Source organism: Coregonus lavaretus (assembly GCF_964263955.1).
Source record: "Coregonus lavaretus genome assembly, chromosome: 3".
NCBI classification, from domain to species: Eukaryota; Metazoa; Chordata; class Actinopteri; order Salmoniformes; family Salmonidae; genus Coregonus; species Coregonus lavaretus.
This window is the reverse complement of record NC_139990.1, coordinates 56081745-56225134: the sequence shown is the minus strand read 5'-3', so window position 1 is coordinate 56225134 and position 143390 is coordinate 56081745. Positions and strand designations below refer to the sequence as shown.

Here is a 143390-nt window from a genome sequence, read left to right as displayed (position 1 = left end):
TTTACAGCCGCACTGAATCAAAACAACACGTTTGCATTTCAGTTGCCGAGCTAATGTATTACAAAGAATAGTTTATATTCCATCTACAATTCTAAGTGGACAATAGGAAGAAGGATGAGAGGAAGTATTGCATCATCGTTATTGTACTAGTGTATGTAGTGACCTGCAGGCGAAGTAGAGTGGTGTGGCCCCAGAGCAGTTAGGTCTGTTGATGTCCGCTCCACTGTCCAGCAGGCACTGCACCGTCTGATGACGTCATCGACCACACACAGGCCAATGAGGAAGAGGAAAGAGAGGAGACGCACTCATCATCCACACTACTGTCTGGTATTCATCATGTTATTCATGATGGAACTTATCATGAAGTTATCATTAATACACTTTGAAACTTGAATATATAACAACACTGGTAAAGGTTCCATATCAACACAATCCATTTACAACCACTGAGATATCAAAAATGACACCTGTTCTGTACACTCACCGTCTTGTGTCTATGATGAACACTGTATACTGAATATTGGACATTTTATGGAAATGTTGGTATTTCCATACAGGTCTTGGTTGATATATGCGTGTTATCTACTCACAGTCTTGTGTCCGTTCTGGCAGGCTACATGGAGGGCGGTCTGTCCCATGGCATCCTCTACATCCACATTAGTCACATGCTGCACCAGGTCATGAAGCAGCTCAGTCCTCCCGTTCACAGCCAACCAGTGGATCTAAAGGAGGAGGAGGAGGAGGAGGAGGAGGAGGAGGAGAGGAAGAGGAGGGGAGGGAAGGAAGGTAAAGAAGGAGGAGAGGAGGAAGAGGATGAGGAAGAGGAGGAATGTAATAAAGCATAAACACAAGTACACCCTGTATACACAACTTTTTATTGTGTGAATGGCATTTACTGTACACAGTCTTGGCCTGCGTTCACCATTTTTATTAGCACTACATCCCTGAGTTATGACAAGAATTTAACAGCAGTACTGGTCTGTCTATACACATGACTTCATAGTGATACTCACAGCTGTCAGTCCCTCATTGTTGCAGATGTTCACGTCTGCATTGTATTCTAGTAGTCTGCCCATACACTTTTTCTGCCTATAGAGAGGAAATATGAGGGGGGGGGGGATTCATTAAGTATCAGATATACAACTCTAAACATCATCCTCACTATCATCAACATCACCAAACCATGTTCACTGGGCTGGCAGGGATCTGTGATCTCCATGTAAAGGTGTATTCTGCCTCCCTACCAAAGGGGGCAGCAGAGTATATAGTGAGTGTGCAGTAATATCTATGTACAGTATGCTACCCGTTTCTGGCAGCCAGATGCAGAGGAGTGCACCCTGAGATGTCCTGGTAGTTAGGGTTCGCTCCTCTCTTTAGCAGTAGGACCAGGCACTCCACTGATCCACAGCTACAACACAATAACCAACACGTTAACAAGCACCACAATACACAAATAGATGTAGAGTACACACCCACACAGACACACACACACACACACACACATCACAGCGGATACAGAGTTTCATCAGACACACCACTGTGATAAAAATAGACGCTGGCGAGGTTGGTTTCCAACAAAACAATGGAACAATTAGAACAATCAGTGATAAAAATGTAAACATTCCTTACTTGGCAGCAATGTGAAGTAGACTTCTCTTGACTCGTCCGAAAGCGTAGTTCACATCAAACTTGGAGTTGAGGAGTAATTCAGAAACCGACCTTCAGGGACAATACAGACATGTCAGATAATTAATATACAAGGAACCAATGTTGACAACTTCCACTGTCTCTCTCTCTATCTCACACACACACACACACACACACACACACACACACACACACATATATATATGGTCATACCTGTGCTGGTCAGCCATAACCATTGGCATGAGTGTGTAGACTGCGGTTTCATTGTCTGTGAGGGGAGCAATAATTGTGTCATAATAGTGTCATTGATAATTGTGAAATTAAAGAACAAAGATCTTCCTCTGCTAAAATCATGTCATTTAGCCACTGAACAATTACATGTTTGTGTAATCAAACAGTGAGTCCAGTATTCTTAGTTCTAACCTCCTAAGGCAGAGCTCTCTGTGTATACTTAGGGCCGTCATAACTACTAATGTACATCCACTATCAGTGACTGTACTTCCTTAAAACCAGACACTATCAGCAGGGCTGTCAAAAAGGATTGTACAATGTAGCGCCTCAGACTCAAGAATGCACTTCCCCTACAAGACAAAACACATTTCTGTTTCCTACTCCATTAGATCTTGAGTTCAACTCAAAGGTAATGTTGTTGCTGTTGTCAGACATGGACACGAGTACAGTGGTAATATAATGGTGTTGTTAGTTAGACAACAGACATTCCCTAACATGCACTTCTGGATCAATAGAAGAAAGGTAACAGAATACAGTAATCAACGATGGAGCAGGGGATCATCTCCCATAACAACTATGCTTCCTACTGAACTCAGACAGTCTGAATAGTCTATTTACTGACAGGTCTGTATGTATCTGCAGCCTATGCAACCCATTCCTTTATGTCACCACTAGGCTTATATGACCATGACATCTTTCAGTCACTCCTTCGTTTTTGTATCATGAAACAAAGTATGTATCAGTTGGTCTCACTAGATTCGTATCATTTTATTACTATTATATGGTTAGAATAATAGCCTATCCAGCATCCAGTCCGTAGACAGGGAAATGTCGAATGCCCTCAAAGGTTGCTGGCTTCTGCCTTGTTATTGACAAACTGTCAGATGATACTGTAATTCAAACATTTAATGACTATATTTATTAGCATGAATATACAGTATGTTATAGATATAGCTAAAGCTTCATACTATGCCCTGTCGATTATTTGTGTCCTTGGGTCGATAGGCTATACCTTCCGGTAGCTCGACGGTCCTGGCGCGACGCAGGGAGCGGGTCAGCCTGTTCAGCTGTACGTTTAATTGCTCCATCGCCCGTTCCATCATAGGTGTACCAACAACCAGGGACAAAATCGAGGATACAAAGCCTCGAGCGCGATTATTTTTCCACTAAAAGGGTACTTCTGGCTTCGATGTCATCCATCGAGCCGCCGAGAAATGAAGTGGTTCAACATTTACATTAGGCTGCCCCTTTTTCACTCTCTACCCTCTGATTCATTCAGCAACATTTCTTGTGTGAAGTCCCATTCTTCCTGTTTTTATTACGTCCAAAGGCAATGCGGTCTGGGTACTGTAGTTTTCAGTGTAAAATATGTGTAGTTCATAGTATTTTATTACGGTTCATTGATTGATTCAGTCATCATCAAATTATAATATCTCTATATTGTTTAGTGAATTATGCGGTTTATATATGTTTTTTTGTCAGAATGTGTATTGTGTTTCAACCATAGACATCTGACTAATGTGCCATAAATCCCATTATATGAAAAAGGCTAATAATTCATGTGTTTAAGATATTATTCTTGTAATGCTTTAAATTGTTCATTTTTTCATTTCATTAATTGGTGCCATCTGTGTAGACTCTATCTGACAACTTATTTGTATTGAATGAATGCATTGACAGACACCCCTGCTTCACAGTGCATATGGTCATGGTCTCTTAAATGGATTGGACTTGCATGAAACTTTCAGGTTTGATATGTCTTCAGAAAAACATCAGTTTGAAACTATAGTTCAAACTTCCAACATGTAGTAAACCTCTCTAGGCTTCACACCTTTCTACCCCATATTATTCTGGTGACTTGTTTAATATGGCTTTTTGGACAAAAAAAAGATTGTGAGACTAGAATTGAAAACATGGAGTTGTATTCCAAGACATGCATAATGTGTGTGGGTAGCTAGAACCAGAACCTAAAGTTGAGGCATGCTTGAACAAAATGGCGACAACGCTTTACCCTCCAGTGACTCTCAATGAAGAGCTTTCAAGCTATGGTGCCAGTCATGTGTAACATCGCTAATAGACCAGACACTAACTAGAGGCAAGAGACAGAACTAGTCTGTTTGGTAACATCGCTAACAGACCAGACACTAACTAGAGGTAAGAGACAGAACTAGTCTGTTTGGTAACATCGCTAACAGACCAGACACTAACTAGAGGTAAGAGACAGAACTAGTCTGTTTGGTAACATCGCTAATAGACCAGACGCTAACTAGAGGTAAGAGACAGAACTAGTCTGTTTGGTAACATCGCTAATAGACCAGACACTAACTAGAGGCATGAGACAGAACTAGTCTGTTTGGTAACATCGGTAACAGACCAGACACTAACTAGAGGTAAGAAACAGAACTAGTCTGTTTGGTAACATCGCTAATAGACCAGACGCTAACTAGAGGTAAGAGACAGAACTAGTCTGTTTGGTAACATCGCTAACAGACCAGATGCTAACTAGAGGTAAGAGACAGAACTAGTCTGTTTGGTAAAATTGCTAACAGACCAGACACTAACTAAAGTATATTAATCTAAAGTGGAAGTTGGGAGAGTTATATTTTAGTGTTTCAGTGAAACGTGAGGGAGGCCCCGCTCTCTCGCTTTCCCAGATGCTTAGTTTATTTCATTCCGATCTCCTTTGCATTATTGTAGCCTTTTCTGTAGCCTGTCAACTATGTGTCTGTCTATCCCTGTTCTCTCCTCTCCGCACAGGTCATACAAACGCTTCACACGGCGTGGCTGCTGCCACTCTAATCTGGTGGTCCCTGCGCGCACGACCCACATGGAGTTCCAGGTCTCCGGTAGCATCTGGAACTGCCGTTCTGCCGCCAACAAGGCAGAGTTAATCTCAGCCTATGCCACCCTCCAGTCCCTCGACTTCTTGCCGATGACGGAAACATGGATTACCACAGAAAACACTGCTACTCCTACTGCTCTTTCCTCGTCTGATCATGTGTTCTCGCATACCCCGAGAGCATCTGATCAGCGCGGCGGTGGCACAGGAATCCTCATCTCTCCCAAGTGGACATTCTCTCTTTTCCCCCTGACCCATCTGTCTCCTCATTTGAATTCCATGCTGTCACAGTCACTAGCCCATTCAAGCTTAACATCCTTGTCATTTATCGCCCTCCAGGTTCCCTTGGAGAGTTCATCAATGAGCTTGCCTTGATAAGTTCCTTTCCTGAGGATGGCTCAATCCTCACAGTTCTGGGTGACTTTAACCTCCCTACGTCTGCCTTTGACTCATTTCTTTCTGCCTCCTTCTTTCCACTCCTTTCCTCTTTTGACCTCACCCTCACACTGTCCCCCCCTACTCACAAGGCAGGCAATACGCTTGACCTCATCTTTACTAGATGCTGTTCTTCTACTAATCTGCAACTCCCCTCCAAGTCTCCGACCACTACTTCATATCCTTTTCTCTCTCGCTCTCCTCCAACACTACTCACTCTGCCCCTACTCAGATGGTAATGTGCCATCGCAATCTTCACTCTCTCTCTCTCCCGCTACTCTCTCCTCTTCCATCCTATCATCTCTTCCCTCTGCTAAATCCTTCTCCCTCCAATCTCCTGATTCTGCCTCCTCAACCCTCCTCTCCTCCCTCTCTGAATCTTTTGACTCTCTATGTCCCCTATCCTCCCGGCCGGCTCGGTCCTCCCCTCCTGCTCCGTGGCTTGACGATTCATTGCGAGCTCAGAGAACAGGGCTCCGGGCAGCCGAGCGGAAATGGAGGAAAACTAGACTCCCTGCGGACCTGTCATCTTTCCACTCCCTCCTCTCTACATTCTCTTCCTCCGTTTCTGCTGCTAAAGCCACTTTCTACCACTCTAAATTTCAAGCCTCTGCCTCTAACCCTAGGAAGCTCTTTGCCACCTTCTCCTCCCTGCTGAATCCTCCTCCTCCTCCCCCTCCGTCCTCCCTCTCTGTGGATGACTTCGTCAACCATTTTGAAAAGAAAGTTGACGACATCCAATCCTCATTTATTAAGTCAAATGACACCGCTGGTCCTGCTCACACTGCCCTACCCTATGCTTTGACTTCTTTCTCCCCTCTCTCTCCAGATGAAATCTTGCGACTTGTAACGGCCGGCCGCCCAACAACCTGCCCGCTTGACCCTATCCCCTCCTCTCTTCTCCAGACCATTTCCGGAGACCTTCTCCCTTACCTCACCTCGCTCATCAACTCATCCTTGTCCACTGGCTATGTCCCTTCCATCTTCAAGAAAGCGAGAGTTGCACCCCTCCTCAAAAAACCTACACTCGATCCCTCCGATGTCAACAACTACAGACCAGTATCCTTTCTTTCTTTTCTCTCCAAAACTCTTGAGCGTGCCGTCTATAGCCAACTCTCCTGCTATCTCTCTCAGAATGACCTTCTTGATCCAAACCAGTCAGGTTTCAAGACTGGTCATTCAACTGAGATTGCTCTTCTCTGTGTCACGGAGGCTCTCCCCACTGCTAAAGCTAACTCTCTCTCTCCTCTGCTCTCATCCTTCTAGACCTATCTGCTGCCTTTGATACTGTAAACCATCAGATCCTCCTCTCCACCCTCTCCAAGTTTGGCACCATCAGTTCTAGGCCCTCTCCTATTCTCTCTATACACCAAGTAACTTAGCTCTGTCATATCCTTACATGGTCTCTCCTATCATTGCTACGCAGACGACACACAATTAATCTTCTCCTTTCTCCCTTCTGATAACCAGATGGCGAATCACATCTCTGCACGTCTGGCAGACATATCAGTGTGGATCTCGGATCACCACCTCAAGCTGAACCTCGGCAAGACGGAGCTGCTCTTCCTCCCGGGGAAGGACTGCCCGCTCCATGATCTCGCCATCACGGTTGACAACTCTGTTGTGTCCTCCTCCCAGAGTGCAAAGAACCTTGGCGTGACCCTGGACAACACCCTGTCGTTCTCCGCTAACATCAAAGCGGTGACCCGATCCTGTAGATTCATGCTCTACAGCATTCGCAGAGTATGATCCTAGCTTACACAGGAAGCGGCACAGGTCCTAATCCAGGCACTTGTCATCTCCCATCTGGATTACTGCAACTCGCTGTTGGCTGGGCTCCCTGCCTGTGCCATTAAACTCCTACAACTCATCCAGAACGCTGCAGCCCGTCTTGTGTTCAACCTTCCCAAGTTCTCTCACGTCACCCCACTCCTCTGCACACTCCACTGGCTTCCAGTTGAAGCTTGCATCTGCTACAAGACCATGGTGCTTGCCTACGGAGCTGTGAGGGGAATGGCACCTCCTTACCTTCAGGCTCTGATCAGTCCCTACACCCAAACGAGGGCATTGCGTTCTTCCACCTCTGGCCTGCTGGTCCCCCTACCCCTGCGGAAGCACAGTTCCCGCTCAGCCCAGTCAAAACTGTTCGCTGCTCTGGCACCCCAATGGTGGAACAAGCTCCCTCACGACGCCAGGACAGCGGAGTCACTGACCACCTTCCGGAGACACTTGAAACCCTACCTCTTTAAGGAATACCTGGGATAGTATAAAAGTAATCCTTCTACCCCCCCCCCCACCCCACCCCCACAAAAAAAATATTTAAAATAATAATAATTATGACAGAAAAAAATTAATAAAAAAGGTACAAGATCAATAATCTATTATTGAAAAAATATATATATATATACAGTGGGGAAAAAAAGTATTTAGTCAGCCACCAATTGTGCAAGTTCTCCCACTTAAAAAGATGAGAGAGGCCTGTAATTTTCATCATAGGTACACGTCAACTATGACAGACAAATTGAGAAAAGAAAATCCAGAAAATCACATTGTAGGAGCTTTAATGAATTTATTTGCAAATTATGGTGGAAAATAAGTATTTGGTCACCTACAAACAAGCAAGATTTCTGGCTCTCACAGACCTGTAACTTCTTCTTTAAGAGGTTCCTCTGTCCTCCACTCGTTACCTGTATTAATGGCACCTGTTTGAACTTGTTATCAGTATAAAAGACACATGTCCACAACCTCAAACAGTCACACTCCAAACTCCACTATGGCCAAGACCAAAGAGCTGTCAAAGGACACCAGAAACAAAATGGTAGACCTGCACCAGGCTGGGAAGACTGAATCTGCAATAGGTAAGCAGCTTGGTTTGAAGAAATCAACTGTGGGAGCAATTATTAGGAAATGGAAGACATACAAGACCACTGATAATCTCCCTCGATCTGGGGCTCCACGCAAGATCTCACCCCGTGGGGTCAAAATGATCACAAGAACGGTGAGCAAAAATCCCAGAACCACACGGGGGGACCTAGTGAATGACCTGCAGAGAGCTGGGACCAAAGTAACAAAGCCTACCATCAGTAACACACTACGCCGCCAGGGACTGAAATCCTGCAGTGCTAGACGTGTCCCCCTGCTTAAGCCAGTACATGTCCAGGCCCGTCTGAAGTTTGCTAGAGTGCATCCAGAAGAGGATTGGGAGAATGTCATATGGTCAGATGAAACCAAAATATAACTTTTTGGTAAAAACTCAACTCGTCGTGTTTGGAGGACAAAGAATGCTGAGTTGCATCCAAAGAACACCATACCTACTGTGAAGCATGGGAGTGAAAACATCAAACTTTGGGGCTGTTTTTCTGCAAAGGGACCAGGACGACTGATCCGTGTAAAGGAAAGAATGAATGGGGCCATGTATCGTGAGATTTTGAGTGAAAACCTCCTTCCATCAGCAAGGGCATTGAAGATGAAACGTGGCTGGGTCTTTCAGCATGACAATGATCCCAAACACACCGCCCGGGCAACGAAGGAGTGGCTTCGTAAGAAGCATTTCAAGATCCTGGAGTCTCCAGATCTCAACCCCATAGAAAATCTTTGGAGGGAGTTGAAAGTCCGTGTTGCCCAGCGACAGCCCCAAAACATCACTGCTCTAGAGGAGATCTGCATGGAGGAATGGGCCAAAATACCAGCAACAGTGTGTGAAAACCTTGTGAAGACTTACAGAAAACGTTTGACCTGTGTCATTGCCAACAAAGGGTATATAACAAAGTATTGAGAAACTTTTGTTATTGACCAAATACTTATTTTCCGCCATAATTTGCAAATAAATTCATTAAAAATCCTACAATGTGATTTTCTGGAATTTTTTTCCTCATTTTGTCTGTCATAGTTGACGTGTACCTATGATGAAAATTACAGGCCTCTCTCATCTTTTTAAGTGGGAGAACTTGCACAATTGGTGGCTGACTAAATACTTTTTTTCCCCACTGTATATACAGTGGGGAGAACAAGTATTTGATACACTGCCGATATTGCAGGTTTTCCTACTTACAAAGCATGTAGAGGTCTGTAATTTTTATCATAGGTACACTTCAACTGTGAGAGACGGAATCTAAAACAAAAATCCAGAAAATCACATTGTATGATTTTTAAGTAATTAATTTGCATTTTATTGCATGACATAAGTATTTGATCACCTACCAACCAGTAAGAATTCCGGCTCTCACAGACCTGTTCGTTTTTCTTTAAGAAGCCCTCCTGTTCTCAACTCATTACCTGTATTAACTGCACCTGTTTGAACTCGTTACCTGTATAAAAGACACCTGTCCACACATTCAATCAAACAGACTCCAACCTCTCCACAATGGCCAAGACCAGAGAGCTGTGTAAGGACATCAGGGATACAATTGTAGACCTGCACAAGGCTGGGATGGGCTACATGACAATAGGCAAGCAGCTTGGTGAGAAAGCAACAACTGTTGGCGCAATTATTAGAAAATGGAAGAAGTTCAAGATGACGGTCAATCACCCTCGGTCTGGGGCTCCATGCAAGATCTCACCTCGTGGGGCATCAATGATCATGAGGAAGGTGAGGGATCAGCCCAGAACTACACGGCAGGACCTGGTCAATGACCTGAAGAGAGCTGGGACCACAGTCTCAAAGAAAACCATTAGTAACCCACCACGCCGTCATGGGTTAAAATCCTGCAGTGCACGCAAGGTCCCTCTGCTCAAGCCAGCGCATGTCCAGACCCGTCTGAAGTTTGCCAATGACCATCTGGATAATCCAGAGGAGGAATGGGAGAAGGTCATGTGGTCTGATGAGACAAAAATAGAGCTTTTTGGTCTAAACTCCACTCGCCGTGTTTGGAGGAAGAAGAAGGATGAGTACAACCCCAAGAACACCATCCCAACCGTGAAGCATGGAGGTGGAAACATCATTCTTTGGGGATGCTTTTCTGCAAAGGGGACAGGACGACTGCGCCGTATTGAGGGGAGGATGGATGGGGCCATGTATCCCGAGATCTTGGCCAACAACCTCCTTCCCTCAGTAAGAGCATTGAAGATGGGTCGTGGCTGGGTCTTCCAGCATGACAATGACCCGAAACACACAGCCAGGGCAACTAAGGAGTGGCTCCGTAAGAAGCATCTCAAGGTCCTGGAGTGGCCTAGCCAGTCTCCAGACCTGAACCCAATAGAAAATCTTTGGAGGGAGCTGAAAGTCCGTATTGCCCAGCGACAGCCCCGAAACCTGAAGGATCTGGAGAAGGTCTGTATGGAGGAGTGGGCCAAAATCCCTGCTGCAGTGTGTGCAAACCTGGTCAAGACCTACAGGAAACGTATGATCTCTGTAATTGCAAACAAAGGTTTCTGTACCAAATATTAAGTTCTGCTTTTCTGATGTATCAAATACTTATGTCATGCAATAAAATGCAAATTAATTACTTAAAATTCATACAATTTGATTTTCTGGATTTTGGTTTTAGATTCCGTCTCTTACAGTTGAAGTGTACCTATGATAAAAATTACAGACCTCTACATGCTTTGTAAGTAGGAAAACCTGCAAAATCGGCAGTGTATCAAATACTTGTTCTCCCCGCTGTATATATATAAAACAAATGAAAATTATAAATATACTCGAAAAATTAGAAATTAAAAAAATAAAAAAATATAAAAAAATAATTTGTAAATTGGTTGTCACACTGGCTATCATAAGGTGAATGCACCAATTTGTAAGTCGCTCTGGATAAGAGCGTCTGCTAAATGTCGTAAATGTAAATGTAATGTGTAGCCCAGTGAAAACATCTAAAAATGTCATGCATCTCATACCATCACACTTGGTTTGCATTAGAAATTCTGATTTGCATGTTCTTTCTATGTGTTAGCATAAGGTCTGAGGCCAGAAATGTCTCAATGTAAACAAACGATATACCATAATAACAAGTAAAATGTGGGAAACAGGATTTAAAAAATTGATGAATTGAAAGATTTATCCATTAAATTGTATATTTACCTTTGTGATAAAAAAAATGCACCAAGAGAAAGACATTATGAGTAGTATAATAAATCCAAAGATTAACCAGGTAGATTATACAAAAAGTTACAATAAATTATGAAAATCAACATTTGGATTAGAACATAAAATTCACTCTGTTAATATTTATTTTAATTAGTGTAATACAATTTGAGCTAAAATGTCAGATATTATCAATTAGTAATAATCAGCCCTGAATTCATTTGTGTATTGATAACAACCTGTTGTTCAATTCCCATCATTAGAAACATTTTATTAGAAGATAAAACAAAATCATAAAAAAGAACAGGACCAAGTAAACAATTAAGGACATAATTAATACAGGAAAGGATAGAAATTGTATATTTAGTTCAGGTTTATCAAAATGAGCACTGTATCTGAAAGAGAGCAAATACGTTGTATTTAGAAAGGCCTACAATGCACACATTTCCATTCCATGTCCAGGAGTTGAATTCAAATCCTTCCAGAAACTCTGAAATAATAATATTTTGTTCATATAATTGTTGATAACCAAAACGGCACCAGAACTTGTTCTTGTTCTTGTACTTTCTCTATTTTACACATTTGGCACTTACAACATTTTTACATAGAAATGTATATTTTTTTCATGCAGAATTTCATGAATTTAGTCTTTTTTTAAATGCAGTTAATTTGTACATTTACTTTTAAAAATGTGTTTTATAAAAATGGCTGTTCAAACATGTGTACGATTCTTAGATGTTACACATCGTTTTTGGGCAAACATTTTAATACATTGTTGCTGTTTTTATTGTCAGATACTGCGATTCAGATTACTGAAATACTTAGACTTTGTCTTAAAACTCTTATTCTGGTAGGCTATCCCTTATTGTGAATTTAAGTTTCATAAACATAACATCCGCGTTTAATTTGTTTTTTAAATCTACTTTTAGATTCTTCTTCATCCATACTTAATGCTTGATAGCTACCCAAACACTGTTGGATAATCAAACAACTTTGATCTTAATCGAATCTTTTCTACAACAGGACTAGCTTTTTGTAAAACATGTAGACTATTCGATTGCGAATTGTATGGTTTACTATTCACACTATATATTTCGCTGCATTGATTAGGGGTGCATCCTAGAGATTCAATCCCAAGCAACCACCAAGAGAGCAACACCTTTCATGTAAATTCCACATTCTTAAATTAAATAGATACCCAGGCCTACCTATTGCTGTCAAGGTCTAAAAAAGAAACTACACATCGAAAGAAACAAACACAGTCAACACACAACTGAACAATATTGAAGTATCTAATAATGACAAAGGCTTTTTTGTGGGGAGAAAAATAATAGAAAATATATTGCTGCCTATTTCCAATCGGCTACACACTACACATGACTGTACTAGGCTGTCTATCAATGTAATTAAATTAACACTAGATGGTACTACGCTGTTACCTATATCAACATGACTGCACTGAGTTCCTAGGGAGCAACACTCACTGTTCCAAGTTGGCGCTATTTGTACAGGCATCCAATCAGCCACGAGAGTAGAAGCAGGTGAGGCTGCGCCAACACCGGGAGAGGCAGAGGCATTATGGCTGGACACAGCACAGCTGGTAGCTGCAAACAGCTTAATACACATTAGACTAGTATCGATACAAACTACCCTCTCCATCTTTCCTCAGGAACTGATAGCCTATCCATCAGTAGCTATATTCTCGGCAATGGTGAACAATAGGTAAGCTAAACCTCTGCATATGTGTTCCCCACTTCTTCCTATGGCATAATGTTCTGCAACAAATTAACCATCAACGTTATGCACGTATGCTTTGGACCAGGCAACGCAGAGACTGGAGAGGGGGTCATATGAGCCAAAGCTAGATTCTGTTACAATAATGAAAAATATTAGATTTATTTCATATTCTTCCGGGTACTTATATGCTTTATAATCCATGCCATTAGCTAGCATCCAAACAGTTTGTTACCATGTGGACATTCTTACCTAAATTATATTTAAATTCATTAGGCTATACTTTCTAAAAGGCTATATCCCGAAGATGGAGATGGAGAGGCAATAGGCAAAACAGCTGCGAAACCAAAGACAGTGCAGGATGAAGATAGGCTAAAATTGCTTCTCCAATAGAAATCCCTGATCACACTTGTAGGCGATGTCATGGCGACCTTAGCTCGCTAAACTCATGCGTAGAAAGACGTTTAACGGTCGTCTCGCGCCGACATGCGCATGTGCAGACCGTCAATCAACGGCACTCCTTCGATATAAGGTTGTTTTTGACGAGAAATGAAAACCTGTCAGTGTGTCACTTCACGAGGTTGGAATAATGACATATTCATTTACTTAAGACATTGGGTCGAATCTAGGTTGTACCTTTAGATTTCGAGAAAATTAACAACTAAGGAATAATTTTGTACATCTTTCATTGACTTCGCAAACCCAGGTCTGTTTCGCAAGCGTTCCCGGGAGTCTTGCGATGTTGTGCCTCTGGGTTTAGAAACTCTATGGCGAAACTCTTCAGTCTCCAGTCGCTGAGCTGAGATATTAACCCTTGCCAGACCGCTACCTCCATTACTTGATTGAGGCCTTCCGACACCAGGAATAAATGGCGTTCATCCTTATTGAATTGTACAATATATTTTTTAAATAATGCATGGTCAATTTCCCTAGGTTACCCTTGGGGGATTAATTTATTATATGCTATAGTTGATATGAATGGGAAACGGTGGAATCTGTATATTTCATACAGTTCATACATTTACTTTCAGTTATCTTGGGCATTCAACAACTGGTTATGAAAGTGCACCCTCTTCAATGACGTCCCAAGTGCAGGAGGCTAATGTGTAGTCTAGATGCAAGACATTCTCGATGCATTCTGGGCCTATTTAATAAACATCCCTGCTCTTCTTCACATATATTCAGGGAGGTGACCTCGCAGGGGACAACCTCTAGTAAGTGCGTCACGGTCACCATGCCTCAGATTATTCTGAAATAAGAAACTGTTAAAATCATTATGAATGCGATACGTTTTTATATGGGGAGTGTAACTCAATCCAGTCCAATCCAATAAAAGCTGCTTTGTGTGAGTGTGTTTGAGAGTAGTGTGTGTGTGTGTGTGTGTGTGTGTGTGTGTGTGTTTCGGTTTCAGCTGTATGACAGGAGTTTTTTTTTTTTCAAGGCCACCATTGTTTTTAGTTCCACTAATGAGAATCCGATAGTATGCTACACTGAACTAAAATATAAATGCAACATGCAACAATTTCAAAGGTTTTACTGAATTACAGTTCATATAAGGAAAACATTTAATTGAAATAAATTCATTAGGCCCTAATCTATGGATTTCACATGACTGGGAATACAGATATGCATCTGTTGGTCACAGATACCTTTAAAAAAAAGGGTAGGGCCGTGGATCAGAAAACCAGTCAGTATCTGGTGTGAGCACCATTTGCCTCATGCAGCGCAACACATCTCCTTCATAGAGTTGATCAGGCTGTTGTTTGTGGCCTGTTGAATGTTGTCCCACTCCTCTTCAATGGCTGTGTGAAGTTGCTGGATATTGGTGGGAACTGGAACACGCTGTCATACACGTCAATCCAGAGCATCCCAAACACCAAACATGCTCAATGGGTGACATGTCTGGTGAGTATGCAGGCCATGGAAGAACTGGGAGATTTCAGTTACGACGCCGAACTGCAGTCAGGTCAAGACCCTGGTGAGGATGACGAGCACGCAGATGAGCTGGTTTCTGACAGTTTGTGCAGAAATTATTTGGTTGTGCAAACCCACAGTTTCATCAGCTGTCCAGGTGGCTGGTCTCAGACGATCCAGCTGATGAAGAAGCCGGATGTGGAGGTCCTGGGCTGGTGGTCTGCACGTGGTCTGCGGTTGTGAGGCCAGTTGGATGTACTGCCAAATTCTAAAAAAATGACATTAGTAGAGAAATGGTAGAGAAATTAACATTAACTTCTCTGGAAACAGCTCTGGTGGACATTCCTCAGTCAGCATGCCAATTGCACACTCCCTCAAAACTTGAGCTATCAGAGGCATTGTGTTGTGTGACAAAACTGCACATTTTAGAGTAGCCTTTTATTGGCCTCAGTACAAGGTGCACCTGTGTAATGATTCTGCTGTTTAATCAGCTTCTTGATATGCCACACCTGTCAGGTGGAGGAATTATCTTGGCAAAAGAGAAATGCTCACTAACAGGGATGTAAAGAAATTTGTGCCAAAAAATGTAGATTAATAATCTTTTTGTGCCTATGGAAAATTTCTGGGATCTTTTATTTCAGCTCATGAAACATGGGACCAACACTTTACACGTTGCGTTTATATTTTTGTTCAGTATGTTTGAGACTTAGTTATTCTACCATATGGTTTAAATAGATCAATTGTCCAATATTTAATTTCCCTTTCATTTGTTTCAACATAACGTTTTTAATATCCATAATCTGATTTATTGGGCACAATTGTGTATTTCAAAACTTGACGGACTAAAGATTTAAAACCTAAGATATAACCTCATTGAGCTCAACAGTTTAGCCAAGCGGTAGCCTCAGAGAACGACCAATAGTTTACACATGCACCAAAATAAAAGGTCCACAATCTTCATTTGATTCCAATTGCGCATTTCTTACCTTTATTTTAAATCGAATCAATCGTTCCCCGTTTCACTATCTCGACCTGCTAATGCATTGGAAGAGATCAACATGAGCCAGAGGAACCCTCGGCGTCCTCTGTTAACCCCCTAACGTTAATCCTTGCCTCCCTTCTATCAATGCCCGGGCCACTCACTTTGAATGGAAAACATTTCCTGATTATCACCATACATTATAAGGACCCCAATATCACTCGGAAAGGATCTCAGATTATCGGAAAGGGTTACAAGATTAGGCAATACAATCGACATTTGCGCAAAGACTATATGGATGTAGAGCCCATTTTACGCATGGTTTTCTCACAAAACTGTTTTAAAAAAAAGAGACATTCGATCTAAATATAATGTGTACAATCTGATTATTATATATTTATACTTTACATTGTAGTTTAAACAGTTAAATTGTAGTTTTCTACATTACTTAGAGTTGTTAATGTTGGTAGCAGCCTAATGATTTTTTGAGCAATGTGAACCTTGTTGGCACTCAAAAGCTAGACTGCAAAAAAGTGCTAAATGGTAGAAAATGGAATGAAACCCAATGAACTCGATAAAATTAAATGAGAGAGAGAGAGAGAGAGAGAGAGAGAGAGAGAGAGGCTCTCCGGTGGCCTCGGCATTTCTGGTTGAAAAGCGTTAAGAACTGAGAAGTACCAAGCACATTACCAATTATCCGTGGCTACTTTCACCTCATAACTGTGACTATACATGGGCTGATTATGTTTTACCCTCTGTCCTCACCTTTTATATCATGCACACAACACATACGGTTATAGCCTGAGTTGTCTGTTTCCAAATCCTCCTCAATCTTCCCAATAGGCGCTGGCTCAGTTGGATGCATTTATCCCCCAAATGATACCTGAGAAAATAACTACTTCGGTAACATCTGATACGGCTGCTGCCTGGTCATTCTGGTCTAATGTTCCACGCTGTGTTTGTGCTGAGCTCCTATTCCTCTCATATTCTGCATCTTCACAAACACAACTTGAAGGCGGGTTGAAGTGTGAGGTGGGGGCTGGGGTCCATCAGGGAATTCCTGCAGCAGTGTGGGCGTGTTTACATGGTATTGGGAGTATTTCTCCCCCAATCCCCTTCATAAAGAATTCCCCTAACCTTCGCCCTGGCCAACCTCTGTGTTTTGAACCCTCTGTCATGTTATTTATGACATAGTCTAATTATCGGGGTAATCGTTTTTATTTCGACAATTCGATTATAATATTTTATTAAACCCAGGTGTTATTACGCACGAATAGTCTTTATGCAGCCTGTTAAATGTGTACCATGCAAGGAACACATACGACTATCTGTGAGTTATTTCTGCTGACTTGATCTGTACATGGGTTTTGCTAAAATAATAACCTACGGTCGAGAACAGCACAGGAATGTCAGGTCATGCCTAAATGATCTATGCGTTCATGTTTTGTAGGTTCCTTTTACGCGTTAAGTATAGGGCCTATATTTAGGTCTATCTGTTGTTGGCTCATACATGTCAACACAGATTAGCTTTTAAGTAATACGGATTTCCATATTTAGTGATAAATAGCCTAAACTCACATTACCTGGTGAGTTTGAAGTTTCAACGTTTATTCGCCGCGCACATGATACAACAGGTGTAAAACAGTACAATGCAATTCTTACCTTGAGAGCTCTTTCCCAACAACGCAGTGATAATAATAATAATATAGATAATAATACAAATTAAAAGTCAGTTGAGAGTACCGTTGGCTTGTCTTTGTGAGACAACTGTGATACCTGTGAAAATAGGTTTCTGTCAAGCATTGTGGCTATGGTGCTCATAAATATATATTTTAGGAGTCTGACAAAGTAGTTAGGCTAATGACTTGTCCATCTCCGGAAAAACTGGACCCAACAGATTGGTTCATGTCAGCCACCATGTTTCAGACCTCGATCTAGATCCCTTATCTTAACTAGTTATTATTCTATCACATAAATCAACCCTGTGTCTAGTCTTCTCGCAGATATGTCACAGTCACAGAGACATTGATTTTGAACGGATAATAACGAAGTAGCCTAATTCAGTGCAATAGTTACCTTGGAGTTAAATGTGACCACAGTTTGTATTGATATATATATCATGACTTAAGGATATGCCTATATATTTAACATAACCACATTTCCACACATAAATTAGGCTACTCATTCAGTTTATTCTTGGCATGAAATGACAGCTCAAGCATTTGCGTGCCAAATACTTATGTTTTGAAACTTTTAATGGATAAATAAATGTGGCATAGGCCTACACAAATACGTTGATGTTTGGTTTGTGGAACGACGATTGGTTATCTCTGTCTCTGTGCTCTGAATGAACTATTCCCACGGGGGGTCAGTATGAAAAAATAAATAAATAATGTATGCACTAACTGTAAGTCGCTCTCGATAAGAGCGTCTGCTAAATGACTAAAATGTAAATGTAAATGTAAACTATTTTGCCTGGATTCGAAGAGGGGGGGAAATGGCATTGCTATACGGTATCCTTGGGACGTCCATACCCTAAACCCTAACCCTAATCTTAACCCCTACCCTTACCCCAACCCTAACCATAACCCTTACTAAACCCTTACCTTAACTCTTACCTTAACCATTTTACATTTCAACTTCAATTGGGTATGGACGTCCTAAGGATCCCGTATTGCACCGCCGAACCTAATAGTAGCCAGAAAGCATGTAAATTGACAGTCACGTGAACAGAGCAAGCGAAAACCATAGAAGAATATGCTGAAAATCTATGGCGGAACGTACGGTGGATCATGCACGCTAAAGTATGGTTGCTCGAATTAGAATATTCGACTGATGCAGAAGAATAAACAATATCAAGACCAGCAGGGCTTAAATCACCGAAGGTTGGAGCAGAAACTTGGCAGGGAAACATGGCCGAAGGTTATTCTATATTCTATGTATCTCTGCTTAGATTGTCTCTCTGCCGTCCCTCTTTCCTGGGAAAGGAGAAGGGACTGACTGTAGCCTCCGAGATGTTGTTGGGTATCTCTGTCCAATATGTTGTGTTATGTAGCATACCGCCCACGGCGTTTGCTATTTCTATATACTTGAGTTTTTTTGTGCGCTTTTTGCAGAGGTTCATGGGTGACAATGGACACCTGTCCTTTGCGTCAAATACAAAGTTATTTTCCACCCTTGTTGTTAGAAAATTAAAAGTGATGCTGGTGCAGGTGAAGGTTCATAGCTGATATATAAACACTTCAATATCGAAGTTGAAGTAGCCTATGATGGCGATTTATCAGATGCCTGCCCGCTTTGGAAAATAAATACTTTGCATATGAACTGTGGACATGACAGAATACATTTTAGAAGTGGAATAATTTGCCCAAATAAGTTTTACTGAAACGAATGGGAAATGATTTCATTGATGTTTTAACATTGTATTTTCAACTTGCTTTCAGGAGGGGTGGGCAAAAGTGGCGATAGAGGAGAGGAGCCCGGATCCTTGCAGCAACAGTCCATGCACGGCGCTGGCCACTGCAAGTGGTTCAATGTGCGGATGGGCTTCGGGTTTATATCCATGACTAGTCGTGGGGGAACTCCCGTAGATCCTGCTATGGATGTATTTGTTCACCAAGTAAGTTATGTTGAACCATCTATGGATACAAATAATCAGCCAATAGATAGTCAAGCTGAAACCTCATGTCTACACGAGCTGGATACAAATTGTCCCACTCCTATACAAGGTGACCACACAGTGCAGGCTATTGGATAGTTTGTATCTCTATCACATATCTCTGAGACACATGCACATTGTTGAGGGGCAGTGGTAACATCAGGAGTATCATAGATTCTGAGTCCTCATGAATGAGCTGTCATTTAGGATGTGTGTAGGCCTACAGGAAATATTTAACATTTGGAAAATTGTTATAGTAATATAGTTTTGCATTGTAAAAATGGTTGATTGATAGATGTTAATTGTCATGTTTTATAGACCCAGAAGACAGGAGGAAGGGCCTCTCTATAAGAGGGGGTTTTCTGAAGCCAAAGAAAAGATAGGTGGTGCATGCATGGTGGTGGTCATGTTCCAACTTCACAACCATGTTTTGGACATTATTTAACTCCTGTGTGGGCTTTAGACTGTGTATGTTATAGCGCTGGCTTCCTTCACCATCCTGTGCCATGTTGCGAGATTCTATTGACACTTTACAGCCCAATCAGAGCCAGAATTCCATCCAATACACAAACAAATTGCCACATTTTAGGTGTGCTTGATTTAGCTTGCCCAATCCCCGTCCCGTGCGGATCAGTTGGATCTTGTAATGCCAGGGTTGTGGGTTAGATTCCCACGGGACCAGTACGAAAATGTATGCACTTACTACTGTAAGTTGCTCTGGATAAGAGTGTCTGCTAAATGACTAAAATGTAAATGTAGTAGGATTTGCTTGGGCAGCATAGGCTTGGGGAGTGGTGTGGTGGGGGACATAGTGTATGATGCGATGAGAGACTGGCTGGAGTGGATCCTTGGTTATGACCGCCCATCAGTCCATCTCATCTCACTGTGTGTTTGGCAGGCTCCTCCTTCATTCCAGGGCTAGGCTAATACCAGTCTTTGTTTCTTCCTCTTCCTGGTTGGTTTTTTTCCCTCAAAAGAAAATAAAAAATTGCTACCTACTTGTGTTCACATGACTTCCTCCTTACAGTGAGTCATCTATTGATAGAGGGACTGAAACTAGAGTAGACTGATTTCTATGGCCAGCTGATGAAATGCATATGACGACAGTGCAGCTAACTGCTAACCGACACTGTTGGAGCAATACAGTTGCAGTATGTTACAGTTGAACCACTGTCTCCATGGGCTTTCGAGACTCTGCAATTACAATTCATTTTAACTGGGTACATGAGACTGATTTCTGGGAATGTTTCACAAATTTACGTGGATTTATATACTGTAGGTTCCCTTGCATAGCTTGAATGTAACTAACAAATGAGTAACAAGATGCCTCTGTAGAGAGGACTGTGGAGAGACCACATATGGATTTGTAGAATGTCCTGAAGTACTGCTTCAAGTGGGGGAATTGCTCTCTTTAAACTGGGAATTTGTTGTAATCTGTTGACAATGAAACATTTGAAGCTCAACAAATGCTTGTGGTATATTCAGGAGTTAAACTAGCTGAGGCCTGACCCAGCCTGAACTCTAGGGTTTTGTCATTTTTTCAACATGTCTGTCCTCTCCAACCTTCTCATTCATATCACGTTTCTCTCAATCAAGCCGTCCAGTGGCAAAAGCTTCCTCCACTATTGGAAGAGCTATTAAATAGACACTGTGCTGTATATACCCCGCACCCCTTCCTCTTTCTCATGTCCCTCCTTTCTCCTTGATCTCTTTTTCTGTCTTTCCCTTCTCTTCTATGCCCTTTTTAATTCCCACATTCTCCAGGCCGACTTACACCCTCCCCCAATCGAAAACAGGCAAAATGGCTGCTCTGCTGGGTTGGTCTGTGGTAGCCCAGAGTTTAGGTGGCTCCAGCAGGGCTAACAGAGAGCTGGGCTGGGCTGAGGGCTGATGGCTCAGATATGTCAGGAGGAGGACGACGTGTCTGGAGCAGAGAATCCCATTCCCTTTGGGAGCATGAACCTACACTGCTCAAAAAAATAAAGGGAACACTAAAATAACACATCCTAGATCTGAATGAATGAAATAATCTTATGAAATACTTTTTTCTTTACATAGTTGAATGTGCTGACAACAAAATCACGCAAAAATTATCAATGGAAATCAAATGTATCAACCCATGGAGGTCTGGATTTGGAGTCACCCTCAAAATTAAAGTGGAAAACCACACTACAGGCTGATTCAACTTTGATGTAATGTCCTTAAAACAAGTCAAAATGAGGCTCAGTAGTGTGTGTGGCCTCCACGTGCCTGTATGACCTCCCTACAACGCCTGGGCATGCTCCTGATGAGGTGGCGGATGGTCTCCTGAGGGATCTCCTCCCAGACCTGGACTAAAGCATCCGCCAACTCCTGGACAGTCTGTGGTGCAACGTGGCGTTGGTGGATGGAGCGAGACATGATGTCCCAGATGTGCTCAATTGGATTCAGGTCTGGGGAACAGGCGGGCCAGTCCATAGCATCAATGCCTTCCTCTTGCAGGAACTGCTGACACACTCCAGCCACATGAGGTCTAGCATTGTCTTGCATTAGGAGGAACGCAGGGCCAACCGCACCAGCATATGGTCTCACAAGGGGTCTGAGGATCTCATCTCGGTACCTAATGGCAGTCAGGCTACCTCTGGCGAGCACATGGAGGGCTGTGCGGCCCCCCAAAGAAATGACACCCCACACCATGACTGACCCACCGTCAAACCGGTCATGCTGGAGGATGTTGCAGGCAGCAGAACATTCTCCACGGCGTCTCCAGACTCTGTCACGTCTGTCACGTGCTCAGTGTGAACCTGCTTTCATCTGTGAAGAGCACAGGGCGCCAGTGGCGAATTTGCCAATCTTGGTGTTCTCTGGCAAATGCCAAACGTCCTGCACGGTGTTGGGCTGTAAGCACAACCCCCACCTGTGGACGTCGGGCCCTCATACCACCCTCATGGAGTCTGTTTCTGACCGTTTGAGCAGACACATGCACATTTGTGGCCTGCTGGAGGTCATTTTGCAGGGCTCTGGCAGTGCTCCTCCTGCTCCTCCTTGCACAAAGGCGGAGGTAGCAGTCCTGCTGCTGGGTTGTTGCCCTCCTACGGCCTCCTCCACGTCTCCTGATGTACTGGCCTGTCTCCTGGTAGCGCCTCCATGCTCTGGACACTACGCTGACAGACACAGCAAACCTTTTTTTTTTTCTTTTTTTTTTGTCATTTAGCAGACGCTCTTATCCAGAGCGACTTACAGTTAGTGAATACTTTTTTATTTAAATTTTTTATTTTATATACTGGCCCCCCATGGGAATCGAACCCACAACCCTGGCGTTGCAAACGCCATGCTCTATCAACTGAGCTACATCCCTGCCGGCCATTACCTCCCCTACCCTGGACAACGCTGGACCAATTGTGCGCCGCCCATGAGTCTCCCGGTCGCAGCCGGCTGCGACAGAGCCTGGATTTGAACCAGGATCTCTAGTGGCACAGTTAGCACTGCGATGCAGTGCCTTAGACCACTGCGCCACTCAGGAGCAAACCTTCTTGCCACAGCTCGCATTGATGTGCCATCCTGGATGAGCTGCACTACCTGAGCCACTTGTGTGGGTTGTAGACTCCGTCTCATGCTACCACTAGAGTGAAAGCACCGCCAGCATTCAAAAGTGACCAAAACATCAGCCAGGAAGCATAGGAACTGAGAAGTGGTCTGTGGTCACCAACTGCAAAACCAGTCCTTTATTGGGGGTGTCTTGCTAATTGCCTATAATTTCCACCTGTTGTCTATTCCATTTGCACAACAGCATGTGCAATGTATTGTCAATCAGTGTTGCTTCCTAAGTGAACAGTTTGATTTCACAGAAGTGTGATTGACTTGGAGTTACATTGTGTTGTTTAAGTGTTCCCTTTATTTTTTTGAGCAGTGTATATGCTTTGACTTCTGTTGAAACTCAAATCAGTGACTGCGAGTGACTAGTAGAAATATGGGCTAGATGAGTTTTGTTGGCCTCTGTAAAGATGAACTAGGGTTAAGTTTAGTTGCATGTTGTTTCATCAGGATTCATGTTATTCCGCAATAATTTACGTTACTGTAAACATAACTTTCACAGAAGTCAAATAATGTTTGTTTTAATCAGTGGTATCCCCTTTGTGTATTAGAAAAAGTTATTATGTATTGTGAACTGGAGATAAATTGGCTTAATTAATGCTGTTGTTGAGGTAACAGTAGCTGTAAATGCATGAATTAATTTTGTAAACATTTATTTTGGGCAAGATCAATGAAAATGTAATTAGATGTAAAAGTTAATAGTAAAAGTTGTTTCAAAAAAGTTGTTTAAGAAAAGGAATACATCTCTAATTGAGAGATTATTAGGATATTATTTGAATATATTCAAAACCTAAATTATCTGTGTAATAGTATTACCATTTATATACTGTTTATATACTATATATGCCTACTATTTACATTTTTATAATAAAATAATTGTGAAATAGTATTTGCTATTTGGAAATTGTGTTTTTCTTTGATGGATGAAATTTATTTTTAAAAACTCATGAACCTCAAACAAGCAATGATTATTATTTGACACATGAATAGATCATACATACAATTATGTTTCTAACAAATAAGGAAAGGGAACCAACTGTTTTAAAGTTTCACAAACAGTAAGATATGATTTAGTTTTTTATACATATTTTATACCTGTAAAAAGTATGATTTTGTATTTTATAATGGGATAAGAGTGATGATAATAGTAGGAATTATAATATATTTGTTATTGCAAGTTTATATTCAACAAATGCATTTTTTACACCAAAATCCTTTGTTTCACTTGCCATTAAATAATTGTAGAAACATTTTGTGATCTATATTAACAACTGAATGCCTAAGATTCCGATGACTGAGTTCACAGATCATCATGTAAGACTAAAACGGACCTTTTCTTACTGGCACTGACTTTGCTGATAGCTGCTTTATTGAGGAAAGTTTTACATTTTAGTCATTTAACAGACGCTCTTATCCAGAGCGACTTACAGTTAGTGAGTGCTTACATTTTTTTTTTTCATACTGGCCCCCCCGTGGGAATCGAACCCACAACCCTGGCGTTGCAAGCGCCATGCTCTACCAACTGAGCTACACGGGGCTACATTTTACTTACTACGAATGTGAGATGTGGTTTTCGTACCTAGCTACGTTAAGATGAATGCATTAAGTGTAAGTTGCTCTGGATAAGAGCGTCTGCTAAAATACTAAAATGTAAATGTTACACCAACATTACCTCGTTTTCTACTTCTTATTAACAATATCCTGCTCAAAGGACAGCTATTCCCTGTCCTGTGGCTCTGTGGGTCTGTGTAAAGATAAAAAATTCCCTCAAAGAAGTGAAGAGATTGTGGGTCTATTCTGGAAAGTGTGGTGTTCTGCTGTAGTGTGCTAAGGTCAATCTGAATCATTTGGTATAGTAAGTGAATCAATGTGCTCAGTCCACAGCGACAGACCCAGGGAATGGCAGGGAGCAAGTGACTGTAGGGATCAGCCATTAGGACGGCTATGTCAGTCTTTACCATACAAGTAATCTTCAAGCACATATTTGGATACATGGTAGCAAGTTATCAAATGTGATGTAGATGGATGAATATGAGATTGATTGAGACCTAGGTGGAGAGGTGGGTTGATTTAGTTTTGCTGCATGTGACTAGACCATGAGATCCCTGTGTAACCTGTGTCCTCTTCTCCCTATCCGGCCCCTGTCCTATCCTCCTTCTATCCCAGAGCAAACTGCACATGGAGGGCTTCCGCAGCCTGCGGGAGGGAGAGCCACTAGAGTTCACCTTCCAGAGGTCCCCCAGGGGCCTGGAGTCTGTACGGGTCACGGGCCCCGAGGGAGGCCCCTGCTCGGGCAGTGAGTGGAGGCAGAAACCCAAGCCCCCGGCCCCACCGCAGAAATGGAAGTCAAAGGGAGGCCGGTGAGTGGACCATAGAAATAGAATTACTAGAACAGACTTTCCTTTCAATTCAATGTTCTGTTATGGGTGAAAATGGAATGATTAAGACCTGCTACAGCAGGAAGGGAATTGAGACTGAGACTGGCAACAGAACAGACATTGATGTTGAAGGGAATGGGGTAGTACTGCGGTGATCATTAGTGGTGTATTTGTGTGTGTCTGTGTGTTTGTGTGTGCATACTTGCATGTGTGTGTGCCTGTGCCTGTATGTGTGCATTGATGTAATCTATTTTGCAGGAGCTGCATGTTTGTATTTACCTGTGTATGATTCAGAGGTTCTGTGTGGATTATACCTGCTGCATTATTTACACTATGTAATAGGTAAACATTTGTAGGGGTTCTGTTGCATGGTGTTCCTCTAGAGGTCAAATGTACTGTATGATGAGTTTAGTATTAGTAATGAATGTGATTGTGCTGGACCTTTCCTGTGTGGGGCTGCATTTCCACCCAAACTGTTATTCTATAGGGCTCCAGTTGCCATGGTTTTACGGCAATATTGTATGACGTCGGTCTAGTCGGTCTAAGTGCTACTATTTCTGTGATGGTTGGTTTTGAGGCTCTACTGCTGGCTGCTATTTGCTTTGAATACAGATTTGTCCTTCACTCCACTGACATGGATTGGTGATAGGAACAGCTGTTTTAACAGCTGTTTCCCAACCAGATGCAATGTTGTAATGTATAGCAAATATCACTTTAGACTGAAGAGGAATTCTCAGAAACAGGCATTCTATTTTATACAGAATTGCTTTTTACTGATCATGTTAGGTGATGTTATATTGCATCATGTTGTGTTATGGTGGATACTAATTGTATGTACTGAGTTAGGCCTATGCTACATCAATTATGAAATTTATATAACAATGTATACTCATAATAAAGAGTATACAACCTCTTTTTTGTGTAGACATTTCATCCTAATTTCCCTCCCCATTGTTATAATGTCAGAGGGATCTTTCTTCAAAGGCAGGAATAGAAATATGTTGAGGTCAGTGTGTGTTGACCTCTAACCCCTGACCTTTCTGGGTCAGTAAAACAGCTGCTGGTTAGATCCAAGTAGGCAGGTTAAAAACATTTATAAACACTACATTCCCTTTAGTAACATCACCACCATTTATATTTTTTATTTAATGGATTGATGTATTACAGTGTTACACAGTTAAACTCTTGGCTCCCTGATCTTATAAACATTGACAATATTTGAACATTTTGGAATGTACAAATAAATTGTGCCAACACGTTTCTCTTCACTTGAGTTATTGGTTGACTTGAAAGTCAAACCTCAGCTGATTTGTTGTTCTGTGCAAGTATTAGAAATTATGCAAACATAAAAGTTGTGGGAACTATGTAACCATGTGTCTAAACAGTGCCTGCCTATGTGATTGATATGTTATAAAAACATAGATTCTGCAACACTTGTGAAACCTTGACTACTAGCATGGCAGTTTGTCTTGTGAAAACTGGTTATTCGCTCTTACCAGCTAGAATGGGAGTCTATGTGGTGGGGGTTGGGGAGTGGAGGAGGGGGTATTGGTAGGTAGCCTCCCAAGTAAGCGAACTAGCGTGGATGAAACCTAAATTCCAATGCCTTTCCCCCTCTCCTTCCCTCCCCTCTCCTCTCCTGTCCCCCCTCGCATGTTCTAATTGAAGATACCACCGAGAGGGACCCCCTGCAAACCTCCAGCTCAGTCATGAGAAACACTTTGTTTCCACCTGAAAGAGTTAAAACTGCAATATGTAACTTTTTGTGTGACCGACCTGAAATGTAGCCTTATAACATCTGACTGCAAGTTAATAATGTCATAATGATCCTATCTAATTATGATGTGATATCTAATGATCAGGTCTATTGCTAATTAATTGGTATGATTTACTCTTATATTAACCAGTTAATTGAATAGCTTCCTTTTTGAGCCAGTAAAACAGACCATGTGACAGGCCTTTGTTCCCTGTGTGGAGTCCTGCTTTGTTTTGCCCTGTCATCAATGTTTCGCATTGTCATTGTTTCCGCCCGTGAGCAGCTTCTTGGTTATTTATTGCAGGTCTTAGGCCTGAGTTGTTGACATACTGCATTTCTATAGACATTTGGCAGTAAGCTATACATATCAGCACGTGGGCAACTTTGTTATTAAAGTGCATTTTATCAGGGAAAATAACAAGCTATTTTTCTATTTGTTTGATTTGTCTTCTCTTGATGAGAACATATATGAGAAGTATTGTATTTGCATTTGTCGCTTTAGCTGTTTTCTGTTAAAGGTTCAGTATTGGTGTATTCTATGGTGTATTTTATGTGTATTCTATGTGAGATGCTGCCATCTAAAGGATACATTTGGACCAACAGATTTTGGGAAAATATCATTCAACCAATCTAGTAAGCATGTTATAACTGGATTTGTACCATAATGCATTACATTCTAGAGAAAATGTAATGATATCCCATATAAGAAGTTCTAGGTATTATTATTTTATTTCAGAATGTGGTCCTCTGTAGCTCAGCTGGTAGAGCACGGCGCTTGTAACGCCAAGGTAGTGGGTTCGATCCCCGGGACCACCCATACACAAAATGTATGCACGCATGACTGTAAGTCGCTTTGGATAAAAGCGTCTGCTAAATGGAATATTATTATTATTATTATTATAGAATAAATATGCACTTTAAGCCCTGAAGTTGAAAGAAACTGCTTGTTTGTGAATTGGAATGTGACAAGAATCTCCTCTCTCTGTGTCTCAGATGCTATAACTGTGGAGGACTAGACCACCATGCCAAAGAGTGTGGCCTGCCGCCCCAGCCAAAGAAGTGCCACTACTGCCAAAGCGCGATGCACATGGTGGCCCACTGTCCTCACCGCCCCCCCGGCCCCTTATCTCCCGGCCAGGCCGCAGCCACTCAGGGAAGGCACACTACTGTGGACCAGTACCCCCCTACCTCCTCCACCACCTCCTACAGCCCCAGTCTCAGGCATGGAAACAGGCACTCCCAGCCCTCTCAGGACAGTTCCTCCCCCCTCAGCAAGTCCTCCAGCAAGTCCTCCAGCTCTCCGGAAGACCTGGCACAGTACCTGGGGAGATCTGGAGGGCACCACAGGTGGAAACAATCCTGATCCACAGCCATCATTGACGGATGCCACCTCTTAGTATTACCTCTGGTCCAATAAAACCACCTTCCTTCAGTCTGATCAGTCTCCTCCTCACACAGACACATCCTTAGCTATCTCCTGAGCAACCTCAAGCAGATCCACATTTCTAACCAAATGGACAGTCAAGTATCTATTTTACTTCCCCAATCCCTCCCCGACTCTCCCTCTACCAAACTGTGTAAATCTTAGCTACCTCCTGGGCCAACTCAATCCATCTCCACATAGATAGACCTATAATCTTAGCTACCTCCTGGGCCAACTCAATCCATCTCCACATAGATAGATCTATAATCTTAGCTACCTCCTGGGCCAACTCAATCCATCTCCCCTACCAAGCTGTACCATGATAGCACCATTGGATCCAAGGGTAAAGCTTCAGCCTCATCTACCTCAGACTGGTAGCACAAGGATGGTCAGTCACTCTTGTGTTTCCATCGCTGAGTCAGATCAAAGTCATGGACATCCGCTCTATTATCTGTTGCAATAAGAAGACAACTGGGAATGAGACTGACACACAAACAACCAAAGCAATCTTTTTCTTTCTTTTTTGATCATTTTCCTCATCTGAACTCTATTGTCCCAAAGCTCAGTCTACTCAAATTCACCATTCACCTGGATTCACCATTCACGTGATCCAACAGGAAGTATTTCTCAGATCTTTCTCTATTTTGGAGAACTACACAGGGCGGTAATGAGCCTTTGTTTTCTCTGTGCATTTTTCATCGGTCGCCAAAGACACCCAAACATACCTATTAGGCTCGGTTTGCCGGACACAGATTAAGTCTAGTCTTAGACTAAAACGCCCTTTCAATGGAGAATCGTGATAAGTCATTGAACGTGCTTTTTAGTCCAGGACTAGACTAGATCTGTGTCTGGGAAACTGTTTCTGACTAAACCAATGCTAATATGATAATTTGTCTGTTCAGGGCAATGAAGAAGTAGCATAAAGTGCCTCCTCATATGGCCTCATTCATCCTCATCAATAAGAATACTGAATGTAAATATTAAGATGTATGTTGAATGCATTTATAAGGACACATGGTTTATGTTTTTTTAACTTTACTCACACAACATCAAGACCATACAGTACTCACTCTCCCACAGGGTACGGCTACACTGACTGACTGTGAAAGGTGTCAGCGGAGCAGTCACTTCTTAATGTGTGTTGACAAATCAAACTTAATCTAATCAAATGACCTTAGTAGGAAGTGTAAGATGACAAATAATCAATGAGGTGAAATGTTTGCCTTCAATCCTTTGATTACTGTGTGACTGAAGGGCATAATACTGCATGAAACAAAGCACTGGGGCCTCCCAAGTGGCGCAGCGGTCTAACTAACGCTTTGAACAAACCGACTGTGTTATTGCGTTTTGGTACACCAGAAGTACATTCATTTCCAATGGAACGCTGCGTTTGCCTTGCAGCATTGCGTTGCAGAGGCAGTTGCAGTGCGTTCTGTGTGGTGCATACGTTGGATTTATCGAACATATGCGTCAAACTGTATGCGTAAACGGGTTGACAGAAATGGTAGCAGAAGGTGAATGTTGAACTTTTGTTGCACACATATCTAGATGATGCTGCATACTATTTTGCACAATGACGCAGTAGGTGTGTTCAAAGCGTAAGGCACTGCATCGCAGGGTTCGATCCCGGGCTGTATCACAACCGGCCTTGATCGGGAGTCCCATAGGGCGGCGCACAATTGGCCCAGTGTCGTCCAGGTTAGGGGAGGGTTTTGGCTGGGGGGGCTTTACTTGGCTCATCGCGCTCTAGTGAATCCTTGTGGCGGGCCGGGTGCCTGCAGGCTGACCTCAGTCGTCAGTTCAGTGGTGTTTCCTCCGACACATTGGTGCGGCTGGCTTCTGGGTTAAGATGGCAGGTGTTAAGAAGCGCGGTTTGGCGGGTCATGTTTCGGAGGACGCATGACTCAACCATCGCCACCCATTGGGGAGTTCAGCGATGAGACAAGATCGAAATTGGGGAGAAAAGGGGGGTAAAATACAAAATATAAACAAAGCACTGATATTTTGTATAATGCAGTTATGAATTGAACATCTAGGCTCTACTATGTTTACTGACAGTTAATACGTGTTATAATCATAGGTTGTATATATAATCAAACATTAGCACAAACCAAACTAGATTCCTGGAGGCCTCGAATTTTATATTTTCTCTCAGGAGAAAGAATGTTCTCAGGGAACTTACCAAAAAGTTTACTTTTCATTTTGAGGGGAATCATCATCATAGAACTCAATTTGTTTTTGTTTTAAGCAAACCATGTGATATCGAGTTAGTGTTCAACTCTATAGACTTATGTACTGATATTAGTAACTACCTCTGAGTTCTAGGTATATATACTGTTATTATTTCCATGTTACATTGTAAAAGCACCTGGCCACACCTGTCTGAACCTGTGCATTATTGTAAGTGCATACCACCATCTAGTGATCAGTTCTGGTTATTTATATTCTGTTTACCTTATGGTTTCTGTTGGTCTTAGCATTCCTTGGTCACATCACTTAGACAAAGGGCAATACTGTGAAGTAATACCTCAAACATTACAATCCTACACACAGGCCTATTACATTGAGTGTACAAAACATTAAGAACACCTTCCTAATATTGAGTTACAATATGGTTTCTGTCAAACTCATCTCACAAACAATTTATGATTTTGTCTTTTTTTGTTTACATGAAAACTTAAACACCTCAGTGATGTGTGTGTTTTATCCTCTCTGTTATGTGCGGTCCTCCGAGATTGATGTAGCTACTGATATTGTTTTAACCTTGTATGGATCATATCATCTAATCGTGTGTATTAATGATCAATTCATAACAGATAAGTAACAGAGAATCCCTATCTCATGGTTATGTAACAGGGTAGGGGTCCATTCCATTTCAGTTCAGTCAATTCAGGTTGGAAACTAAAATTCCAATTCAATTTTTCATCATTGGAAAGCAATGAGGAAAAATGGAATTGAATTTTCAGTTGACATCCTGAATTGACTGAATGGAAATGGAATTGACCCCAACTATTCTGCAACATTTCTGTAATAGTTGAGACAGCCCTGTGGATTCAGACTGAACCAAAGCGCTTATTGTGGAGATAAATACTCCAAAGACAACCCAGAAAGCACTGTTGAGGTGCCCACTATTGTGATGTGAAGGACTTTGTCACGTTTTTTGTTAATAAATAAAAGCTTGTGTATGTATGTATTTTCAGTGCTGTGGTTGTATTGTACAATCAAGTGTTCCTCCAAAGCAGAAGATTGTCTTAACGTCTCAAAAGAGCACTGATATCTGTTGTATTGTTTTCCTGTTGGCCTGTCATTCATTCATTGTATTACATTTTTTGTTACATCAATCATGGTTTGTCTGAGATATTCAAAAGGTTTATTTGACTGAAATAATAAAGCCTGTTGCTAACCTCTACTTTTGGTCTGGTTGATCTTTCAGACATGTGATGGTTTAAACCACGTGTCAAACTCATTCCACGGAGGGACGAGTTTCTGTTTGGCTCCTCGTACTTGATTGATGAATTAAGGTCAATAATTAGTAAACAACTCCCCTCACTTGGTTGTCTAGGTCTTAATTGAAAGGAAAAACCAAAAACACGCAGACACTAGGCCCTCCATGGAATGAGTTTGAACATTGACCTCGTTTAAACAGTGACAGTAGTTCAGACTGAGAAAAGAAACCGGTAGTGCTCATGATTGCTCCTAGAGGGCGCTAGAGGAAGTTTTCCATCAATTCTGTTGATTTCTTTTTCAAGTGTTCCCTCTGAGTAATTAATATAAGCTTACTATCATGGCATAAAAAAAGTGATACCAAGCTTGTGTACTTATAGCCGTGAAAAAAGCAGCACAACAGCCTCAAATGGTTAGCATTGACCAGGAGGTTTAACTTGTTAAATTTCCACATTCATCAAAACAACAGTGCAGAAGCTCAATGCATAAATAAGAGAATTCATCACACAATATGTCACACAATGAGTAAAATGTTTAAAATAAACCTTCCTTAGAGTTTGTGCTTACACTAAAATGTTTTGGTTGTGACACATGGAATACTTTTTGAACACACTGAGTATAAGAGCTAATGAATGAACATCAAAGGCATTGTACAACATCTAATCAAACAGGATTAAAAAAATACAACAGTTACAAACTCACAAACACTACAAGACAAAGTGAGATGCCAAAATGTACAGTTCTGTTTTCCAGATACATGTAGATAGATATTTTGATAATGTAAAAGCCTTTTTCAAGCTATTGTTTAAGTTATTCTACCATAACTAACCAGGTTCTGTATCAGGTTACAGATAGGTGGGTGGTCAGCACTGTTGTTGTAGGTTAATGTCACATCTCGTTACACCTCCTCTATGGCTGTTGAGTGGGTGTGGCGTTTCTTAACAGGAGAGTCTGGCTCAGACTCTATAAAGACGTCGTCTTCCATCGTTTCTTCAATGGGCTTCATCGTTTTGGATGTCTTGGAGGCAGGATATTTTTCTGGAAAGAAGGACACATCGGTTAGCATGGGAATAGAGGTGTGTGTGCGTGTGTTTTCAATGTAACCGTGTGTGTTTCCAAGGTAACCATCTTCATATGGTCACAGACAAACACACTATAAAGGTGACACAAACGAGGTTGTCATAGGTCACAAATTCCACAAGCTTTCATTCTGACTCATATGGCAATCCTTTAAAAACAAAACCGAATCACAACCACACATTTGACAGAATACACACATAGGCTCACACATAGGCCCCAATCTCACATACTGTATGTTTGTGTTGGAGACAGAGGGAAGACAGTGTGAAGTTAAATCAGCATGGTAAGAAAAAAAAAGCATTCTGAATACTTTTCCTGACATATCAGTCAACTTCACAATTGAAGTCCTACATTTGATATGGAAATTGCAACATGATAATGTAAAAGCTATTGGGGTTAAAGAGTATCTTGTATGTCTAAATACATGTTCCAATAGGAGCTGTACAGCAGCACTACTACTATAGGATGGATGATATGAATGAATGCTGTCTTACTCTTAAACACTGAACTTTTAAGATGTTAAAACGACAAACCAGGTTACCGGGGATCACTCGTTTTAGAACAGGCAACATAGTGCAGAGCTGTAGGGTTAAATATTGAGGGTTGGGTTTGAGGGAATTAAATAGCCTGAGCCCCAGATCTGTTTGAACTGTCCAGCACAAACAGATCTTGGACTCAGGCATTAGGAAGGTGAATTTCAGGATGGGGGGGAGAAAAGAGATAGTCTTACACCCCCTTCAGGGCAAGGTGTGATCTGAGAGAGTGGGTTGATTCACAGCTAGAGGTGGAGGTGGAGGAGGAGGGGGGGACAGGAGAAACAATGTCAAAGAACAACACTAACTAGAACACAACCCCTAGAAAACAATGTTGTCAGATAGGCGCTAAACCCCTAATAAACCAGGATTTAGTGTCTGTTAACATCCCACACCAGAGAGGATATGAGGGGTAAATGACGAAGATGGACTCAACTGAAAATACCCAGAATGCCTCATGATTTCAGTAAATTTAGTGACTGTATAACAGCTACTATTGACCTGGCAAAGATCCACTGTGGATCGAAACTTTGTCACTATTAAAAGGTAGCATTAGGAGAATGATTGTGTCAGTCTTTTTCAGACTCAATAGCTAATCAGGTTGTTAAACACTGACAGATGGGCCAATAGTATCACAGCTTGATGGGAGGTGGTGAGACTTACGATGTGAGGAGCCACTGGAGCCTCCACGGTGGATCTGGTTCAGGATGTCGTTGGTGTCACTGGTGCTGCCCATGCTGTTCCTCATCTGCATCATAGAGAGCTGGGAGCAGAGGCTGGGCTGACGCTCCATCTTCTTTGCTGCCTGTTCATGTAAACATCATTATTGTTATTGTCATCATTGTTATCATCGGTGTCACCACCACCATCATCATCGTCATCAACATCATCATCATCATTTCTTACACAATCATCGTTATTTGAATCTAAGGAGACAATTTGTAACTTAGGAAGGATAATGACCAAATCACAATTACACTGAGTGTACAAAACATTAGGAACACCTGTTCTTTCCATGACAGACTGACCAGGTGAATCCAGGTGAAAGCTATGATCGCTTATTGATGTCACCTGTTAAATCCACTTCAATCAGTGTAGATGAAGGAGATACAGGTTAAAGAAGGATGTTTAAGACCTGAGACAGCTGAGACATGGATTGGGTTTGTGTGCCAGTCAGAGGGTGAATGGACAAGCCAAAAGATTGAAGTGCCTTTGCACCGGTTTGAGTGTGTTAAGAACTGCAACGCTGCTGGGTTTTTCACACTCAACAGTTTCCTGTGTGTATCAAGAATGGTCCACCACCCAAAGGACATCCAGCCAACTTGACACAACTGTCTGAAGCATTGGAGTCAACATGGGCCAGCATCCCTGTGGAACGCTTTCGACACGTTGTAGAGTCCATGCCCCAATGAATTGAGGCTGTTCTGAGGGCAAAAGGGGGTGCAACTTAACATTAGGAAGGTGTTTCTAGACAATAGAAACTACAGTGTCTCAGTTTCTGAACAATGACTAAACCCACCTTGTCACTGAGAGTGGGGTCATTGAGCGAGTACAGCTTGTTGGTGATGTCTTTGCCAATGAGGTACCTGAACACCTCGTTAAGGAAGGAGTCAGACTCCAGGAAGTAGGTGAGTCTCTCTCTGGACCAACACAGGAATTTACAGTTCTCCTCCGCCATGATGGTCACCTGTAAATTAATCAACAAGTCACAGGCTGTCATGGTAACAAACCTGCCCTATCATTACCTAATCATGCCAACGCCACTTGTATTGTTTGGTCGACCCAGTATGGATACTACTATGAACTGGAATATGGGTAAGTGGTAAATTGGGTTATATATAAAAAATAAATAAATAAAATGGTACATTCAATAATCTGAGCTGCTTGTTACCTGGAATTTTTCTCCTCTGTTCATCTGGGTTGATCTGAACTCAGGGGAGTCGATGAAGGCGTTCGTGTAGATGTTATGGAGGAAATGACCTCGATATGACACCTTCATTCTGTTGCACACAAACTTATAGTCAACACGGATGACCATGGATGGATCAAATGCACACAGATGCACACAGATACTGCTAAACCTTATTGATCAAACATCATTCAGGGAAAACCAGGGGTAGAATGACATCGTAAATAGGTGACAGGGAGATGTCTCAGAGTGATACCTACTTTCCTTTAAGGAGGATACTGAGGCGCTCATCCACGGAGGTCTTGTCCTCGGCTGCGTACACCTGTCCCTTCTTCAGGCTCTGGATGGTGCAGAATTGACCCGTCAGTCTCTGGAACAGGGCCTCGCGCACGTGGAGGGGTTCAAACATCCGCTTGTACACTGACTTCAGCTCCCTGTCAATCTTAATCTGACAGAAGACATAGTACGGTTACAGCTCATTGTCTATACGCTGATAAAGTGGCATATAAAGTGTTATGATGGATGATTGACGTGACTTGAGCTAGGCTCCTGATTCAGGGTGGATCGCCACAGGGCGTGTTATCAAGAACCAGGCATTAAGTATATTTTAGGGTCTTTAATAAAATATCACCACAGCAGCCAACATAAAGTGAAGGCCACCTAATTCTACTCATCCTTGATATTGAATTGATAGCACACAATTCACTCATGTATGTCATTCCCATGGGAGTGAAGAGGACTGCAGTATACATAACTTCCTTTCTCGTTATGAGGACAGGTGGTCCCATTCTGTCAGTTATGTGAAGGCCCTCTACACACTGAAAGTCCCCTGGTGGCAGCAGTGCATTTGAAAGACCTGCATCTCATTTAGGTAGAGAGAGACAGAGTGGCCCCAACACCAGGGGGATGTGACTGGCTGTCTCCCCACTGAGAGACACAATGGAAAACGAATCTCCAAAAGTCCTCATCAAAATAACTGTTCCAGGTAACTTGTACCTACTCTAAGCTGTATGTGTGTACTGTATATAAATGGACCACAATGAGCATCTAACTGGAATGTGTTGAGTTGGGGCAGAACTCACAGGTCTGCATTTGTAAACCAGGTAGAAGAAGTGCATGAAGTTCACCAGCAGGAAGACCACGTTCCACACCATGACATCCAGGTTACACCGGTACAGCGTAGCCCAGGTGATGAACAGACAGCTTCCTGTCAGGGACAGGAACAGGAAGTAATAAAGCGCACTTGAGTTGTTATTGGTTGAGTTATATCCTCATATTGCCCTATAGCCGTAAATTCTTCAACTAGCTTGAGAAAACTCCAGTAGGCAGCTGTGCTACCACCAACATGGTGGTCATGATATGATATCATTCCACTCTACTCAGGGCCTTTCCCACTGTGCTACCACCAACATAGTGGTCATGATATGGTTGTATTCCATACTTTTCAATTTCATTACCAGCTGTACTACCGCAGCAACTCCCCCTTCTCCACGAAGTGTGCACTCGTTCACTCACTATAGTGCTTCTATCATATTTCTAACAGCAATTCAATGCATATCAATCATTGAGGGGGAGTGAACGAGTGAATACTTTGTAGAGAAGGGAGAAATACTGTGATGGTAGAGCTGGTAATGAAACTGAAAAGTGTGTAATGCAATCGTATCATGACCACGAGTTGGACTGTAATCTGGGCCAGCAGAGGGCAGTATGGACCCACCTGTCATCAGCATGAGGCGCAGCAGGATCATGTGCAGGGTCAGGGTGGTGGGGATGACCAGGCCCAGGAGGAGAGACAGGTTCCCCAGGTGGAAGAGCAGGTGGTGGGCCTCCTCCCACTCCTCACAGGAGGTCACATTGGGCTCCATGGTGGTCATCACCAGACCTCCACCTCCAGCCTCGGGTACAGACCCAGGGACTGCCGACCGCAGGGGGGCCAGGGTGATGTAGAACAGGCTACTGGTCATCTCTGGAGAGGCAGACATCCTGATCCTGCCCAGAGGTCACCTAGAGAGAGGTGGGGAGGGTATTGTGGTTGTTTATGTACTGCTTATGAATGGGGTATGTACCGGTTATGAATGTATTATTATGTTGGTACCTTTCAAGTTAAGTGTTACAGGATTGGTGATAGAAACAGGGGATTTTTGCAGTTTAAAGTTTAATTCACGCTGCTGCTGTTCTCATAGTGTACATCAGTTTGTCACTATCACAATCTCAATATCCTCAGGTTTCAATTGATTTTCATAACAGATTACAGTATTTCCAAATGTTTTATTTTATGTAGTAATGCATTAGAATCACCTTTGAGATGCTTGTAGGCCTACTGACACTGTCAACATAATATTTGATTCAACAAAAAATGTGCAACTGATTTAATACTGTAAGTAGCCTGAGAATTCATCACACCGATCATAGAGCACAGGAGTGACATTGAAGGGTTTCACTTTAATGTTGCAGCCACACAAACAAATGTGTGGGAAAATACCAAACTCCAGTGGGTTTAGAGCAGATCAGCCGACCAGCGCTCAACAATATTTGATTGCCAGTCCCTCAGATACAGATTATGAAATGGAAATGGGAAAAGTGCGAAATGTGTCGGCTACACTACACTGCTTGCAGAAAATTAACGGGACCTACCGGTAGACGTCTTAAGAAATAGCCTAATATGTTTGAGCGTTCAACTTTACTTTCACCACTCAGTCAGAGTAAGATAACAGAGAATGGGAGATATAACTTACCAATCTGACAACAATCGATCAAACGCGTCGCTGGACAGAATAAGGAGAAGAAACAATGGACAAGTATTGAGGAGCTATAAATTTAGGTCCTCGCGAGCTGGGGGGCTGCACAATGTGAGTCGCGCATTCCAGCGAGCTGACAGGCATTGACTAAAATGGGCAAGCGGCGAGGAGACAGCAGTCAACACTACCCCGCCGCTGCGCACCTGCAAAGTCCGGGCACGCCAACAGGAGGTGGTCAAACTTCCCTTTTTGAAAACTGAAAATATAGCCTTGCAGCCAGCAACTCCTCGAAAATAATATTATGAAGCCAGTCGAGTGAATCGTGTTATGTGTTTCGAGATTTTGGTTAACCTAATTGAACAGTGGTCCTTCACCCTCCAGAGGTGACATGAGCTGCGTGATGAGGTTGACAAGAGCGTATATGAATGAGATCAGCACCAAGGTCAGCGCCAGGATCAGAGCGAGAAGTGATTGACACTCACCTGTAGGCTGCTCTATAGAAATGCACGCTCCCCGAATAAAATGTTGTAGGCCTAATGAAAGTTATTCGACATACAAAACGTATATGGCTACATTGCATTGTTAATACTTTTTTATGATTAAACACAAATATTGACAAAAACCTCTGTCAGGCAATTGAATATACAGTCTCAATTTAAGACAGGCAGGTAGTAAAGTGCACTATAAAACATAAACAGGAATCAGGGGTAACATTTCACTGGTATTTTGATGCAGAGAAAATCTCCTCTCTCACTCTCTCTCTCTCACACACATCTCTCTCCTCTCTCACTCTCTCGCTCTCTCTCACACACACACATCTCTCTCCTCTCTCTCTCACACACTCTCTCTCTCTCTCTCTCTCACACATCTCTCTCTCTCACACACACACACACACACACGCACACACACACGCCTATTGCATGATATCTGGCAAACCAAGTGGAGGGTTACTTCATGTGCTACAATGTAGTCTATGTTGATGCGTAAATTACATAGCTTATGCCCTATCCATAGCCTAAGCACTTGAGGATAACAAACAGACAAAAACAACATACATTAATGAAAAACAAACATTCAAAAGTTCCGTTCCAGTCACGAGTCAGTCTCTTCTGGTGCTGTTATAGTTATAGGGACACGGGCACGGTGGCCATGGTCATATTGCGCCGGGACTCGTAGGAACGAGTGGTCTAATTCAGGCAACGGATGCACGTGACAGTAGGTGGGTAACCTGAGATCATATCGGAACCCGCGGCTGTCGAACGCCTTGTCGTTGAGAGAGTACAGCTTGTCGGCGATGTCATTCCGCACCACGAGAGCAAAGACCTTGGCGATGTAGCGGTGCTTGGCGAAGAGTAGGTACAGTTTCTTACGCCTCCAAGAAACGTACCTACAGCCATTATCTGCACGCAGGGTCACCTGGGGAAAGAAAACACTAATGCTTATACACTGAGTATACCAAACATTAAGAACACCTTCTTAATATTGAGTTGCACCCCCACAGGGATGTTGGCCAATGTTGATTCCAATGCTTCCCACAGTTGTGTCAAGTTGGCTGGATGTTCTTTGGGTGGTGGACCATTTTTGATACACATGGGAAACTGTTGCGTGTGAAAAACCCAGCAGCTTGCAGTTCTTGATACAACCCGGTACGCCTGGCACCTACTACCATACCCCAGTTCAAAGGCACTTCAATATTTTGTCTTGCCCATTCACCCTCTGAATGGCACACATACACAATCCATGTCTCAATTGTCTCAAGGCTTAAAAATAACCGGTCTCCTCCCCTTCACATACACTGATTGAAGTGGATTTAACAAGTGACATCAATAAGGGATCATACAGTAGCTTTCACCTGGATTCACCTGGTCAGTCTATGTCATGGAAAGAGCAAATATTTCTTAATGTTTTGTATACTCAGTGTATATGCCAGACACATTAGCCAAAATTAGCTTATTGGATCAGTTTACTATTTACCTGGAAAACTCCCTCCTCTGACGGCCGGAGAGAGTCCCATTCAGGTGAATCGAGAAACTGGAAAGGATAGATGTCATGTAAAAACTCTCCATTTACTGTCACACGAATTCTGTAAGAAAAAGTGGGACATTAGGCTATCTTATATGACATAACATCAAATACAGTTGGATCAAATGTACAAGTGAAGTTGAAATGCACCTGCCGGACAGAAGAACGGACAGCTTATCAATAGCAGTCTTGCCCTCCATGGCATAACAGTGGTCTTTCTCTATGGTGTGGATGTCCCCTTCACAACAGGCGACTATCTTGCCGAAGTGGGTGAGCGACACCCCCAGCTTTTTGAACAGGTAGCTGTACAGATCTTGAAACTCCTTTTCGAAAGTAACGTTCCTCAGCCGGTAGGCGACATGCACAACTTGAACCGCACATACCCCAAAAAGAGCGAAATTCCACAAAAAGGTGTCGGTGGTGCACGCGTCCGACCATGACCAAATGGTTGTGCAGAAGAAACCGAGCGTCAGAAAGGTAAACAAGTAGAGGAGCCCATAGAACCCGCTCCCTCCCATGAACCCCAAAACAAGGAAGATACTGGCGAGGTGGAAGATGGCACCCTCGGATCCCCCCTTCCATTCTTCGCATAACGGGTGCACGACAACCGCCGTCAAGTTTTCAGGAGGTGGGAAAAATTCTGTCGCCTCCATTGTCACGCGTGGGGAGCACGTCACTTTTCCGAAAACTGAGAGGTGGTAAGAGAAAACGAATAAGTGAAACGTCACCGAGACTTCCTCCCTAAAATGTAATCGCCCTAAATTTTGATTATATCACCTCTTAAAATATGACCCGGGTATCCGGACTGGGGTGGCGCAGTAGCCTACTGCTCCCCTTGGTCCTGACGTCCTACTGATTAAAGTTCTATCTGGCTCAACCAAACTATCTCTTATAATTGCACATGACGTCTAGGATATATCCAATAATTGAAAACGGATATTGAGATGTAAGATGGATGGATATCAAATTACCCATTCATCAAATTACATCCTAAGCAAATGACATTACACAACACCCCCAAGTAGGGCTAGCATGTTTACCTTTCAATGCAAATCTCTGATAATTCTCAAACTCACTAAACATATACTGTGACTATGGTGTTATGAATTTGCCTGATCAAGGGAAGATTGTGATGATGAATGATAAGCCTCCAAGGTCTCTGACAGAAGGTGGTCTCCAACAACTCACTAGGGCTGTAACACTTCCACTACTTGTTTCTTGTTTTCCTATAGGTGTCAAGGTGAGTAGGGTGGACCCTGAGGGATGAAACAGCTCAAATCCAATGAGAGGTTGTGTGTGTATGTATGTGTCTGTGTGTGTGTGTGTGTGTGTGTGTGTGTGTGTGTGTGTGTGCATTCATGTGTGTCTTTCCCACTCCTTCATCTCTCTGTTTTCAGACCAGGACATCATAAATCACAGTGGTAGACTAGTAGTAAGGAGGCAGGGAGGGAGGGAGCAGTGATCTATCTAGGCTAAAATAACCCACTGCAGTTTCCCCTGGTGAGCTGCTGCCTACCTGACCAGACAGTCAAGGTGACATTGAGAATCTCAGAGCTGCAGAGGACTGAAAACTCAGTGAAATATTTAGGACATTCTGCAAACACATGCAGAGATCCCCTGGGTCCAAATCATTCAATGTGTCAGACAGACAGACAGAGCTAGATACATCCTCTGTGCTTGTGTGAGTGCTCTCTGTGTTTGTATGAGTGTTTTCTCTCTCTCTCTCTCTCTCTCTCTCTCTCTCTCTCTCTCTCTCTCTCTCTCTCTCTCTCTCTCTCTCTCTCTCTCTCTCTCTCTCTCTCAGCCCTCTGCTCTCTCTCTCTCTCTCTCTCTCTCTCTCTCTCTCTCTCTCTCTCTCTCTCTCTCTCTCTCTCTCTCTCAGCCCTCTGCCTCTCTCTCACTCAGTCCCCCCCCTGTCTCTCAGAGGAATTCTTGCCCTCTTTTCAAACTGAAGGTTACCACAGTGGTTCTATGGGAGATGGGAAACAGTAAGAGAGTCTGAAGGTATGTAGTGGTGGAATCGGACCCTGGCTTCAGCTGTTGTGAGTGACTAACTTGATGCTAGGAGTGGTGATCCCCCTTCCTGCACTCCAGTCTAAGGTTAACATTGTGGTTGTACCATGGGCTGCCCAGAACGCTAAACATACACTCTCACCAACACACTACCCTGGTTATCAAATTCAATCTCAGTATAAAAGAGGTGCAACTCATTTTAGGCTTTGGTACTCAATTACATTTTACAGTACCAGTGTTCATAGTTTAGAGCAAATATTCTAGCAGTGTTTATCCCCCGGGGCACACTCCAGTCTGATAAGAAATATAACCGGTACTTAAGCAGTACAACATTAGAGGTGCTGGTGTGCACCGGACCAATTCAAGCACTGTGTGTACGTGAGTGTGAGACTACATTTAAACACAGGGAGAATGTGATGTAGATTGTGCCAGCTACCAGCAGCCTGCCAGCTATACAATGACAATCAGAAACCCAACCCATCTATAAATAGGACTACACCCTCCACACCCTAGTGTGTGTGTGTGTGTGTGTGTGTGTGTTCAGGTTTGACAAATGGTGGACCTGCTCCCTCATTAATTTAGAGAGGGAGGGTCTTAATTGGGCCATGGCATTAGACAACCTTGGCAGAGAAGTATCTATCCCTTAGGTCTTCATCTGTCCAAGAGAGAGAGAAAGAGAGAAAGAGAGAGAGAGAGAGACAGGCAGTCAGAGACAGATAGAGAGAAAGAGAGAGGGGGAGGGAAGTGAGAGGGAGCAGGTGGGTGGGTATGAAAAATCCCAATTAGCATGAGCATGTAGGGATATCTGGATGTCTGGTACTAGCTTTGGTTAGGAGAAAGTATGTCAGACAAATACACCCACCCCTACACACACTCTACACACACAGACACACGCAGACACAGAGACAAACGCACACACACACACAACACTGGTGAACTAAAACCGAGGCGTAATGAATCTCTTTCAGAGAATTCTCAGCACTGTCATTACTGTTATTTTTAGAGTCTCACAGATAGAGGCCCTGGACCTTGGATTGACTGATGAAACCAAACACTCACACACTGTACACTGACTCTAATGACTCTACTCATGCAAATATACACTGATGTACTTTGTCATACACATATACACACACACACACAATGATAGATAAGATAAGTCCGACAAGGGACAGGCTTGTGATAGTGTCCCATTACTCTCCATTAGATGCAGCGATTAACTACAAGCCCATAACCATTAACCACACACTCTCATACATACCACACATACTCTGCTGTGTCCCTTCCATCATCTGGGAGTCTGGATGATGAACACAATTATTTCCTCATTAACTGACCGGCGAGACGGATATTTGCTTTGATTGACCCCTGCTTCCACGGAAGTGATAATTTCCCATTCCTGCATACAAATGAGTCACACACACACACACACACACACACACACACACACACACACACACACACACACACACACACACACACACACTGTCCCAGGAGGCAGTCCAGCTCTACAAATGCAGTGTGACAAGCCTGCTGCACCTTGTTAGGGGAACACAGAGCTACAGGAAGGGGGCAGAACTGGGGGCATGTAAGGAGGGGTGGGGGACAGGTAGATTTCTGGGGTGAGTAGAGGGGACAGGCAGATACATGGACTGAGCTGGGGTGGGGGGTGTATGGTGAGAGGTGAGGGGTGAGGGGTGGGGGGTGTAAGGTGAGGGGTCGGGGTGGAGTGGGGGTGAGAGGCAGATCAGAGGAAGAAAGTGGTGTGGGTTTGTTTGTCTCTGAAAGCCTTATATTGCAATGAGGCTATAACAGTATTGGTTTACAATTATATCATGGTACATTTTCTATGAAGGAAGAGAATATTGTGTCTAATTTAAATCATGAACACACACAATAGTACACGCACTCTACACACACGTACATTGTAATATTGTTGTATGGTGGTATTATACATTTTGTATTGTAGATATGTAGTGGTGTAATAATGTTATATGATGTACTGTTTCATCTTTTGTTTTATGTGTGATATAAGTGCCTTAATGTGTTTGGACCCCAGGAAGAGTAGCTGCTGCCTTGGCTAATGGAGATCCCTAATAAATACAAATACTAATGAAGTCATATAACTACAGGTACCACCAAAATATTGATAGGCTACCAGAGCCAAAATTTGACAGGAGGACTGAGATTGTCCTAGGAGTGGAACTAGAGACATTTTAATTTGTTATTACCTCAAAAAGAGCCATTTATTAGCCTACTTTGATTTCCTGTTGCAGAGAGAATCTGTTGCATCTCGTAGTGGAGAAGAGAAAACAGGCCATCATCCTCCTTGTCTTCATCCTGTACGTGTCCATCAGAGCAGCAGATCAGCCTCGCCGACGCTCACACACACACGCTCACACACACACACACACACACACACGACAGGGAAAATTAAAAGGGGACAGAAGAAAAGGGGACTGGCCTCTGAAGTGCCTCTTTTCATTCCTCTCGTATAATGAGAGAGACTTAGACGGGGGATTCTTATCTGGCCTTTTCTCTCTCTGTGCTCCAGAGACGTTCATTTTTTCATTCTTTCTGACGAACAAGAGACTCTTCCGTTTTTTTGGACTTGGTTGAAGAAAAGAGAAAAGGTGAGCGGTGTCTTCGAGTATGGCTCCTGTCAAAACTCAGAGTATGGCTCCTACACTCTTAGAAAAAAAGGAGCTACCTAGAATCTAAAAGGGTTCTTCCGCTTTCCCCATAGTAGAACCCTTTGAAGAACCCTTTTTGGTTCCAGGTAGAACCCTTTTGGGTTCCATGTAGGATCCTTTCTACAGAGGGTTCTATAAAAGGGTTCTACATGGAACCAAAAAGGGTTCTCCCTGGAACCTAAAATGGTTCTCCTATGGGGACAGCCGAATAACCCTTTTGTAACCTTTTTTTTTAAGAGTGTATAAACACACACACACACACTTTCCAGAGTTCAAAGGTCCAGTCACACACATCACTCTGAATATGTCCCCAACATAAAGTACTGGCATTAAAAACATCCCAACTAGCTTCACAGAGTAGGTAGCTAGCTAGAGCCATTAGTTCTGCTTTGCTGCAAGTCTCAGTAAACTCTGCATCTCTCCCACACACACACACTCCGTCAGAATATGAACACATGTCCAGGAGCAGAGGAGAAAGTCTTCATTTCCTTGTCTTCTTCATTAGTCAGTGTACCTGAAGGTCCCACTCCAGTAATCAGGAAGCTGCTTACATAGTCACAGCTAGAGGACCAGGAGGTGTGTGTGTCTAATACAAGAGGACTGACTCACTGGCTCTCTCTCCATTGTCTAAAAGTCTGTCCTCTCCTCGCCTCCTCTCCTTCATTGCACTGATTTGAAAGACCTGACCAGGTGAAAGCCAGCCTAATGATGAGCTTCCACCATATTGTTTACACCTAGCAAGTCTTTCCCAATCAGTGTAGATGAAGGGGAGGAGAAGAGGGGAGGGCGGTTTGATAAGCCATTGAGTCATTGTGCCAAAGTGGCCGGTGAAGGAGACAGAGAGTGTGGGAGGAATGACAGATAGATAACCTCTTGGTCATGAGGACCACTCATGGCACCTCAACAGCAACACAGCTATCTCCTCCACTGTCTCCACGTCAACCACTAGCTACCATCTCAACAGTTGTTGTGACTCGTGGGATGGATGTAACCGGGAGGATCTGGCTGTTTTGCTAAAGGGTCGGAAAACAACCACTAGAGCGCGTAGCTGTGCCATGGGGGCCTCAGGTGCCTATACAGCACCAGGGAATGGAGGAGACCTTAGGGAAGAAGGTCCCCCTATGTTGGTAAAGCCTAGGAGTTTGGGCACTCTGAAAACATTCAGGGAGCAGATGGAGGAGAGGAGAAGGGCTATCTGAGGTATGTCGAAAGTTTGACCCAAGACTGGAATCCGAGGTGCTCCCTGATGAACCTGTAATAATTTAACAAGCGCAGTTAGTAAACGGGTTAATAATAGCCATGGCGGAAGGGAACATAGCTGGGAGTGGCTCCCCATCAGGGAATTGAACCCCGGTCTCCTGCGTGTAGGAAGGGGCTCAGTTTTGGGTGGGGGCAAGAATTGCTGACAGAATGGGGTAAAATAGGCCACCCTCCGAGTCAGCATTGAAACGTTATGTAGCAGATTCAATTCCTGTTGAAGGAATGAAATGTGATATAAGCCAAGTGTTGTGGGTGAGGGATGCACTAGAGAGGATAGGAGCCAAGGGGCAAGATGTCGGGTAACCTCACCAACAACAATGAGGGCAATTTCACAGAGAACGAGACAAACCTGAATGAGTCATGGGTGACTGGGGTAGACTATACCTTACTATACCTATTATGGTTGGGATACTGTGTACAGGGCTCATGGAAGGAGGGTTGGGTAATTAGGATCATTATTTTACTAGGAGGAACCATCAAACTAGGAGGGTGGATATGGTTGGGAGCGCCCTGGAGGTACTAATGCAGTTGGTTTATGGTTTACCTATTGGGGAGATGCCCTATGGAACAAGGCAAGGACAAGTACTGCAAATAAGTCTTGTTGGTGTGGCAAGCTGTGGACATAGGATTAGAATGGTATGGTACCCTGAGGCCACTAGAAGCAGAAACAAGGCAGGTTGGGTACAGTACGTAAGAATGGGGTGTGCTGCAAATAGGAGTGTATCTGTGGTGACAGATACTACTGGGCCGCGTGTAAGATCTCAGGGTGGCTGCTGGTGTTGGGATTGTTCACAGCATTAGACTGGATTATATTTTTAAAAAATGGACTGACTATGCTGTGTTTAGTAATGTACGGTATCCACTTTACAGAGCGAGCAAGTCATAGCTCCAACTTTGATCGGGGTGGGGGCCACAAACATTCTGAACTCATCATGAGGGGCCACAGTTGTTTGTGGGTTTATTTGTATGCTAACAATGGCTGTTTGTTTCTGTAGGTCCACTGTGGAACATGCGGGATTGCCCATGTAAGATGCCATTACCTATAGTTGACCCCGGAGGCACCACTATGTACCAACTGTGTGGAGAGGTCTAAAGCGATAGAAGAGGTCAGGGCGGTGGCTATGGATTTTCAGGGACCAGTTACCGGAGGTAGATGTGGAAAGGTACAAAAAGCCTGAGGTACAGAGCACACCTCGCTGGTGGGCTCACAAGGAGTGGGGTGTGCCCGAGAGAGCTCGAGGGAGAATATATCCATGAGGTGATGGTGAAGTCGTGAAGAAAGCCGGGTGGGGGCAGAACCTGAACCATTCACCTGGCCAATGGAAAGGTTATATACCAGGAGCGAGAGTTAATCCATGGAGGGGGTGTTGTGACCAGTGGGATGGATGTAACTCTCACTCCTGCTGAGATACAGTTGATTCTAGGGCGAAGGGAGCATGAGGCCAGAAAAATTGAGATTCGTAGTGGGGGGAGGAAAAATAGTAAGGGGAGAGCTGGGCAGCGTCGCAGTCAGCCGAGGACTGCAGAGTAAGCATGGTCATTGCCAACATCAGCACCTTCGCTGCCGACACCAGCATCCATGGGTGGAACTTGGGGAAGAACCAGAAAGGGAGGTCGAAGAAAGGGCAATGGAACATTAACTTCCTCCAACCCCCTCCTTTGACGTCCTTCTGGAGGTTGACAAGTGCAACGAAAAATGGGGCTTGGGGGTGGGTGAGTCCAATATGGACCAGATGTAACCAGTTTTGAGGTAGGAGTTAAGGAGTATGCCATTATATAAGTCATTGTTTGAGGGATAGAACCCCTTCTCTTTTGGGATATTTTGGTTTTTGTCATGAGCCCTCTCACTCCACCGGGTTACCACCTTAATTTGTTTCCACTATCTTCCACTCTGCTCACCTCTCTCTCTCTCTACTCAGCCTAACTAGCTCCACCTGTCCCTGCTCTGCTCGGCTCTAATTACTCTGCCAGCTGCGCTGCATTACCCACTAACCTCTCCCAGTATTTAAAGTCCTGTCTTTCAGCTCTCCTTTGTCAGATCGTCTGCAAAGCTCACACCCGGAACCTGTTTGCTCGCGCTTCTGGCTCACCCTTGTTTTGTGACCCCGGACCTGCCTGATTCTTGGATACTCTTCTGCCCCAGGAAAACCAGACCTGCTTTCTGCCATTACGACTCCTGACTACTCTTCGACCCCGGACTTCTGGACCACCAACCACCGGCGTCATCGGACGCATCGCTGCCACTGGGGGGGGGCACAGACCCAGCACATTGGACGGAATAACCCCTGGAGCCTTCACTCACTCCCTACTTCCCTTTTCCCTTAAGTTTTAATAAACTTTCTGGTGTGACGCAATTGTGGTCCTCTTGTCGTCTGTCTGAACCGTGACAGTACGATCTGACCATCATGGACTCAGCGCACACTTCCCCCGACATGGAAACCGAAGAACCTGAGCAACCCACCGCCATGCTACGCCTGGAACACACTGAGAGAGAGCTAGGCCGCATGAGCGGCGACATCACCTCTCTGCTTCAGGTCGGCCACCAACAGCATCAGCAGTTCCAGCAGCACCAGCAGCAGTCCCAGCAGCAGCAACAACAACTCGCCATGATCATCCAACTCCTCACCAACCTTACCCCAGCCAGTCTGCCCACCAGCCCTGCCTCCGAGTTACCTGCCCCGGTCATTGCAGCCGCTGCTCCGGAACCCAAGATTGGAAACCCCGAGCGGTTCAACGGCGATTCTACCCAGGTCCGGCCATTCCTGACTAGCTGCCGACTTCAGTTCTCCTTGCAGCCAAGGACCTTCGCCACGGAGGGGGCTAAGGTCGGGTATGCCATCACTCACCTGACGGGCCGAGCTCGACTCTGGGGAACAGCAGAGTTCGAACGTCAAACCCCCGCATGTGCAACCTTCGACCTGTTTGCTGAGGAGATGCTGAAGGTGTTTGACCTGGATTCACCAACCGCAGAGGCGTCTCGTGAACTGTTCAGTATTCGACAAGGCAGACGTACAGTCGCAGACCATTCCATCGACTTCCGAACCCTGGCAAGACGAAGTTCTTGGAACACACCATCGTTGGTGGACGCGTTCTTCCATAGCTTGGCTGACTATATCAAGGACGAGTTGGTCTCCCATGAACTGCCTTCCACTCTTGATGAAGCCATCGCACTGACTGTCCGGATCGACAGAAGGATACAGACCCGTCGTCGTGAGAGGGGGCGCCAAGGTCCACCAACTACCGGCATTCGGAGAGATCCGACTGGGCTCCTGTCATCTACTGCCACTCACCCAAGTCAGCTTGATCAGTCTGAACCTATGGAGATTGGGCGAGCCTCTCTCACTCCTGCAGAGCGCCAGCGCCGCTTCACCTCAAACCTCTGCCTCTATTGTGGAGGTGATGGACATCGTGTGGTAACCTGCCCTTTAAAAGCCGAAGCTCACCGGGCATAGGGGGAGTCCGGTTGAGCTCAATGACCATCCAGTCCTCCGACCGCAAACCCCTGCTGCAAGTTCACCTCCGCCTCTCTGACTCAACTCACACCCTGGCTGCTCTGGTGGATTCTGGCGCCGAAGCCAACATAATGGACATCAAGCTGGCACGCCAACTGGGACTGGAGAACCTCCGTTTGACACCTCCTATTCCTGCCCGGGCACTGGACGGACACTTACTCGGATCGGTCACTCATGTCACGGCCCCGGTCTTGATGGGTCTGTCCGGGAACCATCAAGAAACTATCCAGTTTCACCTGCTCCCCTCTCCAGGCCAACCCCTCATCCTGGGTTACCCATGGCTCCGCCGGCACAACCCTCAGCTCGACTGGGTGACCGGGGTGATCAGGGAGTGGGGGGAGGACTGCCACCGAACCTGCCTGCTTGCTGCCGCACTACCCCCTCGGCCAGTACCTACTAACTCCGCTCCTGACCTCTCCCATGTCCCAGAATGCTACCATGGTCTCAGAGAAGTGTTTAACAAAGCAAGAGCCACATCTCTGCCCCCTCACCGACCGTACGACTGTGCCATCGACCTCCTCCCTGGAACAGCCCCTCCAAGGGGCCGTCTTTATTCGTTGTCTGCTCCTGAAAGAAAGTCCATGGAGGACTACATCAATGACTCTCTGTCCACAGGATTGATCCGTTCATCTTCATCTCCGGCTGGTGCTGGCTTCTTCTTTGTGGGGAAGAGGGACGGATCTCTTCGCCCCTGCATCGACTACAGGGGACTCAACGACATCACAGTGAAAAACCGTTACCCTCTCCCTCTGCTCACCTCTGCTTTTGAGTTGCTCCAGGGAGCCACTGTTTTTACCAAGTTGGATCTCAGAAACGCTTACCACCTAGTGCGGATCCGGGAGGGAGATGAATGGAAGACCGCATTCAATACACCAACAGGCCACTACGAGTATCTGGTTATGCCTTTTGGCCTCACCAATGCTCCTGCTGTGTTCCAGGCTCTAGTGAATGATGTACTGCGGGACATGTTAAACAAGTTTGTCTTCGTTTACCTGGATGACATCTTAATCTACTCCAGAAACCTGTCTGAACACACCCGCCATGTCCAGCAAGTCCTTCATCGTCTTCTGGAGAATTCCCTCTACGCCAAGGCAGAGAAATGTGAGTTTCACGTCAAGACAGTGGCCTTCCTGGGGTACATAGTGGCAGAGGGAAGTATCCAAATGGATCCTGCCAAAGTATCAGCAGTCACTTCATGGCCAGTTCCGGAGAACAGAAAGAAGCTGCAACAGTTTCTGGGGTTTGCTAACTTCTATAGAAAGTTTATCCGGAACTACAGTACCGTTGCTGCCCCTCTCACTGCTCTAACCAGCACCAAGCAACCCTTCACCTGGACCCCAGCAGCCGACAAGGCCTTCAGTACCCTCAAGGTAAGGTTCACCTCCGCTCCCATCCTCCAGATGCCTGATGTGGACCGGCAATTCATTGTGGAGGTGGACGCCTCGGATGTGGGAGTTGGTGCTGTGATTTCTCAGTGGGCTGCGGAGGATAGGAAGCTCCATCCCTGTGCCTTTTTCTCACGTCGGTTGTCCCCCTCTGAGTGCAATTACGACATAGGGAACCGAGAGCTGCTGGCTGTGAAGCTTGCCTTGGAGGAGTGGCGTCACTGGCTGGAGGGGTCCACCATTCCATTTCTCGTTTGGACCGATCATAAGAACTTGGAGTACATCCGCACGGCCAAACGGTTGAACTCCAGGCAGTCCCGCTGGGCCCTGTTCTTCACCAGGTTTAATTTCACTCTGTCATACCGGCCTGGATCACGCAACACCAAGCCAGACGCCCTCTCCCGTCAATTCCAGAAGGATGACAACCCCTCCAAGGATCCTGTGTCGATTCTGCCAAGTCCCTGCATCGTAGCAGCTCTGACCTGGGCTGTTGAGGAACAGGTGCTGGAAGCTCTCCGTAACCTGCCCGGTCCCAGCACTTGCCCAGCTGACCGCCTTTTTGTCCCCGAAAACCTGAGGTCCCAGGTCGTTCAGTGGGGACATGACTCCCGCCTAGCTTGTCACCCTGGCTCCACCCGCACTTACAACCTGCTCGCCCAGAGGTTCTGGTGGCCCTCTCTGAGAAAGGATGTACGGGAATTCGTCCAAGCCTGCCCCATCTGCAACCAACACAAGTCGTCCTGCCAGCCCCCAGCCGGATTGCTGCAGCCCCTGCCTGTGCCCAGACGTCCCTGGTCTCACATCGCCCTTGACTTTGTCACGGGGCTGCCCCCTTCAAGTGGCATGACCGTCATTCTCACCATAGTTGACCGATTCAGCAAGATGGCACACTTCATTCCCCTCCCCAAGCTCCCAACCGCCAAGGAGACCGCCCAGGTGGTCCTGGAACACGTCTTCCGGATCCACGGACTGCCAAAGGATGTAGTTTCTGACCGTGGTCCACAATTCTCCTCCGCTTTTTGGAAGGAGTTCTGTCACCTGCTGGGAGCCACAGTCAGTCTGACTTCCGGATTCCATCCCCAATCCAATGGGCAGTCAGAGCGGGCAAATCAGGAGCTCGAGAAGGCACTGCGATGCATGACTTCACGCAACCCCCACTCCTGGTCGCAGCAATTGACATGGGTGGAGTACGCACACAATTCTCTGACCTGCTCTGCCATCGGTATGTCCCCTTTCCAATGTGTTTATGGATACCAGCCTCCTCTATTTGCCAGCCAGGAAGGGGAGGTTACTTGCCCATCTGCACTTGCTTTTGCCCGTCGATGTCGCCGCACCTGGTCACAAGCCCGAGCCACACTCCTCAGATCCGTTGCCAGCTACACTACCGGGGCCAACCGTCGGAGAATCCCTGCTCCCACCTACCATGTTGGTCAAAGGGTGTGGTTGTCGTCAAGGAACCTGCCACTCAGGGTGGAGTCGCAAAAGCTGGCACCTCGGTTCATTGGCCCATTCCCTATCATAAGAGTGATTAGCCCAACTGCTGTCCGGCTCCAACTGCCTAATTCCATGAGGGTGCACCCCACTTTCCATGTGTCTAAGATTAAGCCCATTCATGAGAGTCCGCTGGTCCCTGCTGCGCCTTGTCCTCCTCCTCCACAGCTCGTCGATGGTGGTCTGGTTTACACCGTCCGCCGCCTGCTTCGGTCCAGACGGAGGGGTAGGGGTCTCCAGTACCTCATTGACTGGGAGGGCTATGGACCTGAGGAAAGGACCTGGGTGCCAGCTAGTCGGATTGTGGATAGGACTCTCATCACCGCCTTCCACCAACGGCATCCTGATCAACCTGCAATCCGTAGGGGCCGCCCCAGAGGGATCCCTAACCGTCCTGCCCGCTCGGCTTCCTGTCCTGTGCCTGATCCTGTCTCGGGACCTGTCCCATCTCCCGACCACGGCCCTCCGGCTTCCTCCGAGGATGAGGACGTTCGCTCGGACCGTTCGGAGGAGTTCTAGCCCTCCTCCGGCTCCCCTCCTCCCGCCCGGCGTGGTGTTGCTCTTGGGACTTCTGGGGCCGTCCCTTGGGGGGGGGGTTCTGTCATGAGCCCTCTCACTCCACCGGGTTACCACCTTAATTTGTTTCCACTATCTTCCACTCTGCTCACCTCTCTCTCTCTCTACTCAGCCTAACTAGCTCCACCTGTCCCTGCTCTGCTCGGCTCTAATTACTCTGCCAGCTGCGCTGCATTACCCACTAACCTCTCCCAGTATTTAAAGTCCTGTCTTTCAGCTCTCCTTTGTCAGATCGTCTGCAAAGCTCACACCCGGAACCTGTTTGCTCGCGCTTCTGGCTCACCCTTGTTTTGTGACCCCGGACCTGCCTGATTCTTGGATACTCTTCTGCCCCAGGAAAACCAGACCTGCTTTCTGCCATTACGACTCCTGACTACTCTTCGACCCCGGACTTCTGGACCACCAACCACCGGCGTCATCGGACGCATCGCTGCCACTGGGGGGGGGCACAGACCCAGCACATTGGACGGAATAACCCCTGGAGCCTTCACTCACTCCCTACTTCCCTTTTCCCTTAAGTTTTAATAAACTTTCTGGTGTGACGCAATTGTGGTCCTCTTGTCGTCTGTCTGAACCGTGACAGTTTTGGAGGAATAGGATTGGGCTCCTCGAGGTTGAGAGTTAGGGCACTTACAGGGTATTAGAATCATTGTAAAGGGCTTGGCTTGAATAATAACAGGCAGTGGATTTCTCTGACTGGGGAGCCACTGACCGAAATAGAACCAGAGGGTTTCTTCTTTTTATTACTCTGTGGGTCCATGCTTGGGGTGTCTAATATGTGTTAGGCGGGAAGGCTAACTCTGACATGGTAACTATACCTCTCGTCTCATGGTGTCACGGTTTCGGCCGAGGCTGCCTCTCTTCCTTGCTCGGGCAGGCTTCGGCGTTCGTCGTCTCCGGAATACTAGCTGCCACCGTTGTATGTTTCTATGTTCGTTTGTTCTGGTCTGGTATTGTACACCTGTTATCGTTTAGTGTCATTAGTGTCCTATAAGTTCTCGTTGTGTTTGTCAGGTGTTGTGTGTGATTGTTTTCCTGTCTGTTGATGTTCGACTGTTTGGGACAGACGCTAGTTTACCGTCGCACTGTTGTTCGTGCGTAGTCGGGTTTTTGTATTTTACGCACTGTTGCGTATTGTGTACCTCCGGGTTAGTTTACCCGTGTATTTTTGTGCTTTGCCAGTAAAGTCAAGTTTGACTGAGCTCCTGTGTCCTGCACTTGATTCCACCACACCGTCACATCAGAACCCTTGACAGAATCACACACCTTTTCGAATGGAATCAGCAGGAGCCGCAGCAGCACAGGAGACGTTGGAAGACAGGGTCCGGGAGCAGAATGACCAGATCCTGCGGATGGGGTCCGCCCTGCAGGAGGTGATCACCACCCTCCAACGCTGGGAGACCCGAGGGACACCCCCAACGCCATCTTCCCTGCCCTCACCATCGGCAAGTCAGCCCATTCCCGCTCCGGAACCCCGAGGAGTTCGACTCTCGCTCCCGAGAGCCTACGATGGGACCGCTGCCGGGTGTCAGGGCTTTACCTGGCCACCGTGCACCCGGCGCCCTCGGGACTCGAGAGCGTGTCCGCCCTGATCTCCTGCCTTTCCGGCAAGGCGTTAGAATGGGCCAACGCCGAGTGGAGGAGAATAGACGCTACCACCATCACATATGCTGAGTTCTCCCGCCGCTTCAGGGCGGTGTTTGACCATCCCCCGGAGGGGAAAGCGGCGGGGGAGCGTCTGTTCTGCCTCCGGCAGGGGAAGAGGAGTGCCCAGGAGTTCGCTTTGGAATTCCGTACTCTAGCGGCGGATGCAGGGTGGAATGAGCGGGCCCTCATCGATCACTACCGCTGTAGTCTACGTGAGGACGTCCGTAGGGAGCTGGCCTGTCGGGACACCAGCCTCTCGTTCGACCAGTTAGTCGACATGTCCATCAGGCTGGATACCCTGCTAGCTACCCGCGGACGTCCCGAGGGGGGTCCGTCCATTTCACCCTCCAGCGCCTCCGAGCCGTGCCCCATGGAGCTCGGGGGCGCTGGCGCTAGAGAGAGGAGGGGTCGGAGTACGAGGGGGTCCATCTCCTGCACCAACTGTGGTCGGGGAGGACACACCGCGGCTAGGTGCTGGGGATGGCCTCCTAGGGGAGAAGACGACAGGCCCCGCACTGGGGAGTCCTTCCAGGTGAGTAGGCGCCCCACTCACCCAGAGCTCTCTGTTGCACACTTCTGTATACCTGTGCGTTTTCCACAGGTAGCACCTCATTCCCAGCATAAGGCGCTGGTAGATTCAGGCGCGGCTGGGAATTTTGTTGATAAGAAGTTTTGTTTAGCCTTAGGGATTCCCCTTCTCCCTGTTGACGTCCCCTTCCCCGTTCATGCCCTAGATAGCCGTCCGTTGGGTGCGGGCTTGATCAGGGAGGTCACGGCGCCACTTAGGATGTGTGCGCAGGGGGGTCATCAGGAGATGATCCAGCTATTTCTGATCGACTCGCCTGCGTATCCGGTGGTGCTGGGCATGCCCTGGTTGAGTACCCATAACCCGTCTATTTCGTGGCAGGAGAGGGCTCTGATGGAGTGGTCTGCCCAGTGTGTGGGTCGATGTTTAGGCGTTTCCGTAGGGGCTACCTCGGTGGAGAGTCCAAACCAGGTGCCCGCATTGCACGTTCCCCCTGAGTATGGGGATTTGGCTATTGTGTTCAGTAAGTCGAGGGCGACGCAGTTGCCTCCCCATAGGCAGGGAGATTGTGCGATAGACCTCCAGGCAGGAGCTGCGCTCCCACGGAGCCATGTGTATCCTCTGTCTCAGGAGGAGAAGAGAGCTATGGAGACTTACATAGACGAATCTCTGAGACAAGGATACATACGGCCCTCCACTTCCCCTGCGTCCTCAAGTTTCTTTTTTGTGAAGAAAAAGGATGGTGGGTTACGCCCGTGCATTGATTACCGTGGTCTCAATCAGATCACGGTGAAGTACAGTTATCCACTCCCGCTGATTGCGACCATGACGGAGTCATTGCACGGGGCCCGTTTCTTCACTAAATTAGATCTCAGGAGCGCGTACAACTTGGTGCGCATTAGGGGGGGCGATGAATGGAAGACAGCCTTTAGTACCACCTCGGGCCATTACGAGTATCTTGTCATGCCATACGGGTTGATGAACGCTCCTTCAGTTTTCCAATCATTCGTGGATGAGATCTTCAGGGACATGCAGGGGCAGGGGGTGGTCGTGTACATAGATGACATTCTCGTGTACTCGTCTACCCGAGTCGAGCATGTGGCCCTGGTGCGCCGAGTGTTGCGGAGGCTGTTGGAGCACGACCTGTATGTCAAGGCAGAGAAGTGTCTGTTTTTCCAGGAGTCGGTCTCCTTTTTGGGTTATCAGTTGTCTGCGTCAGGGGTGAAGATGGAGGTAGACCGGGTGTCAGCCGTGCGTAATTGGCAAACGCCAACCACTGTGAAGGAGGTGCAGCAGTTTTTGGGGTTTGCGAATTACTACCGGAGGTTTATCCGGGGTTTTGGACAGGTGGCAGCTCCCATAACGTCTCTTTTGAAGGGGGGTCCGGTGCGTCTGCAGTGGTCAGCCGAGGCGGACAGGGCGTTTGGGAGGCTGAAGGACCTGTTTACCTCGGCTCCGGTGCTGGCGCATCCGGATCCCTCTTTACCATTTCAGGTAGAGGTGGACGCGTCAGAGGCCGGTATAGGAGCCGTGCTTTCGCAACGGTCCGGCACGCCACCTAAACTCCGCCCCTGTGCTTTTTATTCCAAGAAGCTCAGTCCGGCGGAGCGAAATTATGACGTAGGGGACAGGGAGCTGTTAGCCGTGGTACAGGCCCTAAAGGTGTGGAGGCACTGGCTTGAGGGGGCTCAACACCCTTTCCTCATTTTGACGGACCACCGTAACCTGGAGTACATCCGGGCAGCGAGGAGACTGAACCCTCGCCAGGCGCGGTGGAATATGTTTTTGACCCGGTTCACATTTAAAATCACGTACATCCCTGGGTCACAGAACGGTAAGGCAGACGCACTGTCTCGGCGGTATGACACGGAGGAGAGGTCCGTGGAGCCCACTCCCATACTGCCGGAGTCTTGTCTGGTGGCACCGGTAGTGTGGGAGGTCGATGCTGAACTCGAGCGGGCGTTACGCACCGACCCTAGTCCACCTCAATGCCCGGAGGGTCGGAGGTACGTTCCGCTCGAGGTTCGGGATCGATTGATCTATTGGGCTCACACGTCACCCTCCTCTGGACACCCTGGTATCGCCCGGACAGTGCACTGCCTTAGTACTAAGTACTGGTGGCCCACGTTGGCGAGGGATGTGAGGGTTTATGTTTCCTCCTGCTCGGTGTGCGCCCAGTGTAAGGCGCCTAGACATCTGCCTAGGGGTAAGTTACTACCCCTGCCCGTTCCACAACGACCATGGTCTCACCTCTCGGTGGATTTCATCACGGACCTTCCTCCTTCACAGGGGAATACCACTATACTGGTCGTTGTGGACCGGTTTTCTAAGGCCTGTCGTTTGCTCCCTATGCCGGGCCTTCCTACTGCCCTGCAGACCGCCGAAGCGCTATTCACCCATGTGTTCCGGCACTACGGGGTACCCGAGGATATTGTGTCTGATCGAGGTCCCCAATTTACCTCCAGAGTCTGGAGAGCTTTTATGGAGCGGTTGGGGGTCTCGGTGAGCCTCACCTCGGGTTACCACCCGGAGAGTAATGGGCAGGTGGAACGTGTGAACCAGGATGTGGGTAGGTTTCTTAGAACATCAAGGGGGGGGTACTGTCACGGTTTCGGCCGAGGCTGCCTCTCTTCCTTGCTCGGGCAGGCTTCGGCGTTCGTCGTCTCCGGAATACTAGCTGCCACCGTTGTATGTTTCTATGTTCGTTTGTTCTGGTCTGGTATTGTACACCTGTTATCGTTTAGTGTCATTAGTGTCCTATAAGTTCTCGTTGTGTTTGTCAGGTGTTGTGTGTGATTGTTTTCCTGTCTGTTGATGTTCGACTGTTTGGGACAGACGCTAGTTTACCGTCGCACTGTTGTTCGTGCGTAGTCGGGTTTTTGTATTTTACGCACTGTTGCGTATTGTGTACCTCCGGGTTAATTTACCCGTGTATTTTTGTGCTTTTCCAGTAAAGTCAAGTTTGACTGAGCTCCTGTGTCCTGCACTTGATTCCACCACACCGTCGCATCAGAACCCTTGACACATGGAACAGTAGTTCCATTACAGGGAGTAACTCCAGGATCACAGGTGAAGAGTTTGTGGCGTGCACCTGTAGGTGTAAAAATAATTTAAATAATAAAATAAAATACAATGTAAATAGTCCGGGTAGCCATTTTATTAGGTGTTCAGGAGTCTTATGGCTTGGGGGTAGAAGCTGTTAAGAAGCCTTTTGGACCTAGACTTGGCGCTCCGGTACCGCTTGCCATGCGGTAGCAGAGAGAACAGTCTATGACTAGGGTGGCTGGAGTCTTTGACAATTTTGAGGGCCTTCCTCTGACACCACCTGGTATAGAGGTCCTGGATGGCAGGAAGCTTGGCCCCAGTAATGTACTGGGACGTACGCACTACCCTCTGTAGTGTCTTGCGGTCGGAGGCTGAGCAGTTGCCATACCAGGCAGTGATGCAACCAGTCAGGATGCTCTCGATGGTGCAGCTGTATAACTTTTTGAGGATCTGAGGACCCATGCCAAATCTTTTCAGTCTCCTTAGGGGGAATAGTCTTTGTCGTGCCCTCTTCACGACTGTCTTGGTGTGTTTGGACCATAATAGTTTGTTGGTGATGTGGACACCAAGGAACTTGAAGCGCTCAACCTTCTCCACTACAGCCCCGTCGATGAGAATGGGTGTGTGCTTTGTCATTATTTTCCTGTAGTCCACAATCATCTCCTTTGTCTTGATTACATTGAGGGAGAGGTTGTTATCCTGGCACCTGTTTAAAGGTCTTACTCACATCGGCTACGGAGAGCGTGATCACACAGTCGTCCGAAACAGCTGATGCTCTCATACATGCTTTGTTGTTGCTTGCCTCAAAGCGAGCATAGAAGTAGTTTAGCTCGTCTTATAGGCTTGTGTCACTGGGCAGCTCGCGGCTGTGCTTCCCTTTGTAGTCTGTAATAGTTTGCAAGCCCTGCCACATCTGATGAGTGTCGGAGCCGGTGTAGTACAATTCAATCTTAGTCCTGTATTGACGGTTTGTCTGTTTGATGGTTCGTCGGAGGGCATAGCGGGATTTCTTATAAGCGTCCGGGTTAGAGTCCCGCTCCTTGAAAGCGACAGCTCTACCCTTTAGCTCAGTGCGGATGTTGCCTGTAATCCATGGCTTCTGGTTGGGGTATGTACGTACGGTCACTGTGGAGACGACGTCATCGATGCACTTATTGATGAAGCCAGTGACTGATGTGTTGTACTCCTCAATGCCATCGGAAGAATCCCGGAACATATTCCAGTCTGTGCTAGCAAAACAGTCCTGTAGCTTAGCATCTGCGTCATCATAACAGTTGTCGAGTGGAGAACGTATCTCATAGTTCTTGGAGAGCCTGGTGAACTATTGGTTGCCCTATCCCCTGGGTTAGTTGTCTTGCTGAGTGGTTTTTAATACAGGTTTCCCCCACCCTGGCGGCAGCTGATTGTAAGGCTGGTGCCGCAGCTGGAATCAGCAGGGCACTCGGATCGGGACAAGAGCTGGAAAGGCAACACCTGTAGGTAATAGGCCTGAAGCAGGGGTAAACTAGACTAGCTCACTAATCACAAGGGAGAGGTGTGAGTCGGGCAAGACACAGTCTCCACAATAACTGTCATCACCGCTTCAAATCACCATGACAGTACCATGGAAAATGCTCTTTAACCTTGTGCATATTTAGCAGGACAGTGTCTTATAAACATATAGTAAACATGTTTTATTAAGGTACCAATATGTTAAGCAACCTACCACACATCATCAACACTACTGCAAAATTGCAAGACTACTACACGTATATCTTGACTTGTTTAATAGCTAAATAAAAGCATGGTAGACTACATGGCGCTTGTACACATTATACATTCACCTCATAATACTGGCATAACATCGCCATCTTGTGGAAATACATAGGCCTGCGTGACACTGTCGGGACTCTTATGCACAGTTGATTTTATTAATGAAAGTCAGCATAATAATAATTATAATAATAATAATAATAATATAACAAACATTTTGTGTGCTATCAAAGGAATCCTCCATATTTCAACTACATCATCTCCTTGTGATAATACTATAGACTATAAGACATCTGGAAGAGGATCAGACATTCACAACATGAAGAATAAGGAGGCAGAAAATAAACCATATTAAACCGTACCCATGGAATTTATATACATATAAACTTGTGCAACATTGCATTAGATCAGACATATTCTAACACAGTAATGTATGTAATGATGACAGAGATCATTTGCATTTCTGACATGAAAGTAAGTGCAGGACTGTGTTAGAACAGTTAGTATTTAATATATACAGATGGGGAAGATAATTTATACAATCTATTCCTTACGCCTCTGTCTATATCTTTCTCGAAAGCATGCACGCACACACACCCGCTCCCCCCCACACACACATTCACTCACTCAGACGTTCCATTGGAAGCCATTCTAGGTTGTCAGTTCGATGTGCCATTAAAATCCTTCCCTCGGTGCTCTTCCTGTCCTCTCATTTGATGGCCTGCCAGATGATGATAGCCAGGACGGTGACCACCAGAGATACCACCATGCCCAGGATACACATCCTCTTACGGGACTTCCTCTACAGGTGGAGGGAGCACAAAAAGGCTGTGATTAGTGATTTGAAATACTAATTTGTTTCTCGCCTGGTTAAATGAAGGACCCTGATCATCGACAGAGCATTCGGACTTATCTACAAATCAAACACGGCCCATGTTGTGATGGTGTTGTGTTGATACCTGGTAGTAGGGCTGACACAATAATCATATAATTGTGTAACCGACAATTATGGACAATAACCATGAACAAAAAAAATATATTGTCATAATCGTCTTAATACATTCATTTTAGGAGGGGTGATTCCATTTTATTTTCAAGTAGAAATAGTTTACCCAATAGCGGTTTTTCATTATTAAATGAAGAGGGTAAAGTTATTTTACGAGCATAACGGCACGTTTGGAAGGAAAAGCATAATTTCCAAAAGTTTTAAGCAGTCAAAACCATTCGTTTTTTAGACAGGGGTGTCTCCAAAGCTGTGTTGTATTCATTAGGTATGCCGTAGCTAATTTTCAAAGATGCATTATAAGCTCAAAAAAAAATTCTACAAAAATGACAATTATGACAATAATGGTGGTCATTCCATAATCGTCACAGCGCTACCTGGTAGTAGGCGGCTCTTTGGAGCTGTCCGGTTCCTCTGTCTACATGGACCTCTGCACTCTCCACGTTAGCCTCAATGCTGTCTGTCAAACAGAGAGGAGAGGAGACACACTGAAGGGCAGGGTCACAGGAGCCAGGACTGATACAGTATCAGATGGAATTCTAAACCATCACAGACAGTAACCTTCTGAACCAGCATGTTATCAAACCAGAGAGGGGGAAAATCAATTTCATGTCTACTAACCGATCATCTCTCCCTGGTCGTGGATCATCACTGCCAGGTCCTTAAAGATCTGGTTTACATCCATGATATCAGACTGGAGGGAGAGGAGAAAGGAAGAAAATCACCACAAGGGTAGTTAGGCTGAAGTCCAAATCAAACCCTAGCCCCTAGCCCCTAGCCCCTAGTCCAGTCCTGTCAGATCTACAGGAGTGTGGCTATACTCAGGAATAGGGGCTGTCGGGCTGTACTAGGGACAGTGGAGGCTGGTGGGAGGAGCTCTAGGAGGACGGGCTCTGTGTAATGGCTGGAATGGAATAAATGGAACGGTATCAAACATGTGGTTTTTATATATTTGAAATGTTTGATACCGTTCCATTTTGTCCATTCCTGACATTACACAGAGCCCGTCCTCCTAGAGCTCCTCCCACCAGCATCCACTGACTAGAGGGGAAGGGCTAAGGATTGATTTGGAGTTCAACAGTATGCTAAATGACTCAAATGTAAATGTAATGTGGCTCCGTGATTCCTGTATGGAATGTGAGTGGAGCTGGTAGCTGGTAGCTGGTAGCTGGGTGAATACCTCTAGCTGCCTGATGTTGGTCTCTCTCTCCTTGATGACCTCCAGGTCCTCCTCTGTGACCTCTGGCTCCTCCAGCTGCTGGGTCTGACTCTGACTCCAGTCATCATCATCTCTGCACACACACACCAAACACACACAAGCGCACGGACACACACACACACAAACACACACCTTTGTTACAACTTAATTCATGTGTGGTCCTCTGTAGCTCAGCTGGTAGAGCACGGCGCTTGTAACACCAAGGTAGTGGGTTCGATCCCCGGGACCACCCATACACAAAAAATGTATGCACGCATGACTGTAAGTCGCTTTGGATAAAAGCGTCTGCTAAATGGCATATTATATTATTATTATTATTATTATGTTATTATTATTATTATTATTATATTATTATATTATTATTATTATTATTATTACATATTTTTTTCAATTATTCGAACAGAATATTTGATAGGACTCTACCTCCACTGTGTACCTACTTTTCAAATGTCACAAGTTGTTCATCAACGTTCCCCTCATCTCCCTGCTGAAATAAAAACAAACCCATAATTGAAACGCTCTCATTCACATTGCATTACACTAATCAGTCATCATACTGTAATATGACAATGAAACTGTGTTTTATTTTGGCTATCTAATAATACTATTGGTGAGTGACTATGACAGACGGCTAAATCTAGGCCAATGAGAACGCAGAGTGTTTACTGTGAGGCGGGACCCGGCCCGGGCCCTGGCCACTGATTCCCTCTCCTTCTCGGCCGCCCGTCGCTGGACCGCCTGGAAGTTGTTGAGCGCTGCAGAGAAGTCATTCATCAGTCGGTCCTTCTGGATCTTCTGCTGTCTCTGGAAGGATCAATCACACAATACAGTAAAGTAGATTAGAGTAGAGTAGAGTAGAGTAGAGTAGAGTAGAGTAGAGTAGAGTAGAGTAGAGTAGAGTAGAGTAGAGTAGAGTAAAGTAGAGTAGAGTAGAGTAGAGTAGAGTAGAGTAGAGTAGAGTAGAGTAGAGTAGAGTACAGTAAAGTAGAGTAGAATAGAGCAGAGTAGTGCAGAGCAGAATAGAATAGATTCAGTAGAATATACTGTATGGTGAGATGTCCTCAGCAGAGTTATATATGACTTACACATTTGGTTTGTTAGATAAGATGATATACTGTATCAGGAAACAGAACACGAGATTATCGACATACAGTTCGTTGGTTTGAAAATGTTAGGACATTGATGTAGCCTGGTCCCAGATATGCTTACACAAACAGATCTGGGACCAGTCCATAGATGTGGAACTCTTCCATAGAACTATAGAAATATACAGTATCTATGCATAGAACTCCCACTCACCTGTTCTGAGGGAGGGAGAGGCAGGGAGCCCAGCTCTTTCAGGTGTCTGTTGGTCTCTTTGGCCAGCTGGTTGGTGTAGTGCTGTACCTGTTGGCTGTGAGTAGCAAACACACACACACACATGCAGTACGTATATAGGCCTCCTGTAGCTCAGTTGGTAGAGCATGGCGCTTGCAACGCCAGGGTTGTGGGTTCGATTCCCACAGGGGGCCAGTATGAAAAATGTATGCAACTGTTAGTCGCTCTGGATAAGAGCGTCTGCTAAATGACTAAAATATTTCATTAGTGATGCTCTTGTTGTCCCCATTAGTGGTGGAAAAGGCTAAGTGTTGAAGCAGTCAGTTAGTGTCAGTAGTTACTTAGTTACTGAGCAGTAGTGTCAGTAGTACTCACAGTCTGTCCTGCAGCTCTGGGGTCTCTTGTCTCGTCCCCATCTGGTACAGCATGTTTTTGATCTGCCCAGCTGTATAGCAAAACAAATACTGTGAGGTGAGCTGAACTAAGAGAAGGGGGAACTGAGAAAGCAGGATAGAACAACACTTCTCTCTCTTTATCCCTCTTTCTCTCTCTCTCTCTCTCTAAATAGAGCACTATACATTATACTATAGACCTACTCAGGCTGTTCTTGTCTCAGAAGTTCCTATTTTTGACTTCAGACATCTCTGCCTAATATTAGTTCATTCAAGAGAGGAGATCAGAAATAGATGGAAGACACAAATAGACCCAAAACATCAAGCCTCCAAGACTTATTTGTGATACTCAATTGTCCAAAGTGTGGGAGTATGGTGTTAGGGTAGGTTATAGAATAGAATATGCCTACTTTAATATACCATATAGGGAAATGTGCATTGCAACAAGGTGTCACTCGCAGCAGTAGAACACTGGGTTCTGTCACTGTCTTGTTCTTCACCACTCACTGTTCTGTGTGATTTTCTGGATGTTGACACTGCATGTCTGGGTGAGGTTGCTGAAGTCTCGTGGCTGCGAGTGGTAGCTGTCTGTTCTCCCGTATGACATCCTTGCTCCTGGCGTCTGTCACACTCCGTAGTGGGGACTGAAATGTTGGACACACCTGCCATACAGTCACATATAGCAGCCTTCATATATTCAAACAAGCACCATTATCAGATTGCATATAATATCATCACTTGAAGCTACATAAAACTAAGTAAGGATTGAAAGACATAAATAGTTGTGGTTTATCCTCCATCCGACCACATGGGCGGGCTATAATATATCTACTACTTACAGTGCACATTGACGCATTGGCTAGGCCACATTTCGTCATGAGCGCAGGTTGTTTACAATAGGAGAGCAGGTTCGGCAGGCACCGGAGCCGAATGTAGGCTGGCCATCCATTTGCACAGAAATTATATTTAGCGGGTCAACCATGACCAAGATATGAGGTCACATAGTTTATCATTTTAACTGATTATTAATTAGACAATTCTGTGAGCTGCTTATTTCATGATTGTAGACTATAGTATAGCCCAATTGAACACGAATGACAACTTAAGAATAGCCTCGGTCAAACACTATTATACAACCATAGTATCTGAAATCTCGGCTACAAGCTATAAAGTGACAGCGACAAGCCTGCATAACATGAACCATTTTTTATGTAGCCGAGATTTCAGATACTATGGTTGTATAATAGTGTTTGACCGAGGCTATTCTTAAGTAGTCAGTCTGACATGCTCATATAGGCTATTGGGTTCAATGGGTTGTATAGCCTATAGGCCACTAGGCTAATTAAAATCGAAAGCAATTAAACGTAATTTTAAAAAAACAGCTACACTTTGCATCGGGTTAGAAACAATTGTAACCAATTCCATATTATGTGTTGAACGAGTAGATACAATGTAGCCTATCCAGTTGAATCACTGACAGTTATAGGCACTGGCAGTCGCATCGTAGCCTACTTTCTGGGTGGTTTTACCAGTGTAGACAATCAAGATAAATCCGTTTTCTACTTACATCTGTAAAATGATTGATTAAATATTATGATAAAATCCTTACTTTTCAATGGGATTGCAGTATAATGCGTCGTTTCCAGTTTCTGTCCCGTATCGAAGACCGAGCACATAATGCGACGTCACACGTTTGCGGTTGGTCGCAGTAATTCAGCGTGCGCATGTGATCGTGTCAAACTCGCTACTCTGCTCATATTCTGAGGCAGCAGACAAAAACTCATACGCAGAAACAAAATATTAGATCTACACTACATAAGTAAAATAGCCACTTCGGGTCAAGTGTATCCCTATCTAAAAGTAACCCATTTTATGAATTCTGATTTGTTTATGTTAGGTTATAGGCTACTTTCTCTGTTGATAATGAGAGAATCGTATCTCTGATATGAGGGTTGGATATGATTGGAGTGCAGCTCAGTCTGCAGGTTCATTATTATCAAGCCACTATGAACAACATCCGTCACTCAGTCCTAAAATCTAGGTCAACATAACTAACGATAGAATAACTAAGCCTTTTGGTTTAATAGAGGCCAGCAGTAGTAGGCTGTCCTGTGCCTGTCCCATGACTTTCACACTGCTTCTTATAATGGATCCCAAAGGCTGCTGCACTGAGCTCCACTCACATGACCAGCCGGTGTCAGGCTCATTAGTAGGGCATGAACAGATTGAGTGGGTGGTATGTTGCAACGTGGTCTCAGAGCATTTAGTATTATTCTGTACGTAAATCCGAGACACTCCATTTAGTACAGTAGTCAGCAACCTTTTCTGAGTCAAGATCACTTTCTGAGTCAAAATGCATGCCGAGATCAACCGCAGATTTTTTAAAATCATGAATTAAATAATGTAAGCCTATGTAACATTAACTGTTCTGTAGCAAAGAGGTTTGTGCAGTAGGCTAATACATTTTCACTGTGTATTGGATATGCTCGAATTGCCCTGCCAATGTTGTTCTTCTCAGACCATAAAAAAACAAGTATATGATCACACTGGTAATGGATAATTTGTTGTAATACTTGTGAAGCACCGCTAAGTGAGCATACTATATATTTTTACTGGACTGATGGCCTACATCTGATGGTCAGTCTGAGGGGTGGGAGGGAGCAGCGGTGAGGCCTCTCACCCGACTCACCGTCCCTCCGCCCTCCTTCCCTCTGCTGAGAAAAGGGGACACAGTCTTCCAGCTGATGGCAAAACTCAAGTCGCACTGCATTATTTCTGCCTTATGCACCAATTCATGTTGTTACTCCTACGTCCAGAGAAAGTAAAATATTCCTTGATATTAAAAAAGACACAAGCCGCTAATAATAAGAACGGAAACACTTTGCTATACTCATTAATTGCAGCTGCAGTACTGGTTGTAGTGTGTGGAAGTAGGGAGAACACACATTTAAAGGCTTATAAAGGTTTTGAACAAAGTGCTGACAGTGCTGAATAACAACTTAAACATGAACTCACTCATAAAAACAGCAGCTCTTTGCTGTATTTGTTGAGTCTCTCTCTAGTCATGGTTTTAAATTTGTTTTAATCTGTATTAACTTTGCTGTGTGTTCAACGCTTCTTTTTCTAGTCTATGGCGTGAGGAAACTGTGCAGACACGATAATCTGAGCCATCTGATTGGCCAGCTGTAGACCTATAGATGCACTTGATTTGCTCTCTGGGCCTGCCGGGTAGGCGGAGTTCTACCTTCAGACACATTAAATGGTTAAAAATGGGAACACTTTGCCTTCCCGGCGCTAGGGCTGCTGAATCAAGTTCACCTACCGCCAAAAGCACGAAACGAATACAAAAAATAGGAATGCAAGGCTTTATCGTTGGCTTTTTTACAGAAATGTTTGGTGATCAACTAGGAATGCCTTGGAGATCGACCGGTTGGTGACCACTGATTTAGTATGATGGTATGTATTAATTTGTTGTTGTCCATCATCCATTTCGTATGTTACCAATTGAAATTCAATCAAAATGTTACAAAATTGCTAAATTACAATGTTGCGAATTTGCCAAATGTATGATATGTTACAAATTCCAATTTGTTGTGGCTAACGTTAGTTAGGTGGCTAACGCTGTTAGCTAGCCCTAGGGGTTATGAGTTAAGGTTAGGAGAAGTGTTAGCTAACATGCTAAGTAGTTGCAAAGTTGCTAATTAGCTAAAATGCTAAAGTTGTCCATGATGAGATTTGAACATGCAACCTTCGGGTTGCTAGACATTCACATTATCCACCCACCCACACCGACCAACTACCCTATTTTTGTTTTGCCTTAAGTAACCTTCAATGTAAGCATACCAAACATAACATAAAATACTAATTTGAGTGTCTCGGATTTACATTTACTATGTTACATCTAGTCTATGAGACCAGTCTGCAACAATAGACTCTCTCTCCCTGGGGCTGGGTGTGTGGAATGATTGAGGTAGCCTGGATGCAAGCTGAATGGCTCCATTTTACTATTGTTTCACTTCAGGATTCTGTATGGATTCCAGCCTGTAATTGCGTAGCATTCTAGGAAGGAATTGAAACTAGTAAAAAGCTGGATTTTCATTTGCATGGAGCAAAAACATATATTTGTGCTTCTCTACTCTGTTATTACAGGAGCAGGTTTTTTGTTGTCTTTTCAAATAGAGTAACAGTTTATTTTAGTGCCCTAAAGTGTGTTTCGGAATTAGGTTGTTCGACATTGTCAAGACATAGCTACACTCCTGAAAAATTAAGACACAAAAAGTACAATAAATTCACAACCAAATATATTATACAATTAATTAAATGTATCAAAATTAGCTTTTAATACATGTTGGTCTCTGAGCATCAATGTCACATGAATTTATTTTCAAAAGCAAGACATGAACACTGGTGATGTGAGCTTGTAGATACTGATATTCTTTGCTGCAGTCAGCATGTGGTCTTGGAGCTATTAACACTGAACCAGCTGATCTGATACTGTATTTCTACTACAGTAATATGAGGTGACCTGTAGACTAACCTTAAAGAATACCATCATATCCTGCTAAACAGGACATCCCATTTGACATTGATGAAACAGTTACACTTTATAATAACTCTCATGAATAAGCATTCATAACCTATTTAAGTATTTCATTATATGAAAAAATCATTTATAATTTATGAAGCATTTATAATGTATTATTCATGTAAGTTATTATAAAGTGTTACTGATGAATTGAGAATGAACACACACCTCCACATTTTCTTCTGTTGACGAATATTTACACAAAGCAGAATCAACAATCCTGCCTGTCCCACAGCTTTCAGATTATAACATGGAGGAGAAAGGTTTAAAACACCTACTACACAGTCTTCCACTCCACAATAAGAAGCAAGTGACCCTAGATAGATAATCAATAGGTTGAATAGGGATTATATTTCAATCTTATTCTATTTTCCAGTGTGGACAATAAATATGAAAAAGGAAGCTATGTGAGGGAGGGAAAGACAGAGGCCAATACTAGCAACGCAGTCCTTGAAGATATGATTACAAAGTCATCAAGCACCGAAACAAGCCTGTTCATTGGGCAATTGGAACCAAACCAGTGCCCAATAACCCAAAAGCAATGAGTGGGGGTGAGTGATAAAAATAATAATTCAATTCAAACATGAGGGGGGCATCCTTTCAGTCACTGGAGCTGGGTTCACACGAATCACACGAATCATACACTGTGGTCTGTTCGCTTAGCTTAGCCCATTGCAAGAGTACGAGACACTGAAGACCAGCTACTCTTGGCAGGCAGGACGAGATGCCTTTACCCTTTGAACCTTCACACTGGGCTGTTCCAAACAATCCACATCGAGAGGTTGAGAGTCCGACTGTTGCTGTCTGTCGACCAGGGAGTCTGCTAGCTCTACTGTGCCTTGGATGGTGCAGCGGCAGTAATAGGACCAGGAGGCTCCAGGGCAGGCCAGTGGCAGTCTATGAGGGCATCATACAGCTCCTCACTCTCCTCCATGTACTGCCTGTTGGCTGCCACCACATCCAGTGCCACCATGGGGTCTGCAGGATGCACACACAAGGCACACAGTAAGATCACACAGTCAGGCACACAGACAAAGGGGCACAGCACGAGAGCCATAAAGATCAGACAGACTGGACAGTTTGTAGGCTATACTCCAGGCCTGGGTTCAATACATTATGTCAAATAGTGTCAAATATTTCAGCTGCTTTTTTGTATCATGAAGCTAGAGAAATGAAAGAAAACGGAGCACTCACACTCCAGTCCATCATCTTCAGTCTCCCCATAACCCTAAAACAAAGAGACAGGTCTTTACTCACAACAGCCATACCATAATATGCCATACCTCTAATATCACATATTCAGTGGTCATTAGAATGGGTACAACTGATGTATAATTAAAGAGCAATACAGTGTGTGTGCGGGACACACACACACACCTGGTTGCTATAGTCATAGTGGTTGTAGTTGTAACCTCCGTAGCTGCCTGTGTTCTGGTCATAGCCCCAGTTGGAGTAGTGGTCAGGGTACTGTTGGTAGTACTGGTTGTTGTTGTACGAGTACGCCTGATTGAACCTGTTGTCTGAGTAACCACCCCTGTTTTTGACAGGGAAAGAAAACCTTTATGAATAAACATAATATTTATAAAAAATCTATATGCTATTAATAATGAATAATGAAAAGTGTGGATTATTTGGGATATTTCCTACATCCATGATTGGAGAGAACAACTTGAACATACCAAACGAATGGAGTAAAAGTGTCTTCCTTCATCTACACACAACTACCTTCACTACTGTATGAAGGGAGGCTCTGTTAGTCCCTGGACAGAGTAAGTTCAGTGGCATGCAGTACGTACCTGTTCTCTCCTTGTCTTCCGTATGTGGCACGGTTTAGTTTGAACCTCTTCGGCTGTAGAGAAGAGAGAGTGTTTTGTTCAGAATGGATTATTCCAGACATTATTTATCTCTAATAAAGTTAATGGGTATATCAAGAGTTCACCATATGCCCTATACATATCCAATCCTCTCAGAGTGCCTGAGATAGGGGTAGGGGCTATGGGTCGATTCGAGATTGGAAAAAAATGTGGAATCATTGAGGGATGTGTGTGTGTGGTGGCACTGTACCGGTGTGGCTCCAGGGAGAGGCTTCCCGTTAACTTTCCTGAGACACCGCTCAGCAGTGGCCTCGTCCGCCAGCTCAACAAAGCAATAGCCTGCCGCACCCCTACACAAGGTGGAGAAGGTCCAAAACACATACATGTACGTGTCGTTGTGGTTGTGCAATTTCTTCTGTTGGTGAATAGTGATAGTAATATACAGTAGCTACTAGACATCCCCAAAGACAAAAAACTGTCTGTATCACTCATAACCCTTCTATTGCAGTAGCATAATGTTCTCCTGTCTTACCAGTTCATTTTGTTCCGGATGATTCTCACCCCCACCACAAGCTCTCCCATGGTGGCAAATGCACGAGAGATGAACTTCTCATCCATATAAGGCTCTAACTACAGGGGATGAGAGAAAAACACTAACTTGAACAGAAAACCTCTACTCTAGCTTGCTACTGTAAATTACCTACACTCTGTAACTTAGTGTAGCTACCTAGCTATATTCAACTGGACATATTCTCAAACTTTCAGAGACACTGACTTGGTGTGGTCTTTCAGACAAGGAAATGACAGGCTTCACTAGACTAGAGGCTCTTTGGGGCTTGTCAGTGAGCAAGAACTAGCTAACGTTTGCCAAATAATGAAAATGCCTGAGGGTGCATCTATTAGCTAACGAGCTAGTTGGTAGCACTGAGAGGTGGTAACACTAGCTATCCTAAAGTGGGAGTATCACAAGAGCTAGGATATGCTAATGATAGTTTTGTATGCATGCAAAGTTGTTAAAGTAACATATCAGGACTTACATTACCCATCCATAAGCAACTCATTGTGTTTACAATTTTAGTTCACCGACGTAAACACAGCTTCATAACATACGCTGCGGTTTTTGCAAATCTGTCTCGCAGACTGCCATGGTGGTCGGGGGTGTGCCTTTTACTGTTGCATTGTGGGATAGTAAAGTCCTCCAAATTGCGTCACATTTCCTAAAGTATTGGTGCTTTTGGTGCGTTCAAGACAACTGGGAACTAGGAAAAAACAACATCAAATGATGGAGGCCCGAGTTCCCGAATTGGAAGAAGTTTCAAAAGATTTTTCACAGTCGGTGCTCGTTTTTTTCCGAGTTCCCAGTTGTCTTGAACGCATTGAAGTCGGAAGTCTGCGATTTCCGAGTTCCGAGATCCAGTTGTTTTGAACTCGGCATATCAGCTTCGATCGAGTCATTGGAAAGGTCGTGCCGGATAGAGATGTAGCTTGTACCGCATGACAAAAACGTGGGTCACTAAAACGTCTTAAAATATGATGTGGTTACTTCAAGTATGTGCCTTTTGGATTCTGGGATTATATTTTAACAGGAGCACGATACCGTGCGCGTTCTGTTGAATAAGATCTGAATAATCAAGTAGCTGACGTTAACTTAATTCTAGCTAAATTCACAGAATAGCTAGGTAAACATGAGTCCTGCTACTTCAAATCAAGAGACAGCTGCAACAGGACCTGGAAGTGGCACACCTTTCTCCATAACTGGACGTATCCAGCAAGTCTACAGCCATGTGAAAATAGAGAATTTGGTTGCAGGACTCGGTGGAGGAGTCGTGTCAACACTGGTGCTGCACCCTCTTGACCTAGTCAAAATCAGGTTTGCAGGTAAAGTTATGTATGTCAATGTGTGGCTCTAAAACTCTTACAGTAGCTACAAGGTGTTTATTTGTCCAGCCTAAAAGGGACTGGCAGCAGCTAGCTAATTTCTGCCTTTGACAGGTGTAAGATTGGGAACCTGCAAATTATGCAATCGGCACATGGTAATAACATAGGAGTAGCTAGCTACCTGGCTGGAACTTGAATGGACAGTTGATGTTCTGTTGACTCTGACAGTGTATGTTTTCCCCTGCCTTGTTATTTTCCTGCAGTGAGCGATGGACTGGACCTGAGACCTAAATATAATGGCGTTATCCATTGTTTGAGAAATGTGTGGCAGCAGGAGGGGGTCCGAGGACTCTACCAAGGAGTCACCCCAAACATCTGGGGTGCTGGGGCATCATGGGGCCTCTACTTCTTCTTGTAAGTATAACCAGAAGAAGTAAAACCGTTCTACTTTCTCTGGGATAATATCTTTACAATATGACGCTGGATGACATGACAGCATGCATGCATTGCCAGACATTTATTGGAATTTCAATAGTATATCCCAGGGGTTAAAGAAAGTATTGTCTTATCATCAGGTGAATGGTAAAGGCAAGTAGGAGTAATCGACATTTGAAAATGAATAGATTTGGTAGACGGTTTCATTATTTTTACCTACCCACAGTTCATTGGAAGAGGGAGTGTAAACTCTTAACATTATTAGCTAGAAAGGTACAGTATCTCGGCTGCGTAGAGAGAATTTTGCTGTTGTAAAGCACATTTTCTGCAACTCTACAGATTTATCTATTGAGCTGACAGAAAATGTTACTGTTTTGAAGCTAATTTCCAGCAATTCTATACAGTTTGGCATGGAGCTGAGAGACAATTCTGCAGTTTTAAAGCTAATTTCCAGCAATTCTATGCATTTTGCCATGGCTAATGCTGTGTTCCTCTGCTCAGACATTATAACAAAATCAATGGGCATGGGCCCTGAATGCCCATTTTTTAAAATATGTAATATATATATATATATATATATATATATATATATATATATATAGTTCAATATCTTTTCTGCATGCTTTCTATCTGGTTTTGGTTGTTTAAGTTGACACTGAAACAGTTTTTCTGTCCTGAAATTTACCATGGCCCGCCTAAGAATTTTCTATACAGAAAAACCCCTGTAATTAGCTCCAATGACTGTAATTTCAAATCAAATCAAATGTTATTTGTCACATGTGCCGAATACAACAGGTGTAGACCTTACAGTGAAATGCTTACTTACAAGCCCTTAACCAACAATGCAGTTTTAAGAAAGAATACAACAAAAAATCACACAAAAATACAATATACAATTATACAAAATAAAAGTAACAAATAATGAAAGAGCAGCAGTAAAAATGACAATAGCGAGGCTATATACGGGGGGTACCAGTACCGAGTCAATGTGCGGGGGCACCGGTTAGTCAAGGTAATTGGGGTTGGAGGCCAAGCAGTTGCCATACCAGGCAGTGATGCAACCAGTCAGGATGCTCTCGATGGTGCAGCTGTAGAACCTTTTGAGGATCTGAGGACACATGCCAAATCTTTTCAGTCTCCTTAGGGGAATAGGTTTTGTCGTGCCCTCTTCACGACTGTCTTGGTGTGCTTGGACCATGTTAGTTTGTTGGTGATGTGGACACGAAGGAACTTGAAGCTCTCAACCTGCTCCACTACAGCCCCGTCGATGAGAATGGGGGCGTGCTCGGTCCTCTTCTTTTTCCTGTAGTCCACAATCATCTCCTCCACACGGGCCCCCGTGTAGCTCAGTTGGTAGAGCATGGCACTTGCAACGCCAGGGTTGTGGGTTCGATTCCCACGAGGGGCCAGTATGAACTGGTAGAGCACGGCGCTTGTAACGCCAAGGTAGTGGGTTCGATCCCCGGGACCACCCATACACAAAAAAAATGTATGCACGCATGACTGTAAGTCGCTTTGGATAAAAGCGTCTGCTAAATGGCATATTATATTATTATATTATATTAAGTAAATGTATGCACTCACTAACTGTAAGTCGCTTTGGATAAGAGCGTCTGCTAAATGACTAAAATGTAAAAATATTAAAGGGGTAGTTTGAGATTTTGGCAATGAAGCCATTTATCTACTTCCCCAGAGTCGGATGAGCAGGAACAGCTAGCATGCTAACTGTTCCTGTAGACTTCAAGTCATTGCACTAACGCTAGTTGGCATGGGCTTGTGAAACTACCTCTAACTTCCTTCATTCTGGACGCAGAGACATAAACATTGTATCCACGATGGTATTCTGTTGCTGCTAGCGATATTCATAAAATAATTATTTTTCACGTTAAAAAACCCTCCCAAAAATTGCCCCAAAAAATTGGCGGACCCACTGCAGCCCAGTTTGGAAACCCCTCGTCTATCCAATCAACTATGAACTCATCACTTAACATGACTGTTGATAATATTTCTACATTGTACTCTAGCACTTTTAAATAGCAATGGTAGCGTCGGGATTTGTCTATTGAGGTATCCAATGAATTTTCTGTTCTGTCTGTATTAACTTCCCCCACAGTTACAATGCCATCAAGGCGTACACTAAGGAAGGCCGTCAGTCTGAACTGAGTGCCACAGAAAACCTGCTGTCAGCCGCCCAAGCAGGTTAGTACTGCCTCTGTCTAGACCCCAGGGACACACACACTGGTGGTGTGTGGTCAATACCACAACTTCGAAGGTCAACACTGTTTGATCAAACAGTTAACATTACACATCTAAATAAACACATCATAGTCTGCTATACTAGTCCAGACTTTGATTAGTTGAATCAGGCGTGTGACAGACTAGTTGGAACAAAATATTTGACTCCTCTGACTAAGGCAAAAGTACATATGTATACAGTTATTGGTCAATTTGCTGAACTTTTATAATTTTTCTGGCTGTATACGGTCATGTGATTTGATTGACCCTAGCCTAATCATGTTAAACTAATGCCCTGCACTCACTGACAGACAATGGAAAAGGAAAGAAAGACACTGGCTGCCCTGTGTCATGTGATTTAATAAAACTTAATGAGATAGGGGTCTTCACCAGCTCCATGCTTCACAGGCTCCATGTAGTGTAGCGTAGAGCTTGTAGTTTGGTTTAATTCATGTTGTACACTTATGCAGCTGTGTGTGTGTGTCAGAAACTCACCTCTGTTTCCTCCGTCTCCAGGTGTATTGACTCTCACCCTAACCAACCCTATCTGGGTGACTAAGACTCGCTTGGTGCTGCAGTATAACACTGATCCCACCAGGAAACAGTATAAAGGGATGATAGATGCACTGGTGAAGATCTACCGGCATGAGGGGATACCTGGACTGTACAGGGTGAGGCTCAGTATAACCCAGGGTTTGTCATCTGTATGTATGATGGCTGTATCCTGAATAGAGCTTATTAGGACTTTCTTGTCTGCTTACAAGTCAGGTGCAGGTCCAGTGAATGTGCAGGACATGTGAATGGTGTCATATGTAAACATGTTTTCTCCTTATGATCCCTCACAGCCTAAAATTAGGCAATGTACCGTAAAATCAGTCTCAAATAGCCACCTGTCCTTTTTAATAGCTGGGCATCGGCAAATATTTCAGCAAATAAACGGCTGTTTCAAATAAACGCTGGGTCTAAATGAGGTTACCATGGACACAGCTCTTATATTCCCACAGTCAACATTTTTTATTTAATTATTTCATTGTTGCTAGCCATGGAGCCACCAAAAAGAAAACACGAGAGCAAATGGAGCTCTTTATGGTGCTGATGCGCGAAATCGGGGTGTATGATAGGCAGCCTAGTCTTTGCAGGTCTGATCTACAATGGATTTGTTATTATAATGTTTATGCTGGTCATACTGGTCACAATGTACAGTGTGGTAGTCTTTTCAACCTTTTTTATTGAGCAAAAGCTGTGTGCAATAAGGAAATAGTCGCCTGGCTCAAATAGAAACCTGTCTCTAATAAGCACCGATTATGTTCAGTGATTGAAGCAAATAAACGCCCAGGCTATTAAAGATGCACTATGCAGAAATCGCTCCACCATTTCCTTGTTCCTCAAATTCTAATAGTTAGCCTAATTTCATTTTACAAGGAAGTATAGTGTAGAGAATCATTGTACCATCTAAACCGCTGTGAAATAGCTTTTCCATACCCCAAAATATTGTATTTTCAACTGTTTGAAGCTGGTACTAAATTACTAAAATGTAAATGTGAACAAAACCGAAAGTAAAAGACTCAACAATGAAACTTAAGAACGAGAAGCCTAGAAATAGCCACGTAGAACAGATCTACCACTTCTTAGACTTGCTTTCAATGAGTGACATACCTATACCTCATATTTCTATGTGAATTTGGTCGGTTGCCCAAAAAAGTTACATATTGCAGCTTTAATTGAAGTTTTACAGAATGTACTTTAGTTGCATAAGATTTGAATGCATGTTTTATAGACTACCACTAGGGGGCAGTACTCCATTTTACATTTTAGCAATTTAGCACACTCTTATCCAGAGGGATATACACTGCTCAAAAAAATAAAGGGAACACTAAAATAACACATCCTAGATCTGAATGAATGAAATAATCTTATTAAATACTTTTTTCTTTACATAGTTGAATGTGCTGACAACAAAATCACACAAAAATTATCAATGGAAATCTAATTTATCAACCCATGGAGGTCTGGATTTGGAGTCACCCTCAAAATTAAAGTGGAAAACCACACTACAGGCTGATCCAACTTTGATGTAATGTCCTTAAAACAAGTCAAAATGAGGCTCAGTAGTGTGTGTGGCCTCCACGTGCCTGTATGACCTCCCTACAACGCCTGGGCATGCTCCTGATGAGGTGGCGGATGGTCTCCTGAGGGATCTCCTCCCAGACCTGGACTAAAGCATCCGCCAACTCCTGGACAGTCTGTGGTGCAACGTGGCGTTGGTGGATGGAGCGAGACATGATGTCCCAGATGTGCTCAATTGGATTCAGGTCTGGGGAACGGGCGGGCCAGTCCATAGCATCAATGCCTTCCTCTTGCAGGAACTGCTGACACACTCCAGCCACATGAGGTCTAGCATTGTCTTGCATTAGGAGGAACCCAGGGCCAGCATATGGTCTCACAAGGGGTCTGAGGATCTCATCTCGGTACCTAATGGCAGTCAGGCTACCTCTGGCGAGCACATGGAGGGCTGTGCGGCCCCCCAAAGAAATGCCACCCCACACCATGACTGACCCACCGTCAAACCGGTCATGCTGGAGGATGTTGCAGGCAGCAGAACGTTCTCCACGGCGTCTCCAGACTCTGTCACGTCTGTCACGTGCTCAGTGTGAACCTGCTTTCATCTGTGAAGAGCACAGGGCGCCAGTGGCGAATTTGCCAATCTTGGTGTTCTCTGGCAAATGCCAAACGTCCACCTGTGGACGTCGGGCCCTCATACCACCCTCATGGAGTCTGTTTCTGACCGTTTGAGCAGACACATGCACATTTGTGGCCTGCTGGAGGTCATTTTGCAGGGCTCTGGCAGTGCTCCTCCTGCTCCTCCTTGCACAAAGGCGGAGGTAGCAGTCCTGCTGCTGGGTTGTTGCCCTCCTACGGCCTCCTCCACGTCTCCTGATGTACTGGCCTGTCTCCTGGTAGCGCCTCCATGCTCTGGACACTACGCTGACAGACACAGCAAACCTTCTTGCCACAGCTCGCATTGATGTGCCATCCTGGATGAGCTGCACTACCTGAGCCACTTGTGTGGGTTGTAGACTCCGTCTCATGCTACCACTAGAGTGAAAGCACCGCCAGCATTCAAAAGTGACCAAAACATCAGCCAGGAAGCATAGGAACTGAGAAGTGGTCTGTGGTCATTGGGGGTGTCTTGCTAATTGCCTATAATTTCCACCTGTTGTCTATTCCATTTGCACAACAGCATGTGAAATGTATTGTCAATCAGTGTTGCTTCCTAAGTGGACAGTTTGATTTCACAGAAGTGTGATTGACTTGGAGTTACATTGTGTTGTTTAAGTGTTCCCTTTATTTTTTTGAGCAGTGTACATTTAGTGCATTCATCCTAAGATAGCTAGGTGAGACAACCACATTTCACAGTCTGTGGTGGAAAAAGTACCCAATTGTCATACTTCAGTAAAAGTAAAGATACATACCACTCAAGTAAAAGTGAAAGTCACCCAGTAAAATACTACTTGAGTAAAAGTCTTAAGTATCTGGTTTCAAATATACTTAAGTATCAAAAGTAAATGTAATTGCTAAAATATACCTTAGTATCAAAAGTAAAAGTATAAATCATTTCAAATTCCTTATATTAAGCAAACCAGACGGCACCATTTTCTTCTTTTTTTTAAACATTATTTGCTTTAGGAATGTATTAAAGTGAAAGTTGTCAAAAATATAAATAGTAAAGTACAGATACCCGAAAAAACGACTTAAGTAGTACTTTAAAGTATTTTTACTTAACTACTTTACACAGCTGTTTACAGTCATAGTAATAAGTAAATATTTCCTCAAGTTATCAGCAAAGTCAGTGTTAGTAGAGGTAGGTAGATCATGCACAGGGCAGGGCTGTTCAATGTCAGTCCTGGAGGGCTAAAACACTTCTGGTTGTCATCCTCTCCTTCTAATAAGGGACTAATTCAGACCTGGGCCACCAGTTGAGTGCAATTAAATACCAGGTAGAAACAAAAACAGAAGTGTTTCGGACCTCCAGGACCAGAATTGAACAGCCTGGGTAGTCAATATGATAAATTGACTTTCAAGATATTAGTGTCTTTTATATCAGCTATAAGTATTTTTCAATATTATAAATACCATGATCATATCAATTGGATTTGGAAGATAACAGCACCTTTCATTGGCGCTAAAACAAAGGTTATTTGTCAGGTACAGATAATGACCCCAGTGTTTAATCCTCCAGGGGTATGTTCCTGGTTTATTTGGCACGTCACACGGGGCATTGCAGTTCATGGCCTATGAGGAGCTGAAGAGAGACTACAACAAATACAAGAAAATGCCTTCAGAAGCTAAACTGGTGAGTGCAGAGTGAGGAAACATTAAGACTTCTATAACCACACCTAATGTAAATGTGTTCATAGTTTTAATGACTCAACCATATGGGTAATAAACCTTTAAATTACTCATAAAGAAAACCCACTTCTAAGTGTTGCAGGATTTCTGGAAGAATTACCGTAATGCTTGTGAAGTAAGTGACTCACAGGCATCACTCCTCCAACCTCTCTCTCTCTCTCTCGGTCTGACCAGAATCCATTGGAATATATCACAATGGCAGCTCTATCCAAAATATTTGCTGTGGCTACTACATACCCTTACCAGGTGGTGCGGGCTCGCCTGCAGGACCAGCATAATAAGTACAATGGAGTCCTGGATGTGGTCAGGAGGACATGGAGGTAGGCCAAGACCACACTGTTGGTTTACAGTACATACACAAAAAACAGCTAGTTTTAGGTTAACTAGCCAAAACTTGCTATAATTTACTGTTAAGTGGGCATATAACCATGTTCATGGAGTTTGGTAACATAACAGTGTGAAGCAACTAAGATCCGCAGCTTCAAACTCTAACCCTACAGAGAGCCATGAGAAAGCTTGCTAACGCCCATTCCAATGCTGACATTTCAGTCTGGTTTTTTTCCACATAGTGACTACTGTGTTTATTTTGGTCCCTCCTCCACAGGAATGAGGGAGCTGTAGGGTTCTATAAAGGCATGGTGCCCAACCTGATCCGTGTCACCCCAGCCTGCTGTATCACCTTCGTGGTCTATGAGAACGTGTCTCGCTTCCTGATGGGCCAGAAGTGAGGAGGACTAAGGAGACAGCCATGGCAGGACCACAAAGAGGAAGGGACACTCAGACAATGTATGTGGTGCTAGATAAGATAAGCCATGAACTGAAGTCTCCAGAACTGTCACAGCAGGTAACTGGACAACTGGAGCGGACATATCACCTGGATGCACCTCTGGCAGCAGAGTCAAAACAACCATAAAGCAACTCCAAAAGCATGTGGTGGAATTAGATCTTATTATCACTATGAAAAACCAGGACTCTCATCTATAGTATGCATTCGAGGTTTGGCATTCTCAGAGAGATGATGTTGACAATGCTGGTAATTAAAGACTGGTCTCTCTGTCTCTTCCTTGGTTGCATCACAGAAGAACAGACCTCACTGGAGGTACTGTACAGGATGTGGGGGTGAAACATCAAAGCAAAAATAAACCATTCTTTCAAGGCTGCTGACTGTGATGTGAATACCATGTGTGTGTGTAATATAAGTCCGATTTAAACGTCGACATTAAAAGAGCATACCTGCTATTTTCAGGGTATAATGTACACCCAATTTGTTTTTATTTAACTTATTGGCATCATGCTGTAGGGCATGTAAACCCTCATGTGAATGATGTCATAGGAAATGATCGCAGAAGACTGATTGCACTGTTCAACATCTTTGAAATAATGTTAATTTCAGAAGTCTTAATCTGAAATATCAGTGTTGAATTGGCATTAGTCCATTTATTTTCAGGTAAAGTTTCAAGCTTTATGTTCCTTTTGTATTTGTTAGCTTTTTGTTTCAGATAACATTTTACAGCTGTTCTGTGTTCACTTGTCATTTCAAAACGATATGAACACATGCATTTTTTATGAATTCACCTGGTCATGCATAAACCAATGTTCAAAGAATGTTCTTCTCTGATAGGAAAACATTTGTTAACATTTTTTAGCTTCAGATTAAATGTAACAGCTGTGCTGTGTTCACTTGTCACTTGAAAAATATATCAACACATGCATTTCTTTATGAATTCACCTGGTCATGCATAAACCAATTTTCAAATAATGTTCTTCTCTGATAGGAAAACATTTGGTAGCTTTTTTTAGCCTCAGATTAAATTTAACAGCTGTGCTGTGTTCACTTGTCAAATATATCATCACATTAATTTCTTTATGAATTCACCAATTTCAAAAAAAATAATCTGATAGGAAAACATATTATAGTGTAATGAGTAACACAATGCTTGATTCATACAAAAGATTACTTTATTGACAGTAATTCGTTTAAAAATGTAAGACTTCAGCAGATTACAAGATCAGACAAAATCTTGCTTTATTAAACAGAAATGGGACTAATGAGGAATAAATCTAATTTCAGGTGTTCAATATACTAGACCCTACCTTCTGTAGTACAAAACATTCAAGTGAACATCAGTGATACTGTATTTAGCCACAACTGAAGTTGTCTGATTGGCCAGAGGACATTGTCATAGACTAGGAACCCATCCAGAAACAAAACTGATATGTAGTCAAAGCCTTCAGAAGGATTGTTAGGGGTTCTTTCTCTATTTTGCCTGGTCCCATCACTTAATAAAGACGGCCTCATTTGGGCAGCTCCTCTATGAATACCCTGGATACGGAGTTCCACCCTGTAGATGCGTCTCCTCGGGGGTAGTCAGCACAGGTCCCCACCCAGATAGCCACGTCCACCAGGCCTGCCCGGATCCCCTCACACAACCCTTCAACTGGGACAAGACAAGAAGAGAAGTTACTCTAACGACTGTTAACACAGTGTTGTTTCGACAGTCATTAATGCATAGTTAAATACAGTGAGGGGGAAAAGTATTTGATCCCCTGCTGATTTTGTATGTTTGCCCACTGACAAAGACATGATCAGTCTATAATTTTAATGGTAGGTTTATTTGAACAGTGAGAGACAGAATAACAAAAAAAAAATCCAGAGATGTTATAAATTGATTTGAATTTTAATGTCAACAACTACAGACCAGTATCCCTTCTTTCTTTTCTCTCCAAAACTCTTGAGCGAGCCATCTTTAGCCAACTCTCTTGCTATCTCTCTCAGAATTACCTTCTTGATCCAAACCAGTCAGGTTTCAAGACTGGTCATTCAACTGAGACTGCTCTTCTCTGTGTCACGGAGGCTCTCCGCACTGCTAAAGCTAACTCTCTCTCCTCTGCTCTCGTCCTTCTAGACCTATCTGCTGCCTTTGATACTGTGAACCATCAGATCCTCCTCTCTACCCTCTCCGAGTTGGGCATCTCCGGCGCGGCTCACTCTTGGATTGTGTCCTACCTGACAGGTCGCTCCTACCAGGTGGCGTGGCGAGAATCTGTCTCCGCACCACGTGCTCTCACCACTGGTGTCCCCCAGGGCTCAGTTCTAGGCCCTCTCCTATTCTTGCTATACACCAAGTCACTTGGCTCTGTCATATCCTCACATGGCCTCTCCTATCATTGCTACGCAGACGACACACAAATAATCTTCTCCTTTCCCCCTTCTGATAACCAGGTGGCGAATCGCATCTCTGCATGTCTGGCAGACATATCAGTGTGGATGACGGATCACCACCTCAAGCTGAACCTTGGCAAGACGGAGCTGCTCTTCCTCCCGGGGAAGGACTGCCCGTTCCATGATCTCGCCATCACGGTTGACAACTCTGTTGTGTCCTCCTCCCAGAGTGCAAAGTGCCTTGGCTTGACCCTGGACAACACCCTGTCGTTCTCCGCTAACATCAAGGCGGTGACCCAATCCTGTAGGTTCATGCTCTACAACATTTGCAGAGTACGACCCTGCCTTACACAGGAAGCGGCACAGGTCCTAATCCAGGCACTTGTCATCTCCCGTCTGGATTACTGCAACTCGCTGTTGGCTGGGCTCCCTGCCTGTGCCATTAAACACCTACAACTCATCCAGAACACCGCAGCCCGTCTGGTGTTCAACCTTCCCATGTTCTCTCACGTCACCCCGCTCCTCCGCACACTCCACTGGCTTCCAGTTGAAGCTCGCATCTGCTACAAGACCATGGTGCTTGCCTACGGCGCTGTGAGGGGAACGGCACCTCCGTACCTTCAGGCTCTGATCAGTCCCTACACCCAAACGAGGGCATTGCGTTCATCCACCTCTGGCCTGCTGGCTCCCCTACCTCTGCGGAAGCACAGTTCCTGCTCAGCCCAGTCAAAACTGTTCGCTGCTCTGGCACCCCAATGGTGGAACAAGCTCCCTCACGACGCCAGGACAGCGGAGTCACTCACCACCTTCCGGAGACACTTGAAACCCCACCTCTTTAAGGAATACCTGGGATAGGATAAAGTAATCCTTCTACCCCCCCTTACCCCACCCCCCCACCCCCCCAAAAAAAGGAAAAATAAAATACAATAATAATTTGTAAAGTGGTTGTCCCACTGGCTATCATAAGGTGAATGCACCAATTTGTAAGTCGCTCTGGATAAGAGCGTCTGCTAAATGACGAAAATGTTAATATAAATGTTAATGAGGGAAATAAGTATTTGACCCCTCTGCAAAACATGACTTAGTACTTGGTGGCAAAACCCTTGTTGGCAATCACAGAGGTCAGACGTTTCTTGTAGTTGGCCACCAGGTTTGCACACATCTCAGGAGGGATTTTGTCCCACTCCTCTTTGCAGATCTTCTCCAAGTCATTAAGGTTTCGAGGCTGACGTTTGGCAACTCGAACCTTCAGCTCCCTCCACAGATTTTCTATGAGATTAAGGTCTGGAGACTGGCTAGGCCACTCCAGGACCTTAATGTGCTTCTTCTTGAGCCACTCCTTTGTTGCCTTGGCCGTGTGTTTTGGGTCATTGTCATGCTGGAATACCCATCCACGACCCATTTTCAATGCCCTGGCTGAGGGAAGGAGGTTCTCACCCAAGATTTGACGGTACATGGCCCCGTCCATCGTCCCTTTGATGCGGTGAAGTTGTCCTGTCCCCATAGCAGAAAAACACCCCCAAAGCATAATGTTTCCACCTCCATGTTTGACGGTGGGGATGGTGTTCTTGGGGTCATAGGCAGCATTCCTCCTCCTCCAAACACGGCGAGTTGAGTTGATGCCAAAGAGCTCCATTTTGGTCTCATCTGACCACAACACTTTCACCCAGTTCTCCTCTGAATCATTCAGATGTTCATTGGCAAACTTCAGACGGGCCTATATATGTGCTTTCTTGAGCAGGGGGACCTTGCGGGCGCTGCAGGATTTCAGTCCTTCACGGCGTAGTGTGTTACCAATTGTTTTCTTGGTGACTATGGTCCCAGCTACCTTGAGATCATTGACAAGATCCTCCCGTGTAGTTCTGGGCTGATTCCTCACCGTTCTCATGATCATTGCAACTCCACGAGGTGAGAACTTGCATGGAGCCCCAGGCCGAGGGAGATTGACAGTTATTTTGTGTTTCTTCCATTTGCGAATAATCGCATCAACTGTTGTCACCTTCTCACCAAGTTGCTTGCCGATGGTCTTGTAGCCCGTTCCAGCCTTGTGTAGGTCTACAATCTTGTCCCTGACATCCTTGGAGAGCTCTTTGGTCTTGGCCATGGTTAAAGAGTTTGGAATCTGACTGATTGATTGCTTCTGTGGACAGGTGTCTTTTATACAGGTAACAAACTGAGATTAGGAGCACTCCCTTTAAGAGTGTGCTCCTAATCTCAGCTCGTTACCTGTATAAAAGACACCTGGGAGCCAGAAATCTTTCTGATTGAGAGGGGGTCAAATACTTATTTCCCTCATTAAAATGCATATCAATTTATAACATTTTTGACATGCGTTTTTCTGGATTTTGTTGTTGTTATTCTGTCTCTCACTGTTCAAATAAACCTACCATTAAAATTATAGACTGATCATTTCTTTGTCAGTGGGCAAACGTACAAAATCAGCAGGGGATCAAATACTTTTTTCCCTCACTGTAGGTATAAGGGCAACTTAAGTTTAAGTGTCACTGCGAAAAATACTAAGGTCATTGAGGTTTATTTACAAGACAACTTCCTGAGTTACATTGTACACTCACACTACCGTATGTGTGCCAAGACGAGGCCTTTTAATTGCTTTGTTTTGGTCTTTCTACACTGGTGAACTTGGCAGCTTAAGAAAGAAAAAAAAACAGCATGAAGTGGGTATGCATATGTCAAATGTCTTGCTTCACAGTAGAATTTAAACAGCAATAGTAGATATATTATTAATATTTCAAGGCTACAATAGATTTCGCATTTGAGATATATAAGCAAAATACCACCACCAACAAATGGCTCCCACTAGCTACACTAGCTCAGTTCAGCTACGTTCCGCTTACCGGATGAGCTGTGCGTGTTGATGGTATAATTTCTTGCCAGATGAGGTTCTATATATAGTGATGGTAATGTTGCTTACCAGATGAGGTTCTGTGTATGTTGATGGTGGAGTTGAGCTCAGGGCTGCCTTGGTCGAGGTAGATGATGAACTCGATGGGCAGAGGTCCTGTACACTCAGCTCCGTTGAAGGTGAAGTACCAACGCTGGCAGCAGGCTGTCTTACACTTCAGCCTCAGGGAGCCGCTGAAGAGCACACGCAGGGCACTGTCTGAACGCAGCTTGGTGAATGTACAGTCCTACAGGGGAGACACAAGAGGTGGAGAGGAAATCCTAACAATAGCATCCAATGATAGCATCTTCAATGTTTTATGTTTTGTATTCATGTCTCATTTCAATTCAGTGTGAATAATACAATGTTGTTACTAGTAATTACACTGTTAGTACAGAGGCTTAAGAGAAAATTAAAAGAACATGTTAACGAATACTTTTCTCTAAACGAACACAATCAACCTTATTATGGATGATCAATATAGTAATAATGCTGATGTAACCATATTACTCAGTGCCCCAGATCCTGTCTGGTGAGCATTGCCAGCCACTTACAGCTATCTTGCCCAGGTCGATCCCATAGTTGAGTGAGTTCCAGGCACACTGCTTGTAGTTGGGTTTCCAGGGCTCCTCAAACACCTCACTCACACACTCTCCTTTCTCCCCCTTGATGCCATCGCGCCCCGGGATGCCAGGGGTCCCAGGGATGCCATTGGTGCCAGGGTTACCCTCCCTGCCCGGGGTGCCAGCCGGACCCTGGGGGCAGCTGTTGTACTGGAGAATGAGAGGGAGAGGGGGAGAGGAAGAGATGGAGGGAGAGAGAGAGACACTGTTATAATGGGGAACACGAGGGAGAGACAGACTGTTCTAGTAACCACACTAATAACATACCACCTAGTGTTAAGATATACCAGATTGTCATCTAAGCATCATATGGACTACATCAAATGTATGTGTCCACATTCATGACAATGGACATCCAGACCTGTAATGGATAATGGTGGACACAGACGTCAGTTCAACGTCTAGTTTTCATTTACAATTGATTGAGTTGTAAATTCAACCTGAAATCAACAAAAATGTGAACCTTGTAATTGGGTTTAGGTTAAAAGTTGGGTGAAAGAAATACAAACATTTCCGAAATTCCTTTACGTTGATGACTTTTTGCAAATCCAATCAGTTTTCCACATTGATTTAACTTCATCACATTGATTTTTTTTGGTTTCAATTATTTGGAAACAACGTTGATTCAACCAGTTTGTGCCCAAGGGGACTTGACTCCCAATCACAAAAGTGCAAAAGATGATGTCAGATGTCTGGGCCATTTGTGGCCAGATGAAGTGAATGAGAGAGAGATAGAGTGAATGCATCAGGAATTCAGAGTGTAAATCTGTGCTCCTGTGTTTGTGGTCAGTCAGTGACTTGAGACAGACAGACTAGCTTGATTTAATGTCCAGTTCTGTTTTGTTTAAACGGATACTCCCTCTTACTCACAATGACTCAAACACATACAGACAGGCTGGCTGGCCAAAGTAACCATACCACACACTGAGAGAGAAACCGTGCTTCTCCAACATGACTGCTTATCACAAGACTCTCATACTTAGATATACTTGGTGAATCTGCAACTGAGTAGATGTAAATGGAGGGAAATCAGTCTGATGTACTAGGCCTAGAGACCAATATTTAACATACAAACTTGTGATACTCTTAGTTAAGCACATTGTATCAGAATAAATCATGTAGCCTTGTTCTCAGATCAAGAACATTCACTCAAAGGATACAAAAGGACATAGGAAAAAGTTAGCCAGTGCTCAATGGAGTCATTAGTGACCGTTGAGAATCGGCTAGGAAAATGTCCGCTTTTTATTAGTCATGCAGCTGTGCTGTGCAAAGCCTGAGTTTTCTATAACAAAAAAGAAACCAAAGACAACTTCAGCTTATATTACAATGAACTGGTTATTTCAAGAACTTGTTCTAACTTGAGCTGATATTGTTCATTTTACATCTTTTAGACAATGAGCATTTCAGGAATGCCAAAATCAAATATAAAATGGGGTAGGCTATGGAATTACATGCAGTATTTAAATTCCAGCTGTCGAGACACAAATGGTATACTGAGCAATATACCAGGCCTGAGGAGCCCTGGGCCCAGTTTCCCAAAATCATCTTAAGGCTAAGTTCATCGTTAGAACCTTCGTAGGAGCATCGTTAAATGTCCGAGCTGTTTCCCAAAACCATCGTTATTAACGTTGCACTTGAAAACGCTCGAAATCTTACGCCTGGCTCAGACCACTCGTAGAACAGCTAAGTGCGTCGTTAGATGCTTTTTTGCCCTCCCACGTCACTTTATACACAGAAGATCTCCGCTAAACATAGAATCACATCTGTTTCTGTGAGCATGATAACTTCAGAACAAAGTTGACTAGAAATACAAAGTTGCCAATGTCTTTGCAATTGATACAAACAAGCTAGTATAAAAATATGTTTAAAATGAGAGATGACTGCATTCAAATATAAACAGTAAGCTATAGGCCTATTTCAATCATATTGAAATACATTTCATGTTCAATCAATTGAATTCTATTTTGCTACTTGTAGGCAACTGTCTTTAATTTGTCTCAACATCTTTTATGATATGATGTGTAGCCTAACATGTGCACAATGATGTGCCAAATCTGTGATTTAGTGCAATTTTATAATTACAATAAGCCACCTTAATATTTGCAGCCATAGGTGGGAATATCACTCTAGGAGCTGATCCGTCGTCAGTATTGTGAAATAATTATAATGTTAAGGAAAGATTTGTATGGAGAAAGCTGATCCGAGAGCAGCACTTGCTTTCTTTCGATCCTATCAGTATCAACACATGCTTCGACGATGCGCTTAGCAACCGTTCTCTCTGCATGGTGTTTTGGGAAACGCATATTACATTTCGGCCTTTGTAGGAAAGATGCATCGTTAAAACATTCGCAGGCCTACGTTCTATCGCTGTCAGAAAACCGGGCCCAGGTCTGTTTTTGCCATTAAGTGACTATGGTGGAACCACCTAGGGGTCTGCTCTGACTGGGGTAGTGATGTATCAGGGTCCCTCATCTTACCAAACAAAGTGCCAGGGTCATGCTGTTGAAATGACAGATTGTATTCTCCTATAAAAGCACTTAAGCACATGCATGGGATTTGGGATACATAATACAGTAGCCTATAAGTAACAATATGTAAATGCCTCTGAGACTATACATAGATTTGAATGTGGTTATTATCCTTTACTAATATATGCCATTTAGCAGACACTTTTATCCATACATTTTTACATATGGGTGGTCCCGGGACTCCAACCCACAATCCTGGCATTACAAGCGCAATGCTCTATCAACTGAGCCATACAGTACTGGATCCAACATCATTATAAGACCACAGTTGATTGAATGACATTTATTAGGGTTTGATTTGTTTCTGGAGAGAATTCAAAAGCCATGAAAGGAACCTCTGTTCTGCTCAGCTACACAGCTGACTTTCCTATTAACTAATCCGAAACGTGCTGAACAAACTGCAGTAGCCAACTGTATAATATACAGTGTTTATACTTTACACAGACAAACATACTACTGCTGTGATAACAGAGAAAGTGACTGTTATTGCAACTATGGACCAACATTGAGAAATCCCCAACACACCATACATTAAGCTTGGACACAGATCAAAACTTTTCACAGGAGCTGGACAAGAAGAAGACCCAATATAGAGAAAAAAAGTGATGTCCTCTCAGCAAACAGTGAGCAGACTTCAAGCCAGGGTGAGAGCATGCTGCTAAAGACATACAGAATACACAGTACAGTGGCAACCAAAAAGCTATATGCTCTGGAAAGGATGAGATTATTACCATGTTGTTCAAATAAGAGGATCTTGAATCGGATTCAGCAGAGATTCTGGTGCAGTTTGGTTTGTCTGCATCGTTTCCAGTACACTAGACAGATAATAACAAGATGCTGTTCATCATATCACATTACTCAGTTATTACCATGCAGTCCTATACTGCTGGTCAGATTTATACACTAGGCCTACACAAAAGCAACCACCCACTATTTTACAGTAGGCTAGACCTGCTTGGCAAAAACTAGTTGAAACAACGTCGTTTCCACGTCATTTCAACCCCCCAAAATCTATGTGATGAGTTGAATCAACGTGGAAAACTAATTGGATTTGCAAAAAGTTATCAACTTAAGGGCATTTCGTCTTTTTTTCACCAATTTTTTAACCTAAATCAAATGACATGGTGCCATTTTTTGTTGAATTCACGTTAGTTGACAACTCAACCAAATGTCAATCAAAACTAGACGTTGAACAGACGTCTGTGCCCAGTGAACAAACAATGAACCAGCCAGACCCCTCATGACTTCTGTCTGGGTCTTTGTTATTCTGCTGCATGCTGGACCTTTGCCAACTTCTTGTTTGCATCAGTTATGTCCAATATGCTATATAATATTGAAAGAACATTTGCGAGTGGCCACTGGTCAACGTGGCACCGATCATCCATAGCCCATTCAAAATGATGGTAGTAGGTATAGAACTGAAAATCACTCAAAAGCAAATATCTTTAAAAAAAACGTTTTGATATTTTAAAGGGGGAAATAATGAAAAAAATTGCAACAATTAAAGGCTTAAACATTGGTTAAATGTTAAATGAATCAGGATGAGATTCGCTAGTTTTCGGCGGTTTGAGGACTGTGCAGCTTTAACCCAAAATAGTATATTTGAGATAGTTTTTTACCTTTTCGTATTCAACATCCTTCCTGTCAAGTCCTTTTCTCAATTTCTCTGCTCCATGGAAAGGTAGAATCACGCATGTGAGGAGCAGCAGACGAGTTAGAGGTGATACCATCTTTTATTTTCCCAAAAGATCGAGCGAGACCACAGCACTGCCCTGCTGCTCTGCTACGCCGTATTTCAAGTGAGTGGGAATGAGGGAAGTTTACAGCGCGCCTATGCTCTGTCTATAAATTTGTTCTCACATAGCCTATGATTTATGGGTTTTTGCCACTAAAGTTTGTTCAAATGTCTGGACCTACTCAGAAGCTATCATGGGCAGGAAATAACATTTTATTTGAAAATATAAATTATCTTAATGTGAGCCTACTGCGTGTCAATAGGTCTGGAACTGGCACATTTGTTAACCACATGGTCACTTGTTCAAGACCCGTTTTAGGCTATTTGTTCCTCCTCAATTGCTTCACTATAACAAAGGGCTCTATTCAATCTGCATCGCGGAAGTTCAGCTTTACAGAATGATTGAACTTTTACTGTTGAAAATCGATATCTCAAGTATAAATACAGTAAAGTACACACACTAAAGAGTAACACTTTTGAGCAAAATTGTGTTTTTTAGACACAAGCGCAATCTTCAAGGAGTTGGGCATTCAAGGAGATGGTCTGATGGGAATTGGTGATGTCATCGGCCTCCTACCTTGCTTGAGGAACAATAGAGGAGCAATAAAGAACAAAAGAGGAAATGTCCCGTCCCTTCCCGTCCCCTCTGATCTTCTCCTCCAATGCGTTTTGAGAAGGAGGCTTATTTAATTGAGATCTTCCCTATATATTTTTCCTGTAGGCTAGCTGATGATGATTATGTTGATGATGACAAACAATTATAGGTTATGTCTATTGGTGCTTTCAAGATAACTGGGAACTCAGAAAAGAACGAGGTCAAATCATGACGTCAGTGATTTTCAGGTAGGAAAGTCAGAGCTTTAGAAAGACACCCGAGTTTCCGCCTTGGAATTCCGAGTTGGATGAACGTTCAAAAATATTTTTCCCAGTCGGAGCTAGTTTTTTCCCGTCATGAACGCACTGAAGTCGGAGATTTCCGAGTTCCCAGTTGTTTTGAACACGGCATATAACACAACCATGCATGGTTCACTGTCTGTATGGGCGATACAAAACCAGGCATTCATTCATGAGACAAATTACATTTCAGTTTATTTTATTCAATAATCTTTTATTAAAAGGAAATAGAATTGATACAAAATATATATCAAATAGTACATACAACATAACACTACAAAAGCTCACAAAAATGTATAGGGAATTTAAAATAAAATAAAAATGTTCTATAGCCTAAACAAGTCCATATGCCATCAAGGATGAGTAGTGGTTATACTGTTAATGTGTGAAGGAGTGGAAGCAAGAGAACAAATTCCCTTTAGCTGTAACCTTTGTCTTCGGATAGCCACATAATACTATAGATTTGGGTGAAGATCAAAGGACAGGGTCAAAATAAAGACAATAAAACAGTACAGAATGGAGGGATTAAAATACTAATCAAAGCATTGTGAATATGTATGGATGGATAAATGGTTTTCACTAATACAGTTTGCAAGACTTATTCCCAACAGGCCTTTCGGGAAAATGCTTGCAAGAAAAATGTGTAGAGTCAAACACAATTCAAGGATTACCGGTAAGAATCATGCCTTTTTTTTTTGTCATTTAGCAGACGCTCTTATCCAGAGCGATTAGGGTTAAGTGCCTTGCTCAAGGGCACATCAACAGATTTTTCACCTAGTCGGCTCGGGGATTAGAACCAGCGACCTTTCGGTTACTGGCACAACGCTCTTAACCACTAAGCTACCTGCCGCCCAAGTTTGCAAATACTGAACAAAACCCACACATTTGTCCAAAAAAATCCACTCAACTAGGTACATGCTTTGGATTGGATTTAATCTCTGATTTTTCAACTAGAGTTTTCATATTGGATCATCAGTTATTATGGTAGGCATACATACTACTATATTTGGTTTAAACAAAACAAAACAAACTTTATATCTCTGTACAAATTGAACATTTTCACTCAGTCTTTGCACTGGGTTAATCTCTAAGTGGTAACTCCTCTAGTGTAGTGAGATGTCCAACCACAACAATTTACATAAGGTCAAGAGCCAGAAATAAGCCAGAAATGGTTACTTTGTCCACATATTTCACTGGAGATGAATACACACATGGAATGACTATGTCACACATGTAAAGCATCTGTAGATTATCTGAAGACCATGATTTAGTTCATGAGGCACATTCTTCTAGAAACTGTAGTATAAAAACACATGCTCCACACAGATTTACAGGAAAATAAGTTTATGAGGAGAGTCAGCAAAATTGAAAATTGCTTATGTAACTATTTATAGATATACTGAAATAAACATTGTAATGGAAATGGAATGAAAAGTAGAGTAGCATACTGAGTGTATTGGTAGTGAGACCCTCCTGTCTAATGCAATTACTTTAACTACAGAGCTGCTATGCTTGCTACTCATTCTTTCATGATGGAATTGTCTACATGCAAATGACATTAACCATTTGAATACAACAATAAAATAAAAATAGTTAACCACCACACTAGATATCCTTGAAGTTCTGATTGTTTGGTGAAACATTTGTGATTTTCAGATTTTCAAGCGCTTAAACTCAGTGTAAAGACTAGTCCAGTGATAGAAAAAAAAATATTTTACATAAATATTGCCAGTGTATATTCTACACACTTTACATATCAATCTACTAACAGAAAAGTATAGCTTTCATAAGTAAATAAACAATACGTCAACCTAAGTGACTGTTTTACAGCAGGGAAATGCATCCGTTGGTCTGAAGAGCTGCATGATTCTCTAACCTCATTCACCTTGATGTGGCCAGTGATCCAGTAAAGCTGACTGATGTCCAGTAGCTACACCTGTTGGGTCGGTCAGTGAATGGAGCTCTCTAAGACCCTGGTGACCCACCTAGTCTCTTCCTTCCTGTCTCTGTGGTTTGAAGGAAAACTCCTGTCCTCTGGATTTTCTGGACTTTCTGCTGGTTTTCTCTTCTCTCTCTGGTACTTAATCGATCCACTAATATCACTGATTGATCTGAGAGTGTACACATCTGGTATGGTATGACAGGCTAAATCAGTTGCTCATTTGAATGGAAGAACAAAAACCAGCAGAAATTCAGTCCAGCCCCTGAGGACCAGAGTTGCCCATCTCTGCTAGTGTGAAGTATCATAGGAGCCTGCTGGTTGGGCTCAGCAGCTGCTGTCCTTGTCCTTCTTCTCCTCTGGTACCTGGCGAACCAGGTGAGGGACGGAGCCTTTCGCACTGCCGCTGTGAGAGTGGCTTAAAGCCAGGTCCTGTCCACTGGGCACCTGTCTCGTCTCTGATAGTTCACTCCTGGGAGTCATCCTACAAGACAAGTTTGCAAAAACAACCTGTTAACGGTGGAGCGAACAAAACCTTTTTAAGTACGTATGTATAGGTCAGAAAGTACTTGGGCAAAAGGGTGAAAGTATCTGTCTTTACCTTCCCTCTGCGACTCTGTGGAAGCTCTCTGAGCGGCTGCTAACCTTGCTGGAGCTGCCCTTCTTACTGCGTCTCTCTGCCCCCTCTCTCCCCTCTCTCCCCCCAGACAGGGCCTGTCCGCTGGGCTGCTTCTCCCTCTCCCTGTCCCTCTCCCCCAGCCTGGAGCCACGGGTGGAGCTGCCCCTCTCCAGCTGCTCTCTGGCGGAGGCCTCAGACGAGCCCCTGGCCTCAGAGAGAGAAGCCTGGCCCCGGACGGCCTCATGGTTGCCCACTGCTGAGGTGCCGTGGTTGCCGGTGGCTGAGGCGCCGGTGCTGGTGCCCATGGACTTGGAAATTACCTTAAGTTTGTGGGAGCCGGGGTTATAGTGGTTCTTCTTGTGCTGGACACGGCTGTTGTGTTTGAGGAAGAACTCACAGGACTCCTGAAGAACTCTGCGGCTCTCACTAATGGGGCTGGATAGAGAAATATAATTAGAACACAGTATAATTATATCTATTTGCAATCTGTAAATGTTGCATACTGTAAAAACCCAAGTTGCTTCCCAAATGGCACCCTATTCCTTATATAATGCACTACTTTTGCACTAGGGTGCCATTTGGGATACAATCCATGTAGAAAATATGATTTGTTTCAGCAGTTGAGAGACAGGCATTAGTGAAGTGTTCATACTCTTTCTTCCTGGTCCTGTTGAAGAAGAAGGCCCATTCTGAGCAGGTCTTCTTGCTGCTGACCCAGAACACAGCTGAGATCCCAACCACCAGGGTCATCAGGTATTTAATCAGGAATAGGGACAGGTCCGGACGATCAGACTCTGTAGTCTGAAACACAACATTGTATTATAAACCGGGTTGTTTGAGCCCTGAATGCTGATTGGCTGAAAGCTGTGTTTTTTTTTTACAGTTCTAATTACGTTGGTAACCAGTTTATAATAGTAATAAGGCACCTCAGGTTTTGTGGTAAATGGCCAAACCCTTAGCCGTGGAATATTAGCCATATACATTTACATTTGAGTCATTTAGCAGATGCTCTTATCCAGAGCGACTTACATTCATCTTAAGATAGCTAGGTGGGACAACCACATATCACAGGCATAGTAAGTACACATTCCCTCAATAAAGTAGCTATCAGCAAAGCTAGAAAGAGGGTGGTGGGGGGAGGTGTCAAGGGAAATGGTGTTGTTTCGGGAATATTTTATTATTATCCTTTTTTTTTGGGGGGGGGGGGGGGGGGTTATTTAAGATACTCTTTGAAGAGGTAGGGTTTCAGGTGTTTTCGGTAGATGGGAAGGGACTTTGCTGTCCTAGCTTCAGGGGAAAGCTGGTTCAAACATTGGGGTTCCAGGAGAAAGAAGAGCTTGGACTGGGCTGAGCAGAAAATGCCCTTCCGTAGGGGTGGGAGAGCCAAGAGACCAGAGGTGGCAGAACAGAGTGCTCGGGTTGGGGTGTAGGGCCTTGAGCATAGGTAGGGAGAGGCAGTGCGCCGTAGGCAAGCACCATGGTCTTGTAGTGGATGCAAGCTTCGTCTGGAAGCCAGTGGAGTGTGCTGAGGAGCGGGTTGACATGGGAGAACTTGGGAAGGTTGAAAACCAGGTGGGCTGCAGCGTTCTGAATAAATTGCAGGGGTTTGATGGCACAAGTGGGGAGCCCAGCCAACAGCGAGTTGCAGTAGTCCAGACGGGAGAGGACAAGTACCTGGATTAGGACATGCACCGCTTCGTGTGTGAGGTAGGGTTGTCCTCTACAGATGTTGTATAGTACCACACCCCCTCGTGCCTTATTGCTTAATTAGACCATTTCCATTTAAACATCTGGCAAATATCATCGTACATTCTACTGTGGCTGAAAGAAGGCATAAGAACAGCACTGATTTTTAACATCTATTAATGTTTGATGAATTTTGCAGCGGCATATCTTCATAGAGATATCAAATTATTATGAAAATGTTCTAGTGCTAAGCGTGTGTGTTACCTTGTGTGAGCAGGGGATGCTGTACTCCTGGCAGCGGTCATTGATCCAGGTTTTTTCCCAAGTGGAGCGCTGGCTTTGTTCATAGATGTAACACCCCTGCAGAGTGACCAGGGGCACCAGGTACAGACCACTGAACACCCCGATACGGATCATAAACTTCTTCAGCTTCTCCTGGTTCCTCTCATCGTGCTGGATCACCTGACGCACGTTATTGAGCGACACGATCCCAGCCAGCAGCAGAGACAGCCCCACCACCACCCCGATACACATCGGCACCAGCACAAAGTACCGCAGCGCGTCCAGATCATAGAGCCCCACGAAGCACACGCCGCTGATGTTATCTCCCTCCACCTTGTTAAGAGCCAGTAGCATGACGGTTAGTGCTCCGGGGATCCCCCAGGCGACAGAGTGGAACCACACCGCCTTCTTCTCGATGGCCTCGCAGCTCCACTTGGGCCCGGCGGCCAGGAACCAGGTGATGGTGAGGATGACCCACCAGACGATGCCGGCCATGGAGAAGAAGTAGAGCAGCATGAAGAGTAACGTACAGCCTTTACTCTGGGAGCCGAGCACCACCGTGTCCATGGCAGCCGGGTGCACCGCCTGGGATGAATGAATGAATAAATTGATTAACGAATGAATGACTACTTTTATGTCCCATAGAGAAGTTTGCTAGGAAAATAAGAGGTATACCTGGCATACATATAAAACATCACAATACATAGCTACATAACTTCATCACAGGACATACACTACCAGTCAAAAGTTTGGACACACCTCCTCATTCAAGGGGTTTTCTTTATTTTTTACATTGTAGAATAATAGTGAAGACATCAAAACTATGAAATAACACATATGGAATCATGTAGTAACCAAAAAAGTGTTAAACAAATCAACGTATGGGTGGTCCTCTGTAGCTCAATTGGTAGAGCATGGCGCTTGTAACGCCAGGGTAGTGGGTTCGATCCCCGGGACCACCCATACGTAAAAATGTATGCACACATGACTGTAAGTCGCTTTCGATAAAAGCGTCTGCTAAATGGCATATTACAAAATATATTTTATATTTGAGATTCTTCAAATAGCCACCTTTTGCCTTGATGACAGCTTTGCACACTCTTGGTATTCTCTCAACCAGCTTCACCTGGAATGCTTTTCCAACAGTCTTGAAGGAGTTCCCACATATGCTGAGCACTTGTTGGCTGCTTTTCCTTCACTCTGCGGTCCGACTCATCCCAAACCATCTCAATTGGGTTGAGGTCGGGGGATTGTGGAGGCCAGGTCATCTGATGCAACATTCCATCACTCCTTCTTGGTAAAATAGCCCTTACACAGCCTGGAGGTGTGTTGGGTCATTGTCCTGTTGAAAAACAAATGATAGTCCCACTAAGCCCAAACCAGATGGGATTGTGTATCGCTGTAGAATGCTGTGGTAGCCATGCTGGTTAAGTGTGCCTTGAATTCTAAATAAATCACAAAGAGTGTCACCAAAGCACCCCCACACCATAACACCTCCTCCTCCATGCTTTACGGTGGGAAATACACATGCGGAGATCATCCGTTCACCCACACCGCATCTCACAAAGACACAGCGGTTGGAACCAAAAATCTCCAATTTGGACTCCAGACCAAAGGACACATTTCCACCGGTCTAATGTCCATTGCTCGAGTTTCTTGGCCCAAGCAAGTCTCTTCTTCTTATTGGTGTCCTTTAGTAGTGGTTTCTTTGCAGCAATTCAACTATGAAGGCCTGATTCACACAGTCCCCTTTGAACAGTTGATGTTGAGATGTGTCTGTTACTTGAACTCTGTGAAGCATTTATTTGGGCTGCAATTTCTGAAGCTGGTAACTCTAATGAACTTATCCTCTGCAGCAGAGGTAACTCTGTGTCTTCCATTCCTGTGGCGGTCCTCATGAGAGCCAGTTTCATCATAGCGCTTGATGGTTTTTGTGACTGCACTTGAAGAAACTTTCAAAGTTCTTGAAATGTTCCGTATTGACTGACCTTCATGTCTTAAAGTATTGATGGACTGTCGTTTCTCTTTGCTTATTTGAGCTGTTCTTGCCATAATATGGACTTGGTATTTTACCAAATAGGGCTATCTTCTGTATACCCCCCTACCTTGTTACAACACAACTGATTGGCTCAAACGCATTAAGAAGGAAATAAATTCCACAAATTAACTTTTAAGAAGGCACACCTGTTAATTGAAATGCATTCCAGGTGACTACCTCATGAAGCTGGTTGAGAGAATGCCAAGCGTATGCAAAGCTGTCATCAAGGCAAAGGGTGGCTATTTGAAGAATCTCACATATAAAATATATTTTGATTTGTTTACCACTTTTTTGGTTACTACATGATTCCATATGTGTTATTTCATAGTTTTGATGTCTTCACTATTATTCTACAATGTAGAAAATAGTAAAAATAAAGAAAAACCCTGGAATGAGTAGGTGTGTCCAAACTTTTGACTGGTACTGTACATCACAAGACATGGGATGTAATGGGATGTATCCCAAATAGCACCCTATTCCCTACATAGTACAATAATTTAGACCAGGGCCCATATGGATCTGGGGGCTCTGGTCAAAAGTAGTGTACAATATAGATTGGGTGCCATTTCAGACACAGATATAAACAGACCTTGTTGCAGGATGCATTGTTCCCAAGCAGGAAGCCAATGAAGTAGATGAGCGACACGAAGCTGTAGCACACGGCATAGAAGATGATTGGCCGTTCGGGGTAGCGGAAGCGTTTGACGTCGATGAGGAAGGTGAGAAAAGTGAAGAGCGTGGCGCAGAGGCAGACGATGGAGCACACCCCGATAAAGGTCTTGGCGAACTCGATCTCATGGGGCTTGAAGTACATGTTGGAGCAAGGGGGAGCACAGTCCCCGGCACCCAGGAACGTGGATCCCTGGCCGGGCCGGGTCTTCAGCTGAAGGGGGCACCAGAAGCCCATGTCCCTCTTAGCAGACAGAGAGGTCTTGGGTGTGGTCAGTCTGGTTGGTGGCAGAGCTGAGCCATCTGGAGAGTAGAGGCAATCCTCCAATCTAGAGGAGAAAAGTTGGGTAAAGAGTCAAGACCATAACTAAATACCATTTCAAAACTTAGTGCTGATAAATGTAATAACTGGTCAACTAGCTGTTAGCAAGCAGTTTATAAACGCTTACTATTTGGTCATCTGAAAAATGTCACGCATGTGCCTTTTCATCTATAAAACTTGGCACAGTACAACACGCCTATGTATGTAACAGATGTTGTGGTTCAGTGAACCGCGCACACGTGATGAGTAACCTTGCCTGAGACCTGGAGAATTGCGTTCAACCCAGTCAGTCACATCTACCTGTCACAGTGCAGCTCCGGAGGCCAGGTAATGCCGAAGGTGCTGATGTCCTTCCTGCAGTCTGACCTCACTGTCACACACAGGTCACGACATGGCCGGATCACCTTGGTGTCCTCAGTGCATGCTGGGATAAAGGCCTGACACAGGAAGTGATGTACGTCTGGAGAGCAGCGCAGGTTGACCAGCGGCATGAAGGGCTACGGAGACAGAGGAGGTAGGGAAGGGGAGAAAGCAAGAGAGCGAGAGAGAAAGGGAGAGAAAGAAGGAGAGAGAGAAAGGAGAGAGAGAAAGAGGGAGAAAGGGAGAGAGAGAAAGAGGGAGAAAGGGAGAGAGAGAGAAAGGGAGAGAGAGAAAGAGGGAGAAAGGGAGAGAGAGAGAGAAAGAGGGAGAAAGGGAGAAAGGGAGAGAGAGAGAGAAAGAGAGATAAAGGGAGAGAGAGAGTGACCGAGAGAGAGAGAGATACATTCAGATTTTTATGGTTCAAGAACATACTGTAAATACTAGGGTTGCAAAATTCCGGTATCTTTCCCTAAATTCAAAGGTTTTCCAGAAGTCCTGGTTGGAGTTTCTGGATTTCTGGTTTATTCAAACCTAATTCCAGGAATATTTCAACTAGGATTTTGGGAAAACCTGGGAAAGTTACCGGAATTTTGCTACCCTACTAAATACCAGTACTGTGCTCCTGTCCCTGTAAGGGTGGAGCTGAACAAATGGTCAGACATGTTTTTAATCCAACAACCAATATTGAGTTCAACTAGATTCATTTAGACATCACAACAGTTTGTAATTAAAAAGTCAGTCAACGTGAGGTTAATTCTTTCAATCAAGGCCACAATACAGTACATGAAGGTCCCTTGCCATGGGCAAATCCATAAATAGAATCGTTTTATTTTCCTGTACACGTGACTTGGTTGGAAAAGCTAAAAAGGCTACTCTACATAAGAGGCTGTAATGCACTGTATTATGGTGCCACACAAAGGATTCCTTTCAGAGGCTGTCTCATATTCTTCCGTTTCAACAGATTTTAGTATATGGGGGTGGGCATCAGGAAATGACTCTGGGACTGGTTGGAAACCAGGAGTCAAGAGGGATGTTGACTGGAATGGACAGAACTGTTGGGCTTCTGCTCAGTATCCATTCCATCACACTAAAGCTGCTGCTCTGCTCTAACAATCGTTAAAGAGTTCACAGTGATTTCTACCAAAGTATGAAAACATATCTTTCCAAAGCATTAATGGTTATTTTTGGCATTGTTTTGTCACGCTAAACAGAGTTTATCCAAATAAACAGATCTTGTCAAAGTAATGACCATATCACAAAAGCTTAAGATACCATCAGTAACGACTGCCACAAATCATTCCCAAAACAATTATAACTGTATCCTTCAAAGATTACAGACTGTATCATGTGGCCATCTTAATCTAAGGGCCACTTGCTTTGGATCAGATACACCATGTTATCAAACATTCCTGTTCCGCTTACAAATGCAGTTATGCAGAAAGAACTATGACTGCTGGCGGCAGTAAATCCAGCCGATGTTTACAGTGTATAAGCCACATTTCCCCCTCAATCCCACCATCAACACAGGGCCAACCTAACAACCCCACTATTCAATGTTCTCTCCCTGACTGTTTCCCCAGCTCCAGGCTGGCAGCAGCCCAGATCTAGATGGGGCCTGGGGAACTCGCTCTCCGACTGTATGGCTCCTTGTTTCACTTCTTTGGAGGTCCCAAACTCCATCTCAAAGAGCTCTTCTTAGTCTACAATCTGCCGTTTCGTGTATTTGTCTGTGGAGCCACTGTAAATTGGAATACATGTGGAGTGTATTGGAATTGGGGCCTCTGTATGTTCTCATTTAAAAGCATGATCCCTCTACTGTAGATTTCTACCAAAGGTCACTCGACTATGGATAATAATGACTCAATTAACCTTTTACTGCAGTGGGCTAAATCAGGGTCACACTTTGAAACCAAATTATACACCTCACACACATGGTAATGGACTTTAAAAAAAGAAGAAACCTGTACCATGTCAGATATAGAGTTGAAATGAATTCATCACAGAAGACTGAAATATAACTAAACCATTTGACACAGAAACACCAGATTTTCTGCAGTTGTTTTTTAAACTATGTTTATTAATTATTAAATTATGAAAATATTAATAACATTTCACCCATGAGGCCACTAGACAGCGATTTGGTCATTTGAAAGAAAGGGCTACACAATATAGCATCCTAATTTCAAAATGCATTGGTTGAGTTTGAAATGTATACTAAAAACATATGCTAGTTCTTCACTCGCTGCTATTTTGGTCAGTTTCCTTACAGGTGCCTGAAGTGTTACTTTTAAGCTGCCAAACACTAGTAGAATATTGGCACATTGACATGGTAACAGGAACAATGTCCCTAAAGGAAAGGGCTAGTCCTCCATCTGGAAAATCATATCGAATAACACTGAACAGATGAGCAACAGGAAAGTCAACTTCATAACAATACCTAGATCCCCATTATGGCACACTTTCCAACATGCCATTTGGTCAGATTGACTGTCAGCAGTAGGCATTGTATGCATCTATTACTATAGATACCTAACACTGACACTTTGAAGTGAAGTGAAGGAGTGAGAGACAAAGAAAGGAAGAGAGGGGGGAGAGGTAGAAATAGAGAGAGAGAGAGAGAGAGAGAGAGAGAGAGAGAGAGAGAGAGAGAGAGAGAGAGAGAGAGAGAGAGAGAGAGAGAGAGAGAGAGAGAGAGAGAGAGAGAGAGAGAGAGAGAGAGAGAGTACAGTGTGGAAGGAATGCTGGCTAGTCTTTGTGTGAGGCTGGGTGTGTCTACCTCCCCTTCCTCTCCTAAATCAAAGGCCGCCCCACACAACAAAGTACCCAGAGTTCCCTGTGGCTCCCTGAGGTTGTCCTGAAATAAGAGGAGCACCTCAGCTTGATAGATAGACACCACACAAAGAGTCCTCCAGCATTCTCTCTGTCTGCTCCACACTCATTTCAATCGAGTACAGGCTTTACTGAATGAACCATAAAGACTGAATGAAATATGACATTTTATTAAATAGTTTGGGGAATGGCCTTGTCTCCGAGAGAATATCATAAAAGCCAGATGATGTGATGGCAGGTTGCCAGAGGATACCGACCCTACCGTTACGCTTGTTTACACTGAGGTCGGAACGCAATCATGGTTACTTTAAGACACTGTGGAGCCGGCGTGAGATACGGGTTGGAAAATGTACCTCAATGCAGGGATGGGATATGCCACTGTAGTCTGAATTTTACCTTTATCCAGACTGCTCCATCAAGAAGATTGAAATACTGCTAGTTTTTCCACCATACTGATACATCGAGAAGATTGAAATACTGCTAGTTTTCCCAAAAAACTGCCTTTTTCGTTATCATGCTAGCTAGCAGCAGCCACAGCAGTCATTATGGAATGAACAACAAAGGGGCTGATTGGCTGACACTGCCATTCCAAAATGGCTGTGGTGGCTACTGCTAGCTAGCATGAGGACGAAAAGGGCAGTTTTCTGGGAAAACTAGCAGTATTTCAATCTTCTCGATGTATCAGTGTGGATACAGGTAACATTTGGAGTACAATCTCAAGGCGAAAGAGAACATTCACACGGTAGTGCATCCTCTTCTGAAGTTCAGGTATATCCCATCCCTGCATTGAGTTACCTTTTCCAACCCATATCTTGCGCCGGCTCCACTGTGTCTTAATGTAACCATGACTGCGTTCCGACCTCAGCGCAGCTCAGTGTAAACAAGCATAACGGTATCTTTTGGCAATGATGGCAGGTAGCCCTATGTGGGACTGCTGGAATTTTCCTGTGATGTCAAGCAAAGAGGCACTGAGTTTGAAGGTAGGCCTTGAAATACATCCACAGGTACACCTCCAATTGACTCAAATGATGTCAATTAGCCTATCAGAAGCTTCTAAAGCCATGACATCATTTTCTGGAAATTTCCAAGCTGTTTAAAGGCACAGTCAACTTAGTGTATGTAAACTACTGACCCACTGGAATTGTGATACAGTGAATTATAAGTGAAATAATCTGTCTGTAAACAATTGTTGGAAAAATTACTTGTTCATGACACGAGTCCTATATCGACATAACCTGAAAGGCCGCTCAGCAAGGAAGAAGCCACTGCTCCAAAACCGCCATAATAAAGCCAGACTACGGTTTGCAACTGCACATGGGGACAAAGATCGTACTTTTTGGAGAAATGTCCTCTGTTCTGATGAAACAAAAATAGAACTGTTTCGCCATAATGACCATCGTTATGTTTGGAGGAAAAAGGGGGAAGCTTGCAAGCCGAAGAACACCATCCCAACCGTGAAGCACGGGGGTGGCAGCATCATGCTGTGGGGGTGCTTTGCTGCAGGAGGGACTGGTGCACTTCACAAAATAGATGGCATCATGAGGAAGGAAAATTATGTGGATATATTGAAGCAACATCTCAAGACATCAGTCAGGAAGTCAAAGCTTGGTCGCAAATGGGTCTTCCAAATGGACAATGACCCCAAGCATACTTCCAAAGTTGTGGCAAAATGGCTTAAGGACAACAAAGTCAAGGTATTGGAGTGGCCATCACAAAGCCCTGACCTCAATCCTATAGAAAATGTGTGGGCAGAACTGAAAAAGTGTGTGCGAGCAAGGAGGCCTACAAACCTGACTCAGTTACACCAGCTCTGTCAGGAGGAGTGGGCCAAAATTCACCCAACTTATTGTGGGAAGCTTGTGGAAGGCTACCCGAAACATTTGACCCAAGTTAAACAATTTAAAGGCAATGCTACCAAATACTAATTGAGTGTATGTAAACTTCTGACCCACTGGGAATGTGATGAAAGAAATAAAAGCTGAAATAAATAATTCTCTCTACTATTATTCTGACATTTCACATTCTTAAAATGAAGTGGTGATCCTAACTGACCTAAGACAGGGAATTTTTACTAGGACTAAATGTCAGGGATTGTGAAAAACTGAGTTTAAATGTATTTGGCTAAGGTGTATGTAAACTTCCGACTTCAACTGTACATTCCAAGATTTACACCCATTGGTTGAGAGAGAGGAAGGTGAAAATTGCAAAAGTGAACCCATAGGTTAAACAGCAAGCGTGAGGAATGTGCATTATTGTGCCATGCTTATATAGGCTATAAGGTATTTGGTATTTGGTATTTTATTAGGATCCCCATTAGCTGTTGGAAAAGCAGCAGCTACTCTTCCTGGGGTCCACACAAAACATGAAACATGACATAACACAGAACATTAATAGACAAGAACAGCTCAAGGACAGAACTACATACATTTGTTTTAAAGGCACACGTAGCCTACATATCAATACATACACACAAACTATCTAGGTCAAATAGGGGAGAGGCATTGTGCCGTGAGGTGTTGCTTTATCTGTTTTTTGAAACCAGGTTTGCTGTTTATTTGAGCAATTTCAGATGGAACAGAGTTCCATGCAATAATGGCTCTATATAATACTGTATGTTTTCTTGAATTTGTTCTGGATTTGGGGACTGTGAAAAGACCCCTGGTGGCATGTCTGGTGGGGTAAGTGTGTGTGTCAGAGCTGTGTGTAAGTTGACTATGCAAACAATTTGGGATTTTCAACACATTAATATTTCTTATAAAAAGAAGATGTGATGCAGTCAGTCTCTCCTCAACTCTTAGCCAAGAGAGACTGGCATGCATAGTATTTACATCAGCCCTCTGATATAAATAGGTGAATGACATTCCACACATGGCTAACAGGAAAGAGGAGAAGAAACAAGACGCTATGCTGACGATGATACGTTTGTATTCACTCCCAGTATTCCCGTAGAATAGGAAACAAAAACGAATTATGTTATGCTTACTGGTTGAAGTTAAACGAGCATTCAGCCTTCTGATTGAACTTTTGTAAACTACATTACGTGTAACTAAACACTGTAGCTACAGCGAGAGGGGATGGAAGACCTTCGAGAATACTAAGACACACAAGATACAATACTCAGCTATCCATTAAAAAGATTGCATTTCCTCTACATCTTAGCAAGTTCATAGAGAATGGTTTGAAAAATAGTTATTTTAATACACAATTAACCTTTTGCACCTATTGGATTCATGGCAAACATATGGTAAAAATGCTATTACATATGTAGGATCTTAATTTGATCACCCTGTTGCAGTAGAACTTCCCTGTAATGCAGCTAATATAAAATGTGTTGTGTATTTGAAGTTTAAAAAGGCTTCTGCAGTTTGTAATTTCCAGTTTGAAATTTTAGACATGATTTTCCCTTACAAAAAATGTATCAACCCCTACAAAAATGTCCATTAATTATAAGCCACATAATAATTCTAATTTCATGTTGCTGCAGGATTATTTTCCTGCTGTAGCAAACTGGCTCAAATTAAGATCCTACATCTGTAACAAACTACAAGGTGTTTTTTCCTCTATGCTCCAAGTCTGATGGGAAATCTTAGGGTTTTATCACAGTGAGAAACACTCACCTCCATCCTGCTGGCTGCTATGTCCTGGTCATAGTGCTCCATCATGTTGGGGAAGAAGGTCATGTTGTAGGGCATCCCCAGGCAGCGATGCACCTTGATGGGTTCACAGGTGAACAGACTGTGGGCGTGGCAGCTCCTCACCCCTATCAGTGCCAGGCACACCCAGACCAGCCCGGGTATCATCATGGTGGCAGCCAGGTGCTAGGCTAAACTATTTGTGTATAAACAGCTCTATTTGGTTCAGTGGAAGGATATCTTTATGTTGGAGGCCGGATAACTCTTCATCCACATTCCTCTAGGCCTGCTGGGGTCCTATCCATGGAGACAAAAGGAGTAATGACAGGTAAAACATTCCCATCAGCCACCACGGCATCAGCACGGTGGCACGTTCGGAAGTCCCAAGCTTTAAAAAAGAACAGAGTATAATTTATCTGGTGTGTTTTGAAGGGCAAGTATGGGGTTTGGTTCCAAAGCAATAAAGGTCCAACGCAGCAGTTTTTATCTCAATATCAAATAATTTCTGGGTAACAGTTAAGTACATTACTGTGATTGTTTTCAATTAAAGTGGTCAAAAAGAAACAAAAATAGCTTCTTAGCAAAGATATTTGCTAGGACTGTCTGGGAGTGGTCTCAGTGGGGAGGGGAAAACTGAAACTAGCTGTTATTGGCAGAGAGGTTTGGAACTCTCTTTCTTATTGGTCTATTAACTAATTTACTGCATCACCAGGAAGGCCAAAACAGGCTGAAATTTCAGGTGGTGTTTTCAAACAGCTCTTACACTAAAAGGACATTATCATCATTTTCACAATTTCACAGTATTATTCCAATCTCAAAGTGTGGAAATATGTATAAAACACTGCACTGGGCCTTTAGCATCAATATTTGTAACATCTTACTGATAAACTTGCTTTAGATCATTCATATTGATCTGAGTGGATTATTGCTAGTGAGAAATACATCTGTCCAGTCTCTTCTGCAGTGGTGAATAGATTATGTGGTGGAATTGCACACTGAATTGCAGACTAATTCAACATAAGCATCAGCTTGTTGATACAGGCTTGAAGCTTTAAGTGTCTTGTGAAGTCTGGTATGTAACAATGTCTGATTGGAGCATGCCACGCCATCTAATCTCACACAGGTAATCATTCACAGAAAGCACTGTCTGGAATGCATGCCGTTTGCATTCAATAAGTCTATGATTTGCTGTACTGCAGAACATAAATCACTTTTTCATTTGCTGCAATAGTCCCATGCACTATTGTATGGTTGGTTATTTGTTGTTGTGTTTATGTTTACATGTATGTGTGTGTGTTTGAGCTGTGGAGAGAATGGCTTTAACAATAAACAAATCAATCAAAGCTGATTAAATGATTATTATTATGATTTCACCAAACAATCTAATGTTTTGCTACTGTATCGATTGGCATTTAGCGAACCATGCGAACCACTTCATGACTGTTTCTATCATGTACAGTAGCTTGGAATAGTTTAGCCAACAAAAACCATATTCGATTTCCAAATATCACTGAGAAAAGGCCACTGAATAGTCAAATGTTTTGACTTGGTCACAAATCACACACACTCCAGTCAAATTATTTTAAAAAACATAGATCTTTCATTTTTAAAGTAAAAAATAACTACTTCAGAATAAACCCTATTGTCAAAAGTTGAAGAAAATTACACTGCAGTTACATGGAATACTTAGAAAGAATAGGAATATACATTTCCTTCCTTCGTGTTTTCCCCAAATGGGCATTCGGAAACTCCATTTGTTCCTCATGTCTGGCAGCCAACTTCGTGAAGTGGGACTAGTAAATATCCCTGTCTCCGTGCCTTGGAAAGGGCCTCGATAACTTTCAAATGTAACATTTATTTAGACAAGGACAGAAAAGTCACATCAATTACACTTACCCTTTGGTTGTTAGTTTTTCCTAAATAAAGGGCATCATTCCATAGCAATCCTTTCGGATTTTGCGAAAAAAATTCCAGCGACTTTCAACTATTCTCCGCCCTCTTCTTTCAGCTCCACATCCTGTCTGTCTGCGTGTTCAATACAACACCCCCATACAGTTACAATCCGGGGAAACACTGGCGGTTGTCATTTGCAGGTGCTATTATCAAGCGCAGACGGTGTAGCCACAAACATTATGTATTTTATAATGGTACTATTCAAAATAGATGGATAGTCCTCGATCTCAGATAATACACGCATCATAACGCTGTAACAACTTTGTGCAATTAAATGATGACTTATTATATTTTTCACTGTAAGGGGAGAATTAAAGTTGTACATTAAAGATACAAAATTAACGTTAAAGGGTTGCAGATGAGCTGTTGCGGCTGTGCACTGGCTTTTAGAAATGTCACAAAGAAATGCTGATCATGGTTTTATTATGTGATTGACTGGATTCACCAGTAGATGGCAGGAATGATTCTACGAAGCACAGCCCTACAGTGTATCATATTGTAGCCAACTTTGGGGCCAAAAATTGGTTACAAAATTCTAAATGTCATGCATAGGACTCCTCAGCCATCATCATAATCTTGATGTCTGGAGACATCTTGACACATAAAGTTGAGAAGTCTTGAGTTGAGACACTTAGCCACTAGATAGTAGGCCTATCAGGTTATACAAAAAAATGAGAGGCAGTGCACTACAGTAACTGAAGTCGTGTTTAGGGGGGGTCACATGTTATCAACATGTTATTAACACAATAATAGCCTACAATCTCGGCTCATTCTGTACCTTTTAATTTTGGTCAAAAGTGCTGCCCATTCACTTTTTTCTCAACTGGGGGGATTGGGTCTGGCAGCATAGCACTTGACTTGCCTTCGACAAAGAAAGATTTACTAGAAAACCTTTTACTTGAAAAACACTTATATTCACGCTGTCCCATCAGCTGCTGTTTCTTTCACACAAGTAGTCTGCATCATGTACCCCTATGTGCGCGAACACTGCAACCTGATAATACAACATTAAAGTTGCCTGGCTACCCAAACTCCTTGCTCCGGCGAAACGCTACGCCACGCCCATTGACGTTAGTTTGTAGGAACGATAGAGCAAACATTAAAGTGATGCTCCAGAACTTTTGGATAATTTCAGCCGGTAGTTTTGAATGTGGTGGGCACAAGCCAAAACGGGTCCATGTTTTTTGTGTACTATGTAATCCAATGGTGTACTTCGTCATCCATTTCTTATGATATGTTACATTTTTGCAATTCGTATGATATGTTATGAATCCAATATGTTACAAATTTGTTGTGCTTAAGATCCCGGACTGCATCTTTAACTTTATCACACATGTATTTCACTCTTCTGATTATCCCACTGGATCTTGTCTTGGACTATGTCCTGTTTTCTCTGTCTATGTACACCAACCCTATCATGTTTTCTCACCATTCAGACCTAAATGAAATGTCTTAATCAGCGATATCAGACACTTAAAGATATAGTAAGTCATGTCAGAAGCAAACAGATTCATTACTTACCAACAACAGCTGCAAATTCCAATAAAACAACATCACGTTTCGAAGTTTACTTTCCTTGCTTTGTCTAACAACACTATCATGAATCTAGCAAATCATTTTTGTGGGTCAGAGTGTAGTATTTTTATTTTGTTTCATAGCACAAATGTTTATTAGCATGTTTCTCACATTGGCTTTAGCCACGAAGGGAGCAACCCGCCTGCCCGGCAAGTGCAGGGGGTATGTCCAGCAACACATGCCTCGGGGGGAGTCAACGTCTGCATAGCACAATAAATTCCCATGATTTGTGAATCAGTTTGAATCAGTTCAGACCGAACAGCTAGTCCCACAGCCGACAGCTAAAATGGCTGTGGAAAAATACGATTTCTGCTAATAGGATGAAGTATCTAACAAAATAACTATATTATGGCTTTCACTAATCATAAACTATTTACATATAATATAAAAATGTCAGTACATTTGTGGACAAAATTCTTAGTTAGCCTACTCAACCTTTAATTAGTCTTGATACCATACCTGGAGGGTGATGCATCATATTTTATATGTTATAAAGCATTATTCGAGGAAAGGAAACAGACAAAAAGTATTTTAGGTTCAATCAGAAGTAACATTATGCTCTGTTGTTGTTGTTGTTGTTGTTGTTGTTGTTGTTGTTGTTGTTGTTGTTGTTTGAAATCAACCTTTGCTCGTTTACTTTAAGTGCCATTATAACTCTGCTTCATAAATATTTTCCTCAGAAACTGATGGATTCAACAGAACAGGCTGTTCTCATTGGGATGAACCCAAGATGCCTGTCATTTCCCAATACCAGCTTACTGAGTTTCAGCCTCATGGCTAGAGGGTAATGCCAAATAACCCACGCCATAGCCTGTGACAGCTTGTTCATTACATTTTCCATGTGAAGTTAGGCTGAAGAATTGCTGATGTACAGTGGGGAAAAAAGTATTTAGTCAGCCACCAATTGTGCAAGTTCTCCCACTTAAAAAGATGAGAGAGGCCTGTAATTTTAATCATAGGTACACGTCAACTATGACAGACAAAATGAGAGAAAAAAAATCCAGAAAGTCACATTGTAGGATTTTTTATGAATTTATTTGCAAATTATGGTGGAAAATAAGTATTTGGTCACCTACAAACAAGCAAGATTTCTGGCTCTCACAGACCTGTAACTTCTTCTTTAAGAGGCTCCTCTGTCCTCCACTCGTTACCTGTATTAATGGCACCTGTTTGAACTTGTTATCAGTATAAAAGACACCTGTCCACAACCTCAAACAGTCACACTCCAAACTCCACTATGGCCAAGACCAAAGAACTGTCAAAGGACACCAGAAACACAAATGTAGACCTGCACCAGGCTGGGAAGACTGAATCTGCAATAGGTAAGCAGCTTGGTTTGAAGAAATCAACTGTGGGAGCAATTACTAGGAAATGGAAGACATACAAGACCACTGATAATCTCCGTCGATCTGGGGCTCCACAAAAGATCTCACCCCGTGGGGTCAAAATGATCACAAGAACGGTGAGCAAAAATCCCAGAACCACACGGGGGGACCTAGTGAATGACCTGCAGAGAGCTGGGACCAAAGTAACAAAGCCTACCATCAGTAACACACTACGCCGCCAGGGACTCAAATCCTGCAGTGCCAGACGTGTCCCCCTGCTTAAGCCAGTACATGTCCAGGCCCGTCTGAAGTTTGCTAGAGTGCATTTGGATGATCCAGAAGAGGATTGGGAGAATGTCATATGGTCAGATGAAACCAAAATAGAACTTTTTGGTAAAAACTCAACTCGTCGTGTTTGGAGGACAAAGAATGCTGAGTTGCATCCAAAGAACACCATACCTACTGTGAAGCATGGGGGTGGAAACATCATGCTTTGGGGCTGTTTTTCTGCAAAGGGACCAGGACGACTGATCTGTGTAAAGGAAAGAATGAATGGGGCCATGTATCGTGAGATTTTGAGTGAAAACCTCCTTCCATCAGCAAGGGCATTGAAGATGAAACGTGGCTGGGTCTTTCAGCATGACAATGATCACAAACACACCGCCCGGGCAACGAAGGAGTGGCTTCGTAAGAAGCATTTCAAGGTCCTGGAGTGGCCTAGCCAGTCTCCAGATCTCAACCCCATAGAAAATCTTTGGAGGGAGTTGAAAGTCCGTGTTGCCCAGCGACAGCCCCAAAACATCACTGCTCTAGAGGAGATCTGCATGGAGGAATGGGCCAAAATACCAGCAACAGTGTGTGAAAACCTTGTGAAGACTTACAGAAACCGTTTGACCTGTGTCATTGCCAACAAAGGGTATATAACAAAGTATTGAGAAACTTTTGTTATTGACCAAATACTTATTTTCCACCATAATTTGCAAATAAATTCATTAAAAATCCTACAATGTGATTTTCTGGATTTTTTTTCTTCTCATTTTGTCTGTCATAGTTGACGTGTACATATGATGAAAATTACAGGCCTCTCTCATCTTTTTAAGTGGGAGAACTTGCACAATTGGTGGCTGACTAAATACTTTTTTTCCCCACTGTATTTGAGGTACTAAGCTTTGTGACACCAATGTAGCTTCATGGAGCAATGCATGATAACAGCTGCAGCACCTGTTGCTGACAATGGCATGTGGCACTGAATTATGACATCATCATCTTTGACTGTTCTGTTCCTGAATCATCTACAGTACATTTTCAAAGCTGGAAAGAGGGAAAGTTGGTATGAGGTATGCAGAGAATGTCAGTTCAGGGAGGCATCTTCAATCTTCCATCATTGCATCAATCATTGCTCACATGCCTACCCGCTGAACTCATCGCATGAAGCTGTTTCATGTCATAGTGTCCTTTTCAGTGGGACAAAAAGTGGTTGGCGCAGGGGCTGGCTGGGACATAGCTTCAGAAAGTGGCTGGGGCTGGGGCATAGCTGTCGAGGTTGACAGCCTGTTTCTGAGGCTGTTGATCTGGCAATGACTCTGAAACCTGACCATGCACCTTACAGAATGATCCAAAATATTTTCCCCAGCTGGCACTTGACGTTCTTCAATTAAAGAGGCCGTCATACTGTCTCATACACCCATCAGCCATGATTTATCGATGTATACTGAGCAAAAATATAAACGCAACATGTAAAGTGTTGGTCCCATGTTTCATGAGCTGAAATCAAAAATATGCACAAAAAGCTTATTTCTCTCAAATTCTGTGCACAAATTTGTTTACATCCCTGTCATTTCTCTACCATAAGCCTCCTTCAACGTTGGTTTAGAAAATTTGGCAGTACTTCCAACCAGCCTCACAACCGCAGACCACGTGTAACCATGCCAACCCAGGACTTCCACATCCGGTTTCTTCTGAGGGGGGGAGTATTTCTGTTTCTGTCTGAAATAAAGCCCTTTTGTGGGGAAAAACTCATTCTGATTGGCTGGGCCTGGCTCCCCAGTGGGTGGGCCTATGCCCTATTTTAATTGACTGATTTCCTTATATGAACTGTAACTCAGTAAAATCTTTGAAATTGTTGCATGTTGAGTTTATATTTTTGTTCAGTGTAGTTTGATTGGTGTTTGGATTCCTCCCTAAAACTATGATTAGAAGGAAATGATCACATCTAAATAGTCAGTTCTTAGTTTCGATGATTAATCTACCATGTTGTTATTAAAATGGTGTTAAGCAAAGATCACATTTTTTTTAACAGAAAGCAAATGTATACACAACAACTTGCTTGTGAGACCCATAGTTGGTCTATGACAAATGTGGCATAAAATATTGTTTTGTTTGATTGGTGATCAATAAAGACACACATAAACTTGTACAATTCTCTATTTTCTTTAGAAAATGGTCTAGATAACATGTATGGCATCACTAAAAAGGCCTTGATGTTGAAAATATATTAAATATATGCTTTACTACTCTGTGGTCAAATACGTTCTGTGACAAAATCTGTATTGTTAAAGGCCAATGTAAAGAGAGTTCGTGCAAGCATTTCCAGGATCCATACTTCTACATCATCACATGGAATTATTGTGAAGCTATAAGTAAAGGGCAACCCTTACTGAGGAATACCTGGGTAATCTGTCCACTAATACATGCACTGATGATGACAACTTTGATGTATGATACAAGAACAATGGACTCCGAACATTACTCTAAGTCTCCACCTAGGTTTATTTATACAACTGTACAATTCTTTGGGGGAAAAGGAGATGGTGAATGAATGTTAAATGCATTCAGATGAAGGTCAAAATGTTCCCTGTACTTTGGCTCTGACATTTGGGTGAAAGATTAAATACATTTTACTTTTACTTTTACTTTTATACTATGCGCTCAACTCTGGCCCCAGAGGTCGTATTACCTTGAGCAATATCCTGAAGCATTTAGCCTATGAGGTATCTGAGAAGTCTGAGGAGCATGACTCACCTTTAACCTCTTGGTGTGGTTTGGACTGGCTAATACAACTCAATGAAATTAAAGTGGTGTTAGTCACTCTTTCCACTGGTCGCCTTCCTCACAGGACAGCTATGAACCAACCTGAAACGCCAACCAACCTGAGCCAACCACGGTGACAGCATTGGCAATGATATGATGTAGTAGGGTAAAAATAGAACCGTAACATTATAAGAGGCTCTGGAGAACCACAGTACAACACACAACCTCACACACAGACAGACCAACTGTCATTCATCTCCAGCCAAAAGCAAGTTCTAGAGAAGCCTATATATTATCACATCTAACAGGGAGTCAGTCAACTTTCTCATCTCTCTCTCCACTATGCTCTACACACACAAGATTAACAGTCTAAACAGTGGGGATGTGTATCTGGTGAATGCCCACTGCGATGTAAAGGAGAAGGACCAGGAGAAGAAGGAGTCCTACCAGGCCACTTGGCTAGACTTGGTGATGGAAACAAGACCAGAACAACAGTATGTATAGTGACATGATAGATCGTTTTATAAAATGTTGCTTTAAATCACTGATCCAGCTGAGTGCTGTTGTTCATGTTCAATGTGTGCCACAAATTCATTATTATCATTCACTAAATGAACACATTTTCAAAAAGATTATATTGGTCTTACTAATCACGTGTCTAAGAACAGTAAGAACAGCAATACACTTTCAGACTGCTCTTTAAAAAATGTTATTGCTTGATTCCAGGACCACATTGTTTGAAAATGACTACTCGAGAAAGGAGACCTACAATCAGAAACAGGTGGCTCATTTCTTGGTCCAGAGAAACCCCAGTCAGCAGATCAAGATGGGCACAAGGGGTGGAATGCTGAAGGAGTACCAGCTGCCATACAAGAACGCCCTCCGTGTGCCCATCTTCACTCCCAGCAAAGCCGCCTCGCCCAAAGACCTGTACAGAACTCCCTCTCCATCAGAGTACAAGTCTATCATGGAGTTTGAGACGATCGCCAAAGGAGTATGTTCAGATAAACAGGAGATTTTCGAAATCACAAAGGACTTGCCTAAAGTCTCCCAACCTATCCGTGTTAACTTCAGGGCATCTAGTCTTATATCCCCAACACGTGAGTTTTCACACTCCTTCAGGGGTTGAAAGGGAAGAATGAATGTAGGACGTTGGAGGTCAAATCAGGGGAAATGATATCAGCAATGTGTAAATGAGCGAAGGGAAAGGTGAAGGGAATTATTAATTTCTTTATAAAAGAGACTTTTAATTTTAACATAATTCTGGCTGTGAAAAATATGTTGAGGGAGCTGTTAACATGTGGAAAGGATAAAGTGAATTTGAATAGAACAGTGCATGACACCATTTTCTGGGTCAGTATCATAGACTTTATGGTCAGTATATTCAACCTAGGAAAGTTTTTTCTTGGCAAACCTCATGTAGGACCTCTAAGGTATTTTCATGGACATTAGCTGGTGCTGCGATACAAGGAAACAGAAGCTAATGTTGCCATCTAGTGGTAAAGCATCAGGGTGGAAATGTATATCCACTTCATATACTATATGTAAAATGTTGACTGGTGTACTGTAATGTGATCTGTAATGTAATAAATGACAAAGTCAAAATCAAATAATAAATTGATGGGATCTCATCTCCCACCCATTCAATATGTCTTTTCACAGGTGTATTTATTTTATTTCATTCACAGACAGACTTGCTGATAGTGGATATCAATAACAAGATTCTAAATGTTCTGTGTAATAGAGCCCCACAGTGGAGGTGTCATAATACCCATAAAACCTAGCAGTCAAACAGGGAAATGGTTCCAATCGTTTTTCCACCATTAATTTTTCCCATAGGGAAATAAGGGCCGTGTAGACTTACCCTGGCGTAACGTTTTGATAACCATTTAAATCTCTCTAGGACAAGGTGACTTTTATCAATATATTCGGTTCCATTTACTCTCAGTTTCGAAAATGCTAATTATCATCAAAGTAGACATCATGCAAGACTGCAAATCCCTGCAAGCTCCTGCAGGTCATATCTAGCTGACACTTTTGCTAACAGGTATTGTGTCAATTTAAAACATGCATAAGACAGTTCACAGAATTGTCAATTTAAAGAAATGTAGCCAATTTATTCATTACTACCTTTAGCTAACATTAGATAGTTAATCGGGGGGGGGGGGGTAGTAGGTGCCAGGCGTGCCGGTTTGAGTGTGTCAAGAACTGCAACGCTGCTGGGTTTTTCACGCTCAACAGTTTCCCGTGTGTATCAAGAATGGTCCACCACCCATAGGACATCCAGCCAACTTGACACAATGGGAAGCATTGGAGTCAACATGGGCCAGCATCCCCGTGAAACGCTTTTAGACACCTTGTAGAGTTCATGCCCCGACGAATTGAGGCTGTTCTGAGGGCAAAATGGGGTGCAACTCAATATTAGGAAGGTGTTCCTAATGTTTGTACACTCAGTGTAGTTGCCCCACTCTGTAGAGCACTGCTGTCAAAATCCAATAAAATCTATAAAATGCCATTGTATTTGTCACAAGAGTAATAAAATACAAAAGAATGAAGCTATATACAGGGAGTACCAGAACCATATCACTGTGCATGGGTACGAGGTATTTGCAGATATGTACATAAAGGCAGGGGTAAAGTGACTAGGCATCACAGTAGCAGAAGCTGAATGATCTTTAGAGGTCCCGTCCACGGTCCTCCTAGCTCAAGTTCAGTTACAGTTCCACACCTCTGTCCCACCTTCCCACATAGGAACCTTGGGCACCCCAGGCTACTGCTTCAGCCTGGAACCAGCACCCTTGTCTGGGGTGGGGTGAAATGGCTAGCTCCTGGCCGTAGATACAGCAGATAGAGGATTACCATGCCTCAAGGATTACCATATATACCCGAATGTAGTACTAAGGTCTATTAAAAATGGACAGGGGGCGCTGTTTTGAAGCGACCACACAGCCATTTTGGTGTTCCTCCTCCATTGTAAAAAATATATTTTGTAAGCTATAAAAATGAATCTATTAATGTCTACAATTGTTTTTGACAAGTATATTCTATTGCAGACACCTTAATGAATACTTTAAAATTATATTAAGTGAACTGAACATGAAAAATATTCCTGAAAGCTTTTTTTTTCTTCTTCCAAATGCTACTGTCCCCACTACAAAAAAGAAATACTTAAATACATGTAATTTTGTCCTTTAAACATTTGATTGAAATAATGTAGAATTCCATTAATTCCTATGGAGGACTGCTCCTTCTGGGGAGTACCAATATGGCGGCCAGTAGCTTCAAAGCCTCTCATTGGCCATTACATAGCATCAGCAATCCAGGGTTTATACACATCACTGTCTACTAAGGCCTTGCTGATCTCACAGCCACACAATGTGTCTCAACAGAGCTTTGCAGGTTTTCAGGAAGTTGATAAAGCACCTGTCTTATATATCCTTATCTAACTCACTTAATCCTACCACTGCTCATTCCACAGAAAAAGAAGCCTATCGCCTACATCGACCATAGCCCAAAGGCCGGCAGATGGTGATATTGAGTTGTTTCATTTGAAACAGGCCAGATCCTGTTTCATGGGTAAACATTTGTCTCTTTTGAACAGTCTGACATTATCCACCACTATTATAAAGGCACTGCCTCTGAAATATGGGTGCACAGTTCTCTAGTCAAGGTTCACATGGTTCATATTCACTAATCGATGGGTTGGTTGTTTAGCAACAACACCGACGCGTGTGCAACTATGGGGCAAAAAAGATGGGGTTGGCTTAGAATGTTGACAGCATGTAAACAACAGTTTCTTGTCCTTGTTGCTAGCCATCTGGCCATCCAGAATCACAACTACTCATGGACTTCTGCCCCATTAAGGGAGTGAACTTTTTTTTATAATAAGGGTTACATGGAGAAAATCTGACCTCTCTGAAAAGGATGGCCCTCCCTTCAGCAAAATATATTTACCTAAACCCTTGTTTTATTTTCTTCAAAATCTTAAGCTAACAAGGGGTAGGCCTGTGCTTTTTACCATTTTCTTTAATAAAAGGTAGGCCTATGGCATACCCTCCCATACCCCCTCAATTCAAGTCTTGGTTTTAACTTAACAGCCCTTCACTGACACGGAGGTAGGCTATTTAAAGAGTGCATGGTGGGTGGAGGAATTGACTGACAAATCTATGGATATAGCAGCCTATAGCCTAATTTCGTCTGTCAACCAGGTAGGCCTATCTCTTATTTCTTAAATAGGAAGAAATATGCTCCAACACAAAGCCCTCTTGTTGTTAGTAAAGTCTAACTAAAATGAAGATGTTGAAATGAATTATGCCTACTCGAATTTGCCTACTTTCAGCACCATGAGCTGTCCATTTCCGATTGTGCTGCGGCTCCTACTTCAAGTTTCAGCACCACAATATAAGTTACTAAAATCTGGTTTATTGTGATGTCAATAACTCTGATAAATACATAATGGGCAAGAAACATATTGCTTTAAATAAAATAAATGATAGTAGTAGCAAGCTATCAATGTTGACCTCCGGTCCTCCTTCTCATCTTTGTGCTCTCCTCAAACTGAACAGAACATAGGCTATAGGCTAGTCTGCACTCAAGATAGTGCATTTTTAGACTAGGCCTAATAAAAAAAGCCTTGGACTCTCATCCTCAACTGCCACCTTAGGCCTACACAGCACAGCCATTGGTTAGGCAGGACAAAAAAGGTTTTTGATCAGCAAGAGCAGAGCAGGCCGGGGCTCAGGGTTGGAATATCCATTGCAGTGTGTAATACAGCCTAGGTGTATTTACACCATCCCAGCAGCTATCTTAGAAATATATCTGCACTTCGTAGCCTATAGGCTATAGGCTATGGATCATTTGATTGAGACCACACTAAATAGCCTATAGATTGGTTAGCTGACAACTTCACAAAAACGATGTGCATTTTCACTCCCTTAATGGGGCAGAAGTCTGTGAGTTGTTGTGGTTCTGGATGGCCAGATAGCTAGCAACAATGACAAAAAACTGCCATGTGGGGAATCGTAAGTGTCTCGTTTCAGCTAGTTTTATCTTGTTCTTGATACCATATCTTGTTTTGAGGTGTTTTGACTGATTTCCTGTCAATGCTAATATGGCTATAATTCACTAGCTAGCTAACCAACAACTGTAATGTTGTATTTGAGAGACAACAAGTGCTCATTGTGCAAATGTATTTATTTTCAATAAACATTGGAGACTATATATAGTTTACATGTTGTCACCAATCTAAGCTAACCCTGTTTTGCCCCATAGTTGCGCACCCGTCCTTGATATTGCATGACCAGCTAAGAATCAGAGATGAGGGGCTGCATTTGGCACACATTGATAGGCTATATATAACCTAATAAGCAACTAATTCTAAAACACTGAGAAATATTGACATTTCATCGATTACAAATGACATGACCCTCCCCTGGACTAGATTTAAAAAAAATACTAAATCCTCCCCTTGACTGAAATTGAAAAAGCATGACCTCGCCAATTTTCCTCCAGGTAATCCCTAACCTGCCAATTGTTTTTGTCACATTGTCAGCTAACCCATCCGTAGCCCAAAGGCCGGCAGGTGGCGATATCGAGTCGTTTCATATTACCATCCAGAGGGAATGCATGCAGACACTTGTATCCCCTGTGGACCGCTTCATACATTAAACCAGTCATCATTCAGGCTGCAAAGGTGTCGATTTCCTCCTTAACTCGATTTAATGGCGAGAAGGTGTGTGTGGGGGGGGTGGGGGGGTGGGGTGGGGGGGGGGATAAGCATACTTTCTTTATGAAACACCATTTTCCACCACCATGCTAGAGTGGCTAATGCCTATTCATGATGTTACGCCACCCTTCAGCCTGGGATTAACAACAGACTGCTGCAACCTGATTGGCTAAACGCGATATCCAACATCTGGGACTAGCATTCCTTGGCATTATAGCCACTCTAGCATGGTGGTGGACGGTCAAATGAAACAACTCAATATCACCATCTGCCGGCCTTTGGGCTATGGTCGATGTAGGCGATAGGCTTCTTTTTCTGTGGAATGAGCAGTGGTAGGAAAAGTACCCAATTGTAATACTTTAGTAAAAGTAAAGATACATGAATAGAACATGTCAAAGTGAAAGTCACCCAGTAAAATTCTACTTGATCAAAAGTATGAAAGTATTTGGTTTTAAATATACAGTACTTAAATATACAAAAGTAAATGTAATTGCTAAAATATACTTAAGTATAAAAAGTAAAAGAAAAAGTATAAATAATTTCAAATTCCTTATATTAAGCAAACCAGATGGCTCAATGTTCGTGTTTTTTTTAAATTTATGGATAGCCAAGGGCACACTCCTACACTCGGGCATAATTTACATATGATGCATTTGTGTTTAGTGAGTCCACCAGATCAGAGGCAGTAGAGATGATGTTCTCTTGATAAGTGTGTGAATTGGACCATTTTCCTGTCCTGCTAAGCATTCAAAATGTAACGAGTACTTTTGGGTGTCAGCGAAAATGTATGGAGTAAAAAGTACATTATTTTCTTTAGGAATGTATTTAAGTAAAGTAAAAATTGTCAAAAATATAAACAGTAAAGTAAAGTACAGATCCACCCCAAAAAACGACTTAAGTAGTACTTTAAAGTATTTTTACTTAAGTACTTTACACCACTGGGAATGAGGGTGTGCATAACCTGTCTGCTTGTTTTTGCTCATGATTTCTTGTGTTGAGAATGTGCCCTCATTTATAAAATTGCTTAGTAAATGTTTCCCTTACCTTGGTTGAATAGTTTCTTCTAAATGATTTTGGATGTTGGGGAGGCTGTTGCAAAGATGAAGTGAAGTCTTGTAACAAAATGTGATTTGCTGTTTTATTTTATTTCATTTATGTTATGTTTTCCACCAACGTTTTCCCCTTTATGAATTTGAGAGGTATTGATGTAGGCGCTATAGCCTACATTTCACTTTGTAAACTAATCTAAGGAAGGCTCTACTGCGCATGCTCTTGGGGGCGGGTGACAGATGACGATCGACTTCGCTGTACCGTACTTTGTGAAAGCCCGCCGCCCTCTCTCCCTGGTTGACACACACGTTTGTGTTGAAGAAGCACGATGCTCCGAATTGTGTTATCCCGAACTTTGCCTCGAATCTCTGGCATTGCGAATTGTCAGTATTCGGCGGCTGCCATCCCCGTTCCAAGCGCACAGCCCGAAGTGCATTATAACAAGGTAAGCGATAAGCATTCACAACCTGTGAATGACATGTTGAGTAGCTATTATATCATTGCTGCACACGACTGAAATGATCAGTTTAGTGTATTTCTGTCATGTGTAATTCATTGCAAGGCAACTAGGCATACGTGAGAATTGCAATATCTTTTGGCCTACTTGTTGACATTAAAACACTTGACCTGATTGAACCTTTGTGAGAACGTAGCTGATTAGATTTTGACAATTGCGTTCACATCTTACTTATTCGATACATTAGGTCAACTGAATTACATATACACTAGATAATTGTTGGGTATGATGGTGTTATGCAAAACTGTAATGTGGCAGACAGCCAGAAACTTTCCAGGGGTGCATTAATAACACTTTTGCTAGAGTTGAAAGGCCAGCTTGTACATAGAGAGCCACAACACACATAATGTGCATGTATGCGTTTCTGTTAAATTGTTTTGGGGGAAATTATATACCATTGTAATATTATGTCAGAGACAGTATCTTACAATATTGCACAAATAAGAACTGAAGGGAAGTAATGGGATGCAACTGGACAATACAATGTTTATACTGGCTCCAATTTATTTTCGGTCTGTTGAATCAAACAGTTGTGATAAGATCTGTAATCTAAACATAGAGCCTAATCAAATCTCCTCTGTCTCATTACAGCTGTTCATCAATAATGAGTGGCAGGATGCTGTCAGCAAGAGGTCCTTCCCCACCATCAACCCAGCCACAGGAGAGGTCATCTGTCAGGTGGCTGAGGCAGACAAGGTCAGTGGCTGGAACTGCCTTGATACCTGGCCCTGTTCTGTCTAAATACAAGACTTACATCCTCGGTTCCTTGGAGTAATCACTGATCCAATATACAGTTGAATTCAGAAGTTTACATACACCTTAGCCAAATACATTAAAACTCAGTTTTTCACAATTCCTGACATTTAATCCTAGTAAAAATTCCCTGTCTTAGGTCAGTTAGGATCACCACTTCATTTTAAGAATGTGAAATGTCAGAATAATAGTAGAGAGAATGATTTATCTTCTGCTTTTATTTCTTTCATCACATTCCCAGTGGGTCATAAGTTTACATGCACTCAATTAGTATTTGGTAGCATTGCCTTTAAATTGTTTAACTTGGGTCAAACGTTTCGGGTAGCCTTCCACTAGCTTCCCACAATAAGTTGGGTGAATTTTGGCCCATTCCTCCTGACAGAGCTGGTGTAACTGAGTCAGGTTTGTAGGCATCCTTGCTCGCACACGTTTTTTCAGTTTTGCCCACACATTTTCTATAAGATTGAGGTCAGGGCTTTGTGATGGCCACTCCAATACCTTGACTGTGTTGTCCTTAAACCATTTTGCCACAACTTTGGAAGTATGATTGTGGTCATTGTCCATTTGGAAGACCCATTTGCGACCAAGCTTTAACTTCCTGACTGATGTCTTGAGATGTTGCTTCAATATATCCACATAATTTTCCTTCCTCATGATGCCATCTATTTTGTGAAGTTTACCAGTCCCTCCTGCAGCAAAGCACCCCCACAGCATGATGCTGCTACCCCCGTGCTTCACGGTTGGGATGGTGTTCTTCGGCTTGCAAGCGTCCCCCTTTTTCCTCCAAACATAACGATGGTCATTATGGCCAAACAATTATATTTTTGTTTCATCAGACCAGAGGACATTTCTCCTAAAAGTACGATCTTTGTCCCCATGTGCAGTTGCAAACCATAGTCTGACTTTTTTATGGCAGTTTTGGAGCAGTGGCTCCTTCCTTGCTGAGCGGCCTTTCAGGTTATGTCGATTTAGGACTCGTTTTACTGCGGATATAGATACTTTTGTACCTGTTTCCTCCAGCATCTTCACAAGGTCCTTTGCTGTTGTTCTGGGATTGATTTGCACTTTTCGCACCAAAGTACGTTCATCTCTAGGAGACAGAACGCATCTCCTTCCTGAGCGGTATGACGGCTGCATGGTCCCATGGTGTTTATACTTGTGTACTATTGTTTGTACAGATGAACGTGGTACCTTCAGGCGTTTTGAAATTGCTCCAGACTTGTGAAGGTCTACCATTTTTTTCTGAGGTCTTGTCTGATTTCTTTTGATTTTCCCATGATGTCAAGCAAAGAGGCACTGAGTTTGTAGGTAGGCCTTGAAATACATCCACAGGTACACCTCCAATTGACTCAAATGATGTCAATTAGCCTATCAGAAGCTTCTAAAGCCATGACATCATTTTCTGGAATTTTCCAAGCTGTTTAAAGGCACAGTCAACTTAGTGTGTAAACTTCTGACCCACTGGAATTGTGATACAATTAATTATAAGAGAAATAATCTGTCTGTAAACAATTGTTGGAAAAATTACTTGTGTCATGCACAAAGTAGATGTCCTAACCGACTTGCCAAAATTATAGTTTGTTAACAAGAAATCTGTGTTTGGTTGAAAAACGAGTTTTAATGACTCCAACCTACAGTGGGGAGAACAAGTATTTGATACACTGCCGATTTTGCAGAAAATCACATTGTATGATTTTTAAGTAATTAATTTGCATTTTATTGCATGACATAAGTATTTGATACATCAGAAAAGCAGAACTTAATATTTGGTACAGAAACCTTTTTTTGCAATTACAGAGATCATACGTTTCCTGTAGGTCTTGACCAGGTTTGCACACACTGCAGCAGGGATTTTGGCCCACTCCTCCATACAGACCTTCTCCAGATCCTTCAGGTTTCGGGGCTGTCGCTGGGCAATACGGACTTTCAGCTCCCTCCAAAGATTTTCTATTGGGTTCAGGTCTGGAGTCTGGCTAGACCACTCCAGGACCTTGAGATGCTTCTTACGGAGCCACTCCTTAGTTGCCTTGGCTGTGTGTTTCGGGTCGTTGTCATGCAGGAAGACTCAGCCACGACCCATCTTCAATGCTCTTACTGAGGGAAGGAGGTTGTTGGCCAAGATCTCGTGATACATGGCCCCATCCATCCTCCCCTCAATACGGTGCAGTCGTCCTGTCCCCTTTGCAGAAAAGCATCCCCAAAGAATGATGTTTCCACCTCCATGCTTCACGGTTGGGATGGTTTTCTTGGGGTTGTACTCATCCTTCTTCTTCCTCCAAACACTGCGAGTGGAGTTTAGACCAAAAAGCTCTATTTTTGTCTCATCAGACCACATGACCTTCTCCCATTCCTCCTCTGGATCATCCAGATGGTCATTGGCAAACTTCAGATGGGCCTGGACATGCGCTGGCTTGAACAGGGGGACCTTGCGTGCGCTGCAGGATTTTAATCCATGACGGCGTAGTGTGTTACTAATGGTTTTCTTTGAGACTGTGGTCCCAGCTCTCTTCAGGTCATTGACCAGGTCCTGCCGTGTAGTTCTGGGCTGATCCCTCACCTTCCTCATGATCATTGATGCCCCACGAGGTGAGATCTTGCATGGAGCCCCAGACCGAGGGTGATTGACCGTCATCTTGAACTTCTTCCATTTTCTAATAATTGCGCCAACAGTTGTTGCCTTCTCACCAAGCTGCTTGCCTATTGTCCTGTAGCCCATCCCAGCCTTGTGCAGGTCTACAATTTTATCCCTAATGTCCTTACACAGCTCTCTGGTCTTGGCCATTGTGGAGAGGTTGGAGTCTGTTTGATTGAGTGTGTGGACAGGTGTCTTTTATACAGGTAACGAGTTCAAACAGGTGCAGTTAATACAGGTAATGAGAGGAGAACAGGAGGGCTTCTTAAAGAAAAATTAACAGGTCTGTGAGAGCCGGAATTCTTACTGGTTGGTAGGTGATCAAATACTTATGTCATGCAATAAAATGCAAATTAATTACTTAAAAATCATACAATGTGATTTTCTGGATTTTTGTTTTAGATTCCATCTCTCACAGTTGAAGTGTACCTATGATAAAAAGTACAGACCTCTACATGCTTTGTAAATAGGAAAACCTGCAAAATCGGCAGTGTATCAAATACTTGTTCTCTCCACTGTAAGTGTATGTAAACTTCTGACTTCAACTGTAATTGGATAGGTGAAAGCAGGGGTTCCACTAGCCTACATAGCTTGGACCTATGCAGTCATAATGACTACTTCAAGAAAGGGAGGACAGAAGACGGCATTTTCAAAGCATTTGAACAGGCCCCTCACTGTTTCTGTATTCCAACAAAACTACATCCTTAGCATACTAAGACAATGACAAGTTGCCTGAAGCAGAAACATGACAATTAGATGTGGTAGGAGGACGAGAGGGTAAAATAACCAGGGAAAAGGTTAACCTTAACAACAGGTGTAATTAGAGCACTGTCTTGCAGGGGCCAGGTGTGTGACCATCTTATTTATGTTATTACATTGTCGTAATTGAATTACTTGATAAGTTCTTTTTTAAGTTATATAATCTAATATTGCTTGTCTTTTCGTCTCCCTCTGTGGCCTCCTCCCTCTCTCCAGGCAGATGTGGACAAGGCTGTGAAGGCTGCCAGGGAGGCCTTCAGGTTTGGGTCACCATGGCGACGCATGGATGCGTCGGACCGCGGGCTGCTCCTGAGCCGGCTGGCAGATGCAATCGAGAGGGACACAGCCTACCTAGCGGTCAGTGACGCAGTCCCATTACTGCTGGTCAATGGAAATGATTCACTTGAAGTGGTGTTATGAGCGGCTAATTAGATGCACAACATTCCTGGTCTGGCACTCATGCCAAAGAAAGCAAAGTTGTTGGGATTGTATTAGAGTTTACTTGTGTGGCACTGGCACAGTGCTTTGTCTGATGACAAATGTTAGCTTCCAGTGGTGGAAACCTTTTCCCTTTTACCTAGAAATATTATCTTCAAAAAAAGTATGTTCAGATAGATTTATTTGGCTTGTGAACAGCAGCACCATATTTTGCAGAGTCAGTGTATTAGTCCTGTATTCCACAGGTTGCTGACCTGTGCAGCTCCCGCGCTGAAGTCACATGGTAGAGATAGAGACGAAGGGTCACGGCTAGGATCAACACTGAGAAACCGCTGGGGAAGTGGTGTAAAATAATTCCTTAGTGCTGCTCTTCCAAGACATACACAATGCATATTTGTTGGTGTTATGTTACAGGTTTGGCTTGTTTGGTGAAAGTAATAGGGGAAAGGTTATTGTGGTGAAAGGGTTTCTCTGGCCTTGTTTTGATAAAATAATGAACGGCCTCAGCACAGGAAGCTGCCCTACTTTGCCTGGTAAATGAGGCCCTGCTCAAATCAGATTTCCTTTAGCTTACGCAAGGGATTGGTTCTTGGAGAGAGAAACAAACTGCTTAGTTTGTGTCTCTGTGTGTGTGTGTGGGGGGTGGGGTGTGGGGGGGGGGGTGTGTGTATTACAAGAGAGTAGGATTGTTAGGACAGTATTTAGATTGTACTTGATTAACTACTGTCAGATTGGCTTATCAGGGGTACAAGGTCCATCAGGACTGGAAATAACACTGATTCTGTCCACTGAACCGGCCCCAGCTACATGTTAAATATGGATATGGTGTGTATGTGAGAGGGAGTCTGTTCAGAGCCAAGCCAACACCAGTGACTCGTCAGTACTTGTAATTGTTATAAGACCGGCCAATCTGTTGAAGTATGTACAGTCCAATGTCCTCAACATTAACTGTACGTGACTGTAAATGTTGTAGCTAGATACATTTTGTAGTGCGTGTTATGTTGACCACATCTACTCTTTTGTTCCCAAATAAATGGTGCATGGAACTAATCGTTGATTCACTCTGTTGATGATGAGCCAATTCATTCCCTGGGTTGTGTCTTGCTTGTGCAACAGTCTCAAAATATTTGATTCTAATGTGACCTAACTAAAGTGAGGGTTACTGGTGTTTAACTGGACTCTGAACTGATTAACACCCTGTAGCAGAAAATAGTCCCTGTAATTTGATATGATAATGTTATAGTATAACATCTGTTTAGTCCATTAGCAGCATGTTACAGAGCCTACCTCTAAATACATACTGTATGCTGCTGTGGACAACACTGGATATCTATTAGCTCTTTCTAGGAAGGTATAGCAATCTGACATCTTTTTTTAATAAAACAATTTTTTTAGGGGGTAGATCTGCTTTAATATTGCAGATGGCTTCCAGCAATGTAATTGTCTGAATCATTTCCAATCCCCCATATCTTTTTTTAAATTAAAATAAATACAATTTTATAATATTATATTCAAAATAAATAAATGGACAACAACACTTAGGCTTCTACTTCCAGCTTATACATACTATATACATTTTACGGACACAGTATATTTTACTTTAGTTAACTTTTGTTTGTTTTTAATCCCATCCTTCAGCTACTCTCAACCCATCCCATCTATCGCTTCGTTTTGTGTATCAGTTCATAAACCATGTGCCATGGAATCGGTACATCGAAAATCTCTTCCCAACTATTTTGCAATCTATATGGCACAGCTGTCAATTTTTTGGTCCTTAAATGAAACCGGTATACTTTTTTAATTATCACAATTTTCTTTAACCAGGGTCGTCTTTAATGCAGGGCCGACAGACAAGTTCCTTACTTTTTCCCCCTTCCACTTGTCTCGTTTGGGTGTAGGGACTGATCAGAGCCTGAAGGTACGGAGGTGCCGTTCCCCTCACAGCTCCGTAGGCAAGCACCATGGTCTTGTAGCAGATGCGAGCTTCAACTGGAAGCCAGTGGAGTGTGCGGAGGAGCGGGGTGACGTGAGAGAACTTGGGAAGGTTGAACACCAGACGGGCTGGGGCATTCTGGATGAGTTGTAGGGGTTTAATGGCACAGGCAGGGAGCCCAGCCAACAGTGAGTTGCAGTAATCCAGACGGGAGATGACAAGTGCCTGGATTAGGACCTGTGCCGCTTCCTGTGTAAGGCAGGGTCGTACTCTCCGAATGTTGTAGAGCATGAACCTACAGGATCGGGTCACCGCCTTGATGTTAGCGGAGAAGGACAGGGTGTTGTCCAGGGTCATGCCAAGGCTCTTCACACTCTGGGAGGAGGACACAACGGAGTTGTCAACCGTGATGGCGAGATCATGGAACGGGCAGTCCTTCCCCGGGAGGAAGAGCAGCTCCGTCTTGCCGAGGTTCAGCTTGAGGTGGTGATCCGTCATCCACACTGATATGTCTGCCAGACATGCAGAGATGCGATTCGCCACCTGGTTATCAGAAGGGGGAAAGGAGAAGATTAGTTGTGTGTCGTCTGCGTAGCAATGATAGGAGAGGCCATGTGAGGATATGACAGAGCCAAGTGACTTGGTGTATAGCGAGAATAGGAGAGGGATGTAATGCTGCAATTAGTTGGTTGTAATATTGGGTAGAGCAGACATTTCCGTATATTTTTGTTAGCTGCATGTGTGACAACTCCACCAGTCGTATTTATGATGTCATTTACAAAGATTTTTTATTTATTTATTTTATTCCAAAAATAATGTTTTTTTAAAATGAATTAGTATATTTGAGTTTAACCATAATATTTGTTGCATTATTTATTATCTTTTCTGGTGGATTAAACTGAAATTGCAACCAACTTTCTATGGCTTGTTTTAAAAATAGTGATATTTTGGAGATTATTTCATTTTAAATAACCGAAAGTGAGAGGTTGTAATCTGAATAAAGGGAAAAAGGCCATTCTTGAACATGGGGTGAGACATTCTTACTAATCTGCTAGAGAACCAGTTCGGATTTAAGTATAACTTTTCTATGACTGAAGCCTTTAGTGAGAGGTCTAATGCTTTAATATTTAATAATCTATGCTCTCCGAATTCATTTTAATTATATAAATAGGCCCTTTTAATTTTCTCTGGCTTGCCGCTCCAAATAAAATTGAAATTATTTTTGCTTGTATAATTTAAAAAACAAGTCACTAGGTGTAGGCAAAGCCATAAGCAAATAGGTAAACTAGATATGACTAAAGAGTTAATCAGGTTGATTTTTCCACAAATAGACAGGTATTTTTCTTTCCATGGTAGCAAGATCTTATCTATTTTTGCTAACTTCTATTAAAATGTATTGTAGTGAGATCATTTCTTCGTTCCGGGATATGAATACAGAGTATGTCCACATCACCATCAGACTATTTTATTGGTAAACTACACAGTAATGTAAAAGTTGTATTTTTTAGTGATCCAATACATATTATAAACTGGGTGGTTCGAGCCCTGGTTGCTGATTGGTTGACAGCTGTGGTATATCAGACCGTATACCACGGGTATGACAAAACATTTTATTTTTACTGCTCTAATTAAGTTTTTAACCAGTTTATAATAGCAATAAGCCACCTCAGGGGTTTGTGGTAAATGGCCAATATACCACGGCTAAGGGCTGTGTCCAGGCACTCTGTGTTGCGTCGTGCATAAGAACAGACCTTAGCCGTGGTATATTGGCCGTATACCACACCCCCTCATGCGTTATTGCTTAAATATAGTACACTTATCATAATTTGGTTGTAATCCAGAGAGGTTAGAAAACGTATTTAGATCCTCTATAAGGCTGTGGAGGGATCCAAATTGTGGCTTTAAAAGAAAACAACATGAATCATCAGCGTACAATGACACCTTTGTTTGACAATGTTACGTAATACAGAATGCAGCCTTGCTACTATCTGTCCTCAATCAACCTTTATTATTTAGGCCATGGCGGAACTCTGTTGACACTTTTACCTTATTTTGCCATAGGAACTGGAGACCCTGGACAATGGGAAGCCCTATGCTGTGTCCTACAGTGTGGACGTGCCCATGGTGGTCAAGTGCCTCAGGTCAGTCACAGTAATATAAAATGCAGTGTGTGTGAGCAGTGGAATGAACGCATGCATTTTATCCTTGGGGGATGGGGCTTTCAGCTCGACTGCCCCCAGCCTCTGGAATGCCCTCCCGGACCACCTGAAGGCACCACAGACGCTGGGCTCCTTTAAAACGGCCTAAAGACCTTTCTAGGCTTTCTGTTGATAGCTGTGCTCCTTGGTGACCTTGTCCCTTGTAGCGTCAGCTGTGTTCTTTGTCAGTTGCCTTCTAAAATTCTATTTGGTTGTTATTTTATGCACTTTGAGATTATTCTGTATAATGAAAAGCGCTTTACAAATGTAATACATTATTATTATTATTATTAATATTAATATTATTATTATTATTACTTTCTGCAAACCAAAATGTATGAGTTGTCATAAATCTTAAGTGCCAGATGTGGCATTCTGCTATATGGCTGAATGTTTGTTACATTTGTAAGTGTGTGTGAAGTTGTAGGGAGAGGCAGAGACAGAATGATGGGGAAAGAGAGGGGCAAAAGAGGGTGAGAGTGACTGTGAATTAGTTCTTACAAGAATGTGACTGCAGACTGCCAAAGCTCCCTTATTTGATTGGCTGGCACCCAGCACCATGACCTAGACTGCTTACTGTATACTCACTGTGGATCCAATCACTATCTCAATCTACTGCAGGTGTGCTTGTTTACCTTTCAAAGGATTGTAAATAGACTCATTTACAGTTTCCTTTGAAAACAAATCCATTAACGGTCAAAGATACATTGTCCTCATTTCCTTCTACTCTTGATATCTGAAACTATAGTTGCTGCAGTTCTCTTTCATAATAAACATGTATACATGGTAGCCCTACTGAGGAGTCTAGTGTCCTCCTGGTATTTACTGAATATGGAATGTAGTAATTACTTATTTAGTGCAGTTGAGAAATATTGACATCCCCCATATCCCTTTTGATGTATCTGAAAGGTGTAAGATTTTTGAGGATTCTTGAGTCCAAGTGTTTACTGTCTCTGTGTGTATGTGTGTGCACAGGTACTATGCAGGCTGGGCAGATAAGTGGGAGGGGAAGACCATTCCCATTGATGGAGACTTCTTCTGCTACACCCGTCATGAGCCCATCGGTGTGTGTGGCCAGATCATACCGGTGAGTGAGTGAAGGAGCTGTTCAGGGGTTAACGACGGATCTTGATGAATCTTAAGCTGTTCAGGGGTTAGGGATGGACCTCCTTGATGAATCCTAAGCTGTTCAGGGGTTAGGAATGGACCTCCTTGATGAATCCTAAGCAGTTCAGGGGTTAGGAATGGACCTCCTTGATGAATCCTAAGCTGTTCAGGGGTTAGGAATGGACCTCCTTGATGAATCCTAAGCTGTTCAGGGGTTAGGGATGGACCTCCTTGATTAATATTAAACTGTTCAGGGGTTAGGAATGGACCTCCTTGATGAATATTAAGCAACATTCTCAGTAGTTCATGTTCAAATTTGGTATTTCTAACCAGCTAACATGTCACTAGTGTATTACCAGCGTTTCCATTTTGTGGCCCCTTTCCTCTTGCCTGTGAGAACTGGTGTGTTTGCTCAGTCTGTCATGGTGAAAGAGACTGGAGAGGAAACAAGAGCTGGCAGAGCAGTTTCAGTGAGCTGGCTTCAGTCCCACCAGCCAATGGGAGGAGGGAGGGATAGGGATCATTTAAGGTGAAACCCTGCCTCCAAAACCTGGCAGGGCTGCAAGGCTGTTTTGTATAAATATAGTGGCAGCCTGGACTTTAATGTGTCGAGTGCATGCATGGATTTATGTCTATGCACGCGTTTATGCACACGTTTGATATGGTCTGTATTTACCATTCACTCTCTTCCTCCCTCTGTCTTCCCTCAGTGGAACTTCCCTCTGCTGATGCAGGCATGGAAGCTGGGCCCAGCTCTGGCTACAGGCAACACAGTGGTGATGAAGGTGGCTGAGCAGACCCCCCTCACTGCCCTGTATGTGGCCAGTCTCATCAAGGAGGTTGGTACACAAACACACACGTACACACACATATACCACACACACACCCTCCTTACCACACTTAGCACAGTTTCAATGAAGTATGCACAACTCTAGTACATTTGTCTTTCTCTCTCTCAGGTTGGTTTCCCTCCAGGTGTGGTGAACATCCTGCCTGGTATGGGTCCATCTGCTGGTTCTGCCATCGCCTCCCACATGGATGTGGATAAGGTGGCTTTCACAGGATCTACTGAGGTAAGACAGAGAGCCCATACCTCAGGCAGCTCAAAGAACTGAGTCGCTGTTTAGTAATCTTAGATGATTAACCAATCCCATGACACCTGCATAAATCATATAATCTCAGAAATGAAAATCAACCACCTGCAAGTGCCCAATTGTATGTCTATTTGGATATACTGTATGTGCTGATATTTCTTTCAAATGGCCAATGTGTTTTGGCGTATTAGTGTGTGAATGAGAATGAGCCCTGTGCTGTCTAAGCAGCTCCATGCTCTATGTGTCCAGGTAGGTCACCTGATCCAGCAGGCATCTGGCTCAAGCAACCTGAAGAAGGTCACTCTGGAGCTGGGAGGAAAGAGTCCCAACATAATCATGTCTGATGCAAACAGTGAGTATGGCTCCTGGCTGCTTTACTTTTTAGATGGGCATCCAGTTAGAAATATGAAAAGAATGGGAACACTTAATTTATAGTCTGCTACAGATTATTTAGCAATATCTTCAACAAAGCGTGGTGTCCGTTTTATTTATCAAGTATCAATTGCAACAGGCAGCTGCTACTTTTACAGCGAAGGACATCTACCAAAGGAGGCTGATGGGATGAGCTATAGGAGGAAAGCCTCATTGTAATGGCTGGAATGGAATCAATGGAACGGAGTCAAACATGTGGTTTCCATAATGAGCCCATTATCCCATCAGCCTCCTCTGACTAAGGTGTGTGCATGTTTGCCTGTGTGTGTCTTATTTGTTGTATTGTGATTGCTGTGTCTGACTTAGCCGATATGTTTCGACTTGAGGTTCAGCAGTAAATAAACCTTCCCCTTCAAGTCGAAACCTAGCTCAGCCATTTTTTAAAACTAGTTTTTTAAACTGCCTTTTTCATCAGCATGCTAGGCTAGCTAATGCTAAAGCAGCCCATTGGATTCCACAACACTTCCGGCAGCTACCCACCCCAAGGCCCAGTGTCAATTTCATGGAATCCAATGCTGCAGAACCTCAAGTCGAAACATATCAGTTATGTATGACTGTGTGTTCTCTCTCTCTCTTTCTGCAGTGGCGGAGGCGGTGGAACAGTCCCACTTTGCCCTGTTCTTTAACCAGGGCCAGTGCTGCTGTGCCGGCTCCCGTACATACGTGCAGGACACCATCTATGATGAGTTTATGGAGCGCAGCGTGGAGCGGGCCAAGAGCAGGGTGGTGGGAGACCCCTTCAACATGAAGACTGAGCAGGGACCCCAGGTTAGAAATGGTGCACAAACACACCCAGACGAGTAGAGGAGGAGTTGAAGATGCACACCCAAACATAAGACACTGGATGAAAATAGAAGAGCTGCACACTCTATCGTACTCAAGTAACTGTGGTACCAGCATTTCCAAATGCAGAGGCTTTGTCAGAAAACAACTACAAGAACGCACTTGCATGCATACATATACACAAGCACTTGTAGTCTGGTTTTGGTTAACACATTAATAAGGCACCCACTTACAAGCTCTATAAAACGGTTCCCTATCTAGGTGGACGAGGAACAGTTCAAGAAGATTCTGGGCTACATCAGCAGTGGGAAGCGTGAGGGGGCCAAACTGATGTGTGGGGGAGGGGTGGCTGCAGACCGTGGCTACTTCATCCAACCAACCATCTTTGGAGATGTCCAGGATGACATGACCATCGCCCGTGAGGAGGTACAGCATGGCAGTGTCATTATTAACAACTCACTCTTCATGAAACTGGCTGTCAAGATCCACCATTTTGGCTCTTGGGGCTGCCTTGACAGAATCCCCCTAATGGCTATACCCATGAAAATGAAAAGGAAAGCCTGTATATTTTGGTTGTCTAAAGTATATTTGTGTGGCTATTTTAAAGCTAGAATCCTTATTTGCTACATTCATTTTTGAACTTGTAAATTAATGATATATACCAATTGATTCTTAAAGAATCGATCGTATAAATGCCTCATGAGCTTAGTTCAACTGTTATACCCCATCAGAACCCAAAATATAAGCTTGTTTTACTCCAGTGTTTGGAAACAACAAATGTAAACAAACACTGTATAGCCTCAAAACAAGGTTAAAACTATACATGTGATATCATGGATGGTTAGTCCTTGCATCCATTGCTCTGTCTATGAATTTGAGTGGTTACATTTTTCCAGCCCCATCCCTTAGCTTTTTAGCGAAACTGGGGCGAGGAGAACACTTTGTTTCAATTAAGTATTCTAGCTTTAAGGAAAGTAACCAGACAAGATCATACATGTGTAACATGTTCTCATTAGAGAAAATATCTCTTTAGGTTAGATTCTTTACATTCCTTTCTCCTCTATAATATTGATTGTCTCTCCCTGCCTGTGTCTGTGTTCAGATCTTTGGGCCGGTGATGCAGATCCTGAAGTTTAAGACTCTGGAGGAGGTGGTTGAGAGAGCCAATGACACAAAGTACGGCCTGGCAGCTGCTGTCTTCACCAAAGACATCGACAAGGCCCACTACATCTCTAACGGACTCCGCGCTGGCACTGTCTGGTACGCTGATTTCTAGCTTACATTATTTTACATTACGTCCATCAAATTGTCAATTTCTTTCCGTAGCATTATGGTCCAGAAGTTGGCTGAAGTTGACCTATTATAATCTGCTAATTGTGTGTGTGGTTTGTCCATTTCTTTCTGCTTAGGATTAACTGTTATGATGTGTTTGGAGCACAAGCCCCCTTCGGTGGCTACAAATATTCTGGTAACGGTCGTGAGCTGGGAGAGTATGGCCTGGACAACTACACTGAAGTGAAAACAGTAAGGACCCTATCACCACCACACACACTACTGTAGGATCAAATGTTCAGGCCACATACGTAAATGTATGAACGCTGTTGCAACGTTACATATGTAATAAACAGCAACATCTCACAAGCAACTGTATGTATGTTCACAAAATGTGTTAATATCAAAGCTTCAAAAACATATTTTATTCTTTTACCTCAGGTAACAATCAAGGTCCCTCAGAAAAACTCGTAAAGACATCTGAACTCTGCCTCCAATCAAGGAAACTAACTGACTATAGGAAGGCTCTATGGGACTAAATCAGCCTTCATTTAGTTTATCCTCAGTTATTGTTGGACTTTGTGTTACTTAGCCTCTGTACGCAGCTCTAACTTCATGTAAAGAATGTCCAAACAAGATGAGAAAACAATTACAGGCATGTTGCTGTTAGTTTACCACCAGCTTGTTGTACAGCCTTGTCAAACTTCAACAGCTTATTTTAAGCACTTCATTGAGCACACCATAATATTTCAAAATACATATTTCAGTCATTATGTTCATCCTATTTTAATATGGTGAATCCCTGCTACAATTCAGAGTATTTTAGTACTCTTGTAGATTAAAAGTGTGAACTTTGAAAGGATTTTGGATAATAAATGCACTTGATACACGCTGTTACTTGCTTTTAACCTACCGTTTTCTGATTGGACACAAAAAAATAATTTAGAAAGTGTTGTATTAATGGGAAAACAATTTTAAATGCTTTTAAGGAGGAAAACAGTATGGGATTACAAAATATAGATAGACTGAAAAGAAACAAAACACAGTAGAGGCAGTTCTAGTGCCACACAACACGGGTCATATGACATTATCAACATCTGTACATTATCTAGGTTGAAGTGTGTAACTCTGGATTGCGGTTTGAAAATAGGCTGCTGTATTACGCTCAGGTGTAACGATAATGATATAGCATTTAGGGAAGAAGTAACCAAAGAGAATACCATACAGACTGCACAACACAGAGAAAGGATTGACGGAGAGTGTGTGCTTTCCTTTGGTAGACAGGTGCACCGTCAGAGAGATGACCCAAGAGATGAAGAAGATAAGCAAGCTGAAAGTGATGGATTTACCCTCGTTGTAGTTTTTGGGCAGGTCAGTTCCCATGTAGGCAAAGCTAAAGCATGCAATACCCAGCAAACCTGCAAACAGTACTATCAAATAAAAGATGGGGAGGACTCCATATGTGCAATCCAAAATGACCTCGCTATACAATGTTATCTGATTGGTCCTGGGTCCTTCAATGGCTATCCACAAAGTGCACAGAAACAGCATTATGACAGTGGTTGTGATAATAGTGATCCACTGTCCACCATGCTTGACCCAGAAATCATATGCTTTGGGTAGTTTGGCAGCCATTTTGAAGATACAGACAATCTGGAAGGAGCGAACAGCGAGACAGGACAGGCAGGCGACATAGAAGACTATAAACACAGAATTGCGTAAGGTGCAGATGGCCTCCGTGGGTTTGCCGATGTAGAGAAAGACGCTAATGGAGGACATGGACAAGCAACACAACATGAAGAAGCAGAGCCTCCCACCGGCTGACTTCACCACAGGGGTGTCCTTCTTACAAAGGAACAGAACCAAGATGGCAATTGAGATGACGATGATGGAGCTGGCCTGGAACATCAGAAAAATGACCAACGGAGCATCGGAATGCAGATACTCTATAGTGCGCTTAGTGCATGATGTACTGCCATTCCTGGCCCACTCATCCGTTTGGCATGCTATGCAGCTGTAGGGATCGGCTGTTGGGGGAGATAGGGAAGAGAAAGTCTGGGTGATAGATGCTAATATGTGTACAGATAACCATCATTCTTGTCATGTGATTCATAGGTCATACAGTGCCCTCCACTAATATTGGCACTCTTGGTAAATATTAGCAAAACGGGCAGTGAAAAAAATGTCTTTGCTGTTTATCCTCTTGGTCTTTCATTCAAAATATTCACAAAAATCGAACCTTTAATTGAAGTAAAATGATTGAAAAGAATGAATGTGAAATAAATGAAAAAAAAAATCTCCAAAACATGTGTGCCACAATTATTGGCACCGCTAGAAATTCTTATAAGTATATTCCCATTCATATTTTATGTTTTTAAGTTCACCTGAGTGATTAGGAACACTTAAGTGGTAAGCCTTGACTTCCTGTTTCACTGGGGTACAAATATGAGGTGACACACAGGCCAAGTTCCCATAGTCATTCATCACTATGGGAAAGACCCGAGAATACAGTAATGATGTGCGACAAAAGGTTGTTGAGCTGCACAAATCAGGAAATGGCTATAAGAAAATAGCTTAATGGTTGAAAATGGCCATTTCCACTATCAAGGCAATAATTAAGAAGTTCAAAGCAGCTGGAGATGTTAACAATCGGCCTGGAAGAGGACGTGTGTCTATATTGACCCCACACACAGTGAGGGGGATGGTTAGAGTGGCCCAAAAATCTCCAAGGATCACAGCTAGAGAATTGCAGAAAGTCTCCAAAACGACTATCAGATGCCACCTACATAACTACAAGTTGTTTGGGAGGGTTGCCATAAAAAGCCTTTGCTGTCATCAAACAACAAACTCAAGCACCTACAGTTTGCCAAACGTTACTGGAACTTGCAATGGGACTGGGTTCTATGGTCAGATGAAACCAAAATAGAGCTTTTTGAAAACAAACACCAGAGGTGGGTTTGGCGTAGACAGAAAGATAGCCATGCAGAAAAGTACCTCATCCTCACTGTGAGTATGGTGGTGGATCTTTGATGTTGTGGGGCTGTTTTTCTTCCAAAGGCCCTGGACAACTTGTTAGGATACATGGTATCATGGACTCCATCAAGTACCAGCAGATATTAAATCAAAACCTGACTGCCTGTGCTAGGAATCTTAAACTGGGCCGTGGTTCGATCTTCAAGCAGGACAATGATCCAAAGGACACCTCAAAATCAACACAAAAATGGTTAACTGACCACAGAATCAATGTTTTGCCATGGCCATCCCAGTCCCCTGACCTAAACCCAGTACTTAAGTAGTACTTTAAAGTATTTTTACTTAAGTAGTTTTTGGGGGTATCTGTACTTTACTTTACTATTTATATTTTTGACAACTTTTACTTCACTACATTCCTAAAGAAAATAATGCACTTTTTACTCCATACATTTTCCCTGACACCCAAAAGTACTTGTTACATTTGGACAGGAAAATGGTCAAATTCACGCACTTATCAAGAGAACATCCCTGGTCATCCCTACTACCTCTGATCTGGCGGACTCACTAAACACAAATGCTTTGTTTGTAAATTAATGTCAGAGTGTTGTAGTGTACCCCTGGCTATCCGTAAATAAATAAAAAACAAGATTGTGCTGTCTGGTTTGCATAATATAAGGAATTTGAAATTATTAATACTTTTACTTTTAATACTTAAGTACATTTTAGCAATTCCATTTACTTTTGATACTTAAGTATATTTAAAACCAAATCCTTTTAGACTTTTACTCAAGTAGGATTTTACTGGGTGACTTTCACTTGAGTAATTTTCTATTAAGGTATCTTTACTTTTACTCAAGTATAACTTTTGAATACTTTTTCCACCACTGCCGAGGCCCACAAGCTTGGGCCTTGGAATCTGAAGGATCTGGAAAGATTCTGAATGGAGGAATGGTCTCAGATCCCTTGCCATGTGTTCTCCAACCTCATTACGCATTATAGGAGAAGACTCAGAGCTGAAGGGGTGCCAATAATTGTGGCACACATATATTTGATTATGATAAGAATTTATTTTTTCTTTCAATTATTTTACTTTAATTAAAGGTTAGATTTTTGTGAATATTTTGAATGAAAGACCAAGAGGATAAACAAGACATTTTTTTCACAGCCCGTTTTGCTGATATTTACCAAGGGTGCCAATATTAGTGGAGGGCACTGTAAATGGTGCCAGGTGTTCTTCCTGACCGCTTGACCTGTCCAGGAAAGACTCCAGGCAATAACAGAAAGTCATGTTGCTCTGTACCTGTGTGGTTGATGTACTTTCCATCAGAGCAGATCTCACATTCAAAACAGCAGGCGTGGAAGCCAGGTTGAACTCTTCTGGAGCCAAATGTACACTCACTAGAACACTGCAGGACTGGAGCCTGCAAGAAGTAGGAACAGCTTAAAATAGCACTGTGGAAAAGACCAGCATCAGTTATCACTAATTTGAATACCACTCAGTGTTTTGATGGTGTGTAATGTATACTCACATGCTTTTGAAGAATTTTGTACTAACCTTTGTGCCCTCAAACCAATGTATGAGAGTTTCATTTATATGGAAGCTTGGTGTGGGGTTGGTGAAGTATGAGCCAATGTCCACATTAGAACATGTTCCATATTTGCAGTCCCAGTGTACAATGTCGTAATGAGCCGGTGGGTCCCCGTTCTCATCAAACTCTATACTTTGATTGTCCAATTTGAATTTGACCAGTTTTAGTGCCTCAGTGACCTGGGAATGCAAGACGAAATAGTAAACTTAAACGATAACGTCAATTACTAATCATATTTTTGGTGATGTGGTTGACCATAAGGCTTCATGTTGAAGGAGATGCAGCGCACTTACCATGTAAGGATAAGCGATGATTTCTGAGTTGGCACAGTTCCGTGTCCCACACTGCAAAGTATTGTGGAGTGCATGAGCCACAGCATACACTGCAGAGTAGATTACAAAGCTGTATGTCGGGTCCTCTCCAATAATTGTCTGGGCACTGGTAGAGATGCAGTCAGGGCAAATCTGACCACATCTTTCCTTCAAGTCCATGTCAGTGCATTCATTCTCATGTCTGGATGTTACTGTGTTGTTAATGAACTCATCAAATCCTCTCAGGTCCTTGTGCCTCTGGACAGTGACACCTAAAACCGTCCCTATGCTCTCAATCTGACTCTTCTTGATCAACTCTTTGTTCATAGACCATGTCTCACTAGCGATCCATATCTTCTCCTTCACTCTGAGATCTATGGCCTTCTGGATGAAAGGAATGACAAACTCCACATTGGCAAAGACTACAATAACCCGGACATTGAACATGGCTATGTTGTTGAATAGACGCCCTATTAAGGATTGGTTTTGGGGAATGGTGTCTTGGTAAGCCAAACAGATGTTAGCTGGTCTAATCTCATCCTGAAAAACTGTCAAGGCATCTCTGCTGTAGTCATTGTCACCACCGATGAAAGCCACCCAGTTCCAGTTAAACTGTTGGAGTATACGGACTATAGCCTCCACCTGATATTTGTCGCTGGGAATGGTTCGGAAAAAGGAGGGAAATCTGGTTTTGTAGCTTAGTTGGACACTTGATGCCCCATGAGTCACCTGTTGAAGTAAAACATAAAACGATAATGTTTTTGTGAGAACAAGGATTGTCATATTTGAACAAGCATGCAATGCCCTTCATATCCATTCCCTTAACTACTTTACAGCATTATTCAAATCATTACAGTACAAGGCAGCTACTGTATAAATAGCATCATTATGAGGTTATATTGTGTCATAAAATACTACTTACCATTGGAATCATCTCCGACATATACAGAGGGGCGACACTGATGGTTTGGCTGCTTCCAAACGGGCCAGTGACTGAGATGACTTTAGGTCTGTAGGATGTTCCGTTCCACACAGGGATGGCTCCTCCTCCCTTTTGGGTCAGAAAGTCCAGAGCAGCCCAATAACTGAGCAAGTCAGAGCAGTAGTCGAAAATCTCATAGCCCAGGCTCACACCAGGCAACAGCTCTGTGGAGTTGTTGATCTCTTCAATAGCAAACCTCATGACTTGGATCTGCTGGTAGCTTGCTGAGGAAAATTTAAACCTTGGATGTAGAATAAAAGGTTGCATAGGTTTATTGTCAAAATGTGTGCAAAAACATTTGACATTTACCGTATAATTTTTTTCTGGTGGTGAAAGCAGACTTCGCCTTACCTGTGACATTGAAATGTTTCAGGTTTTCTGTTCTCAGTATCAGCCGCTGTATCAGTCACTCCATACTTCTCATGCAGCTGGAATAGTCCTCCCAGAATGTAGTCTCCATCCAGACTGAGTTGTGGTAAAGAGGAGCATGTGTCACTTTGTTTCATCAGGTGAAATGACACCATCATCACAAGAAACAGCATTGTAGGTTTCTAAGTAAGAGTGAGTTGTTAGATCAGAGGCTGAAATTCTCTCCGTCTACTGAGTTGACAGATAATAATCATCTTTCACTCTGTTTTACATGTTGCGTTACTTCCTTGTTTGTGTTCCGTGCCTCAGATACCTGGATAACCACATCCATCTATCCATGGTCAGGCTATTATGGAAACATGTCGAGGTTTATGAAAATGTCTGTCAGGTCTTTCACACATCCCTTTATACAAAATAGACATTTCCACCAGAGGAGGCTGGTGGGAGGAGCTATAGGAGGACAGGCACATTAATGGATGGAATGGAATAAACAGTAGCGGTGAGTGGGTAAAATCACTGGGGAAGCCAAACCAGAAAAAAAAAGTCATATTACAACCTGTGTGTTGCAATAATTAAGTTGTTTGCTCTGTAACCCGTTAGTTCATATGCCTTGCCACTGTGATATATAGGCCTAAGGCCGAGACAATAAGAAGACACTGGCAGAATAAATTCAACCACACCTTTGTTTCATCACAAAACCGGAGAGCAACCGCTGTCTGGTGAAGTCCACAAAGCATATTGCATGTAACAAACAGTTACATGACCTACAGCATGGTCAAGCAAGTTAATGTTTCTGACATTTTAGGACCACTAAACAACTATTGATTTAGAACCACGCAAAGAAAACATGAGCTGCCTCCACTATTCCAGCACCATTTCAACATCATCAAATCACTTGTGCTTAGTATAATACAGTGACAACTAAAAGACACCAAAAATTCTGTGTGCATGCGTGCGCGTTCGTGCAAATAGAAAAAACATGTTGACTCACCCTACATGTAGAGAAACGCCAATGCCATCCTCCTCTCTTTCATGTTGACGAAACGATCTATCACTCTGTCATACAGTAGACGCTTTCATTTTTTGTTGTCCTAGGCTACCTGTCTAAAATGCTTGCTCGCTAGCCTAATTTCCTTTCATGGGAAATGTTACCTAGTTAACATTAGCCTTCTACGTCTAGCTACATATTGAACTTCCATCCTCTCTGGCCAGGGGCACAATGTATGAATTTATGGTTGGATCAGAATCGCCATTATAATCATTGGCCAGTACAGAGAATTAAGTAAAACCACAAGTCCAAATCCCTATCTCCATCCATGGCTAATTTAGGAAAGGGCCCATTTTAGCTAGCTAGCTAGCCACCAGAGGACAACAACACAATGAGATTCACAACGAGTTTCTGTCAATGATGTATGCTCTCAATGCAATGTGATTGGAGTGAAGCCAAATCCAAAACGGGCTTCCCTTGACACTTTTTTTTTGTGCACCAGGACCATTCACAGTTGAGCGCAACACTGATTGGCTATTATTTTATACTTTTTTTTATCATCAAGAGAGGCCAAATGCTCGCTGGCTTACCTTGCATTCAATGCCACTATTTTGGACCAGACAGCATCAGATAGATGACCTACACAGAGACAGAGGGGCGCTGTTTAGCTCGCTCTGATGTTTTCTCCAGTGAGATACAGAGTGACAAAATAAATTATTTTATGTTTCTTTTTTTCTTGGTCAAATGTTTTGGGAAGCCTGGCTTCCCTTGGCATCCATGAATACACGCCACTGGGAATAAATGGAACGGTATCAAACATGGAAACCACAATGAGCTGATCCGTCTATACAGTGCATTCGGAAAGTATTCAGGCCCCTTGACTTTTCACATTTTTGTTACGTTACAGCCTTATTCTAAATTGTATTAAATCATTTTCCCCCCTCATCAATACCCCATAATGACGAAGCAAAAACAGGTTTAGAAATTCTTGAAAATGTATTTTTTTAAATAAAACACTGATATCACATTTACATAAGTATTCAGACACTTTACTCAGTACTTTGTTGAAGCACCTTTGGCAGCGATTACAGCCTATTTTCAGGTTTCTCCAGAGATGTTCGATCAGGTTCAAGTCCGGGCTCTGGCTGGGCCACTCAAGGACATTCAGAGACTTGTCCTGAAGCCACTCCTGTGTTGTCTTGGCTGTGCGCTTAGGGTCATTGTCCTGTTGAAAGGTGAACCTTCACCCCAGTCCGAGGTCCTGAGTGCTCTGGAGCAAGTTTTCATCAGGGATCTCTCTGTACTTTGCTCCGTTCATCTTTCCCTCGATCCTGACTAGTCTCCCAGTCCCTGCTGCTGAAAAACATCCCCACAGAATGATGCTGCCACCACCATGCTTCACCGTAGGGATGGTGCCAGATTTCCTCCAGACGTGACGCTTGGCATTCAGTTCAATCTTGGTTTCATCAGACCAGAGAATCTTGTTTCTCATGGTCTGAGAGTCTTTAGGTGCCTTTTGGCAAACACCAAGCGGGCTGTCATGTGCCTTTTCCTGAGGAGTGGCTTCCGTCTGGCCACTACCATAAAGCCCTGATTGGTGGAGTGCTGCAGAGATGGTTGTCCTTCTGGAAGGTTCTCCCATCTCCACAGAGGAACTCTGGAGCTCTGTCAGAGTGACCATCAGGTTCTTGGTCACCTCCCTGACCAAGGCCATTCTCTCCCAATTGCTCAGTTTGGTCGGGCAGCCAGCTCTAGGAAGAGTCTTGGTGATTCTAAACTTCTTCCATTTAAGAATGATGGAGGCCCCTGTGTTCTTGGGGACCTTCAACATTTACATTTACGTCATTTAGCAGACGCTCTTATCCAGAGCGACTTACAAATAGA

General features: G+C 43.4%; 12 protein-coding genes across 16 annotated transcripts in view; 4 read left to right on the top strand and 8 right to left on the bottom strand.

The window, feature by feature from the left end:
• LOC311118864 (E3 ubiquitin-protein ligase HACE1) overlaps positions 1–3151 on the bottom strand; it is a 13999-nt gene extending 10848 nt beyond the window's left edge. For both annotated transcript variants that reach the window (XM_084157680.1, XM_084157681.1), the window contains exons 1-7: positions 2891–3151; positions 1861–1915; positions 1630–1719; positions 1304–1408; positions 1014–1089; positions 591–722; positions 164–246 (exon numbers count right to left, since the gene is read on the bottom strand). In XM_084157680.1, coding sequence (XP_084013806.1) covers positions 164–246; positions 591–722; positions 1014–1089; positions 1304–1408; positions 1630–1719; positions 1861–1915; positions 2891–2981 — 632 coding nt within the window. In that variant the 5' untranslated portion in view covers positions 2982–3151. The remainder of the gene's footprint in view (positions 1–163; positions 247–590; positions 723–1013; positions 1090–1303; positions 1409–1629; positions 1720–1860; positions 1916–2890) is intronic.
• Positions 3152–12876: 9725 nt separating this feature from the next.
• LOC311108134 (protein lin-28 homolog A-like) lies at positions 12877–28523 on the top strand (the record flags this gene model as incomplete). The annotated part of the gene is made up of 5 exons (XM_084150768.1): positions 12877–12890; positions 14088–14116; positions 19239–19414; positions 25193–25386; positions 28154–28523. 5 exons carry the CDS (start codon positions 12877–12879, stop codon positions 28521–28523), a joined length of 783 nt encoding a protein of 260 aa, XP_084006894.1.
• Positions 28524–32925: 4402 nt separating this feature from the next.
• Positions 32926–37531, bottom strand: LOC311118931 (popeye domain-containing protein 1-like; the record flags this gene model as incomplete). Its single annotated transcript, XM_084157687.1, has 7 exons — positions 32926–33065; positions 34304–34445; positions 35160–35327; positions 35532–35640; positions 35810–35997; positions 36632–36756; positions 37267–37531. 7 exons carry the CDS (start codon positions 37529–37531, stop codon positions 32926–32928), a joined length of 1137 nt encoding a protein of 378 aa, XP_084013813.1.
• Positions 37532–39379: 1848 nt separating this feature from the next.
• Positions 39380–40962, bottom strand: LOC311118954 (popeye domain-containing protein 3-like; the record flags this gene model as incomplete). The annotated part of the gene is made up of 3 exons (XM_084157690.1): positions 39380–39703; positions 40262–40370; positions 40460–40962. The coding sequence occupies 3 exons, from the start codon at positions 40960–40962 to the stop codon at positions 39380–39382; spliced, it is 936 nt and encodes a 311-aa protein (XP_084013816.1).
• A 19384-nt stretch (positions 40963–60346) lies between these two features.
• On the bottom strand, positions 60347–65850 carry LOC311118965 (syntaxin-12-like). Of its 3 annotated transcripts, none has more exons than XM_084157692.1 (10): positions 65750–65850; positions 64648–64784; positions 64124–64193; positions 63731–63824; positions 63098–63235; positions 62872–62918; positions 62393–62504; positions 61834–61906; positions 61590–61672; positions 60347–61011 (listed from the first exon to the last, which is right to left on the bottom strand). In XM_084157692.1, exons 2-10 carry the CDS (start codon positions 64745–64747, stop codon positions 60919–60921), a joined length of 810 nt encoding a protein of 269 aa, XP_084013818.1. In that variant the 5' UTR covers positions 64748–64784; positions 65750–65850; the 3' UTR covers positions 60347–60918. The 3 variants fall into 3 exon arrangements, with proteins under 3 accessions (XP_084013818.1, XP_084013817.1, XP_084013819.1); XM_084157691.1 differs by having other exon boundaries at positions 64648–64802; positions 65750–65845; XM_084157693.1 differs by having other exon boundaries at positions 62872–62915; positions 64648–64802; positions 65750–65835.
• A 2606-nt stretch (positions 65851–68456) lies between these two features.
• LOC311118986 (tRNA selenocysteine 1-associated protein 1-like) lies at positions 68457–71681 on the bottom strand. The gene is made up of 7 exons (XM_084157694.1): positions 71577–71681; positions 71072–71169; positions 70790–70889; positions 70522–70574; positions 70103–70259; positions 69920–69953; positions 68457–69703 (listed from the first exon to the last, which is right to left on the bottom strand). The coding sequence occupies exons 1-7, from the start codon at positions 71598–71600 to the stop codon at positions 69555–69557; spliced, it is 615 nt and encodes a 204-aa protein (XP_084013820.1). The 5' UTR covers positions 71601–71681; the 3' UTR covers positions 68457–69554.
• A 215-nt stretch (positions 71682–71896) lies between these two features.
• LOC311118942 (solute carrier family 25 member 32-like) lies at positions 71897–81337 on the top strand. The gene is made up of 7 exons (XM_084157688.1): positions 71897–72417; positions 72681–72831; positions 74966–75051; positions 75604–75758; positions 79328–79441; positions 79672–79817; positions 80102–81337. The coding sequence occupies exons 1-7, from the start codon at positions 72225–72227 to the stop codon at positions 80223–80225; spliced, it is 969 nt and encodes a 322-aa protein (XP_084013814.1). The 5' UTR covers positions 71897–72224; the 3' UTR covers positions 80226–81337.
• Positions 81338–81440: 103 nt separating this feature from the next.
• LOC311119005 (collagen triple helix repeat-containing protein 1-like) lies at positions 81441–90443 on the bottom strand (the record flags this gene model as incomplete). Its single annotated transcript, XM_084157696.1, has 5 exons — positions 81441–81935; positions 85593–85809; positions 86117–86335; positions 89445–89528; positions 90333–90443. 5 exons carry the CDS (start codon positions 90441–90443, stop codon positions 81793–81795), a joined length of 774 nt encoding a protein of 257 aa, XP_084013822.1. The 3' UTR covers positions 81441–81792.
• Positions 90444–91544: 1101 nt separating this feature from the next.
• LOC311118899 (frizzled-6-like) lies at positions 91545–107741 on the bottom strand. 2 transcript variants are annotated; one of them, XM_084157684.1, is made up of 8 exons: positions 107615–107741; positions 105704–106106; positions 99198–99394; positions 98496–98904; positions 95851–96453; positions 94553–94701; positions 93883–94335; positions 91545–93765 (listed from the first exon to the last, which is right to left on the bottom strand). In XM_084157684.1, exons 2-8 carry the CDS (start codon positions 105887–105889, stop codon positions 93609–93611), a joined length of 2154 nt encoding a protein of 717 aa, XP_084013810.1. In that variant the 5' UTR covers positions 105890–106106; positions 107615–107741; the 3' UTR covers positions 91545–93608. The 2 variants fall into 2 exon arrangements, with proteins under 2 accessions (XP_084013810.1, XP_084013811.1); XM_084157685.1 differs by having other exon boundaries at positions 105704–106015.
• A 6202-nt stretch (positions 107742–113943) lies between these two features.
• On the top strand, positions 113944–114730 carry LOC311118995 (telethonin-like; the record flags this gene model as incomplete). The annotated part of the gene is made up of 2 exons (XM_084157695.1): positions 113944–114095; positions 114328–114730. The coding sequence occupies 2 exons, from the start codon at positions 113944–113946 to the stop codon at positions 114728–114730; spliced, it is 555 nt and encodes a 184-aa protein (XP_084013821.1).
• A 5883-nt stretch (positions 114731–120613) lies between these two features.
• Positions 120614–135191, top strand: LOC311118920 (aldehyde dehydrogenase, mitochondrial-like). Its single transcript, XM_084157686.1, has 13 exons — positions 120614–120821; positions 121485–121589; positions 125254–125394; positions 129470–129549; positions 130582–130693; positions 131424–131552; positions 131673–131786; positions 132057–132159; positions 132823–133007; positions 133284–133448; positions 134125–134282; positions 134432–134546; positions 134736–135191. Exons 1-13 carry the CDS (start codon positions 120705–120707, stop codon positions 134766–134768), a joined length of 1557 nt encoding a protein of 518 aa, XP_084013812.1. The 5' UTR covers positions 120614–120704; the 3' UTR covers positions 134769–135191.
• Positions 135192–135252: 61 nt separating this feature from the next.
• LOC311108123 (taste receptor type 1 member 1-like) lies at positions 135253–140350 on the bottom strand (the record flags this gene model as incomplete). The annotated part of the gene is made up of 5 exons (XM_084150759.1): positions 135253–136321; positions 138568–138688; positions 138823–139035; positions 139150–139896; positions 140090–140350. The coding sequence occupies 5 exons, from the start codon at positions 140348–140350 to the stop codon at positions 135399–135401; spliced, it is 2265 nt and encodes a 754-aa protein (XP_084006885.1). The 3' UTR covers positions 135253–135398.
• Positions 140351–143390: the final 3040 nt, after the last annotated feature.

Coding starts and splice junctions, on each gene's coding strand:
- LOC311118965 (XM_084157692.1), bottom strand. CDS start 64,747: ATGTCATACGGGAGAACAGACAGCTACCACTCGCAGCCACGAGACTTC. Junction 62,919..63,097: donor GGGCCGGGTCCCGCCTCACA/GTAAACACTCTG, acceptor TTTTTATTTCAG/CAGGGAGATGAGGGGAACGT. Junction 61,907..62,392: donor CCAACATCAGGCAGCTAGAG/GTATTCACCCAG, acceptor CTCTCCCTCCAG/TCTGATATCATGGATGTAAA.
- LOC311118986 (XM_084157694.1), bottom strand. CDS start 71,600: ATGAGTTGCTTATGGATGGGTAAT. Junction 70,890..71,071: donor ATCCGGAACAAAATGAACTG/GTAAGACAGGAG, acceptor CACCTTGTGTAG/GGGTGCGGCAGGCTATTGCT. Junction 69,704..69,919: donor TGAAGATGATGGACTGGAGT/GTGAGTGCTCCG, acceptor TGCATCCTGCAG/ACCCCATGGTGGCACTGGAT.
- LOC311118942 (XM_084157688.1), top strand. CDS start 72,225: ATGAGTCCTGCTACTTCAAATCAAGAGACAGCTGCAACAGGACCTGGA. Junction 72,418..72,680: donor AGTCAAAATCAGGTTTGCAG/GTAAAGTTATGT, acceptor ATTTTCCTGCAG/TGAGCGATGGACTGGACCTG. Junction 75,759..79,327: donor GGATACCTGGACTGTACAGG/GTGAGGCTCAGT, acceptor TTAATCCTCCAG/GGGTATGTTCCTGGTTTATT.
- LOC311118899 (XM_084157684.1), bottom strand. CDS start 105,889: ATGATGATACCCGGGCTGGTCTGGGTGTGCCTGGCACTGATAGGGGTG. Junction 96,454..98,495: donor ACAATGCATCCTGCAACAAG/GTCTGTTTATAT, acceptor CATTCATCCCAG/GCGGTGCACCCGGCTGCCAT. Junction 94,702..95,850: donor GCATCCCCTGCTCACACAAG/GTAACACACACG, acceptor GTTGTGTTTCAG/ACTACAGAGTCTGATCGTCC.
- LOC311118920 (XM_084157686.1), top strand. CDS start 120,705: ATGCTCCGAATTGTGTTATCCCGAACTTTGCCTCGAATCTCTGGCATT. Junction 120,822..121,484: donor CCGAAGTGCATTATAACAAG/GTAAGCGATAAG, acceptor GTCTCATTACAG/CTGTTCATCAATAATGAGTG. Junction 133,449..134,124: donor TGACCATCGCCCGTGAGGAG/GTACAGCATGGC, acceptor GTCTGTGTTCAG/ATCTTTGGGCCGGTGATGCA.